Source organism: Gossypium arboreum, chromosome 4 (assembly GCF_025698485.1).
Source record: "Gossypium arboreum isolate Shixiya-1 chromosome 4, ASM2569848v2, whole genome shotgun sequence".
Classification (NCBI taxonomy): Eukaryota; Viridiplantae; Streptophyta; class Magnoliopsida; order Malvales; family Malvaceae; genus Gossypium; species Gossypium arboreum.
The window spans coordinates 121303845-121445933 of record NC_069073.1 but is presented as its reverse complement, the minus strand read 5'-3'; the positions used below and the strand labels follow the sequence as shown (position 1 = coordinate 121445933).

The 142089-nt window shown below is 30.3% G+C and overlaps 17 protein-coding genes, 2 long non-coding RNA genes and 1 other non-coding gene across 37 annotated transcripts; 6 read left to right on the top strand and 14 right to left on the bottom strand.

Moving 5' to 3' along the window:
* Positions 1-9587: 9587 nt before the first annotated feature.
* On the bottom strand, positions 9588-11892 carry LOC108459141 (ankyrin repeat-containing protein ITN1-like). 3 transcript variants are annotated; one of them, XM_053026658.1, is made up of 4 exons: positions 11775-11892; positions 10890-11671; positions 10340-10797; positions 9588-10226 (listed from the first exon to the last, which is right to left on the bottom strand). In XM_053026658.1, the coding sequence occupies exons 2-4, from the start codon at positions 11653-11655 to the stop codon at positions 9681-9683; spliced, it is 1770 nt and encodes a 589-aa protein (XP_052882618.1). In that variant the 5' UTR covers positions 11656-11671; positions 11775-11892; the 3' UTR covers positions 9588-9680. The 3 variants fall into 3 exon arrangements, with proteins under 3 accessions (XP_052882618.1, XP_052882619.1, XP_017613989.1); XM_053026659.1 differs by having other exon boundaries at positions 11763-11877; XM_017758500.2 differs by having other exon boundaries at positions 10890-11871.
* A 19915-nt stretch (positions 11893-31807) lies between these two features.
* Positions 31808-33633, top strand: LOC128291531 (uncharacterized). The gene is made up of 4 exons (XR_008281370.1): positions 31808-32361; positions 32438-32502; positions 32600-32862; positions 33432-33633. It is a non-coding gene; the product is annotated as an uncharacterized LOC128291531 (long non-coding RNA).
* Positions 33634-39868: 6235 nt separating this feature from the next.
* Positions 39869-47305, bottom strand: LOC108459140 (uncharacterized). The gene is made up of 7 exons (XM_053026825.1): positions 46471-47305; positions 45915-46381; positions 45422-45823; positions 42085-42088; positions 41219-41989; positions 40605-41125; positions 39869-40493 (listed from the first exon to the last, which is right to left on the bottom strand). The coding sequence occupies exons 1-7, from the start codon at positions 47165-47167 to the stop codon at positions 39942-39944; spliced, it is 3414 nt and encodes a 1137-aa protein (XP_052882785.1). The 5' UTR covers positions 47168-47305; the 3' UTR covers positions 39869-39941.
* A 2939-nt stretch (positions 47306-50244) lies between these two features.
* On the bottom strand, positions 50245-50755 carry LOC108460004 (uncharacterized). The gene has a single exon (XM_017759390.2). The coding sequence runs from the start codon at positions 50684-50686 to the stop codon at positions 50333-50335; it is 354 nt and encodes a 117-aa protein (XP_017614879.2). The 5' UTR covers positions 50687-50755; the 3' UTR covers positions 50245-50332.
* A 1694-nt stretch (positions 50756-52449) lies between these two features.
* On the top strand, positions 52450-55089 carry LOC108459436 (uncharacterized). Its single transcript, XM_017758803.2, has 2 exons — positions 52450-52803; positions 54510-55089. The coding sequence occupies exons 1-2, from the start codon at positions 52657-52659 to the stop codon at positions 54972-54974; spliced, it is 612 nt and encodes a 203-aa protein (XP_017614292.1). The 5' UTR covers positions 52450-52656; the 3' UTR covers positions 54975-55089.
* A 671-nt stretch (positions 55090-55760) lies between these two features.
* Positions 55761-55842, bottom strand: TRNAS-UGA (transfer RNA serine (anticodon UGA)). Its single transcript has one exon. It is a non-coding gene; the product is annotated as a tRNA-Ser (tRNA).
* Positions 55843-57261: 1419 nt separating this feature from the next.
* On the top strand, positions 57262-61020 carry LOC108460571 (squamosa promoter-binding-like protein 2). Of its 7 annotated transcripts, XM_053026651.1 has the most exons (7): positions 57851-58210; positions 58297-58414; positions 58664-58706; positions 58829-59586; positions 59675-59820; positions 60034-60282; positions 60569-61020. In XM_053026651.1, exons 4-7 carry the CDS (start codon positions 58883-58885, stop codon positions 60898-60900), a joined length of 1431 nt encoding a protein of 476 aa, XP_052882611.1. In that variant the 5' UTR covers positions 57851-58210; positions 58297-58414; positions 58664-58706; positions 58829-58882; the 3' UTR covers positions 60901-61020. The 7 variants fall into 7 exon arrangements, with proteins under 7 accessions (XP_052882609.1, XP_017615595.1, XP_052882607.1 ...); XM_053026649.1 differs by lacking the exon at positions 57851-58210 and adding an exon at positions 57262-57420 and having other exon boundaries at positions 58664-59586; XM_017760106.2 differs by lacking the exon at positions 57851-58210 and adding an exon at positions 57262-57420 and having other exon boundaries at positions 58297-58706.
* On the bottom strand, positions 60945-62878 carry LOC108460572 (pre-mRNA-splicing factor ATP-dependent RNA helicase DEAH1-like). Its single transcript, XM_053026654.1, has 2 exons — positions 62530-62878; positions 60945-62430 (listed from the first exon to the last, which is right to left on the bottom strand). Exons 1-2 carry the CDS (start codon positions 62800-62802, stop codon positions 62164-62166), a joined length of 540 nt encoding a protein of 179 aa, XP_052882614.1. The 5' UTR covers positions 62803-62878; the 3' UTR covers positions 60945-62163.
* On the bottom strand, positions 60945-65116 carry LOC108460569 (pre-mRNA-splicing factor ATP-dependent RNA helicase DEAH1-like). Of its 3 annotated transcripts, none has more exons than XR_001867574.2 (3): positions 63051-65116; positions 62625-62940; positions 60945-62529 (listed from the first exon to the last, which is right to left on the bottom strand). XR_001867574.2 is itself a non-coding variant. In XM_017760101.2 (2 exons), the coding sequence occupies exons 1-2, from the start codon at positions 64483-64485 to the stop codon at positions 62885-62887; spliced, it is 1491 nt and encodes a 496-aa protein (XP_017615590.1). In that variant the 5' UTR covers positions 64486-65116; the 3' UTR covers positions 60945-62884. The 3 variants fall into 3 exon arrangements, 1 of the variants encoding a protein (XP_017615590.1); XR_008281369.1 differs by having other exon boundaries at positions 60945-62940; positions 63051-63167; positions 63238-65115; XM_017760101.2 differs by having other exon boundaries at positions 60945-62940.
* A 3319-nt stretch (positions 65117-68435) lies between these two features.
* On the bottom strand, positions 68436-71863 carry LOC108457655 (ranBP2-type zinc finger protein At1g67325). Of its 4 annotated transcripts, none has more exons than XM_017756714.2 (10): positions 71666-71862; positions 71410-71455; positions 71207-71322; positions 70522-70801; positions 70232-70302; positions 69824-69875; positions 69612-69721; positions 69416-69440; positions 69188-69339; positions 68436-68900 (listed from the first exon to the last, which is right to left on the bottom strand). In XM_017756714.2, the coding sequence occupies exons 1-10, from the start codon at positions 71672-71674 to the stop codon at positions 68898-68900; spliced, it is 864 nt and encodes a 287-aa protein (XP_017612203.1). In that variant the 5' UTR covers positions 71675-71862; the 3' UTR covers positions 68436-68897. The 4 variants fall into 4 exon arrangements, with proteins under 4 accessions (XP_017612203.1, XP_017612204.1, XP_052882613.1 ...); XM_017756715.2 differs by having other exon boundaries at positions 70528-70801; positions 71666-71861; XM_053026653.1 differs by having other exon boundaries at positions 68436-69339; positions 70528-70801; positions 71666-71863.
* A 1143-nt stretch (positions 71864-73006) lies between these two features.
* On the bottom strand, positions 73007-75153 carry LOC108457671 (non-specific lipid transfer protein GPI-anchored 1). The gene is made up of 2 exons (XM_017756733.2): positions 74747-75153; positions 73007-73495 (listed from the first exon to the last, which is right to left on the bottom strand). The coding sequence occupies exons 1-2, from the start codon at positions 75090-75092 to the stop codon at positions 73251-73253; spliced, it is 591 nt and encodes a 196-aa protein (XP_017612222.1). The 5' UTR covers positions 75093-75153; the 3' UTR covers positions 73007-73250.
* Positions 75154-83541: 8388 nt separating this feature from the next.
* Positions 83542-84782, top strand: LOC108459876 (probable methyltransferase At1g27930). Its single transcript, XM_017759271.2, has one exon. The coding sequence runs from the start codon at positions 83618-83620 to the stop codon at positions 84485-84487; it is 870 nt and encodes a 289-aa protein (XP_017614760.1). The 5' UTR covers positions 83542-83617; the 3' UTR covers positions 84488-84782.
* Positions 84783-86479: 1697 nt separating this feature from the next.
* Positions 86480-94131, bottom strand: LOC108459709 (uncharacterized). 2 transcript variants are annotated; one of them, XM_053026644.1, is made up of 5 exons: positions 93697-94131; positions 92724-92827; positions 92437-92550; positions 86957-87039; positions 86480-86793 (listed from the first exon to the last, which is right to left on the bottom strand). In XM_053026644.1, the coding sequence occupies exons 1-5, from the start codon at positions 93989-93991 to the stop codon at positions 86769-86771; spliced, it is 621 nt and encodes a 206-aa protein (XP_052882604.1). In that variant the 5' UTR covers positions 93992-94131; the 3' UTR covers positions 86480-86768. The 2 variants fall into 2 exon arrangements, with proteins under 2 accessions (XP_052882604.1, XP_017614598.1); XM_017759109.2 differs by lacking the exons at positions 86480-86793; positions 86957-87039 and adding exons at positions 90911-91221; positions 91385-91468.
* On the bottom strand, positions 88607-89297 carry LOC128291530 (uncharacterized). Its single transcript, XR_008281368.1, has 2 exons — positions 89089-89297; positions 88607-88925 (listed from the first exon to the last, which is right to left on the bottom strand). It is a non-coding gene; the product is annotated as an uncharacterized LOC128291530 (long non-coding RNA).
* A 601-nt stretch (positions 94132-94732) lies between the features above and the next one.
* Positions 94733-98794, top strand: LOC108458457 (alpha-ketoglutarate-dependent dioxygenase alkB). Of its 4 annotated transcripts, none has more exons than XM_053027121.1 (8): positions 94733-95001; positions 95083-95234; positions 95765-95982; positions 96833-96971; positions 97160-97226; positions 97333-97454; positions 98278-98404; positions 98596-98794. In XM_053027121.1, the coding sequence occupies exons 1-8, from the start codon at positions 94898-94900 to the stop codon at positions 98777-98779; spliced, it is 1113 nt and encodes a 370-aa protein (XP_052883081.1). In that variant the 5' UTR covers positions 94733-94897; the 3' UTR covers positions 98780-98794. The 4 variants fall into 4 exon arrangements, with proteins under 4 accessions (XP_052883081.1, XP_052883080.1, XP_017613354.1 ...); XM_053027120.1 differs by having other exon boundaries at positions 94734-95001; positions 95624-95982; XM_017757865.2 differs by having other exon boundaries at positions 94742-95001; positions 95624-95982; positions 98278-98640.
* A 3702-nt stretch (positions 98795-102496) lies between these two features.
* LOC108459435 (uncharacterized) lies at positions 102497-103164 on the top strand. Its single transcript, XM_017758802.2, has one exon. The coding sequence runs from the start codon at positions 102616-102618 to the stop codon at positions 102910-102912; it is 297 nt and encodes a 98-aa protein (XP_017614291.1). The 5' UTR covers positions 102497-102615; the 3' UTR covers positions 102913-103164.
* Positions 103165-106192: 3028 nt separating this feature from the next.
* Positions 106193-108972, bottom strand: LOC108458361 (REF/SRPP-like protein At1g67360). Its single transcript, XM_017757725.2, has 3 exons — positions 108847-108972; positions 108539-108757; positions 106193-106813 (listed from the first exon to the last, which is right to left on the bottom strand). Exons 1-3 carry the CDS (start codon positions 108865-108867, stop codon positions 106364-106366), a joined length of 690 nt encoding a protein of 229 aa, XP_017613214.1. The 5' UTR covers positions 108868-108972; the 3' UTR covers positions 106193-106363.
* Positions 108973-115516: 6544 nt separating this feature from the next.
* LOC108460072 (cytochrome P450 78A5-like) lies at positions 115517-119064 on the bottom strand. The gene is made up of 2 exons (XM_017759451.2): positions 118047-119064; positions 115517-116432 (listed from the first exon to the last, which is right to left on the bottom strand). The coding sequence occupies exons 1-2, from the start codon at positions 119061-119063 to the stop codon at positions 115800-115802; spliced, it is 1650 nt and encodes a 549-aa protein (XP_017614940.2). The 5' UTR covers position 119064; the 3' UTR covers positions 115517-115799.
* Positions 119065-130768: 11704 nt separating this feature from the next.
* LOC108459993 (flavonoid 3',5'-methyltransferase-like) lies at positions 130769-134652 on the bottom strand. The gene is made up of 5 exons (XM_017759379.2): positions 134556-134652; positions 133083-133168; positions 132236-132380; positions 132015-132146; positions 130769-131172 (listed from the first exon to the last, which is right to left on the bottom strand). The coding sequence occupies exons 1-5, from the start codon at positions 134610-134612 to the stop codon at positions 130867-130869; spliced, it is 726 nt and encodes a 241-aa protein (XP_017614868.2). The 5' UTR covers positions 134613-134652; the 3' UTR covers positions 130769-130866.
* A 1634-nt stretch (positions 134653-136286) lies between these two features.
* On the bottom strand, positions 136287-140541 carry LOC108458342 (flavonoid 3',5'-methyltransferase-like). The gene is made up of 5 exons (XM_017757698.2): positions 140334-140541; positions 139070-139155; positions 138194-138338; positions 137249-137380; positions 136287-136833 (listed from the first exon to the last, which is right to left on the bottom strand). Exons 1-5 carry the CDS (start codon positions 140382-140384, stop codon positions 136543-136545), a joined length of 705 nt encoding a protein of 234 aa, XP_017613187.1. The 5' UTR covers positions 140385-140541; the 3' UTR covers positions 136287-136542.
* Between the last annotated feature and the right edge of the window lie 1548 nt (positions 140542-142089).

The following is a 142089-nucleotide window of genomic DNA, read 5'->3' as shown; positions in this document are numbered from 1 at the left end:
AACAGTTCTTCCACAATTGAGAATCTTCGACCTAAGTGTGCGGCATCTAACTTAAATTTTAGCTATTTTTGTTCTTATCTTTTTCTCTGAACATTTAACTTAAATTTAATTTCCGCACGCAATAATGAGTCTAGTAGTTAAGTGGCAATGATCATCTCTGTGTCGCCTATGTGGATAAGTTTTAATTAAATTAAATTAAATTTTCGTTAAAAAAATCTGATGAGTTACTAGTGGGACGGGATTTGTTTTGTTTTATTTTGAAGAGAAATTTTAATTTATTAAAAATTTCCCACATTTCCCACCCTCTTGTTCACGTTTTTCTTTCCTTTCTTCTCTTATCTGGCAGTTGTTTTTTTTTCTTCTTGTTCTTTAATTATTCGAATATTATTTGTTTTTGTGCCTGGGATTTTCTTTGAAACAAAATGCTTGGGCTGGTCCTGATCATTGGAAATATAGAAAAAAAAACTATAGATGAATCATGGGTGCAGTGTAATGGTGATGATCCATAATTGTCTTGGGAAGAGCAAAGTGAATTTGGTGGTTTTAACAATGAAATTTGCCATGGCGATGTTGATGAGTCTGGCACATTTGTTTCTTAGCCTGGTCAGGTTAGTAAAATTGAAGTTGAGTATGATAAGACTTCTAAATAAGTCGATGCTCAGTATTTGAAAGAAACTCTTTGGGGCCATATGCAACAATCTTGAGATATATCATTTTAGGTGAAATTAAGAGATTTGAAACTCCCATTCTGTAATTTAGGTGTTAGGAATTGTTCTGGTCGTTTGCGCTTTGGAAATCTCGAGGTTGAATTCGTCTCAGAAAATATTTAGTTGTGTGATTTTAATCCAAAACGTCAATTGAAACTTAAAAAAACTCAAAAACAGAGGTTATTTTCGAAACTGTTCAACATCATACGGTCTAGGCTATTTGGGCTGTGTGGGCTATTTTTTTGAAATTTTCATGACATCTGTTGATATTTGTCTATATGTGCTGTGAGTAAAGTATGTGAAAAATATGTTTATATTTTGTGTTCTGATAATTCTGGAAGTATGATTATGTATGATAAGCATAATTTGGATTAATAAATTCTGTGTAAGTTATTATCTTAATGATATTTACATAAGCATGTCATATTTTTTATTCGTTACGACTGAATGTTAGCATGTGCATTGGGTTGGGTTTTGATATGATGGAGGAAGTGTTTGTGGCAGTATACTACATATTTTGGTGGTTAAATCACAATATTTGCCTGACAACACAGCTGCACCATTATGAGTGGCATATCACCACGACCTGGTGTGATTAGATGGATGGACTCTTGTAGCCCTAATTGGTGTGATTGGTTGGACAGAGTTTGTATGTACCGGATTAGGGTAGAATCTGTGTCTGTATTTGTATCTGATTATGAGCACACATTTGATTCCGTATAAGAGATTGTATTTGAGATTATGATTCTGAAATTAAGAAAATTTTGTTCTAATATATGATTATGAAATATGACATTCTGATCTGTTATAGGTTTTTGGTAATATGATATGTCGATTATGATATATGATATACTCTGATATGTTATATGATACGATTCTGATTTGTTAAACGATATGGGTTCGATATGTCATGTAATCTGAAAATTCTAATTTAATTGTTCGTGTTTGCATACTTCTTAAGGAAAAATTCTGTTTGTGATCCGAGTCACACACTGAGCTTCTAACTCACTCATTTATCTTATACGTCTCAGGTGTACTTCCAACTTAACACTTGGCGGAGACTTCGGAGCTCGGTTCACACATTTGGTATAAATTGATTTGTTTTTTTTTTTTAATTTCAGACTTTTGGTTTTGGTATTTGTTTTCGCGGACGTTTTATTTAAAACTCGTAAACACACCTAAGACAACATAACTAATGAATCTTATGTTTTTAAGAGATAAGAATTTTAAAAGTATTTTTCCGTTTGTAAAGTTTTGAATTTAATTACTACTTTTTACAATTCAATTGGTTAAACATTTAGGATTCTTTTATAAAATTAATAAAACAATATTTTCATCTAAGTGCTAACATGCGTTCTTGTGAAAACTTGTATTTTTCATAAATTAAATAACCTTATTACTTTGAAATTAAAACTAAGTTTCTTTTTACAAATTTTTTTACGAGCATTGTAACCTCCATAATCTGATCTTAACATCTATATCGAATTTGAGGTGTTACAATACTCAGCATGCCACCGTCTCCTCTCCTAGCTGCTATGTAAAATGGAGTCTCCTGTTTTCTATTGACAGAACACAGAAAATTAGGGTTTTCAAACTCCAACTATGCTTTCATCACTTCAACATTGCCACACCGTGCTGCTTCATGTAAAGCTGTGTTGGATTCCTGATCCCTAGTCCTCAGAATCTCCCTCACTTTATTTAATTGATCCATTCCCAGCTTCTCTAAACCTCCATCTCTAGCGTTTGCGCAAGAGTTGATTAGAAATTCCACAATAACAGAATGTCCATACCTTGCTGCAACGTGCAAAGGAGTTTGACCTTTAGCATTCGTTTGGAATAGCAGTGACGGACACTTCCGGAGAATATTTTTGATAAAATCTGATCTCTTTTCTGTTTTTATCATGGTAAAGAAAATACTCGAAGTCGGAGGAATAATACACATGGTACGGGGAAGAATTTGATTATTTGGAGAAATCTTTTAAAAAGCAAGGCAGCATCCTCCTTGGTTGCCAAGTTCAGGTGGAGCACGTTGTCATGGTTTGGGGTCTTTAGCGACTCAAGTTCAAGCTGATTATTATTGAATACTTCAATATTGCCTTCTGCTGCTGCCTTATACAGCGAAGCATCCATGCGAGTGACGTTCTCTTCAGGCTCCTCAGGTTCCATTTCTTGTTAATCTATTTCTTCCTGGACAACACCAAACAAAGTTTAATTAATTAGCTTGAAACATTCCAAGCTCAAGAAAAAAGTACTGCAAAATCAGAAATATACCAAATGCCATACCAGTTAGTTACTTGCTTGCATATCCTCCAATCAACTCACCTACAAAACGTGCAGCAATACGTGCAGAGAACAATGAAGCAAAACGTGCAGCAATGCTGAGAAATCTAATCTCAACTAGATTTCAGCAAGAAAAATACATTATATGAAGTGATCGCATGCATTACCAAATTAAACTAAACCCTTAACTTTACTTGCACATAAGTTCATCATAAAGAAAACTTTTAAATATTTTTTTTAAATTTTTAAAATTGAGATTAATTGACAAAATATGTAAAATTAAGAGCTAAATTTTTCTTTTAAAATTAGAATTAAATTAATAAAATTTACAAATATTAAAAGTTAACTTTATTATTATACCAATAAAAATATCAAAATATTAAATTTAGATAAATAATTAAAATAAAAAAATTAAATCTAAATGACGAAATAGAAAGCAAAGTTGCATTATTAAATTCTAATTATGGAGTATGTGAGTTTTAAAATCAGTCCACCTTTCAAGAAAAAAATGTTTCAAATATTAATTAATTAATAGTACAACTAATTTTAAGCTTTTAAAGGCAAGCAGCACATGCCTTTCCCATATGCATATTATAATATAAGATAATTATTGATTATATCACAATTATACATTTGTAGTAACAATTTAATTGTAGTATAATTTAACTCGACACAACTATAATAGTGATGAAATTCAACAACTATTGTGCCACATATAAAATTTGTCACAAATAATAATTTGTGATGAAATTTTTTATTATCACCACATCATCTTCACGAAATAATAATTTCAACATCTCCCAATGGATGTCATTGATGTATTAAAATATTTCAAATAATTGAAAAATGAACAACATTTTTCGTAAGAAAACATTTATCTACAACAGCTATGTCAACACCAGTACTCCACCTGCTGCTACACCCACTGTCACACTTGACGATATTTACCACACTCAGCAGCGGCATTCAGAGCAAATCGGCCAGTTACAGCAACAGCAGGACCGCATTGAGGCCTATCTACAACAGCTATGTCAACACTTTAATAATTCGACACCAGATTGCATTGCTGTTCCTGAGCGATCCTGATATTTCGCACGATGCTAATCTCTGATACTGTCGTTTTAGTTATTTTTATTATTTTATCTTATTTTTCTGGATTTTTCTCCTTTTGGTCGACTTTATTGTTATTTTGACTGCGTCCCGTTCGTTTTGTTATTTTCATTTTTATTTTCTTCTGTCTTCAAGGATAATTGTATTTAACATTGGATCTTCAATCACTCAAGTTTTCACTTTTTCTACACAATTACCCCAATTCAAGACAGTTTCAGTTTGTTAGTAATATAGATCTAATTTAATTTACCTCCAGGCAAGACTGCAATTGGTTGTAAATGGGTTTATCGAGTGAAACATAGAGCCGATGGTTCTATTGAACGTTACAAGGCTCGTCTAGTTGCAAAGGGGTTCACATAAACCGAGGGTGTCGATTATTTTGATACTTTTTCCCCTGTCGCCAAGATCACTACTGTTCGCTTGTTACTTGCTATTGCTGCTTCTAAGAATTGGTATTTGCACCAACTTGATGTTAACAATGCTTTTTTGCATGGTGATTTGAGAGGTTTATATGCTTTTACCTCCTGGTTTTACTCCATCATCTCCTAATAAGGTTTGCAAGTTACGGAATTCCTTATATGGTCTAAAGCAAGCAAGTAGACAGTGGTTCTCTAAGCTCACTATTGCTCTTACTTCTCTTGGTTATGCTCAATCCAGTTCTGATTTCTCCTTGTTCATTAAAAAGGATGTTGTTTCCTTCACCGCATTACTGGTTTATGTCGATGATGTCATCTTGGCTGGTGATAACTTGGATGAAATAGCAAGAGTTAAAGCTTTTTTGGATTTTACATTTAAAATCAAAGACTTAGGTGATTTAAAATACTTTCTTGGACTTGAGGTTGCTCGAAGCTCTGCTGGTATTCACCTTTGTCAACGAAAATATGCTTTAGACATAATGTCCGATTTTGGTTTCTTAGATTGCAAACCTGTTAAGACTCCAATGGCTACAAAAATCCCTCGAGATGCTTATGCGGAATTACTTCCTGATAATACTCTTTTCAGGAAGCTTATTGGCCGACTATTATATCTGGTTTCTACTAGACCTGATATTGCTTTTGCTATTCAGCAATTGAGTCAATTCTTGGACCAGCCTACAGTCACTCATCTGCAAGCTGCTCACCGTGTTCTTCGTTATTTGAACGGCTGCCCTGCTTCTGGTCTCTTCTTTTCTGCCACTTCATCACCTGTACTGAAGGCTTTTAGTGATTCTGACTGGGCAGGTCGTCCTGTGACCCGACGGTCTGTGACTGGTTATTGCCTGTTTTATGGTGACTCCCTTATTAGTTGGAAGGCCAAGAAGCAAACCACTGTGTCTCGTTCTTCCTCAGAAGCAGAATATCGAGCAGTTGGCTCTACTGCTTGTGAAATTCAGTGGCTTCGATCTCTTTTGCGTGATTTGCACCTGCCTATTTCTGGTCCTACTGCTTTGTTCTGTGATAACAACTCTGCTTTTCAGCTTGCTGCAAATCCCACATTTCATGAACGTTCTAAACACATCGAAATTGACTGTCATCTCGTTCGTGAGAAGGTGCAATCCGGTGTTATTAAACTGCTCCCTTGCTCCTCCAAAGATCAACTAGCTGATATTTTTACCAAGGCTCTTGCTGCTGCTCCTTTTCAGATCATGTTGTCCAAGCTGGGATTGCTTTCTATACACTCTCCAGCTTGAGGGGGGCTGTTAGTAATATAGATCTAATTTAACTGTTAGTTAGTTAGCAGTTAGTTTGTTACACTTTAGTTCTCAATTTTGTTGTATCTCTTTTCTGCTATAAGTTGTATATAACTAGGCGTTTGTATGGTGAATAAAGATTGAGCAATTCACTTATATTCCTTTTCTACATCAGTTCCTCATTTAATTAATTTGTGCTATTTCTTGTATTTACTTCTGTTCGTACATTATGGACAATGCACATCTTAAGCGTGGGGGAGTGTATGCTTTCATTTGAATTAGTCCGAATTTTTGTTGGCATGTTGTCTTAAGCAATTATCTTAAATTTTGCATGAAAATTAATTTTTTTTTAAATTTAGAGTTTTTGTTGATTTTGCTATGTGATGATATGTAGATACATATGCATTTTTTTTATATACTTTAATGGATGAAAGAGTCAATCATTATAAGTTATCTTAAAAAAATTTATCGTAGGTTTTCTCCCTGATTTTAATAATTATTTGAAATTGTTTGACATCAAAACCATATTTTTTTTGTGACCTTTTGAGTCTATAGAGCATCCACCCATTCATGTTCATTTTATTTTTGGTTTTGAGTGTATCGACTAGGTTTGTTATTCTAGAATTTACTTTTGTTATGCATGTCAAGATTGTATTAATGAATTGAAATACTGAGATGGACACTTAAGATGAATAGCCTACCCATTTCGTTGCCCACTAATAAACCCCTTTGAGCCTAATCCCATCCATTTTAACCCTTAAACCCCATTAATATTGTGAATTACCCTTTTTTTTATTGCTTCCCTTTAGTTGAGATTAGATTTTTGGTAAGTTTCTTAAATACGTTTGATCATTCGTATTGCTGAATTTTTCATTGTGAAAAAAAAAAAATCTTCGGGCTATCTTATTCAATTGAGAAGTCAATACTCATGTTATAAGCCTCATTATCTCTTTTTTTTTTAGCTTAAATCATCACCATCATATTTTGTATAAAAGCTCACTTCAATACTTTGATTCACTTTAATGTTAATTTTTTTCAATTTTCAACTCTCGACTATATTCACCTTTTATACCTTTCATACCCTTAATCTAAGCCTCATGATAAACCATAATATATACATATTTTTATCCCACACTTGGCACATTTATGGATGAATTATCATTGAATTTGTGGAGTTTGATGCTCCTAATACCTTAATTTCATGTTTTATACTTAGGTAAGCATAGGAAAGTAAAAAGAATGAGAAACGGGCCAAAAACGGAAAAAAATAGGCCAAGGCTAGAAATCAACACGGCCTGGACTTCCTCACACAGGTGCACCACACGCCCGTGTGAATTTAACAGTCTTGAACACGGCCTAAGCCACCTCACACGGGCATGTCCCTGTCGTAACTTGTTTTAATTACACGTGGAAAAGGTTACTTGGGGCCTAATAAAGGTATTCCAGAGTCTATATAAACACCCTAGAAGAGGGTTAAAAGACACACAGAGTAGAAGGCAAGGACTTACTCGAAGAAAGCCGATTGATCCATCTCAGAAGCCGGAATCTCGTTGAAGACTGAAGATTTCCCTTCAATTTCCTTCAAGGGTTTTTGGTGTTTCTTTATGTTTTGTTATTTTCCTTACTTTGAGATGTTTCTTTTATAAACATGAACTAAATCCCTCAAATACCTGAGGGAGATGAAACCTAAGACAGATCTTGTTATTATTTTTTGAATTATATGATAAATACTTGGTTTGTTCTTAATTGTGTTTTTAATTATTGTGTTAATATTCTAGGGTATTAATTCAATTTGAATGTGCTTATTCAGTGGAGCAAAAGTCCCTGTTTACGAGTAGATCCAACACAATTAAGCGGAGTTGATCATAATCCTAGACATAGGACGACGTAAATCTATCGGATTAGAGTCAAATCTAATAAGGGAATCCATAGATTGAGTTAATGCAACACTAAAGGTTTTAATTAGAAAGAAATTTCAATTAATCAACCTAGGATTAGATGTTTTTAGTCTCGACAGAGATAATAACATAAATTAGGGATTCCTACGGATCAAGTCAAGTGAATAAATTGTCCAATTCAGAGTTAAATAACAAGTGAAGTCTAGGTGGATTCTTCCTTGGATATTTCCTTAATCAATCAGTTTTCCCAAAAGTATTTCCCCAATTTACTCTCTGTGCATTCTGGCTTAGTTAATTAGTTTCATTAAAGTTAATTCTCTTTTTTTAGGCTAGATAATAAAAAGGAAGTTAATACTAGTACTTTTAGTTCATTTGGGTTCGACATTCCTGTCTTGCCACTAAACTATACTACTGTTCGATAGGTGCACTTGCCTTATTCATGATAATAGTTAGTTTCTAGGTACGATTATAAAATATTAAAACTTATCACGCACATCACCTCGTTACATAGATTGTAAAGATTTCTTGATCTTTGTGTCATAACATATTTGTAGTGGTGGAAATTTGATACCTAAGCAAGTTTATGATAATAGCATTCATTATTTGACTATTGAGTGCATATTAATTAACCTTTAAAAAGTTTGAGTGTTTTGAGCGAAATTTAGTGAGGATGATAAATCTAGTTGGTTTGAACTTCAAGTTATTATTAAGGTAGGGAAAGTCTTATGTTTTGAAATTATATATAGACTATCCTAAGCCATGACCAGTGAAAATAATGGGTGAAGGAATGTTAATTCGAATGTGAGTCGAGAACTTTGCTTGAGGACAAGCAAATGTTTAGGTGTGGGGGTATTTGATAAGTGTTGAAAGTAACATATTTTAGCATCATTCTTAGTGTATTTATGGGTGATTAAGTCGTGTTGATTGTGAATTATATACTCCTAATCTTTTAAATTCATACTTTGAAGCTTAATGGAGCACTTGGGAACAAATAGAGCGAGAAACAAGTGAAAATTAGAACATTGTAGAAGTTTGGAAGCTGCACACGAGTAACAGATTTTCACACAGTCAAACCACACGACCGTATGGGCTACATGGATGTGCAGCCAAGGCATGTAACTTTTAGGAAATGTGTATAATGATAGCCGGAAGTTTCGATTTTTAAGTTTTTGGCACTTTAAGAAGGCATAGATAAGGAAATAAAAAAGGAAAAACAACATCTGTCTTGGTTTATTACGAAAATTGCCCAAAAAGAACAACATTGAAGTTGAATAGAGTTACATGTAGATATGAACTAATTTTCTAAATACTTAGGAGAGATAAACCTTAGGATGGATTCTATTATTTGGTTTCTAATTTTATGCAACAAAATCTTAGCTTCTTTGTTTTCGATTATAAATTCTAAATTGTTCTTGGGTTAATATTTCTAGGGTTTTAATCTATGTTTGATATGCATGAGTTTGAGGTTGAATAGACCTTTCTTGTGATTAAATCTTGTATAGTCGAATAGAGTTACATGTAATCCTAGAAATAGGACGACATAATTTTACCGAGTTAGAGTTAAATCTAATAGGGAAATCCATAGAGTGAATTAATGCAATAATAAGGGTTTTAATTAGACAGAAATTTCAATTAATCAACCTAAAGTTAATTTTTTTATGCTCGAAAGAGATATTAGCATAAGTTAGGAATTTCAATTAAACTTAAAATTCTCATAATTTTGAATAATTCAACAAATTGATTTTTAATCATAATGGAAAATTATCTTTATTATTCTTTAATATTTAATAATTCTTACTTTAAACAAATTGTGGTTTTTCTTTTACCTTTTTGAAATTATATGCCTATGAACTAATAACTTTATATTAGTTTCAATTAAATAGAGATTGTTAACATCGATAAGTTAAAGATATCTAAAAGAAATTCAATTAATCTTTCTTCAAAGAGATAATATTGATACTAAAAATTGGAAGCAGATTGCAATACATGATAAAGTAATATTATCGTATTTATTTTTTAAATACGCAATAAAAAAATCGCCATTAGCCACACAAAGAAACTAAGGCCAGGGTTGATGAGATATAAAATACTGTTAAGATCGTTGGATGGCTTTAAGATCACAAAACTGCCTGTGACGAAAGCAATTACCATCATCAATGTTGCAATGCCAAGTGTTTGAGCAACAGACTGCGTTCGATAAAAAACCGATCGACGCCAAAAACTAAATCCTGATAATATAGTATCCAAAATCCCGAAGTGGTTGGCGAGGACAATAACAGAGAGAATAAAGGCTATTGTATTTGTTGCAAAAAATGCTTTAAAGGCTGCCTTATCAAACAAAAGGGGAGTGCCTTGCTCTGACCCTTTGTCACTATTTAAACCACCAGGAACAGTTATTGCCGCTGCGAATGTGACGGTGGCTATAAGTGCTGCCACTACTAAATGAGCATTTTTTGTCTTCTCCAAGCTTTCTGAAGAAACATTTCGTAATGGAAAGTGATGAACTGGTTCCTCCGCCACTTGATCATTCTCAATTTCTTCCAACAATTCTTTGATTTGCTTCTGCCATGCCACCCACATTAGCCCATCGTATTGTAAGTTTAATAAATATGTTAATTCAAAACTTAAATATTAATATTAAACCATAGTCATGGAAATGCAATATATATACACACCTGCTTATGATGCTGTGTCTCAGATATAAGTGCATTATAAACTTCTTGAGGTGTCATCCCAAAGTCACCTTTCAACTCCATTAGATTTCTGAGTGATCCATATGCAATCTCAATACCACCAAGCTTGAAAAGAGAACGCCCATATAGAGTGAAAGAGCCTCTAAAAGCCAAATAATGAAGTAAATTCAAACCTTTGTTGTCCACTTTTTCACAACAATCTGGACATAAAGAGATAATCTTTAAAACTGTTCTAACATCACCTTGCCTGGCTGCCATAAGAAGGGGTGTCATCCCCCTCTTATCATCACCTATATAGGCAGCTGATGTATCCCTTTTTAACAGTTCTTCCACAACTGATATTCTAGAACCTAAGTGTGCAGCATAATGAAGAGAGGTGTGTCCATCTTCATCTCTTTCCTTCGTCAAATTCTCCTTCTCTAATATTACCCTTATTGCCTCTAAATCCAAGCAAAAAAAAAAAGATGTCAATAGACCTGTTCTTTATTTATTTCAAAAATTTTTTTAAAAAAATTGGAACTAAACAACATACCTGCATCTCCAGCCATAGCCGCTGCATGCAAAGCTGTTCTACCGTGGGGGCGGTCATGAGGCGTTGATTCGAATTCACCTAATAATAGAGTCAACAAGCGCCCAGATCCTCTCCTCCTAGCTGCTATGTAAAGTGGAGTCTCCTGTTTTTCGTTGGCAGAATACGGAAAATCAGGGTTTTTAAACTCCAACAATGCTTTCAGCACTTCAACATTGCCACACCGTGCTGCTTCATGTAAAGCCGTGTTGGATTCCTTATCCCTAATCCTAAGCATCTCCCTCACTGCACTTCCTTGATCCGTTCCCTGCTCTAAATCTCCAGTTCTAGCTTTTGCGCAAGACTTTATTAGAAGTTTCACAATAGCAGAGTGTCCATACTTTGCTGCATAGTGCAGAGGAGTTTGACCTTTAGCATTCGTTTGGAGTAGCAGTGACGGACACTTGCTGAGAATTTGTTCGATAAAATCTGATCTTTTTTCTCCTCTTATCCTAGTAATTAAATTAAGCAAAGATGAAGAGAAGCATCCATGTATTAAGGGATAGAATTTAATTAAGGGGTAGAATTCGATTATTGATAAAAATATGCGGAAAGGCCAGGCAGCATTCTCCTGGGTTGCCAAGTTAACATGGAGCACGTTGTCATGGTTTGGGGTCTTTAGCGACTCAAGTTGAAGCCTCTGCTTATTATTGAATTCTTCAATGTTGCCTTCTGCTGCTGCCTTATACAGTGAAGCATCCATGTTCTCTTCAAGCTCCTCAGATCCCATCTTTGTTGATATATTTCTTCCAGGATAACACCCAACAAATTTTAGTTAATTAGCTTGAAACATTCCAAGCTCAAGAAAAAAAAAATATTGCAAATTCAGAAATTTACCAAATGCCATACCAGTTAGTTACTTGCTTGCAAATACTAAATTCAAGTCACCTACAGATGACAACTATATAAAAAGTCATACTTGAACACTTTAGTAATAGTAATATATAGGGTTAGAGGTCAGATCAACAAAGTAGGATCTTTTTATGGTGACAAGGGCCAATCTAGGGGGCTGCAGGGACCCGGGTCCCCTTAAAATGTAAAATTAATATTTAGGCCCTTGAAATTTTTTAAAATAGTAAAGGTTAAATTGTACTTTGGCCCCCCTAAAATTATAAAAATTTAATTTAATCCTTTAAAAATTATAAAGATTTAGACTATAAAAAATTAAAATTTCATCTGGCCCCTTACAAAATTGTTCTGGTGGTGAAATTTTGTTTTAAGAAAATTGCAAAGAAGTAAACGAACTGAAAAAAAGAATGGAAGAAAATAGGGTCTACAGCTCTTCGTGGAAAAGTTAATTGAACACCCTAAACCCGGCTTAGAAGTTTAGACCTAATTCAGGATGCTACATCGATCACCGAAGTGATCGTGGGAAAATTTTACAAAACATGAGCATTCAATCCCTTATACTTGAAACAGAAAGGTTGCAGTTAAATTTAAATCTCAAACAAAATTAGAGTTATGTGAAAAGTCAAAACAAAACTAGTACCACAGTGTTTACAAAACCTAACAGTTCTAAATTCGATTAGTAATTAAAAATTGAAAATACAAGCTGATAATTTTATTTCCACCAAGACTGTCTAAGACCTCAGCTTACCGAATCCACCAACAGAATTTTAAAATGTACATGAAAGGGAAACAGTAGGGGGTGAACTACTCGAGCTCAGTGTGAGTTCAAAACCAACTAACTACAAAATCAGAAATAGAAAGCCAGAAGCAGTTTAGAAACGGGACGTGCTTACAAAATTATTTAGAAACAATTGATACCATCAAAATAAACTTACCGACAAATGAAAATTTAAGCATATTAGCTCACAGTCAGGCACACACCATAAGTACTTTTCAATCATATAAAACAATCAGACTCACATACCATTCAAATAGACAGTGTCGAAATCATTTTCAAATCGAGTTTTGGAAAATGGGAATCGATTTTAAAAAACGAAAACGGGAGTCGCCACCAATCTTTTTAGGTGTGATTGGATCACCTTTAAAACATTTTGTTTTAAAATCATTAGTTTTGGTCCACGAAATAAAAGAATGGGTTCGGGAGTCGGTTATGTACAAAGAAGGATTAGCACCCTCGTAACGCCCAAAAATTGGTACCTAATTGATTATCAAATGTCTTTAATGTCGGAAATTTAAAAAATTTTAAGATATAATCCTCTTTAAAATACTTTGATTTTGAAAATTTGGGTTCACTCGTATCAAAACATTGACACTAAGTTAACCTTTTGGAAATCCCTATCTCGAAACGACAAATCGCCACATCCAATAAGTTAGGACACAACGCTTTGAAATTCCAAGACAGTTGCTCGTATTTTGAAAATCTTAAAAACTTAGAAGGGTACTTGACTATTCGAACTCAACGAGAAAAGTTGCAACCCAATAAGTTAGGGCACTACTTTTCTCGAAGCTTTCAAATACTAAGCATTGTTTTTTTTTATTTTTATAAAACTTTTAAATATTGTTTTAAATGACCTTTTAGAGTGACAATTCTATATTATGAAACATAGATATTCAAATAGCGTATTTTATAAAGTATTATAACACTTTATATAAATGCAATCACTATATAGATGGTAAAATAGAATAATAAAAATAATCATGCTAAGCAAATAGGAATATACCAAAAAGAAAACATAATAAATGCACTAATTATATACAATATATCATAAATAAAACATTAAATAATATAAAAACATGTTAAATATTAATGTGTAAAATATGTATGAGTAAAATAGATGACATGCATAGCAAATGGATAAATAGAATCTACATAAAATATAAAATCCAATAATTTAATGTACACATGAATGGATTAATAAATAAAATGATGCATATAATACAATATATCAATGTACATATATAAAAATATGCATTTGAAAGTAAATTATAAAAGTCTAAGATATTACATAACATATGAAATACATAACATAACAATAATACATTAATGCTAAAGTAAAACAAATATTGTATAATAATAAAAAACATAAGTTTTAAAAATATATGTATAATATAAACAATTGATAAATAGAATGAGCATATAAAAAATGTGATATTTAATAATAAATTTAAAATATAATATATAATAAAAATATATTTATAAGAATAATAATTATATAAAAATATAAAATATATTGGTTTAGAAAATAATGTATAAAATATCAAATATGTAAAATAATTTATATTTATAATGAAATGATTATATAATATATATACATGCATAGAAAATATATATTTGAAAATAAACTATATAAAAGGTTAAATACTATGATATATAAAATACATAATCAAATGTATAAAAGATAGGAAAAATATACATATTTAAAAATGAAGAAATTAAAATAAAAAGAGTTGAAAAACTAAGATAGACGAAGAATAAAATAAGAACAAACCACGAGAGTAAGAACGCAAGAGGAGAGAAATTTGAGTGAATGCTCTTCAAGAATTCTTATTGCTTCCCAAAACTCCAGTCCTTTACAATGAAGGAGAGGCCTCTATTTATAGTTGAGCCTCCCCAAATCCAACAATGAGATCAATTACATCAACGGTTAAGATTAAAGAATATCTACAAATTAAATCTCCAAGATTACAAAATCATATCTTCTAAGATTGTATATCATATCTAAGATTGCAATCATATCTAAGATTGTATCATATCTAAGATTGCAATCATATTTAAGATTGTATCATATCTAAGATTACATATCATTGAAGATTATATTTCCATATGAGTCAAGCTTGTAGATGGACCTTAAATCTTTTCAAGTAATGGGCCATTCCGATCGGGCCAAATTATATTTGTAATTCTGGACTGAACTTGGACTTCGTTTTTTTTTGGGGTTTATTATTTTAAATACTGAAATGGGCCGGGCAAAATTGAGTGTCTACAGACAGAAACAAACAGAATTTACTAAGTTCACACAGGTGATTTAATACAAGCGTTGCTTAGACAGAACACTGAACAGATGCATATGCAATGCAGTCGAGTTATAAAACCCACTCATCCAGCCAACACACCTCTTCATCCCCCATCACACCACATAAGAGTTGTTTGAGCTTTTGTTCAAAAAAAATTGTTTGAGCTCATCTCACCAATCACACCACTTAAGACCTTGTAAAGCCCATCTAAACCTGCACACCAATAATGTTATCCTGGGTTTCCCAGCAACGATGGCTATCAGAAAAGTCCACGACCCACAGGGAATTGGGACTGCCCACGACCCTTTGGGAATTGAGGCTAGCAATAAGCAGTTAAATTGCCAAATCATATATACTATGCAGCAAATATGGCGTATGTGCTATAGTGTGCAATGCGAAAATCCACTGTACAGTCATGCAGTTAGTACTGTCATATCAGATAATAGTAATACGCAGCGAGACTGACGTATTTGTGATATAATGCAATGCGGTAGACTACTATACCTGTAAGTTGCAGTTAAACTGCCAGATTAGATCGGTATCAGTCTCTCTTCTCTTTAAAATCCCACCCCAAAATGCTTTATTCAAGTATGTATATGCAAACAGACGTACAGAATCGGGACACCAGTTTCAGACGTTCATTTAGAGACAAACACTCGCATCCAAACAATCAAAATAAAAAATGTGTACACTCAATTACTCGGATTCAGTATCAGACATGTTACACAACCAATCACAAGTAATGCATATATCAAGCCTAGAGCAGAGTCGTAGTTACCCTCACTGAAGTTTAGCCGAGGGTTGCAACACACGATTACACTTAAATTTAACCTGAAACCAAAATCTGACGAGATAGGGCCACACGTATATTTTCCCGGCCATGTGGGATAATCTAGGCCATGTGGGGGTCCAAAAGCCCATGTGAAGAGTAGCACACAGTCGTGTGGCAAAAGCACACAGCCGTGTGAAGTAGGGACACAGCCGTGTGAACAGGCCGTGTAACTCACTATCCAATTGCTAAAAAGAGTGAAAGGCAAACACGGCCATGTGAAGGTCTCACACGCTCATGTGCCCACCAGACGCAGCGTGTGTTCCAAAACACACGTCCATATGGGATCCCTAAATCCCCAAATCAGCCACACGACTGTATGGTCAGGCCGTGTGACTCAAAATCCTCGAATCCCTAATTCTAAAATTCACACACCCGTGTGCCCAGTGGACACGGCCATGTGAAAATCAACAAAATCACCAAATCGGCTACACGGCCATGTGACTCCAAATCCCTAAATCCTTAATTCCTAATTTCACACACTCGTGTGCCCAAGGGACACGATTGTGTGAAAATCGACAAATCCCCATATCGACCTCACTGCCATGTGGCACCAAAATTGGCCCAAAAACCCTAATTCCCAAAATCACATGCCCGTGTGCTTCAGTACACGCCAGTGTGGACGACTGGGTGGTCACAAAACCATCCCAAAAATAGCCCCAAAAACACCCTTTTAGCCCTCAAAGCCGTCCCCAACCTTAGCAATAATGGAATATAACCCCAAACATGAAGCACTCCCCTAACTTTCCACGATTACAACCAAAACCTAACGGTTTAACATACCCTCAAGATATGCCAAACAAAAGTTCACAAAAGCAAATAAGATAGTATAGTCAAGTTTCGATTCCCACACTTGATTTGACGATGAAGAAAATGGCAGAGGAGCAAAATTCTCGAACCCAACCAGTAAAGAAGCAGAAAAACATGAAAGAAGAAAAATAGAAATAAAAGAAATCAAAATAAAATTAAAACAAATAATAAATAAATAACATAAATAAGAACTACTAAAAATATCTCAACAAAACATTCACACTAGACTCAAACCCACAACCATGAGATTCTTTAACATTCACTCAATCATCAGATCAGCAAACTCATTCTGATACTAAAATGCACATCTATACACATATGTGCAACCTCCCCACTGTCCCTACGGTCAAAACTCAGCTCAAAACTCGAAACTTCTAAGACCAAAATTCGGGGCATTACATTAATGCTGCCATACGTTATTTTTTATACCAAGATAGTGTTTGGTAGCTGAGAAAATTGTTACACACTAAATTTTAATCATGTAAATCATCATTGAGTCATTTAGACTAAACCCTAGATTTTCTTTTCACCCTTACAACAAAGAAAATCCCTAAGACCAATATGATTTACCATATGTTCAACAAAACAAATGATAAATTATATCAAGTTTTTATTTGTGTTTTCCTTTAAAGAGAAATTCAGTATTCATTTTCTACAAAAAATACATTTTTGTATATATTTTATAATTTTGTATGTATTTTTATCTATAAAAACTTTTAGATAATTTTTAAATTTTTAAAGTTTCATTTTAAAATTTTAAGGATTAAGACTAAATTGCCATTGATAAACATATTAATTTACATGATTTTTGTGTTTAATTTGGTTTATTTCCGAATGGATCCCTGCTAATTTGGTATTTTTTATGATTTAATCTTGTCAGGCGAACAATTTGTCAAAAACGAGCTCAAAGGGACCAAATTGAAAGACAAATTATTAAAATGGGGCCAAAGCAAAAAGATGGAGCAAGCCAAGGACTAAACATAAATTTTGACTTTGTAAAAGGCTAAAAATAGGGAGATATTTTATTATTTTATTTTTATTTTATTTTATTTATTTACCTAGGCTATTTTTAGTAAATCCATGTATATAAATAAGGGTGTTTGCCTCTTTGAAAATCATCAATGAATTAATTTTTCCTACTTCTCTTTGGAAATCCAGTATCCTCTTTGTCTTGTTTTTCCTATTTCAATTGAGAATTGGAATACTTTTGTCATGCTTTTTACAAAGTTGTTCTAATTCTCTTTTCAAATATTTTTCCCTATCCATTTTCATCATTTTCCATACAATTTCCATCATTTCCCATAACCTTCAAGCATGAATAAATTCATGCTTAACTAAATTTTATCTTAGCCTTAGGCTGGTGTTCTTTCCGGTCGAAAATCGTGAGAAATGAATCCGAGCTAAAAATCCTTCCAAGCGGTATTTATCTTTTCCCTAAGTATCGGGATTGACAACTCATCTCTTGAGGTTAACTCGATTCCAAGTCAAAAAGAGCTCGTTGGGTTGGAGGCGTGTTTTACTGACAGTTGGAAAAAAGAGTCGGCCATGCTGTATTCGGTTCTCCGAGAACAAATCGAGGAAGAGGCGATCGGGTTTAAACGACCCACACGGTTGAGGTCGTTGATTCGAGTTGGGTTCTTTAGAATGCAAGGCTACCAGTATCTTCACCCGGAAACACGTGTATCTCGGTTTGATAATCGATAAGGGTTGGTTTGCAGGACGTACCGGGACCAGCTACGAGAGGAAGAATTGGTGATTAGGATGTTCTTAATCATTATAACCAGCTTATCATTTGAAGGAGAAGATCAATTTTCGAGGATCGATTCTTAACACGGAATTTACCGAGACTAAGGCTAAGGCTTACCAATTCTGTTTATAAAATTTTAAATTTATTTTCGTTTTACATTTATATTAATTGTTCATTTTATATTATTTACTGCTTTAAACATTCTTAAACCCCCAATTTTACGTATTTATTTTATTTTTCGCAGGTACGTTTGGAGTCGTGGGTACGACACTTGCCATGACCTCTTGACACGACGACATTCTGTTCATAAGTGAACAAAGAAGTTGATTACAGATCCAATCTCTGTGGATTCGATCCTACTACCACTCTTACTACGGTTTAGAGTTGTTTAGTAAGAATTAATTTTGGTGGATTCGACGCCTATCAGCCATAATCAGTAAAGTTTAAGGGCTAAATTTATTTTTTTAAATTAGGACCAAACTAATAGAATTTGTAGACATTGAATGCTAAATTTATTATTATGTCAATAAAAAAGTTGTGTCAATATTCTCTTAATAATTTAACAAAGGAGTGAACAAAATATTAAATATCAATAATGTTAATAACTAAAACAAAATTAAACCTAAATCACCAAAACAACAATACGCTAATAATTAAATAACTATTTGTTAAAATCCGTCATTTTTTAACATGCTTTATAGATAATGCACACAAACGCATGCTTCCACCAAATTAATTTTGCATAATGCAAATCTTAGCCCTCGATCTTTATAATCTTATGTCAATTTCATCCTTATCTTTTTAATTAAATTTGGTTATTAACCTTTCAAAAAGAGTTAGTGAAAATATTGATTAAAATATAATTTTTATGATTTTGGTATAACAGTTCATTTGTACTTCATGTTAATATAGCATTATTTATCTTATATGTCATGTCAATAATTAATTTAAAATTAAAATGAAGAAAAATTAAATTTAAAAAATTATAACAAGTTCAGAAAAATTCAACAAATTAACATAAAGTACAAATGAATTATCATGCAAACTATCATGTTTAAAATTTTAATATTTTAATTAGTATTTTAATTAAAAATATAGCAATTCAACTTTTTTAAAAAAATTGAGGGCCAATTTTAATTTTAAACAAATAATAACCAAATTGTATATTTTCGGAGGTTGATTGGTGGGGACGACCTAAAGATTGCAAGTCTGGCAGAAAATTGGGGAGGGATTGGGATTGTATTTGGAATCCTTCTCCTACGGGCTGGTTGAAATTTGATGTGGCTGGAGTAGTTGTGGAGGAGGTTGCAGGCTGTGCAGGGGTGTCGAGGGACAAAAAGGAGTGGTCTCGGCTCTTTTTTCTGGTAAATGTGATGCGTGTGGAGTGGAGCAAATAGTAGTAATGGCTATTAAAGTTGAAATGGAGATTTTTATTGATTTGATGCGGAAGGTAAAGTTTGAATTGAGTAGTGTTTCTAATCTGCTGAAATATAGACGTTTACGACCATGATCGATAAGAAAATTATCTGCGGATATTGAAGGAGGATTACGGCATTTGGTGGAGATAAAGTTTGTGGTCACAAATAGTCAGAAAAATGGTATGGCTAATTCATAAGCAAATGTTGGACTGTCCAGGAATCACTTTTTTAAAACTTATTGGTAATCTATTGTTTCTTGGTGATTTGTATTGGTACAGTCTGCTTGTGATAAGAATCCATAAAGCTGCACTCTCAAGTATTTGTGTTTCTTTATGATTCTATTTCCTTATTTTCAGCAATTTATTTTCCCTAAAGATAAGTCTGTATCTATTATTTTCAGCAGATTTCTATCTATTATTTTTTAGCAGATTTCTATCTATTTTTAGTAGATTTCTTGGCATGCCTTTTGTATATAAACTCATATCAGTCAATGGAAAGAACACAAGCGAAAACATTCCAAAACCAAGCTGTCTCTTCATGGTACCACAACCACTCTCATACGAGATTTAGGTTTCTTTTTTTTTTCAACAAAAACCTCCTTCCCCACTTCCTCAACTTCTGATCACAGTTCTATTCATGGCCACTGGAAACACTCAAGCTACCCCCTAAACACTCAAGACCCAAAACATCCTCTCACATTGGTCACCTTCCACAACTCCATAAAACTTACCTCAAGTAATTATCTCTTCTGGAAAACTCAGATAGAATCCATCCTCATTGGATATGATCTTTACAAATTTATTGATGGTTCTTATCCATCCCCTCCCACCACCATCACCGATAACAATACACCCTCTCCCAATCCTGCAGATCAAACGTGGCTAAGGTAGGACAAGCTTTTATTTGGAGCACTTGTCAGCACGATCTCAACTAATCTTATGCCACTTATTACCCAATCCACCACATCTCGTGATGCTTGGCGTATCCTCGCCAACACCTATGCTCGTCCCTCCCGTGGCCATATCAAACAGCTCAAAGACAACTTGAAGAATATCACCAAAAGATTAAAGTCTGTCACGGGCTATATGCAAACCATCAAAACCAAAGCTGATAAACTTGCTGCTTTTGGCAAGCCCCTTGAGCATGAAGATTTAATTGAAAAAATCTTGGAAGGCCTTGAGAACTCCTACTAATCTGTCATTGATGCAATCAACAGTAGAGATACTCCAATCACCTTTGATGAACTCCATGAAAAGCTCATTCACAAAGAGCTATCTCTGCACACCATCTCACCTTTTGATATTCATGATATGAAGTAATAAAATTTATAATAAATGATCACACCAGAAACTAACTATTATCATGATTTTAAGGCAAGCGCACCTATCGAACAGTAGTATAGCTTAGTGGCAAGACCGAGATATCGTACCCAAGGGAACTATGAGTACTAATACTAACTTTTTTTCTATTATTTAACCTAAAAATAAAAAGGGGATTTTTATTAAACTAAGCTAAGAATGCAGAAAAAGTAAATTGGGGAAAAACTCTTTAGGTAAACTGATTGATTTAGGCAATACTCAAGGGAGAATCCACCTAGACTTCACTTGTTATCAACTCCTGAACTAGACGATTTATTCACTTGATTTGATCTGGAGGAATCCCTAATTTATGTTAATATCTCTCTCGAGACTAAAAACAACTAACCCTAGGTTGATTAATTGAAATCTATTTTTAATTAAAACCCCTAGTTTTGCATTAACTCGATCTATGGATTCCCTTATTAGGTTTGACCCTAATCTGGCAGATTTTCGTCGTCCTATCTTTAGGATTGCGATCAACTCTGCTTAATTGTGTTGGATCTACTCATATGCAAAGACTTTTGCTCCTTTACATAAGCACATTCAACTTAAATCAATATCCCGGAAATATCAATTTAAGAATTAAAAACACAATTAAGAACAAATCAAATATCTATCATATAATTCAAGAGAAAATAATAACAAGATCAGTCTTAGGTTTCATCCCCCTCAAGTATTTGAGGGGTTTAGTTCATAATTATAAAAGAAAACATCTCAGAAGAATAATGATAACAAAACATAAAGAACCTTAAAACCCTTGTAGGTAATTGAAAGGAGATCTTCAATCTTGAGGAAGAATTTGGCTTCTGAGATGAATCAATCGGCTTCCCTTGGAGTAATTCCTTGATTCTATCCTCTGTGTTGACAAGAATCTGGCACTCTTTGTGGAGGAAAAAGCACACCCTTGGAGTTGCCTCCTAGGGTCTTTATATAGAGTCTTGGAATGCCTTTCTTAGCCCCTAAGTATCCATTTTCAAGTGAAATTGAACTACCTCACGACAGGGACACGCCCGTGTGACTTAGACCATGGGCCGTGTGAGACTGTTAAGGTGGCACGGTCGTGTGGTCTGGCCGTGCTTGTCGGGGTTAAGCCGTGTTTGGTGGCACGGCCGTGTGGTGAACTCCCAAGCCTTGTTGTTTTTATTCGTTGGCCCATTTTCTCATTTTTTGGCCCGTTTCTCCTTTTTTTCACTTCTATGCTCACCTGAGTATAAAACATGAAATAAAGGGATTAAGAGCATCAATTTCCATAATTTAATGATAATTCATCCAGAAATTTGGCTAAGCATGAGGTAAAAACATGTATAATTTATCGTTTATCACCCTCCCTACCATTACCAGCTTCTGCTCACCTCGCCAATACCCTTCCAACCCATGAACTTCAACTTTTCACCCATCTAGGTCAACTCTAAATCGGTCATATCAATCAGTCCCTAATCCACCCAATTAACCTACTTCTCATCCCCGCTGACCTTTCTTGGCCATATAACCCTTGCACTTAATTAAGTTGCAAGTCAGAGAGTTACATGGGTTAGGGACACGGGCGCGTGCCCTACCTCGTATACCACATAGCCTGAGACATGGGCTTGTCACCTAGCCGTGTGCACCACACAGCCTGACCACACGGGCGTGTGACCTTTTAACCTAAGAAAAATTTTAAAATTTTGTGAAAAATTATTTGAGTCCCCGATTTAGTCCTGACTTGTTTCTAATGCTTAAATTGGGCCTCTAGGGTCCAATCAAGGGACGATAGGATTGGTTTTAGATATGAATAGTAAATGGAAAGAAATATCTGAATTTCTTCTGTAAACTCTAGTAATGCTTATAACCCTATTCCGGCGATGGATACAGGTTAAGGTTGTTATAAAAAACCAGGTAGCAAGCTCATGGGTTGCCAAGTTAACATGGAGCACATTGTCATTGCTTGGGGTCTTTTTCGATTCAAGTGCAAGCTCAGGGTTGTTAGCAGTGTGAACTGTTGCTCTCATATTTTGGTAAGCTCACAGAGTTCGTACATTTAGACAGTTTGTTATATATAGTCATCGTATTCCACCATGGTATTAGAAGTCTCTCTGGTTACAAATTTTTGAGGACCTGTAGAGCTTTCATGGTTGTTCCTACTGCATCAACCATGGTCTCTGACTCAGTTTTTGATAGTCGCTTCTTTTTCTACCAAGAAGATCAATATTCTTCTTGATGACTCCAATTATTTGTTATGGCATCAACAGGTACTTGTTGTAATAAAAACTTACAAGCTGAAACATTTTTTTGATCTTCAAACTATACGACTCACGATGTTGGGATAATGATTATCTCAAATATGAGGATCATATACATAGTAATCACTATAAGTAATGTTATGACTATTACATAATAATCCAATAAACATACTCACGGCGGGTTAGTCCAATATGTTGTTATCTAACACACATACTCATATATTGATTTTGACATCCCATGTCAATGGCAACACTTTGTCGTCAATAAACTACACGTTAGTCCTAATGCATTATTGTTGTCCAAACCACCAATAATACTCGACTAATTAAGGACCTTTTAAGAATAATCATACTATTCTCAGGACATTATTATAAAACAATTTATTCATATACACAGAAAAGAAACTAAAATAATAATGGCAATGTCTTATATTAATAAATAAGGTAAAACAAGTATGTTATTACAATCATCTTATGATTGTTCTTTGGGTATACTCTAACATAATTGAGTTATTCGTGTTGTCCACCACCAACGAAGACGGTGACCTTGTTAGTATAACCTGTTACACCCCAATGTTGTCACAGGTTATAATAATGAGGTCACCGCTTTCAGTAGTGATGGATAAGATGCATTACTTGATTGTACTGAAATGTCACTGCGTGTTTCTTCCGCATCTTTTTGTTTGAGTTTTATAAAGCATCATCTTTTGATGAGAAACTCATTGTCGTGCCCGTATAACCACCGTCAACTATAGCCCCATTTATGCGTAATCCCTTGACAGCATAACCTTTATAAACTTGAAGCGCTAATTACACTTCAACCCCAGACCGTATAATCGCCATCAACTAGGACCTTGAATTGCAATGTGATCCGACATACTCACATGGCAAATGAAATTTGTAAGTTTCCCAGCTCCACGGCACCACCGTAAATTTAAACATTCATTAAAACTATAACCATGTCTATCTCAAACGTAGATTAAGATAAATCTACAAACTTCTAATTTCTAGCCGCAAGAAAAAAAAAACAATTCTTAGCACTGTGAAAATGTGTCCTACAGAATGGTTTTCACTACCACATCATTGAAAATGAGCCCTACGTATTTTCCTTTCTCTCTTCAAAAATAGTATAGATCGATAAATTTCTAAGATTTCAGCATAGTTTCTTATTTAACTTTTTTAGCATATATACATAAATTACCTATATTTAAGGGTCTACCTTTTAATAAACTTACAGAATATGAAATATTACTCACTAGACTTGTTTTCATGGATATTTTGAAAAAAAAAAAAAAAAAACCTCACTTATCATGTAAGTGAAATTTTTTTATGTGAATGTTTATATGAAAATAAATAAGGCGGTTGGAATGACAAATTTAAGATTGTTAAATTCATGGTGACCTAAATTCAATTTGCTTATATATTTTATAATTTTTATAAAAAATATAAAAACAAAAACATCAAAATATCAATATTTATTTCTTTTAAGGACGAGTTGTTGGACCTCATTATATTATTTTGGCTACATTTATTTAAAATATTAATATTTTATTACTTCCATGGAGGAGTTGTTGGAACTCATTATATTAATTTCACTAAATTTATTTATTTTAATTTCCATTTAATTTAATTAATGATGGTTAGGTTCTTATCCATCTATTAACTTCAAACAGAATTTATTAATAATTCAAAATTTTACCAAATGTGGTATCCGCTTGGTTAGCTATAACATCATTCAAATCATCTACATGTTGATTAAAACAATCGAAAAAGGCTCACATTTTTAAATTTTTTTAAAAATAATATAGACAAATCTAAAATGAATTCAGATTAATCATTTATAAATATGAACGAATTTGAACAAAATTTAAATTCATATTTCAAGCCGAGTCAAGCTTAAACAAATATAAGATACAGTAATACTTGCATAGATGATGCAATTGTAAACCAACTAAAAATCTAACTAAGGCAAGTGCGCCTATCAATTAATAGAATAACTACGGTGATCAAAAATATCGTTTCCACGAGGACTAAAAGTACTAGAAATTATTGTCTTTCTATTATTTAACTGATAAATTAGAGTGATTGATTAAAACTAAAATTAACTAAATTGAATAACTAAAGAATACAACAAAAAACAAATCAGAAAAATAATCGAGTAAACAACCAAGAAGTGAAACAATACCCAAGAAAGAATTCACCTAGATTTTATCTGTCATTATCAATCTAAATTACAAAATTTCTTCACTTAGTATCTTGATCCGTAGAAATCCCTAAATTATGCTAATATCTCTCTTCAAGATTACGAACAATTAACTCTAGGTTGATTAATTGGAATTTCTTTCTGATAAAACCCTTATTGGCACATTAACTCAATTTATGAATCTCTCTATTAGATTTGACTTTAATCCGGTAGATTTATGTCGTCCTATTTCTAGGATTGCATGCAACTCCACTCAGTTACGCTAGATCTACTCTTAAATAATGTTTATTCCTCCTCTGATTTAAGTACATCAAACATGGATTAATAGTCTAAAAATATTAAACCAAGAATTAAGCACACATAATTGAGAACAAGATCCAAATATTTATTACATAAAAATAGAAATCAAGTAACAGAATCCATCCTAGGATTCATCTCCCTAGGTATTTAGAAATTAGTTCATGATAGCAAATAAAAACATCTCAAATAGAGTATAACCATAAGAAACAAAGTAACTCATAATAAACTTCAAAGAAATTAAAAGGAGATCTTCAATTTCATCTGTTTCGAAATTGGTTTCAATGGTGTTTTTCGAGTTATTTTCTTGAGTATTTTATGACTCATCTCTCCTCTCTTCTTATGTTTTTCATATATAGTGATGTGATATTTATGATCGTACCTAAAAATTAACTATTATCACGATAAGGCAAGCGCACCTATCGAACAGTAGTATAGCTATGGCAAGACCGGAATGTTGAACCCACAGGGACTAAAAGTACTAGTATTAACTTTCTTTCTATTATCTATCCTAAAATTAAAGGATATTTGTTTTAATTAAACTAATTATTAACTAAACTAAGAATGCTAATGCACAGAGAGCAAATTGGGAAAAATACTTTCGAAAAACTAATTGATTAAGATAATACCCAAAGAAGAATCCACCTAGACTTTACTTGTTATTCGACTCTAAACTAGATCATTTATTCACTTGACTTGATCCATAGAAATCCCTAATTTATGTTAATATCTCTTTCAAGATTAAAAACAACTAACCCTAGGTTGATTAATTGAAATTTCTTTCTAATTAAAACCCCTAGTATTGCATTAACTTGATCTATGAATTTCCCTATTAGATTTGACTCTAATCCGGCAGATTTTTGTCGCCCTATGTCTAGGATTGCGATCAACTCCGCTTAATAGTGTTGAATCTACTCTTAAACAGGGACTTTTTCTCTACTGAATAAGCACATTCAAATTGAATTAATATCCTAAAATATTAACATAAGAATTAATAACACAATTAAGAACAAATCAAATATTTATCATATAATTCAGAAAAATAATAACAAGATCTGTCTTAGCTTTCATCCCCCTCAGGTATTTAGGGGATTTAGTTCATATTCATAATGGAAAACATCTCAAATATTGGAAAATAACAAAACATAAAGAAACCCAGAAACCCTTGAAGGAAATTGAAGGGAAATCTTCAGTCTTGAAGGAGATTCCGGCTTCTGAGATAAATCAATCGGCTTTCTTCGAGTAATCTTTACTCTCTACTCTGCGTGTCCTTTTTTCTCCTCCCCTTAGGGTTTTTTTTATAGACTTTGGAATACCTCTCTTAGCCCAAAATTAGCCATTTCCGAGTAGAATTAAAATAGGTCACGTCAAGGACACACCCGTGTGAGGTTGCTCAGGCCGTGTTCGTTTTCAGTCATCTTTTGATGTCTTGCAATAAATTCACAAAAATTATTTTTATCAATATAGTTTTTTTCTTGGTATCTTTGATTAATTTGGTGTTTATTTTTATGAACCAACAAAATACTTATAGTTTGATATAGAATAAATTGTCCATCATTTTTTACCAACAGACGAACTAGATCGAAAATCAATATTCCTTTTTTCATTAATTCTCTAAGAGTTAAATCCTTCTGAATCATCAAAATATCCAGATTCATCTCTCCCCATTGAATAGAGGATATAACAATTTTGTTTGGATTTATCAGTCTAAGCAGGAGGCAATATACTTTGATATTATTGATTATTCTTTGATTTAAAGAATCATCCCATCTCAATTGAAAACGCAAATACCTTTTTAGGAAGAAATCAAGCTCTGCTTCCATGTTGCTCTTGTATTGCTTTTTCTTTCTACGTTTTTTTTTTTTTTGTCTGATTTATCATAATCTTCTTCAACATCTTTTTCTTGGTTTGAGAGAACAGATTTAAAATTTCCTTTGCAATTCGATCCGATCCATTAGTTCGTAGAGCTATTTACTCGATTGCAGACATTTCTGGAACACCTCTAATCTGTGTGTCACACACGGGCGTGTGGTCTACCCGTGTGTGAAGGTTTAGGTCGTGTTGAATACTGATTTCGGCCCATTTTGTCTGTTTTTTACCCGTTTCTTGCTCTTTTCGCTTCCTTATGCTCGCCTAAGTATAAAACACGAAATTAAAGGATTAGAAGCATCAAGTTTCATAAATCTAATGATAAATCATCCATAAATGTGCCAAGCATGGGATAAAAATATGTATATATTATGGTTTATCATATAGGTATTAAAATGCCCGAAAAACCTAAAATTTACATTTTTTCCGCGTGTTTGAAGTGCAATTTGCGATTTTGACATGGTCTGGCACATTGCCGTGTCGCAAGCTCACACGACCGTGTGACCAACCCGTGTGGCTCCTAAAAGTTACTCCGATTTTCTGATTTTCGCTACTTTTGTTCTTAAATGCTCTCCTAAGTATAGAAACATGAATTTAAAGAATTAGAAGCATAAAATTCACCATTTTACATCAAATAATCATCTAAAAACGGATTAAAAATGATATTAAAACATATTACTTTTGGCATTTATCATTAGTCTTGACCCGGCCATGAACACCTCTACTAATAATTCATTTACTTCAATTGAACAAAAATTTGTGTTTATTTTCATTTTCTCGCCCAAAGGGTGGATTAAACAAACCATAAAGGCTAGGTTTTCTTGAAATTCAATTCGATTAACGATATATGCTTCCATAATTGATGAAAGCACCCTAATTTTACTATGCTATTCTTGCTATATACGATTAACGATGGTTACTTTCAACATTTGACTCAAAATTTTATTAGTTATTTTTTTTTCATAATTTTAATTAAAATTGTCTACCTAATATTTGTATAATTAATCTACGTAATAATCCTTCGATTTACTAATTTCAATTTTATTTTCATTCAATCATTTTTAATAAAAGTTGATGAACTTCACAACAAAGGTCTCTTGAATCTTGTTTATACTTTTAATAAAAATAGTTTCTTATATATAAAAATATTTAAATAAAAATATTAACTTGTAATTATAAAACAAACAAGCAATTATAAATATTTTTCTTAAAAAATCAATATAAAAAATCTTTTTCCTTCATAAATCATGTAATGTTTTAACCTGAAAAATTAATAATATTAACTATTTGGAATTCACTAACTAGAAAACCTAATATCTAAGTTACTTCAATGTTGCCTTCTGCTGCTGCCTTGTACAACGAAGCATCCATGTAAGTGATGTTCTCTTCAGGTTCCTCAGGTTCACCGGAGGACATAAGCATGAAGTTTATCGATAGTTCCATTTTTGTTGATCTATTGCAGAGCTTTTTTCCTAGATAACACAAAACAAATATTAATTAATTAGCTTGGAACATTCTAAGCTCAAGAAAAAAAGAAGCTACTAATTCTGAAATTTACCAAATGCCTTTCCTGTTTGTTACTTGCCCGTAATTAGTCTCTTGCAGAGTGATCAATTCAAATATTATACATACAAATAGATTAATCAAACTATCAGTTTTCCTGGGATGCCTAAGTCAACTTGTCAACAGGAAACCATTAATTCTTCAACAAAATTTCTGCAAATTTTTTGAAAAATCACATCAAACATTTAATATTTTTTTTGAAAATTCAACAAATTTTGAAAGGATGTGATCTCAATCTAACAAATTTTTCAACGTTAAAATATGAAATAAGTCCCTACCCTCTTTATAAATTTAGAATTTAATCCTTGTACTTTTATTTCTAGAAATTTAGTCCCTCTATTTTTGAGATTTCAAAATTCAGATCTAATTGTTAACATCATTGAAATTATTTTGTTAAATTCACCTTCATTGCAATGGCAATTTTTTAATTATATTGCTACCAAGTGAGTATCTTTTTTATTTCAGTATGTTACACCAACAAATTTAACAAATTAAAAACAATAAAGTTAACAATTAGACTTGATTTTTGAAATCTGAAAAATAAGGTGACTAAATTCCTTGAAATAAAAATATAAGAACTAAATTTCAAAATTTTTGAAGAGCACAAGGACCTAAACCACTCAAAACAATATTTTCACAAATCTGTTTCCCATTATAACTAATGATCCCTTTACTTCAATTGAACAACTTATTTTTTTTCTCTCTGTAACCTTAAATAAGAGGATAATACACTTCAGCTCACTCGAACCCACATCCTCTTACACCTGCAATAATTTCAATAGCAATTGAGCTAAGACTCAATAATTGAACAATTTTTTTGTCTTTATTTTCATTTTCTTGGCCATAAATCAATAATTGAATAACTTTTTGTCTTTATTTTCATTTTCTTGGCCAAAAGTGGAATTAATGAAACCATAAATCAATAATTTAACAACTTTTTGTCTTTTCATTTTCTTGGCCAAAAGTGAAATTAATGAAACCAGGCTAGGATTTCTTCATTCTTGACTTTTTTTTCTTTTTTTCTTTTTTTGTCTCATTGTCTCTGGTTTTGCAGGCAAGTATAGGAGGAAGAAATTAATTCATGACTAAGAATAGTTTACTACTCTATATTAATTACAAATATTATAAGATTGATTTATATTTAAATTTAAATACAAAATTAAGTTGTTATTGAATTATATATAAATTTAAATAAAAATTAAGTTGTTATAAATAGATTTATCTAAATGTAGTTTATCAATCTAATTCAAAGGTTAGGTGAATTTGGATTAATTTGAATACATAAATTTTTAATTTAATTTTAAACTACTAAATTGTTAGTATGAAAGAAATTACTCAATGGACTTGGATGACTAGGGTGACACATTATGTATCCAAAAAGGATAATTGAGTAGCCGATGGATTGGCAGTAATGATATTTTCAAGGTCTCTGAGCATGTATAGCTATATGCAACCCCCGGATGAAAATCTTCAAAAACTACATGATAATTGCTCTAGAATGACTTGACCTCGCCTAATCTAGTTATGGTCTTATCCTTCTTCATGTACCAAAAAAGAATTATCATTTTTAAATTTATATATGATTAAATTATGACACATTTATAATGTAAGTGAAAATTTTATGTAAATGTTTACGAAAAAAATTAAATAATGCTATGATTGAAATGATAAAATTAAGACATACTAATTAGTATGCTTTATATTTTATATATATATATATATATATATTTAAGCGTTTAGCTCTTAATAATTTTACGAATGCGAAAGATTAATCACTAGGCTTGCTTCAATGAATATTTTGGAAAACCAAAAAAAAATTATGACCCACTTTCCATATAAGTAAAAAAATTATGTAAATATTTATAAAACATAAATAATATTAAGAAACGACAAATTTAATATTGTTGAAGTCATGGTGACTTAAATTCAAATTGCTTATATATTTTATATTTTTTATGAAAAGACAAAAATATCAAAATATTAATACTTATTACTTCAAGGACGAGTTGTTGGATCTTAGTTTGGCTACATTTATTTAAAATATTAATATTTATTACTTCCAAGTACGAGTTGTTGGACCTCAATATATTTAATACTTCCAAAAAACGAGTTGTTAGACCTAGTATATTATTTTGGTTAAATTTATATAAAATATTAATATTTATTACTTCTAAGGACGAGTTGTTGGAATTTTGATTGCTCGCCTCAACGTGTAAATGTTAGGGCTGAAAATACTGCAAATAAAATATATCTAAATATATAAGTCAAGTTAAAACATAAAAGTTACAATGGAACACAGAAGTATTCGAAGGATCGTATCAAAAGAGGTTAGATTAAAGTAGAGATTAATTTCTACGCTAACAGGTCTAAACAGTAATAATCTAAAATTATAGTATGAAAAATCTAAATAAAATTAAGTAATAACACTATCATAAATTAAAGAAAACTAATTTAACAATTGAAATTCACTTAGTTAAAGACAAAAAATTAACTCACGTTAGTGTTCATAATTAACTTCAGAATTCGAATTTTGATGGATTAGTTAATAATTAACCTAGTTATTACTTTTCGACCTGTAATGTAACGCCCCAAAATTTCTATGTTCGTTTTTGTGAATGTGTAATACAAATATATGTCTGCTTTATTGGCTAAGTGTTTTGGGGGTATGTGGGAGGTCCTAAGTTTAAGCCATGCCTTTGGCAAATTTTGAAATTTTTCTAAGTTAAGTCTTACTCTTGTTCAGTAAGCTTTTATTTAATTGTTTGCAAAACCATATTAGAATAGGCCAGCTAGTCTAGTGGTTAAGTGGAGTGTTGGTGTGTTGGAGGACTTGTGTTTGATTCTCTGCGATGGCAAGGAGTAGTAATTTTGCTTAAAGTTCGGCCAGAGTTGTGTTAAACTGGGATTCTGAGTAATGGATGTGTAGTGGGAGTTGAGAGAGAAAATTAAGGGATTGAGATAGGGTAGGTAGTGGGATTTAAGTAAAACAGTTTCTCAAAAATTCTCTCTGTAGAAAAAAAACTGATCATCTTCTCCTCCACTTCTTCTTTTTTCATTTTTTTCTTCTTCTTTCTTTCTCTTCTTCTCTGTTCTTTGCCGAATTCTTTCCCCATTCTTACTGTTGTTTTCATTTTTGTTTTATTTTCCCTACTATCGTTGTTTCAAGTCTCGTTCTTCACCACTTTTTCGTGCGTTGTCGGTAAGTGTAGTGAGTACCATTTTTCGTTTTAGGTTATGGATAGTGGTTAATGGGATTTGTTTTGTGTTTGGAAAAGGTTAAAGGGCTGAAGTTATTCGATCGGTGTCGTGGTGGTGAAGAGACTTCGTTGTTCGATCTAAGGTAATGGTTTTTCATTCGATAGATGAATACCCCATTTTGGGTTTAGTTCAATTCGATTGTTTAAGTATTAATGGAGTGAAATATTGATCAATTTTAGGTTGGAAATTGCTTGGAGTTGCTTTTACGTTGAAAACGATACAGGTGTGTACCCGAAACGTAGAAAACATGGCTGTACGATTGACGAGACCAGGCCGTACATGTAAGACACGACTGTGATAGCCAAGGCCAAATTGGATCGTACGGGCCACACGGGCATGTGGGCCCACATGGGTAGGCCACATGGGCGTGTGAGCCCATTTTCACTTAATTGATTGCTAAGATTGCACGGGTCGTCCAAGTCAACTGTGAACCTACTGTAGGGTCAGTAAGCATCACTTAGGCCCCTAATTGTGTGAACTGACTATTTGATTTATATATATTGAGCATGATGATAGTATGCATGTATACTGAACTGGTTTTATGTACTGATATCATGAGATATCATGTCATGATTTGTATGTTGCATTGCATGGGGTTGGGTTGATTATATTTGGAGGAAGTGTACTAAAAGGCTCTTAAGCCTAATATACTGGTAGCTCAGCTGCAAAGGGATGGGTAGGTTGATTATATCCCCACATGGAGTGTAGGGTTGGACGGAGATGGTGTGTAGAGGCTGATTGGGTAGGACTTTGTTACTGAATACTGCATGACTGCTACTGATATTGTGATGGGCTAAGACCCTAATGCATACTGATTCTGTGATGGGCTAAGGCCCTACTGCATATTTGATACTATATTGAGATGGGCTAAAGCCCAAACTATTACTGATATTGAAAGATGCTTGGCCCAAAACTTTATTTGACTGTGCACTATGTCTACTATTGTTTATTTTCTATGGGATTACACACTGAGTTTACGTAAACTCACCCCTCTCTGTTTAATGTGCACAGGTAATCCCCAGACCTAGACAGATCGGTACGGCAAAGGACTCGACGGTTACCACAGTTTCTAGACTTTACGTTTTTTTTAATTTTTGTTTTATGATTTTATTATTATTGGGATGTAATTTAAGGACTCTTGGGACTTTTTCTTAAATTTGGTTTTTTTTTGTGGAATTATAACTGCTAGTCGTAGGAAGTTTGGTTTTCAAAAGCTAACGTATTTTCTAAACTCACGATTACTTAAACTGCTTTGTTTTAAAAGCTTCCGCAATGAGAAACGTTTTAAAGCAAATGTTTTAAATAAGTAAAACAATTTCCTTTAGAACTAATAAGAGATAAAGATAGGTAATAACATGGAAATGATTTTATTGTAATAATTTAGTTTTCGAACACACTATCATATGACATCGCCAAATTCGGCTATAACGTCTAGGCCGGGTTTGGGGTATTACATGTAACTAGATCAACTAATCGACAGAAACTATTTATTTTTCGACCTCGCGTTTAAATCAAGTTAAATTAAGAGATGCTCGATAAAGTATTCTTTCGACCTCATTTACCTAAATAACTTACTAGGATTGTCAATATTAGGGTTTAATTACACATAATTTAATTCAACTAATTCTAAAGAAAACTCTAATTTCTCATTTAATTAATTCCACCTCCAATCGTTAATCTTCCTACATGTTTAGCTCCTCATGAGTCTAAATACAATTTTCCCTAAATTCAATTTAGGCATTAAAACAAATAGCAAACTAGAAAAAGGGGAAAAGATAATTTTGATTCCTTGATATGTTGATTGTGCTTGGAAGACGAAAACCTGTTAATATCGTTGAGGAAACATCGATTGAAAGCCAATGCAAAAGAAAAACTAAATATTGATGAAGAAGTTAACAACAAATTCCCAATCCAACAAAACCTAAAAGTAAAAAATAAAAAATTAAGGGAATAAAACTCCAATTAAACCTTAAACTTTTCTATTTATAGTTCTAATATTTTATGATCATATTAGATCAAATGCAAGTGATTAAATGGATTAAGATGAGTTGTGCATATGAAAACACCTTCGGTTGTAATTTTGCCTTCGTTGAATCAGTGTCGCGACACCATAGGATTGATGTCAAGACATCAGACATCAAATGAGACTTCTTTGGCCTCGAAGTTGGGTGTCACGACATCATCGATTTTACTCTCCTAGCTTGCATTCGAAGTTCATTTTTGCTACACTGTCATCTTTGCATCGCCATTCTGACCTTCGAAGTTGTCACGCCACTACTAATGGATGTCGTGACATTGGGGTCGTTCTTCGAATTTCTTGGCCTGAAATAGTGTCCTACACACTCAATTAGACTTGATTTTTGAAATCTGAAAAATAAGATGACTAAATTCCTTGAAATAAAAATATAAGAACTAAATTTCAAATTTTTAAAGAGCACAAGGACCTAAACCACTCAAAACAGTATTTTCACAAATCTGTTTCCCATTATAACTAATGATCCCTTACTTCAATTGAACAACTTATTTTTTTCTCTCTCTCCAACCTTAAATAAGAGGATAATACGCTTCAGCGCACTCGAAACCATGTCTTCTTATACCGGCAACAATGTCAAGAACAACTGAGCTAAGACTCAATCAAGAATTGAACAACTTTTTGTCTTTATTTTCATGTTCTGGGCCAAAAGTGGAATTAATGAAACCATAAATCAAGGCTAGGATTTCTACATTCTTGACTTTTCTTTTCTTTTCTTTTTTTTTTTTTTTTTGTTTATCTCATTGTCTTTGGTTTTGCAGGCAAGTATAGGTGGAAGAAATTAATTCATGACTAAGAATAGTTTACTACTCTATATTAATTACAAATATTATAAGATTCAATTATATTTAAATTTAAATAAAAATTGGGTTGTTATTGAATTATATATAAATTTAAATAAAAATTAAGTTGTTATAAATAGATTTATCTAAATGTAGTTTATCAATCTAATTCAAAGGTTAGGTAAATTTGGATTAATTTGAATACATAATTTTTTATTTTAATTATAAAATATTAATTAAAATTATATAATGCGGGAAACAAGGTTGTTAAAGATCATAAAATTACTAAATTGTTAGTATTAAAGAAATTATTCAACGGACTTGGATGATTAGGGTGACATATCATGTATCCAAAAAGGATAATTGAGTAGCCGATGGATTGGCAGTAATGACATTTTTAAGGCCTTTGGGCATGCAACCCCCTGATGAAATTCTTCAAAAGCTACATGATAATGCTCTAGAATGACTTGGCCTCGCCTAGTCTAGTTATGGTATTATCCTTTTTGATGTACCAAAAAAAAACTATCATTTTAAATTTATATATGATTAAATTATGACACATTTATAATGTAAGTGAAAATTTTATGTAAATGTTTACAAAAAAAACTAAATAATGCTCTGACATACTTAGTATGCTTTATATATTTTCTATATACTTAAGCGTTTACCTTTTAATGGCCTTACGAATCACGAAAGATTAATCAAGAATTTGCTTCAATAAATATTTTGAAAAAATCAAAAAAATTATGACCCACTTACCATGTAAGTAAAAAAATTTATGTAATATATTTATTACTTCTAAGGACGAGTTGTTGGAATTTTGATTGCTGACCTCGACATGCAAATATCGGGGTTGGAAATATTGCAAATAAAAGATATGAAATAATATTTATGTTCGTAAATATACAGGTCAGATTGTAATATAAAAGTTACAACGGAACATGGAAGTATTCCGAGGATAGTACCAAAGGAGGCTGGATTAAAAAACTAGAGACTAATTTGTACTTTAACAGGTCTGAATAGTAATAATCTAAAATTATAATACGAAAAATCTAAATAAAATTTAGTAACACTATCGTAAATTAATGAAAACTAAACTAACAATTGAAATTCACTCAATAAAAGACAAAAGGTTAACTCACATTAGTGTTCATAATTAACTTCACAATTCGGGTTTTGATGAATTAGCTAATAATTAAATTTAGTTATTACCTTTCAGACTGTAACTAAATCAACTAATTGACAGAAACTACTTATCTTTCAACCTCACAGTTTAAATCAAGTTAAATTAAGAGATACTCAATAAACTATTTTTTCGACCTCATTTACCTAAATAACTTTATAGGGTTGTCAATCATAAAATTTTATTATACATAATAAGAAAAACCTTAATTCCTCAGTTAATTAATTCCACATCCAGTCGTTAATTTTCCTACAAGTTTAGGTCGTCATGAGTTTAAATACAATTTTCCCTAAATTCAATCCGGACATTAAAACAAATAGCAAACTAGAAAGAGGGAAAAATATAATTTTGATGCGTTAATATGTCGATTGCACTTGGAAGGCGAAAACCCATCAATAGTCGTTGAGGAAACATCGATTGAAAGCCAATGCAAAAGAAAAACTAAAGATTGATGAAGAAATTGAAACTTGAATTAAAATTGAATCTAAAATAGAAGTTTACAGCAAATTCCCAATCCAACAAAACCTAAAACTAGAAAACTTAAATTTAACTAAGGGAATAAAACCCCAATTAAACCTTAAACTTTTCTATTTATAGTTGTGGTATTTTATGATCATATTAGACCAAATGCAAGTGATTAAACGGGTTAGGATGAGTTGTGCATATGAAAACACCTTCGGTTGTAATTTTGCCCTCGTTGAATCAGTGTCATGACACCATAGGACTGATGTCAAGACATCAGACATCGAATGAGACTTCTTTGGCCTCGAAGTTGGGTGTCACGACATCGTCGAGTTTACTCTCCTAACTTGCATTCAAAGTTCATTTTCGCGACACTATAGTCTTTGCATCCCCATTCTGACCTTCGAAGTTGGTTGTCACAACACTACTAATATGGATGTTGTGACATTGGGATCGTTCTTCAAATTTCTTGACCCGAAATAGTGTCCTACACACTCAATTAATCCACTAGTCGTTTCTTAGGCTCTAATTGGTCTAACGGGTCATTAAAAAACCTAATCATGTAAAAATACTTATTTTATTGAAATCGAACATAAAACACTAAAATGGGAAATTAATAGAAATGTAATCAAATTACTTAAAAATAAACTTATTAATTACAGAAAAAAACTTAATTTGTCACAACGAATTATAGCAGATGAAACTCATTATATTATTTATGAAATTAGTTATCATCACTACAACAACCTCTTCACGAAAGTTAGGGATTGTTGTACATAATAACAAACAAAAAAGCCAGGGTAGATGAAACATGAAGTAATGGCAAGTTCATGGGATGGTTTAAAACCACATAACTGTTTGTGCTAAAAGCAATCACCATTGCAAACATTGCACGGCCAAGGAGATTAGCAACAGACTAATTTCGATATAAGATTATATTAATATCCCCAAAAAATTAATTTTGATAAAAGAGGATCCAGAGAATCACAAAGTGGATGGAGAGAGCCAAAATAGAAAGAATAAAGGCCAATGCATTTGTTACAACAAATGCTTTAAAGGCTGCCTCATCAATCAGAAAAAGAGTGCCGTGCTCTGGCACTTTTTCAGTATTCAAACCACCAGGTACGGTTATTGCTACTGCAAATGTGACGGTGGCTATAAGTGCTACCACTACTAAATCAGTGTTACGATACCACTAATGGATGTCACTACATTGGGATCATTCTTCAAATTTCTTGGCCCGAAATCTTGATTGACCTAATGGGTCATTAAAACACCTAATTATTTTTACTCTATTGAAATCAAACATAAAATGTTAAAATGGGAAATTAATAGAAATTTGTCACAACGAATCAAACTCATTATATTATTTTGACTACATTTATTTATTCTAATTGTCATTTAATTAAAGATGTGGTTATATTTTTATTCGTTTATTTAAGACTATCTTTCGATTTAGACTTTAGAATCTCCATCTCTAGCTTTTGCGCAAGACTTGATTAGAAGTTTCACAATAGCAGAATGTCCATACCTTGCTGCAACGTGCGAAGGAGTTCGACCTTTAGCATTCGTTTGGAGCAGCAGTGACGGACACTTGCTGAGAATTTGTTCCATAAAATCTAATCACGTTTCTCTTTTTATCATAGGAATGGAAAATAATAATAATTAAATAATTTTTAAAAGTAAATGATTAAATTTGACTTTTTTTAAAAAATTATAAATTAAATTTAATTAGCTAAATTAGTTAAATTTATTATTATGTCTAAAATTCTTTTTACTTCCTATATATTTCGACACTTCCTATGGTGCTTAACAGTTGGAATCACATGGACCTTTGGTTTAATACGGAGATTTTTTTTTTTTTTTTGGGGGGGTGGAGGAATGAAGTTGCATCTACAGCCATAACTGCTGGCTGCATGCAAAGTTGTTCTACCATGAGGGCCTCCTTGAGCTCTTCATTTTTTTTTTGTGTCTTTCACACAATATGAGTACTTTTTAGTACAACATCTTCACGAAAGCTAGGTATTGTTGTATGTAATAACAAATAAAAAAGACAGGGCAAATGAAACATGAATCGATGCCAAGTCTATGGGAAGGTTTTAAAACCATATAACAACTTGTGCTAAAAGCAATCACCATCACAACTATTGCACAATCAAGGAGATTAGAAACATAAAAGAAGATCCAGAATCCCAAACTGGGTGGAGAGGCCAGAAACAGAGAATAAAGGCCAATGCATTTGTTGAAGGCTGCCTCATCAATCAGAAAAGGATCAGAGTCTCCTGCTCTGACCCTTTTTCACTATTCAAACAACCAGGTAGAGTTCTTGCTGCTGTAAATCCAAAGTCACCTTTCAACTTCATTAGATTTCTTATTGATCCATATGCAGTCATAGTATCACCAGGCATGAAAAGAGAATGACTTAATTGTAGGAACGGTCTCTAAAAGCCAAATAATGAAGTAAATTCAAACCTCTTTTTTCCAATTTTTCACTACAATCTGGACATCTTTAATATATTTATTTTTAATTTATCAAAAATTTGTATTTTAATTAAATACTAAGATATAAATTTTAATTTACAAACATATTTAACAAGCTATCAATTTTAGGCATTTTAAGAGCACTAAAACCTTCCTTTCAAACCAACTCTCAAGACCCAAAATTAACTTTTTTTTTAAATTAAAACTTTCTTTTTAAAAAATGATTTTATAGGTGTTTGATCATACCTAGTCAACAAAGATGAGTAGCAAACCTAAAATTCTCATATTTTTAATGGTTCATCAAACTAATTTTTAATTATAACGGAAAATTAGTTGCAACATCTTTATTATTTTTTATATGTAATAAATCTCACTTTACACAAATTGTGGTTTCTTTTAATCTTTTGAAAATGTGTATCTATCAACTAATAACATTGATTTCAATTAAATGAAGATTATTAATATTGATGAGTTAGATATATCTCAAAAAAAAAAAATTAAAGTAATATTTCTTCAAAGTGGTAACATTGACACTAGGAATTGGAAGAATATTAATCCATGATAATGTAATATTATCATATTTATATGTTACATAGATATGCAATATTCAAAATTAGCAACACAGAGAGAAAAAAGGCAGGGCAGATGAGATATGAAACAATGGCAAGTCCGTAGGAAGGTTTTAAGACTACATAACTGCCTGTGCTGAAAGCAATCATCATCGCAACCGTTGCATAGCCAAGAAGCCCAGAAATAGCTCGAGTTCGATATAAAAATGTTTCACGCCAAAATTTAAATCCTGATAATATATTATCCATAACCCCAAAGTAGATGAAGAGGGCAGAAACAGAGAAAATAAAGGCCAATGCATTTGTTATAACAAATGCTTTAAAGGCTACCTCATCAATCAAAAGGGGAGTGCCTTGCTCTGACCCTTTTTCACTATTCAAACCACCGGGAACAGTTATTGCCGCTGCAAATGCAATGGTGGCTATAAGTGCTGCCACTACTAAATGAGCATCTCTTGTCTTCTCCAAGCTTTCTGCAGAGATAGTTGGCAAGAGATTGGGACAAACTGGTTTCTCCGCCACTTGATCATTCTGAATTTCTTCCAAGAATTCATTGATTTGCGTCTGCCATGCCACCCACATTAGCCGATTGTATTAAAGATTTACTAAATATGTTAATTCAAAACTTAAATATTAATAAAACCATAGCCATGGAAATGCAATATATACACACACCTGTTTCTGATATTGTTTATTAGATCGAAGTGCATAATAAACTTCTTGAGGTGTCATTCCAAAAGCACCTTCCAAATTCATTAGATTTCTGAGTGATCCATATACAGTCTCAATACCACCATTCTTGACAAAAGAAATCGCAATACCACTAGGCTTGACAAAAGAAATCTCAATACCACCACACTTGAAAAGAGAAAGCTCTGATGGATAGGGAAAGCCTCTAAAAGCCAGATAATGAAATAAAGTCAAACCTTTGTTGTCCACTTTTTCACAACAATCTGGACATAAAGAGAGAATCTTTGAAACTGTTCCAAGATAGCCTTGCCTGGCTGCCATAAGAAGGGGTGTCATCCCCCTCTTTTTATCACCTATATAGGCAGCTGATACATCCCTTTTTAACACTTCTTCCACAACTGATAATCTAGAACCCAAGTGTGCAGCATAATGAAGAGGGGTGTGCCCATCTTCATCTCTTTCCTTTGTCAAATTCCCCTTCTTCTCTAATATTACCCTTATTGCCTCTAAATCCAAGCAAAAAAAAATGTCCATAGACCTGTTCTTTATTTATTTCAAAAATTTTTTTAAAAAAAATTGGAACTAACTAAACAACATACCTGCATCTCCAGCCATAAGTGCTGCATGCAAAACTGTTCTACCGTGGGGGCCACCATGAGCTGTTGATTCCGGTTTATCTAATAATAGAGTCAACAAGCGCCCAGATCCTCTCTTCCTAGCTGCTATGTAAAGTGGAGTCTCCTGTTTTTTGTTGGCAGAATACTGAAAATCAGGGTCTTCAAACTCCAACAATGCTTTCACCACTTCAACATTGCCACACCCTGCTGCTTCATGTAAAGCCGTGTTGGATTCCTGATCCGTAATCCTCAACATCTCCCTCACTGCAATTAGTTGATCCATTCCCAGATTCTCTAAATCTCCATTTCTAGCTCTTGCGCAATACTTGATTAGAAGTTTCACAATAGCAGAATGCCCATTACTTGCTGCAACGTGCAAAGGAGTTTGACCTTTAGCATTCGTTTGGGTTAGCAGTGACCGATCCTTACTGAGAATTTGTTCTACAAAATCTGATCTTTTTTCTCCTCTTATCATAGTAATGTAAAAAATCAAAAGCGAATAGAATGGTACATAATTTACGGGGAGGAATCTGAGTATTGAGGGCAATCTGTTAAAAAGCCAGGCAGCAATCTCCTGGGTTGCCAAGTTAACATGGAGCACGTTGTCACGGTTTGGGGTCTTTAGCGACTTAAGTTGAAGCTGCTGGTTATTATTGAATACTTCAATGTTGCCTTCTGCTGCTGCCTTATACAGCCAAGCATCCATGTGAGTGATGTCCTCTTCAGGCTCCATTTTTGTTGATCTATTTCTTCCTGGATAACACCAAACAAAATTGAATTAATTAGCTTGAAACATTCCAAGCTCGAGAAAAAATACTGCAAATTCAGAAATTTACCAAATGCCTTACCAGTTAGTTAGTTGCTTGCAAATCCTCCATTCAAGTCACCTACAAATGACAACTATATATAATTTCATACTTGGAACACTTTAGTAATAGTAATATATAGGGTTAGAGGTCAGGTCAATAAAGTAGGAGGTTTTATGGTGAAATTTGGGTTTAAGGAAACTGTAAAGAAAATACTTGGCAAAGAAGGAGAAGAATTGAAGAAAAAGAATGGAAGAAAATCGGGTCTACAGCTGTGTTGGAGTTTGAGTGCTTAAAGCCATCACATATACCAGTCATTTGGCTGGTCAAAAGATTAACAAATCATTTACCTAAACACTACCTAACTCCACTAATTACATAGGGACTAGGTGATTTTGCTTGCAAACCTAAACAAAGCTGGTGATCAGCTCTATCACCATCAAATTACATCAAACATAATTTAACTAAGTTCAAAATGAACTAGATTACAAAAGCATAGTTAAACGGTAACAAAATGTAACTGAGACAAAAAAGAAGCATCAACCCCTTCAGTTGCATGTATTTTACCCGGGTAATTTGTGTGTATGAATTCTTGCACATACTTTACCTTGCATGGGAACTAACTTCAACAAGCTGTTTGTGGTAAGTCAATGCTGCCCTATGTTTTTTTTTATTCCAAAACAGTGTTTGGCAGCTGAGAAAATTGTTACACACTAAATTTTGATCTTATTATTATTGAGTCATTTAGACTAAACCTTAGATTTTCTATTCACCCTTACAACAAAGAAATCCCTAAGACCAAAATGATTTACCACATTTTCAATAAAAGATCAAGTTTTATAGAGAAAATTGAGTATTAACTTATTTGTAAATATTTTTATATTTTTATGCATTTTATAATTTTTATAATTTTATATGTATTTTATAGTTTACTAATAAATATATATATATACGCACGTGCTTATAATGAAGTTAAAAATTTTATATGTCAAAATATATATTAATTTAATAAAAATAAGTTGTATTAAATAAATTTATCTAATATGTAGATTATCAATTCCATTTAGATGTTTTTTAAACAATTTCTTTTATTATTCATAATCTTTTTATCTTTCAATAAGACTATAACATGATTAAGCATTCAAATTTATAGTTTCCTAATTATTACAATAACAATGATTTTAAAGTTTAAAATTATATTGAATATTTTTTTTAATTTTGTTTATAAACAGTTATAAACACTTGCAATTTATTTGAATGGAATGAGTCATTTATTCATAATTTAGTGGGCCAACTACAATGCAATGTTTGGTTCATTGTAGTACATTACGGTTTGTTTAGCTCTCTATTTTCAAAAATATCGGATGTTATTCATTGTTCCAACCACTAAATTCCAATTACACACATTGAGTAATAAAGGAAAAAAAAAAACCACAACCTACCATTACTATCCTTTGCCACTCTCCCTCACCAAGCATCTCAAGCCGTCACACTCCCTCTTGTGTCTTCTCATGACCGTTCGATTTCAGGCTTTTTCTATTTTTCTTCATTTTTTTCCTATCAGATCTTTGATCTTTGTCATTTTCTTTCAAAATTTTGATTTTCACTTTCTTTTGTTTTTGGTATTGTTTTTTTAGCTTTTTTTTTTTTGTGTGTGTTTGAAAGATTAGATATTAATGATGAATTTCAGACACTATCATTACTTTGTGCTAACTTTATACTTTAACTTTAAACAAAACTACAATCTCTCGTTGAAATTTTTGGCCAAAAGTGGAATTAATCAAACCGTAAATCAAGGCTAGGATTTCAATTCTTGATAACAAAAAGCAATTATAACAAATTTGATAAAAATTTAACAAATTCATTAATGGTATTAATGATGTATTTGGATACTATTATTGTGCTTTATGAACTTCATACTTTTACATTAAACAAAGACGACAATCTCTGGTTTATTAGGCCATAATCAAATTTAAGGAAACTGCTAAGAAGGAGAAGAATTGAAGAAAAAGAACGGAAGAAAATGGGGTGTACAGCTCTTTGTGGTGAAGTCAATGCTGCCCTATGTTGTTTATTATGCCATGATCAAATTTAAGAGGAGGTGTTTAGCAGCTATAAGCCTTTGTGGACAAGGCAGCCTTGAATTCCTTGCAGTGCAACATATATTTTCATTACTTCCTATGCTGCTTAACACTTGGAACCACATGGATTTTGGCTTAATATGGAGATTTTATTCCCTATCAGAGATATTTGGGAAATAAATGAAGTAGTCGATAATATATTTCCATAATATCCCATTGTCTGGCATCTACAGCCATAACTGCGGCATGCAAAGTTGTTCCACCATGGGGCCACCATGAGCTCTTCTTTTTATTGTCTTTCACACAATATGATTACTTAATTTTTAATAAAAATTGATTAAACTCGGAATTACCTTCCGTTCATCTCATTACAAAAAATTTAAGTGTTTTTATTTGAGCTAGATAGATACCTAATTTTCTTTGGAACATTAATGATGTATAATTTTAAGAACCGAAAGACAATAATATTACGAAAAAAAACTCTTCAACTAACATAGGCATAACCCAACTAAGATCCCACCGTTCAAAAATCTTAGCTCCAAATTTTAAGAAAACCAAAATTCAAATTAAAATCAAATTTATATGATTTTTATATAAATAGGATCTGAGCATGATTAGGAAAGAAAATTATATTACAATAGTGATATTGTCTCTATTACATAATTCTCAAGGAGATAGAACTTAGTGTCAATTTAATAAATTCATAGTGAGGAATTCGTAATGCCAAATAGATTTGGTGACAATTGTGGTATAATGTTATTTACATAATAACAAACGAAAAAGTCAGGGTAGATGAAACATGAAGTAATGGCAAGTTCATGGGAAGGTTTTAAAACCACATAATTGTTTGTGCTAAAAGCAATCACTATTGCAAATATTGCACGGCCAAGGAGATTAGAAACAGACTAATTTCCATATAAGATTATATTAATACCCTCAAAAATTTAATTTTGGTAAAAGAGGATCCAGAATCCCAAAGTGGATGGAGGGAGCCAAAATAGAAAGAATAAAGGCCAATGTATTTGTTACAACAAATGCTTAATTTAAAGGCTGCCTCATCAATCAGAAAAAGAGTGCCCTGCTCTGACCCTTTTTCACTATTCAAACCACCAGGTACGGCTATTGCTACTGCAAATGCGACTAAATCAGTGTTACGACACCACTAATGGATGTCGCTACATTGGGATAATTCTTCAAATTTCTTAGCCCGAAGTCAACAATGCCAAGGATTAGCAAACAAAGGAAAGTCCGAGGGAAGGTTTCAACACCACATAAATGGTTATAAAGAAAGCAATCACCATCGCATACATTGCATAACCAAGAAACGTTGTGGCAAGGACATGAGACATAAATGGAGGGCGCTGAATTGAGAAAAAAGGAGGCAGCATTCCAAAGTGGAAGAAGAGGGCACAAAGAGATAAAAGAAAGGCCAATGCATCTGTTACAACAAAGGCTTTAAAGGCCGCATCATGAATGAAAAAAGGAGTAACCTGCTCTGACCCTTTTTCCCTTTCCAAACCACCTGGAACGGTTATGGCTACTGCAAATGTGACGGTGGCTATAAGTGCTGCCACTGCTAACTGAACCTCTCTTTCCTTCTCCAACCTATCTGCAGAGATAGTTATCCAGGGTATGGGACGAACTGGTTTCTCGGCCACTTCCTCATCTGTAATATCTTTCAACAATTCCATAATTTGCTCCTGCCACATTAGTCGATTGTGTTGTAGTATAGGTCTTTGTATTTTATATATATGCATGTAAAATCATAGCCATAGACCATAGAAAATTTACCATTTTCTCTGTACGCTGATCAGTGATATGGAAACGACTACGACATGTGTCATAGACTTCTTGAGGGGTGATTCCGAGGGCATTTTTCCACTGCCTTAGATTTTTTACTATCCCATATATAGTGCTACAACCATTATCACGTTGGAGAATTTTAAATAAAGAATGATCTCTAATGGCCACGAAATGAAGAAAATTCCAGCCCCTTTTGTCAACTTTTTCACAACAACCTGGACAAGAAGAGAGAATCTTTGTTACTATTTGTCCATGGCCTTGCCTGGCTGCCATAAGAAGGGGTGTCATCTCCCACTCTTTATCACCTACATAGGCAGCAAGTAAATCCCATTTTAACAGCTCTTCCACAACTGAATCGTGACCTAAGTGCGCAGCATAGTGAAGAGGGGTGTGTCCATTTTCATCTGTTTCCTTTGTCAAATCCCCTTTATTCTCTACTATTATCTTTGTTGCCTCTTAATCCAAGCAAAACAAAACAAAAAACTCAATAAATTGATTCTTTATTTATTTCAAACAAAAATGATTTGGAACTAACTTAACGTACCGACATCTCCAGCCATAGCTGCTGCATGCAAAGCTGTTCTGCCATAGGGGCCTCCATGAGCAACTGATTCCAATTTATCTAATAGTATAACCAGAGAGAGCTTATCTCCTCTCCTAGCTGCTATGTAAAGTGGGGTCTCCTGATTTCTGTTGACAAAATATGGGAAATCAGGGTTTTCAAACTCCAGCAATTCTTGCACCACTTCGACGTGACCATACCGTACTGCAACATGTAAAGCCGTGTTGGATTCCTGATCCGTATTCCTCAGCATCTCTCTGACTGCATTCAATTGATCCGTTCCCAGCTTCTTTAAATCTTCATCAGTAGCTTTGGCACGAGACTTGATTAGGAGTTTCACAATAGCAGAATGCCCATTCCTTGCTGCAACATGCAAGGGAGTTTGACCTTTCGCATTTGTTTGTAGTAGCAGTGATGGACACTTGAAAAGGATTTGTTCTATAAAATCTGATCTGGTACGTTGCCCGATACACTCAGAGGTTGATAAGTTAACATGGAGCACGTTGTCATGGTTTGGGGTCTTCAGCGACTCAAGTTCAAGCCTCCGGTAATTTTTGAATTCTTCAATTTTGCCTACTGCTGCAGCTTTATACAACGACACGTCCATGTAAGTAATGTTGTTTGCAGACTTCTTAGGTTCACCAGAGGAAATAATAATGTGGTTTAACGATGGTTCCATATTTGTCGATCTATTGCACAGCTTTCTTCCTTGATAACACCAATTAATTAATTAGCTTTGAACATTCAAAGATAAAATCAAAAAATATTACAAATTAAGAAAAATTACAGAATGCCTTGCTTATTCCAAGACACCTAGTGGCTTATCAAGACAAGTGACACACATATATATATAATTTATTGCTTGAACACTTCAACATAGCATAACAAAAGCGTAGCATGCATAATTCCTTTCTTGAACACTTTAGCATAGCATAACAAAAAGCTCCATAGCATGCATAATTCATTCCTTGAAGACTTTAACTTATACTTTATTTTATTTAAATAAAATAAAATTCTACTTATTTTATTCTTGTTGTGTTTTCAAGCAAAGTTAGTAAAATTCCCTAATGTAGTAATAAGTGATCAAATTTGGGTCACACAATTTTAATATAATTAATTTATTTATAAATATTTTTATATTTTTATATGATTTTATAATTTTATAATTTTATGTGTATTTTAAAGTTTACTAATATATACACATGCACGTGCTTATAATGAAGTTAAAAATATTATAGGTCAAAATATATATTAATTTAATAAAAACTAAGTTGTATTAAATAAATTTATCTAATATGTAGATTATCAATTTCATTTAGATTTTTTAAACAATTTCTTTTATTATTCATATTTTTAATCTTTCGATAAGACGTTAAATATTAAGTATTCAAATTCATAGTTTCTTAATTATTACAATAATAATGATTTTAAAGTTTAAATTAATTTAAATATTTTTAAATTTTAATTATAAAGAATTATAAACACTTACAGCCTGTTTAATTGAATGGGATGAGTCATTCAATTAGGCCTGGTTTCGTGGACCCATTACAATGTAATGTTCGACTCATTATAATATGTTATTACAGGCCGGGTTTCTTTAGCTCTCTATTTCTCAAAAACACCAAATGTCATTCATTATTCAAACCACTTAATTGCAATTACACGCACGGAATAGTAAAGAAAAAAACCATAACCTACCATTATTACCCTTTATCACTCTCGCTAACCAAGCAACTCAGCCACCACATCCCCAGTTTTGTCTCCTCATTCTCATTCGATTTTAGGTTTTTTTTTCCTTTTTCCTTTTTACATTTTCCATTTTTCTTCTTTTATTTTTTCCTAACACATCTTTCATCTTTGTCATTTTCTTTCAAAATGAAGATTTGGGCATTATTCATTTTGTGATTTAGTTTTTATTTTTACTCTCTTCTGTCTGTGGGTATATTTTTTAGCTAGCTTTTTTTTTGTGTGTGTGTGTTTGAATTTGTTTTGAGGGAAAAAAAAAAATGTAATTTTTCAGTAATTTTTAAGCTTTAAAATATCTACTTGTTTATGTAGATGCATGTTAATGATGTATTTCGATACTATTATTGCTTTGTGCTAACTTTATACTTTTACTATAAACAAAACGACAATCTCTGGTTGAAATTTGGGTTTAAGGAAACTGTAAAGAAAATACTTGGCAAAGAAGGAGAAGAAATGAAGAAAAAGAATGGAAGAAAATGGGGTGTACAGCTCTTTGTGGTGAACTCAATACTGCCCTGTGTTTCTTATTTCAAATTTAAGAGCAGGTGCTTAGCAGCTATAAGCCTTTGTGGACAAGGCAGCCTTGAATTCCTTGCAGTGCAACCTATATTTTGATTACTTCCTATGCTGCTCAACACTTGGAACCACATCCATTTTGGCTTCATATGGAGATTTAATTCCCTTTCACATATATCTGGGGAAATAAATGAAGTTGTTGATAATATACTTCCATATGTAATTGCCAGGCATCTACGGACATAACTGCTGCTTGCAAAGTTGTTCTACCATGGCCATGGGGGTCTCCATGATCTCTGCCTTTTATTGTCTTTCGGACAGCATGAGTAGTTTGTAGTAAAAATTGATTATCTCTACTTGGAAAACACAGAATTAACTTCCGTTCATCTCGTTACAAAAAATTCGATTTCACCACTTCGACATTGCCACACCCTGCTGCTTCACGTAAAGTCGTGTTGGATTCCTGATCCCTAATCCTCAGCATCTCCCTCACTGCATTTACTTGATTCATTCCCAGCTTCTCTAAATCTCCATCTCTAGCTTTTGCGCAAGACTTTGATTAGAAGTTCACAATAGCAGAATGTCCATTCCTTGCTGCAACGTGCAAAGGAGTTTGACCTTTAGCATTCGTTTGGGTTAGCAGTGACGGACACTTGCTGAGAATTTGTTCGATAAAATCTGATCTGGTACGGTTCCCGATACACTCGGAGGTTGACAAGTTAAGATGGAGGACGTTGTCATGGTTTGGGGTCTTCAGCGACTCAAGTTCAGGCCTTCGGTAATTATTGAAATCTTCAATTTTACCTTCTGCCGCAGCTTTATACAATGAAACGTCCATGTAAGTAATGTTGTTTTCAAGCTTCTTAGGTTGCACAGCTTTCTTCCTTGATAACGCCAATTAATTAATTAGCTTGGAACATTTAAGATTAAAAATTTTAATAGTTTAATATTAATAATTATATGTAATTGATTATTTAAATTATTTTATAAAACATGTAAATATCAATAAAATTAACATCTTCGGATTTAATTAAAACTTTAAACCATTCTAATTACATCTCCAAACTATCAAAGTTATATAAATTAGATCCTTCCGTTACTAAAATCGTTAATTTAATTGTTAAATGATACATCGGAACTTATGTGACATAATTTACAATAAAATTTTAAGAAAAATATTTTAAAAATAGATGTTTTATCATTCACTTATTTTTTGAGATTTCAAGTTTATATATAAGTTTTATATCATTCACTCATTTTTTCTTTTCAATTTTACTTTATTTTTAGTTTTATTTTAAAAAAGTATTTGACAATATTCTATTTCTTTAAAGTTGTTCATTTTAAATTTATCTAAATAAGATTTAGAAGTTATTAACGATTTTAATAACGAAAGAACCCTGCTAATATAACATCTATAGTTTGAAAATGTAACGGAACTTTTAAGATTTAAACACCGAATTAAAATGTGATCATAATTTGAGATCTCAGATACAATGAAAAATGAAATACTAATTTTATTTTAATTTAGAAAAATAAACCAACTTAAAACAGCCAAAGATTAGATAGGATCAACCATTTATCATCAACCTAAATACAAATGAACCTTAATAGCCAACAAAAACACACAAATGAGCCCAAAATACAACAACGAATGCACGAGAATCGAAGCCCCACTGGTCTTAAAGTTGCCGAACTCCACGCACCTGTGGTGGCCGGGAACTTGAAACAACAACCCCGGCGTTAGCAGCACGAAAAGAACCAACGCCACGATAATTGGACCCCAGTCCGACATCGTTTCACGGTAAGGTTTGCAAGGGCAACTAGGCAACTGTGATTTATTGATGGAGTATTTGAATCTATGGAGTTTTTTATATGCAAATGAAAGAGAAGATAAAGTGAAAGAGAGTGTGGGGCGGCGTTTAAGCGATGAAGGCATTTTGGATTCACTGCCACCGCCATTGGAATAACTTCATTCTCATGCCTACACTCTCTTAAGATTTCTTTTTAGATCAATTTTAAATAGATTAGTTCGGGTTTGATTTATTTGGATATGTTTAAATTTCTTGAATTATTTCGGTTTTAAATTTTTTGTATTTTTTTATTAAATTTTTCGGGTTGAGTTATATCTAGAGTTTATATTTTTGTAGGTTCTTTATTTCAATGTTTCAAAAATTGGATTGGTGGTCGAATAATCAAACTATCTATTCTTGGTTCGACTGGTACAACACCCAGTCCAACAATAATTAAATAAAATTTAAAAATTCATTTAAAATAAATATTAAAAAATTTATAAACCGGTTCAACTCTCTGTTTTTTATCATGGTTTTTAGTTTTTTATCGATTTTGAGCAATTCAATCTCTTGTCCAGATCAATATACCAATCGATTTTCAATCTAACTAACTAATCTGGTTCGATTCCAACAAAAATAACTTTGTTCGAGTCAAGTTCAATTTATTTTGAGTTCAGATCATTTTGAATTCAATTTATTTTAATTTGGGTCGTTTGTTAAATTTAAATTATGATCAAATCAAATTAGATTGAATTTTGATATATGACAATCAAATTTTGATATATGTGATGATAATTTTTATCTTAATTTTTTAATTATATTTCCCCAAAATTATTCAATCAAAGTTTTAGTGATATCAGTGGGCACATGCAGATGGAAGAGAATATGTGATGTCCAAGTAAATATCACTTTGTTAGATTACTTGTTGAATCCATAATTTTGATCTATTCGAGTTTTGAAAAAAATAATAATTTTCACCCATCCGATTTAAATTATTATTTTTATTTTTAAAAATAATATTTTTAAATTTAATTATAAAATATATATTAATTTTAATAAAATATTTTTATTTTTAAATAATCAAATGAGCTTTCTGAAGTTTGGACCTACCCAAATCAAACTCAAATGGACTAGAATAAAAGGCTTCAACAATTTTAAGGTAATACAGCCCAACCCGGCCCGCCCATGAAGACTTATGCATCCATTTCATTAAGAGGGACTAAAATTAGAATTTGACCAAAATTTTAATTAAAATCTATTACAAATAAATAAATAAAATGATAGATTTCAAAAATATACATTAATTTTGGTTTAATATGTAATAAGATATATGAACTTTGATTTTTCGCAATTGTATGTATGATATTTCGATTTAATTCAGTTTTTGCAAATCACTAACAATATTATCAATAGATATTATTATTTGAGTTGGTGAGTAATCAAGCCACACCTAAATACCTGCAAGCTCGAGCTCGATACTTGGCTCAAATTTGATTAAACATTCATTTTTAAGCTCGAGCTCGGCTCAAGATATAATCGAGCTACTCAAGCTCAAACTCAATTAACATCATTTATAAATATTAGTAGAACTTATGCTTCATTAAGCTCGTACATATTCAAACTCACGGTTCAACAATATACTAAGGGCAATAAACTAACCTAAATATATAAAATATTAAAAATAAAAAGCTTATTAATTGTTCAAGTTGAGTGTTACTAAAGCTTGAATTCAGCTCAATCAATAGCTTAAACTATTCAAATTTAGTTTGATAATTAACTAATTAAATTCAAATTTTTTCGAGTCAAACTCAAATAATTTGTGAGCACCAATATACGCACTTATTTTAGATTATAACTAAAATTTTAATATTCAAAAATTACCACATAAAAGCTAAAGTCCAATTTACCAGCAGAATTTGAGCCGTCTCGAAGTCCACCACTACAAGCCACCCGATGAAATCAGCCTGAGATAAGCTCGCAATAAATGCCAAGTGAACCCATCTTTTCCTCTTTGTGGGGCAATATGCTTTTCAATCCAAAAAGCAAATCATAAATCAACCACAACTTTTCAATTTTAATCCTCCAAAATTCATTTTCAATCTTTCAGTTATTCGAAATGGAATCGATTCAAGATATCGAGACGATCAATCAAGCAATCCAAAAACTCATTGAAGAAAAAAGAATCAAATATACATCATCTGATGTTAAGTTCTCTCAAGATGATGATGATGATGAACAAGTCCTCTCCAGATTACTTTCTCAGGTACCAAACAAGTTTCCTTTTACAAAAAATTTTCCTGGGAATATCATTTCTTTTTGTTAGATAGAATCAACAAAAACCAGATTTCTAAATCACCCCTTTGATGGATTTTTCTTGCCGATATCACAGTTTATCCAATTGCAAACTGTCTGGTTTGTACTCTATGAGCATAATTTGTGTTATTTGAATTTTGAATATGAATCTCTGATTTAGATAGAGTATATATATAATATGAATATATTCAAATTTTCAATGTTTTCCATGTTTTGGAAGGGTTCAGCAACCATAGTCATTTGAAGAATCTTTGAAGAGTTACATAGCTATATTTAATTTTATCTTATAATTTGAAGGGTATTTTCAGTTTTGGTCTAATTCTATACGGTGTTTGAGGATTTAATTTTTTTTATTTTAATCTATTTTATAATGTTATTAGTAAGTATTGATTGAGACATTTTCTTTTTTTAGAAGAAGTATTTGAAGTATCATCTGTTATAATTTGACTCTTAAACAATAGAGGTATTGTGCCCCTAATGTCTATATTCGATTTTAGCCAAATGGTTCTTACTAAAACTATCCAAAAGATAGGCCAGCCCTATTAAGGTTGGGCTTGGATAAAGATTTTTATGCATTGGGCTAGCTTGGCTTGACCCAAATTAAATTTTTATATAAAAAAATAATTTTAATTTTAAATTTAATTATAAAATATATAAAATATCAATTAAAAATATATATTTTTAATATTTTATTATTTTTTAATAGTGAAATAAGTTTTTTGGGTGAGCTAGTTTAGCTCAAAAATGGACTTGGGCTTAAACTTTTTTTTTGGAACCAAACCTCGACGTGACTCAATCTATAGCCACCTCTAGTTCTTACTCACTAATGCCATTTAAGGTCATGGGTTTAAACCCCACTAAAGCCAAATACTAAAAATTTTCTTGGTGGTGAGGTGCTCCCACAAACTCTATAAACCCGTTGGGGCTCTCCTTGAAATAGGGAGGCAAAATTTAGGGCTAAAATTGAACATAGACAAATTAGGTACAATACTTCTATTATTTAAGGATTAGATAAACTGTTTAACGGACAACACTACAAAAACTTTTTCTAAAAGGAAGTTGATACCCTCAATACTACTGTTGAAGTGATGACATGAATATTTTTACTACTAACACAATATCAAAGTCAAAGTTACATAAAATTTCAACCAACCTTGTTCAGCTAATAATAACTTTAGCCAAATACATAAAAGTTGCTCTTAAAACAAAATTCACTTTATCACTTTAACACAGGAAGCATAATCAATTTAGATTTATTAATAAAATATCAAATCATATCAAATGAAAGTAATTTCTAATATTATAATCATAAATTTCAAAAAAAATAATTAACTTTTTACATGTATATGAAATCAAAAGGGAAAAAATCATCACTCCAAGAATATAACATCTATATCAGTCCATACACTATTATTTATGTGTTTGACTAAGTTGATGACACCCGTTAATTGAGTCTTAACTCGATTATAAAATTACAAAAAAAATCATTCCTTTGAGAGTGTTTTTTTTTTATATATTTTTATATAAAATCTAAAAAAATGCACATGACAACATGATTTTTAATATCTCAACTTTACCGCTAATGCTTTTAGTGTCAAATTTTTAGTACTTCATCCACGTTGTGAGTGTACCGTAATTTAGTTTACTTTTGAGTAGTTAGAATCATTGAAAGGAGTTGAAAGATCAACTGTACCAAAAGAGGAAACATCCCCAAGCATTGACAAATCAGAGCCAAAGATCAAAAACGACAACCAAGAAAGAGGTGGTGGAAATGGAGGAGTAGAGGAAGAGATAGTGAAAGAGCTCAAAGCGGTGAAGAGACAGAACACAATAACTCATTGTCTGCTTTCGGCCCTCATCGTCGTCACCCTAATTTGGGAACTCTCCGAGGTTTCCTTGGTTCTCAAACTCCGAGACGGTATGAGTCACCCTTTTCGATCGTTCGGAAGTTTGCTTGCCGGAATGCTGCCAAGCCCTGGCAAGATTAATGTTGTTGGTAACGGGGACGACGACAAAGATGGCAACGATCATAACATTGTTGACCCTTTGCTTCCTTCCGTTAGAATGCCTGAGCTTCCCCATGTTGAGTTTCCGCATATGGGATCAAACGATGAAGAATAGTGAGAAATGTGAACTTATTATGGTTAGATTTTGCATTGTAATGATTATTTTTAGTTATATTTATACAAATATATTGATTGTAATTGTAATTTAAATAAAACACTTTATTCTTAAATATTGATTTTATGTGAAAACAAAATTATATTTATATTTATGAATTGAAATTTAATTTAAATAATTCATTACACATTCAATGATTTCAAAACCGAATTTAAAATGTATTCAAAAATAAAACAAAACTATTTAGCAAGCATTATAAATAATAAATAAATGAATAGACAATTTTTACAACAAAATAAATTGATTTTCTGTTAAGAAAAATTTTAAAATAATAATAAGTTGATTTTGTAGGTAAAAGTATCGTGAAAGTTTTTGTACTAGAAGTTTAATTGCATTTTATTCTTTCTCCTAAAATATATAAATTAATTCTTATACGTTGGACTGTCTTTATACATCAGCATGAGGTACGCATGGCACACCACTTGTAATTGTCTAGTTATTCCGCCAACTACTTTAATTTTTAACAGTAAAAATCGATAAAAGAAATTAACAAAATAATTAATTTATTCTTTGATATGATAGTCGAAACTAATTATTTTTAAAATAAATAAATAAATTATAACTTTATCTCTTAAAATAAAAACGTTGATGTTACTCTTACTCGATTTTGCACCAAGGTAATAATAACCACATAATACATTATTTTTCTATTTAATTATTTATATATATTGGAAATTATTCAAGCAATTAAAAAAGTTTTATTTATTGAAATGAAAAAATGAAAAGCGTCGACAGCAGGGTTCGAACCTGCGCGGGCGTAGCCCAACAAATTTCAAGTCTGTCTCCTTAACCACTCGGACATATCGACCTTGTTGTCTTAACGGCTTAAGAGAATTTTATAATCGTTGTCATCATCTTTTTTATTATTATTCCACTTTTGGGTAAACTACGGCTAAGTTCACTAATAATTTTACATTTTAGTCACTCAACTTCAAAATGTTATAAAATAGGCATTGGAATTATTCAAAAGTTTATATTTAAGTTATTGGCTATTAGTTTTTTTTTTTAAAAGTCTAACTAATGAGCTCTAAATGATGATTTGATAATAAGTTTGATGGATTAGTACCAATCGACAAGTAGAAGAATATACCTTAGATTTAAGTCGATCTGATAGTTAATGTTGAAGATCAGAGAAAAAAGGTATTTTAATTTTGGTTCAAAGATATGTGATGTTCAAAGTTGTTTTATGAAAAAAAAAAAATTAAACTAAGAAAGTGAGCTTTTTTAGCTAGTGTAGGCAATGTGAATAAAGAAAGTCATACAATAGTGATTTTAATAGACTAGTGACATAAATATGAACTTTCGAATAATTCAATAATCATTTTGTAATTTTTTGAAATTGAGTGACCAAAATATAAACTTACTAATAGTTTAGTAACATTTGATATAGTTTACTCTTTTTATAGCTAAATAAGTAGCATTTTTTTTTTCATTCATGAATACTTTTTTAGTAGTAATTGAAAGACAAAACCCAAAGATAAAATCGAGTACAACTACCCTTAGCACAATATCGACCATCGTTGAAGGGTTTGTCAACTCTTAGCAGATGATACTTCGAAAATTTCTCTCGAAGTTAGCTCGATCTCCCCTCTTTCCCTCACCGCAATAGATCAAATTTCAACTTAAATTCAAACTTGAAACTTTTTACAACTTGCCCAATTACACCTTAAAATAATTAGAACAAAAAAAATAAAGAGAAAAATATGTTTCCAGTTCTTTTCAATTTCAAAATTGAGCAAATTTATCCCTCACAAAAAAGTTAAGAGTAATTTAATCTCTATCAATTTCGAATGTGAGCAACTAAAAACAATTAACTTCGTAGTTAACTTTTTTGTCAATTGTACATAATTTTAATTGGTATAATAATAAATTTAGCCTTCGATGTTTACATATTTTGTCATTTTAGCTTTAATTCTAAAAAGTTCGATAAATTTAACCTCAATATTTACACAAATATTGCGTAATAAATTTATTAAATTAGGACTAAATCGATAAAACGTATAAATTTTAAAAACTAAATTTGTCATTATACTGATCAAAATCATGTCGTTAATAATTGATGGAAAACATTCTAACTCGTGACTAATAATTATACTTTAAAATTGATAATAATTAAATTATTTTTATTTTTATTTTTATTTTGTTGAGATTTAACAATTTAGGTACCGAAAATATCCATTAACCTCGAAAAAGAGAATTTATTATTTATTATTTATCCTCAAAAAAGTTTATTTTCCCATTTTCCCCCTCACTTCCGTTCACTTTCCCTCATTTTCTGATTTCAGTCTCTAATAAAAAGACTGAGTCAGAACTCAGCTCTGCCTTTTCATTTCCTTTCCCTTTCAAGCTCTTAACTTTCCACTCATTTCCCATTTCCTTCTGATTGGTAAGTCACTGAGTTCACCTTTTTAACTTCCTTTATTTTATTTTTCATATAATATATATAATATTAAACGCCATAAAGAAAAAATAGAGTAATAATAATGGAGGTTCTGCAAATTTCTGAAAATGGTTAAACATCTCTTTGTATTAGCAGCTCATATTAAAGCCCATCTCCTTCAACACCTCCTTTCTTCTATTAATTAGTTCTTTTTGTAATTCTTCAATAGATTCCTTTTTTTTTTCTTTCTTGTTTTCTCGGGAAACTAAAAGAAAATAGTTCACTTCCTTTTTATTTTCTAAGGTAGAATTTATTCAAATCTTTAAAAAGAATAAAAATATGATATGATTGATAGCTAGTAAATAGCAAGGGCCATATAATATATATTTCATATTTATGAATAAAATTAATAATTGCAATGATTCTTTTATGAAATTTGTGGTAGTTGTTGATTGATTCCTAGTTGTAAATTAGGGTTTACCATAATTTTTATTCTTTGTGGGTCTCAAATTGGGACCAATTTTTTTTGTTTGATTGCTCTAGATAATTGAATGTGTATTATTGAAATGTTCCCTTTTTATGGTTTTTCCTTTACTTTAAGTACTGTGTCTTGCTATTATTTGATTCCTAGAATTATTGGTCGTTAGGGTTTTGTTACTCAGACTCGGGTATAAGACTCGAATACCGGTATATTCAAGGATTTTTGGGAGTCCGAATATGTTTTGGACATGGGTTTTTCGAGTTAAACAAAGGGTCTCAGCAACTTTGGATAAGGATTAAATTCATTAGGATTTTGGTGGTGGAATTTATTTGAAAGTTTTGTTGGTTTAGAGAACATTTATATAAAATTTACTTGGGATTTAATTGATACTCTTTATGCAGGCTTTTGATAGTATGAGCTCAAACGGATAGATCACTTGGAACTTCAGCTCTTTCGTATTAGTCATAATGAAAGGAAGGAGGAAAGCCAGTATAGCTAATCTTGTCCCAAATTTGCAAGGTTGAATCTATGATCTATTTTGATGTTGTTGTTGCTTAAGTTGTTTGTTTTAGATGGATGGAGATCGATATTTGCTTAAAGCTTGTTTGGTTTGAGAAGTGATTGCTTGTTTAGTCGAACCTAATTGGTACTAGTATAGTGGATCGGGGTGGTATCTGTTAACCTTTTTAGCGTATAGTTCGGGAACGAGCGGAGAATCTATTGTTTCATTGAAGTGGATTAACAATTTTTCTAGTTTGTCCCGTCTAGGTCCGAGAAAGATGGTTGAACTCCAATTCTGTGAGATTTAGAGGTCAGTTTATTTTCTTGATATGCCAGGATTCGGTTTAGTTATCTGTTCTTTCATGTGTTATGCTTTATGTTGTGTTATGTGATTGAAACTTTTTTTCCGAGCAAGCCTTGTTATATTTTCAGGATCTGGGGACAAAATTTTCCAGTTTATACAATGATGATTGTGTGAAGTGTTCTATGAGTTTTATCTCTCTGATGGAGTGGAACGAACAGACCCCGTTGCAATGGGACTGGGAAAACCTAATGTTAAACGCAACAGCAACTGAAATCCCGAGAAGGCTAAGACCCGTAGAGTGGGATATTGATGAAGGGGAAGGAGGATTGGACTCTGTGTCTGTCAATTCTTCCAGTGTTGCTGGTTGTAGTGGTGGTTCTGGCTCGGATTTAGGCCTTGTGTCTTTGTCTAAAAATTTGAAATCGGCATCCATTGATTCTTTATCTATGGGGGAGGCAAAATTGACCAAATTTACTTTGGAGGCTTCTGAAGCTATCCCAGATGATATAAGCAATAAGAAAGAAGTTTCTGGGATTGAGACAACCAGTACTTCCTTGACACTCGTGGCTTCTGTTGGCTCTGGTGAGCCATTACTCAGTTTAAAGCTTGGCAAACAAACATACTTTGAAGATGTTAGTACGGGAACCAATGCTACGGATTCATCTTATTCTGCCACTCTGGGAACATCATCTCCTTTATCTGCAAAGAGATCCAAACTGAATTGTCGAAGCACACATGTTGTACGTTGCCAAGTCAAAGGCTGTAACCTTGACCTTTCTTCTGCTCGAGATTACCATCGGAAACACAAAGTTTGTGAAAATCATTCAAAGAGTCCGAAGGTCATTGTTAGCGGTCTGGAACGCCGGTTCTGCCAGCAATGTAGCAGGTGAAAATTTTATTTATTTGGTTTGGGTCTATTTCGTAATGAGTGTTGAAATCATAATCATGTTGTATTGTTGTTGCTGATGTTAAAGGTTCCATGCGCTGTCGGAATTTGATGAAAACAAACGAAGCTGTCGTCGGCGACTTTCCGACCACAATGCGAGACGCCGCAAACCGCAAACTGAAGCTACCCACTTCAATGCTGCAAGGATTCCATCATTGTCATCATCGTCATATGGTACCATTTTAAACTTGACTTTATTGTTTTTTGTTGTATGATACTGTTACGTGAATAGATCACATGACACTGTTCGGTTTCTTTCTTTTAGCTCTCAAATTATCTGCTTGAGTTACTCGTTAACTAAATCGTCATCATCATCTTGTGGTTGTGTAAATATGATAGATATTCATCTTGTGGTCGTGTAAATATGATAAGTTATGCCTTTTGCAGATGGGAAGCAACGTACGAGTTTTGTCTGGAATGAAGTCCCAATTCTTCATAATGCTAGACCCAACAAGAAATTTGCATTGGAAGGCACGTTCTACTCCAAGTCCTCTCAAATGACAAGTTATACGCCTACGAAACTTGGAAACATCAATGAACAGGTGCAACTAAATCCCATCACGATGCGATGTCATGATTTCAACAAATTCCTACCCTCTAAGGGTAAGCAAAACACGGCTGAGGTTCTTGATGGAGGTATGTTTTCACTTTTCTACTAGGAAACAAGGTATATGATATGCATTTGCTTGAATGTCTATAAATGTTGCCATCTTTTACTGCTACTTTTAACACGAAAAGGGCTTTTATTCTTGAACACCGATGCTGTTGAGACCGTTGAGGTGAAGTCTCAATGTGCTACCCCGTTATGTACTAGATTTCATTCTTGGATAAGTATTTTCGGGCCAATAAACTTTTTGGAATATGATAAATGAGTGATGGAACTGATGTTACGAGCTTACAGGTTTTTTGTCAAATTTTGCAGGTGTAGAACAATCTATGGTTGCTTCAAACACCGGCAGAGCTCAAGAACTTCAACGTGCTCTCTCTCTTCTGTCAAATGATTCCCAGATTTCAAGTGAACCGAAACACGGTTCACTTACCTACCCCATTATGCATGTCAACCTTACCAGTACATCTCAGCCAGCAATGAATGCAATCCCACAAGGTTTTCAACATGCCTTGCCAGAAAACTGGCAGATCGAACAAGAAGAAGAAACAACCACCAAGTCCCGCATGCATACTAGCGACGTCGACGACCGTTTTCGGGAGTTCCTATTGCTTAAGGCTCCATATGATGGTGGCTTTTACTCCTGAATTGACCACACAACCATTCAATCAACTTTCTTAGTTAATATCGATGCCCATGTTAGCCGCATTTGCCGCCATTGTAGGGAGCTATTTCAGATATGAAAGAAGTATCAGGCTATTCGATGAGTTCGGTTTTTATTAGTATGATTTCTCTATATGTTTAGAGTTCATGTCTGACTATGACTATGGGTTATATGGGCTAAATAGACCTAAAAGACTAGCATATGAGACCTTTCTCTTGGCCCCTATGTTTTAATTTAAGATTCATAACTAACCTTAAGTAACTATTATAAATTTAATTTCATATTTGACATATAATAGATATAATACTAGTCATTATCCATGACAACGCATATCAAGATAAATAATAAGGATTAAAATTTATTTTAAGAGTATAGTAATAAAGTACATTATATTTTTTCTAAGATAACTCAAATTTGAATCTTAGATATGATGTTATCAAGAGAAAGGGCCACAAATCTGTAAAACATACATGAATCGGACAATGTCTCTTAATACCATGTATCGATCTATGGGTATATGCAAAAATTCAGTTAACTGAATTAGTTTAACCAAAATAGATCAAACCCGAATCTGCAAAAATTCAGTCAACTGATTAAACTTGAAGTGAACTGAATTAATTTAACCAAAATAGATCAAACCTGAATCTGACTCGGCCTCGAACATCAATTTAACCAAAAAGTACATACCAACTATAGCCCCTATGCTGCTCAGTGTTCTTTGCAAGTCATCACTAATGCTTCAGCTCTGAGAAGTTTCGGATTAAAAAACATTCATTAGAAATTTTGAACAAGCAGGCTAATATATTGAACAAAAAAGACATAAAAATGATAAGAAATGGTAATTTCTTCAAAAAAAAAAAGGAAGTGAATAGAGAACAGATTAAAATGAAATATGGATATGATCTTGTTCTTTCATCGGATCAATCAGTTTTCACCGGTCGCCCTGTAGCTTGGCCCGGTTCCTTTGGCATTTTCTTCGATCAGGCATCTTTGATGTCTTTCATTTGGTAGTAATGTGGGGCTATTTCGACCAGCCATTCCGGTTTCAGCTCAGTTACATTTCGACCAGCTATTGAACAAAAAAGACATAAAAATCATAAGAAATGGTAATTTCTTCAAAAAAAAAGGAAGTGAATAGAGAACAGATTAAAATGAAATATGGATATGATCTTGTTCTTTCATCGGATCAATCAGTTTTCACCGGTCGCCCTGTAGCTTGGCCCGGTTCCTTCGGCATTTTCTTCGATCAGGCATCTTTGATGTCTTTCATTTGGTAGTAATGTGGGGCTATTTCGACCAGCCATTCCGGTTTCAGCTCAGTTACATTTCTCATGTATTCCTTGGTGGTAAGAACTACTTCATGGTATACAACCCATCTCGGGAAGTTGTCTGCTAAGCCCGAGCTTGGATGTATATGGACGATCCACGGATGCTTCACAGTTCGGTAAGAACCGTAGTTCTGCAACCTGGCCGAATGAGAGAAAAATCCAGATGTAATGGCCTTGTTTATAGCCTGTAAATCATTAGGACAACCTGTTAGTTCGATTTCGACTCTCTCCAAAAGACGCTCTAGTTGATCCCGGATGTCTCTCGCACGCCTCATGCTCCTAACCTGAACATAATTTTCGTAACACCATTGTGTCGAGTAGTTCGTTTCCCTCCAGGAATTGTAAACATTCATTAAAGCAATATGGTCACCGACGTTACCGGTATGAAAACTCATCCTCGCGTGATCAGCATGAACTTGTTCGCCTTTTGGACGGTAAAAGATCGAATTCCCAACAGAAAGCATAGCAGCAATGGAAATAACTTCATCCGAACATTTATACTTATCGGAAGCAACTATCATTTTCGATAGCATTGGATCGAGAGGGAACCCTGCCATTTGACGACCAACTTTAGTCACCTCTCCAAGTTTGTTCAATGCACCTAATGCAAACAAAAGTTCCAATGCTTTCACTAGAGCCTCATTCGATGGTGGATCCATAAAATCGAAGTTCAGCAAATTCTGAATTCCGAGAATCTTCAAAGAAAGAACAACACTAGTAAGGTTGGTCCGTTGTATCTCAGGTGGCGTATTATCATCGAATTTAGTTTTATAACTATCAGCAGTGTACAATCGAAAACACTTACCAGGACCTGTTCGTCCAGACCGACCAGCACGTTGATTAGCGGATGCTTTAGAGATTGATGTTACCTGCAAAGACTCCATCCCGGTCCTCGGATTATAAGATTCTATCTTGCAAAAGCCTGGATCAATAACATAATTAATACCATCAATAGTTAATGATGCTTCTGCAATATTTGTTGCCAAGACTACCTTCCGTGAACCGATAGGAATCGGTTGAAATATTTTCGCTTGAAGCTCGGTCGGAAGGTTTGAGAATATTTTGCAGATAACAAGTTTCGGAATTTCCAACCCAAATCCACTTATCTTATGCTTCAAAATTTCTTCTGCAGACTCGATTTCTTCTTGACCCGTAAGAAACACCAACATATCTCCGGGTGGTTGTGTCACATGGATTTGAAGTACTGTAACAATTGCAGCATCCAAGTAATCCGCTACTGGTGCTTTTGTATATTGTATCTCAACAGGATACCGTCTCCCGGGAATTCGATAAATCGGAGCACAATCGAAAAAATCACTGAACTTGCTTGCGTCAGGTGTAGCACTTGAAATAAGTATTTTGATATCTTTTCTAAATCGTGCTATATCCTTCAACAATCCGAAAAGAACATCGGTAGAGACAGTTCTTTCATGAGCCTCATCCACCATTATCACACTATAGCTCGCGAGATCAGGTTCGCCAAGCAATTCTCGCAACAGCTTACCATCTGTCATATATTTCAAAACAGTCTTTTCAGAAGTATAATCTTCGAAACGGATAGAATAACCAACTTCATGACCGAGTTTGACATCCATTTCTTGAGAAACACGAGCAGCAACACTCATAGCAGCAACTCTTCGAGGCTGTGTACAAGCAACCTTCCCACGTTTCGTATAACCAGCTTCATGGAGATATTGTGGTATCTGTGTAGTCTTCCCTGAACCAGTTTCACCTACGATAACAAGAACCTGATGTTCTTCAATAGCTTTAAGCAGACTATCTCGATGTGCATAAATTGGCAACGTTCTCCGGTCTTCATGTAGCGTCTCCAATTCGGATTTTGCCTTGGAAATCTGGGGTGACTCGATTGACATCTCATCATCAACCTTCAACATGGATTCCTTGATAAACTCAATCTGGTCCTCAAACACAGCTTTTCCCGAACCGGTACCAGTGCCACCTTCATTTTCGTAAGTCTTTTGCTTCCTTGGCGATACTTTCCAAGGAACTTTGGAGAAGATTTCTTCAGCAAACAAATGAAGATCATCGGAAAATGCCAAGCCGTATTCTTCAAGCTTCCCTACTACATCAGCAGCCGATGTCGCTTGCTTAGCTAGTCCAATGGCAAACTCAACGAACTCGGGACTGGAAAACCCCAGCAACGCCAGTAACCTATCAGAGACCCAAGCCTTCAAAGCATCATTACATTCCCATTTTCCGGATTTTGAATCACCAGACATAGCTCCTTAACGATCAAGTTTGCAAAGCAGTAAACAAGCAACAGGATCGAAAGGAACCGATGAATCAAATATAGCAATGCAGAGGCAGAGAGCAAATAACTCGAAAACCGAATGATTCCAATAGAAACAATCTTCGAATTCGAGTTTAGGGTTTGAAGAATTGCCTTATCTCTACTGGAATGGAGATAAACTGTTTATATATATATATATTTAAAAAATGGGTAAACTTGGGAAGCAAGTTCAAATATGATCGTATTTTATTTTGTTGGACTGAGTCAACCTTGTAGCATATCTTGCAGCCCTTAGACGAGTCTCCCCTCATTCATGCCTTCCTTCTTTCCTGGAACCTCCTTTGATTCTGATTGATGGGACTTCTGTCAGAAATCCCTTGACCTAACCTCTCCTTGACTTGCCGCTGCCAAGTCTTCCCCAACCTCTCCGGATGTTCTTGGAGAGCTAGTCTGTCATCCACCACCCAACTGTGATGGTCCCCGTCGGCTAGTTCTTTCACAAGTGACCCCATCTTCCATCTGCTTCTTCCTCCTAATGGTTTGGTCTCCGGACAGGTTTTTCATACATATATACAACGCGTTAAATGTGCCGTATTTAAAAACTTTATATATTTTTATACGAATAAACCATTTTAAATATTGTCTACATTTTATATTTTTCATATTTTTACCTATTTTTAATTATGTTTTTCTTTTAAAAAAACTTATTTTTTTATTTGCCACGTTTTATTTTTAAAAACATTTTCCATTATATGTTAACTTGACCAACAATTTTAAAAAATTTAATAATTATAGTTAATATTTAGTTATGTTTAATAAACTTATTAATATTTATCTATAAGTCTTTCACTAAATTTTATTTCATTAACTAATAAGTCTTAAAATGTAAGAATTATAACTAATATTTAATTATGTCGAATAAATCTATTAGTGTTTATTTTCGAGCCTTTCACTATTTTTTATTTCATTAATGATGAGATTTGTTTACTAACTATGCTTAAGCAAAAAAAATAATGTTTATATGCGTGTTTAGAATGATTAGGTAATAAATTTATATATTATAAATTTTAAAAAATTTATATTACAAAAATCATTTTATATTTTATGAAGTTATAACAAAAAATTTATATTATTTAAATTCTAAAAATATTCTAAAATTATGGTAAAAAATATTATTTACATGTTATAAAAATGTTATATTATAAACATAAGTTATTTATATCTCAATGCTATATATTATAAAAATAATATTCTTATTTATAAAAAATATAATCTATTTTGTTTATAATAACTTAGACATAAAAATAATTTTATTAAATTATGACAAAATTTATATTTTTATAAAAAATGATCTGAAATTCTTAAACAATTTATAAAACCATTTTTACATTTTTATAAATATTATATATCATAAATCTTATAATATTTTTACTTAATTTGCTAATTATAAAAGAAACATCACCTAGAATAAGTCCTTTTTCAAATCAAATCTATGTAATTTTTTTATAACAGGCTGTTTGAATTGTAAACCCCAATATCATTAAATTGATACTAATCATGCAAATCAAAAAAAAAATTACACCATATTATGAAATATGATACCGAGATAATGACGCTAAACACAAGCATCATAAACTTATAATTTTTTTATACGAGACATCCAATGCTTCAAAATGTGATTAAAAAAGCATTTGTTGTTTTATTAAGATAATTCTCATGTTATTATCGTTGCTATAATTTACATGATCCCTACCTTAAAAATACCTAAAAGAAGAGATTTTAAGATAATTATGCAAATTCAAATCTAAATAATAATAAAAATCATATATTAAATATTAAAAAGAATTGACCCAACAAATATACTCTAGAATAATTAAATACGACTTATAATATTTATTTTCTTGTTATTTTATTAGCAATGCAATTATCAATTATTTTTAGACTAAATACATATGATGATTTAATTTTAATTTTTATTACTTGTTTACAAATTACTTTTATTGTACTAATAATTTTTATAATAATTAATATTTTTAAAAATACAAATTATACAACTGTATAATTACGATTTGTACTATTAAACATGACAAAAATTACAATAAACTCACACATTGCCAATCAAAACATCTAGATAATTACATTTCTTTATAATTACAAGAAAACTTAATTACTCCCATTCAATTACTCTCAGTAATCCAAACAAACCCTAATAATAATTAAAAATCCTATCACATGCATATGCTTGCAAAAACAACAAATATAAAACACAAAAATAAGATACAATAAATAATGAAACACGTTATTTAAAACTAAATAAAACAATTAAATTTAGTTGTTCGTAATTGTGTTATTATAAATCTTGAGTCGATATCGATTTAACTTATGACATCAACTCAATCAAATATATTATTAATATATACAACTGATTAAAAACAATAAAATGTGCATAATCAAAATTAAAATGTATAAATATATCTAAATGTAACTTCAATTTGGTAGTGAGAGAGTTCAAATCACACTATAGTATACATATTTTTTATAATTTAACAGCTAAACCGGTGATCCAGAAGGTAACATCAACTTAATAACACAAAAATAATAATATATAGATTAATAGAACACAAAAATAATAATATAGATACAAATGCTATATAGTATTGATATTTCCATTCTAATGTTTAAATTTAATTTTTTATTATTTAAATAAATGCTCAAGACATCAACTTATTTGACTAGTAACATAATAAAATATTTAACGCTAACGAATTAACATTATATCATTTTGATGTTAATAAATAACCATAAAAATTTTAATTTTCATAAAAATACAATGAATAATATAATATTATAATAAAACTTTACTTATAAATATATTAAATTAATAATTTCTGTTAGAAAATATATAATACAACAAACCCAAACCAAATCTGAACCTGAAACAAATTTGATTCATAAAACTTATAAACCAAAATTATCCAAACAAAATTGGGTTTTTAATTTATAAATACAAAATTATAAACTTCTACAGTGCGGAAATAAAAACTTCATATTTAAATGAGTGAAAGTAACTTTAATATAAAAATAAAAACAGTTTTTAAAAAATAAAAATAAAAATGATGAACCAAACCGATTCAAACCGGTGAAAGGTTCGGTCCGATTTGATTTCAATTTGGATCTTTAAAAACCAAAATACCGTATAATAATTGCAAATATATTCCATAATCGATTTTAACAAACACCACTCAGTAGAAAATGGAGCAAAACAGAACTTGCAAGTATTACCACCAGAGCTTACAAGGCTTACAAACAAAAACGAAACAATCCGATTATTAACATCGATACAGGCATTCTATAGCAGCTTCCTGAGCTTTAAAATCAGACCTGCATTTTTCTTGATGCTCGTATGAGCATCGAGGGACTTATGCAACATGTAATGCTGATAAGAGAACGGTTGTATTCTCGATTCAAGACGAACAGCAACATCATCCAATGACAGAATGAATAAATACTACATGCAGATTAACCCAAGTACTTTAACATCAATGCATGTGACCAAACATACTCCAGTAATTTTCATACTGGGCAATCAATTTCCAAAGATTCCAATGCAAATCTTTCAAGCATGTAATACTGATAAGAAAACAGTAGCAACCATTGAAAGACAAGAAAGGATACATGCAACATGCAGCAACATTAACCAGAGTATTTTAACATCAATGCAATCATAATGTGTGCCATAGGTGGACTAAGCTTAACCTATGATGTGGCAAAATATGAGACATTGTGATTTTGTAACCAATCACACTCAGGTTATTTTCATATTGTGCCAAGTGTGATTTTTCCAAAAGGTTTTAAAGCAAATCTTTCAAAAGCACAACAATAGATCTCTCACCAGACCATGTCAAGTATGAAAACAACTGAGAAGAAACCAGTAAAATATTTGAGGCTAAGTACTTGTTATTTCTAACAGAAGTTTCCCGTTAAAACAACGACAACTCAAAATGGACAAGTAGAAAAATCGAACGAAAAAAACAGAAATGTGCAGCCAACAGTAGTATTTTTTCCCCACTTGGCAAGTGTAGCAACATATCTAAGTCCATAGTAACATTGTCACTAGAATAGATGAGTTGATTCCAAAGTACAAAACCTAACTAATAGATAAAACCAGAATCAACATTAAAATCTTTTCCAGATTAGATGGCTGACACAATGATGCATCTATGATCCATAAAGACCGGAAATACCATAGCATTAATACAACTGGACACTGATCATGAGAAGGTAGAGTAACTCGATAACCGCAGCAACATGAGGACGACAAGACTGACTTTCAGACACCCATACTGAGCAACGCTGGACGACGACTCTGGACCTTCTCAACCCTCAAACATGTCCTAGTACTCACTGGAACAGTAGATAATAAAAAATCAATGGCAAGAAAGAGAAAAAAGAAAGAGTAACTAAGGTAACATTCATGAGTGTGTGTAGTGTGTACTACAATTCACTGAATATAGGAATAGTTGAAAATACTTGAGTGAAATTGAGAGAAGGGATAGCTCGAACAATTCTTTAACCAGGGATAATTTGAAGTATTGAAAACTAACTGCGTTCTTAATTTGTACAAATGTGGTCAACAAAAACAACTTCAAGTAACAAACCAGACAATAGAGAAAATGCATCAGACCACGAACCTGATCGCTTTCATTTGCTGTTGGTGAGGGGGACTTCTTTGACTCAGCCGGTTTTTCAGCCCCACAATTTTGTCTGTTGCACTTTGTCCTAAAAGGATAGTTAATATTGCTACATTTCTCACACTTCCAGCTTCCCTCGGGCATTTTTTGTTCTAAAAAGCACAAAATACATATGCATTAAATTACAGAACATAAGACAATGATTTTTACAAATTTAAAAGAACTCACTTGAATTTTTATCTTGTTTTGCAGCCTGCAATTACAAGACAAAATCGTTATAAATAAAAAATTGAATCATAACACAAAAAATGTAGTGCAGTATTTTATATGTTTTTCGGTTTTCAAAATACCAAAGGCAACTTAAACAACAAAGAGTAGTTAAGCTGTGTTAACATGGAATATATAAAAATAAATCAACAAAAACCTGAGGCCCAGGCTTAGGTGTGTTGCATTTCCGCATGTTACAGACAGTTCTAAAAGAGAAGTTAATATTCCCACATTTAGGGCATGTCCAATCATTATCACGTGTAGCATCTACGAAAGGTTCGAAGAAAAGTTAATCAAATTGTTGCACAAAATTGTTGTATTGCCCAGAAAATAACCTCTTTTAACATAAAAAGTAGAGAAATTACATACCAGCACCCTTTTTCTGCGATTTATCATCTGGAAAAAACCCTGGCCTTGGTCCCTGTAGGTGAAAATATACATTATATCATAAACTTCAATTTGCATATAAAAGACTGTTGCTCCGCCAAAAGTTTAAAAATTATAGTCCAAAAAAAATAGGAAAAATCTAGAACTAATCCGCAGTATGCCTATTGGTGATAAGAAATGCTTTTACTGAAGTCTTAAATGCAGATAAATCCATCCATACTTAACACAGAATTGCTAACCATCAATACATCAAGTAAATAAAGTTTCCGATTCCAAACGCAGAAAATGTGCAATTACAAACATAGATAAATGCTACTAAACACTAAACTAAAAATTCTTAACATCTTAACGAAAAGTCATTTGAAACTAGCAATAAACTTCTGAACATACCATTGGAGGGGGACCCATGGGCAAGCCCAAGCCATACCGGTCCATCAAAGGAGGCATGCCATACATCCCACCTGGAAAAGAGTAATTAACAACTTACTAATGTGATATTTTAATACCTTACTTAAAGTGACCAATATATGCATGGAAATGGCTGAGCACACTTTACAGCTAAGAAAGAATTATATTCAAGTGTTCCTATGTCAAGAATTTACTAGCACACAAGTACAAACAGGAGAGTACAATGAGTAAAACAAAAGGAATAGCAACTAAAACTGACAAAAACAAATTACCGATACCATTTCCAATCATAGAGCCACCAGAATAAGGGGGTGGTCCAGACATATGCAAAGGCTGAAAGGGACTGCCACCGGGAAGACGATTGCCATAATTGTAATGATAAGCTGATCCTCCAGAAAAAGGAGCTTCATATGGAGGAATAGAAGGACCATTGAAGAGGGAAGACCCATAAGGTGGTACACCCATATACATTGAAGATGGTGCACCAGGACCTACGTAAGGAGCAGATGATGAGTAATTCTGTGGGGCTTGTAGAGGCTTGGCGGCAGATTTCTGCAAGGAAAAAATATACCATCTTAACCTTAGAAAAATGGGAGAATAAGAAACAAAGGGGAGGGGGATAACTTCAGGCGAGATAACAAACAAATTGAAAAGGGGTATTATCAACAGATTTTTTAAAGAAAATTGATTACATGGACAGACTGAAGCAAAGAATACAATTCGGTACTACATAACACACACTCTACTCTTTTTCCACTATGTTAGCACAGAACCAATTATTATATTCATTAATACAACATGCTAGGCCACATATTCCCAAGAATACACCATGTTAAAAAAATTTCAATTAACAATAATTCAATCTGAGCCAAAACTACAACAATAAAAATCCATCCAATTCAAAACTTCAAACAGCTACACGATGAGGCCGAATAGCCCAATGATATCAATACTTACAGAATTATGATCAGCTGGCCTGGGTTGAGTGCAATTGCGCATATTACAAGTAGTCCTAAATGAAAAATTGACATTCCCACAACTAGGGCATGTCCAATCATCTTCCCTACGACTACCTACAAATTTCAACCAAAAAGAAATCACAACAATTCCCAAAATCAAACACAAACAAAAAGAACACTAAACACAATACATTAACATACCATCCGTTCTAGCACGCTTGGCAGCCGAAGAATTTCTATTATCAACCTGAACCCACAAAAAATCAAAACAAAGAAAAATCAAATCACCTTACACAATATCCCAAACATCATATAATAAGCTATAAAATCCAAAACAACCCTAGTTTTTCGCTTAACGAATTGAAAATTCAATGTAAAATTTACGTTAGATCTATTGGGATTGATCAATGGATAACAAAAAAGGGGGAAATTTAAGAGAATTGGAATGAAAGAATACCTGAGACATTTGAGACAGTGATAAACGGAGATATGAATTACGATTTTGAAGGTTCGTGAATGGAGAGCGAAAGGGAGAGAGGGAAAGAGGCAACGAAATTGGGGGAATTATTTGCCCTAAAAATAATTAAATGCGGTGACGAGTGGGTAACAAAAAATAGAAGGTAATAGGCAGGCCGGATCGAGGCTCGATGTAAAAATAAATAAATAAATAATCTGGAGTTTAAATCCAGCCCACCTAAAAAGCATATGCTATTATTTAAAAATAATTAAATATATTTTTATGATTAAATTTAAATAAAAATATTTAAAATTTAATTTATTTAAATTCAAGTCCGACGGTTGAAAAAATATTTTATCCAAGCCCGAACCAAGGTAAGTCACCCACCAATCCATGAATAACTCTAGTATAAAAGGGAGATTTTATCATTTTAATAGGGTTAATATTTATTTGGTATTTAAATAAAAAAATTTCATTTAGACTATTTATAAATTATTAAATTATTAAATTTTAAATTAAAAATTATAAAATTACACTTTTCCTTCAAAAAATAATAATAATAATTTGATTTAATATTTTAAAAATTATAAGATATAGATTATTAAAATAATAAAATTATATTTTTATTATTGTAAAAATATACAATTTAATTCCGCTCAAAAATTTCGATTCTACCCTTGCTAATTAAATACCTATATTTTTTAAATAGAACATACGAGTCAAACATTAAATTAATAAATTATGAATTTAGTTGATGTACTTCAATTTGAATTTATTAACAAAAAATAATATGATTTTTAATAAATATTATGTAAAAATAACAAGTTAATTTCATTTTATACATTTAATATTATGTTTATTGTATTTTTTTATAAATTAAAAATTATCATTTTATCTGAAATTTTAAAATTTTGAAAAAAATCACAAAACTAAAAATGATGAAATTATTTCACGATATACTAAAATTTTAACTTTAATAATATTTAAAAATGTTTTCATAAAATCAAGTACTATTTTTAAGGTAAAACGTAAAGAAGTCACCATATCTCTATCTCCATCAAAAGAGCTTACCTCGTGATACGTGTCCTTTTGTTTTTTAATTATAATTATAATGGTTTATTATGGTAAAATTTGAGTTTTAATTTTTTAAATTTTAAATTTAATGTGATATAAATTGAATATCAAATTTTACAATCGTTAATTTTAAAAATTACTATTCTAAACAAAATAAATTGAAATATATATTATTAAAAATAACTCATATCAATATTATTATACAATTCCTTTTTTTCACAAGTAACTGATAAACTAACTAACTATATTTTTACTACAACACATTACTTCCGATAATTATAATTATTATTTATAAAATTTTAAATATATATATAAAGGATTTCCCAGGCGAAGCTGGGAAAATATACTAGTTTTAATTCAAAGGGACGTTAAATCAAATAAGAAAAAGGAAAAATAAACGAAAAATCATCATAATTGTCAACTCAGTCCATTTTTTTTCTGAGACCGTTTAAAAACAAATGGACTTCAACAATAAATAAACCTCCAAATCTCGAAATCCCATGCAAAACCCCTAAACTATTGAAGCAAATCCAGCTGGGAATACAAGGAAAAACACGGCCGCTGTAGCAACCAGTAGCGCCGCCGTGGAACCGACGAAGTGGGGACCAAGCTTGATTCCACTGGATTTGCTATCGGTTTTATCGGCCGCGGAAGACGGCGTTGCGGTGGTTGTTGAAGTACTGGGTGTCGTTGCTTTAGAGGAGGAGTTGGTGAAGATGGCGGCGTCTGGTGAGCTCGGAGATAACCCAAGAAGCTCTGATTTTTTTCATTCAATTGAAGACAAAAAGGAAAATAATAACTTATGATTATTTTTATATTTAAATTAGTAAAAAATATCACAAAAGATAAAAGAAAATATTCTGAAAAAATAATTAAATCAGACCGATGATCAAATCAACTAAATAATTAATTTTATCGGTTTTAGGTTCAATATTCAATCTCAAGGGTGAAGTGATCAAATCAACTAAATAATTAATTTATCGGTTTTAGGTTAAAAGTTAAAATAATTTTCTAATAATTTTGTAAAACGGTAAAATAAAATTTTAATTTTTATAATCTATATATTTATTATTTTAAAAATTAAATGAAATTTTATAATTTTAAGAAGAGTTAAAATATAATTTTATTTTTATTCATTTAAAATTTTAAAAATTCTAAAAACTTAAATAATAATTTTATATTTTAAGGTCCTACCAGTCCCTTTAGATTCATCACTAGGTTTGGTCAGTTTGATTAAATAGATGATATGATAGGTCTAATTCTAAAATTAAAGTAAGGCCAACGTTAGAAAAATCTATCCAATCATGCCATATAATTACCAAAATACCCTAAAATAATTACATTTAAAAACAATTTAATATAATAAAATTAAAATTTTATTTTATTTTATTTAGTGAAAAAGATAATTTTATTTTTAAAATTAATCAATATATGTCTTTTGAAAAGAAAGTAAAACACGACTTACAATACACACTTTTAAATCAAGGATACAAACGGTAACTTTTCATTGATTCACACTGAAAATGTGCTTTTAGGTTAATGATATAGGGGCAAATTTAGGGCCTCACAAGAGCGCAATCCTCTAAAATTAAATTTTATTATTTTAATTTTTAAAATTTTTAAAATCTTAAATTAATAAAAATAAAATTACATTTTAATTTTTAAAATAATAAAAATAATAAAATTTAAATTTAAATTTTTAAAAATTATAAAAATAAAAAATGTAATTTCCTACCCTTATATTTTCTCTAAGACTATTTTTACTCTCTCTCTAAAATCAGCATATTTTAATAAATTTCAAAAGAAATAAAAACAGCATAAATTCTCAAAATATTTTTAAAAAATCAGCATATTTTGATAAATCGGCCTAGTAAAAATGTGTGCATGTTATCCAAATTTGAGATCATACAAGTGCAAAAAAAATGTTTAATTTCTCTTTTTTTAAGCTGGATCGGACACGAATATCGAAGAGGGATTTAAGGAAAAAAATTTAAAAAGCTAACTTACTTGGGCAATCACTGACGCTAGCGTTCTTCAATTGACAAGCCGACGGTAACTGAAACAGCTTATCTTCTTGAACACCTAAGCTTTTGAGATTTTGAGCACCGGAAGTTTGTGTTTGTTGCAAAATATAACACAAACATTTGGGTTTATTCTCTTTAATCCCCGCCACTGAATTACAACACTCCTTCGACGGCGACGCTGCTTTTCCTTGAGCAAAGCTTAAGCAAGTCATCACGCTCTGGAAATCTTTGCTGCACTCATTCGCTAACCCACTCTCGTCAGCCGCCGTAACCACCGTCGCGGCGAAAACCACCATCAAGGCCAAAACAATAAAACCCCTTTTCATCATCTTTCTTCACTGCTCTACTTTTTTTTTTTTTTTAAAGATCGAAATGCATGGCCGTTGGGATTTATAGAAGAAAGATGCGAGGGAAAGGAGGGTAAATAGCACTCAAAGTCATTAAACTATTAATAAATTTATATTTTAATTAGTTAACTACAAAAAATTATAAAATGGTCGAAGTATTTGAAAATTTTTATTTAAGTTTTTTTGACTATTAAAATTGTTGTATAGTTTTTTTTATTCTCACCACTTGAATTAATTAAACGCTCTCATTCCTCTCCTCTTCTGTTGTTTAGTGTTTTGTAATAAAAAATTTTAAACGTTACAAATATGTAAATTAAAATCTAAATAGTTTTCTTTTATAATTTCCGACACTAATTATCAAATAAGTATGTTACTTTACTCCTCAATTGGTACTGATTTACTATATTAATCGTTAAATCGTCAATTGTAACTCGCTAACAGATTTTATAAAAAAAATTTAACAACCTAATTACTTAAAGAGTTGACTATTCAAATGTTTTTATTTAAGTTACTAGGCAATTACGATTTTTTAAAAAATTGACTAATAATCTCCAAGTAATGATTTAACAATTAGTATGGTGGATCATTACTATAAAAAATATAACATATTTTAGATTTTTGTTAGAAAATTCAATAAATATTTCATATTTTTTAAATTAAGTGATTAAAACGTAAATATAATAATAAAATAATGGCATTCCGTGAAATTTACCCTGGCGAAATATTAAATGATTTAGAGTATCCAAAATATTAAATGATACAGATTGTAGTTGATGATTTGATGTGAGCCTTTGATGGGAAGTGTGTGGTCCATGATGTGGGAAATGACGGTTGTGATGTTTTGATTTTAATGGGGATGGGTTCGGGTAGTTGGGCGGCTCTGAAATATGAAATAAATTCACGCATAATAAGACTTGAAAAAGATTAATTGTCGGTTTCAGAAGAAAAAATGGGGGTTTTAAAATCATGCTGAGCTGGCATGTCTACCACGTGTCTGAAGACATTCCACGTGACTGGGCTTGATGGATTTGTGTGATATCTCGCTTAATTAATTATAAAAATATATTTTAATTAAAAGTAAAAAGTTGGAAAGTAGAATCTAATCAATAAAATGCACAACGGATAAAAACCGGATTAACCTAAAAACAATAAGACAAAATCCACCCATGGTGAATATGAGACTCGTACTTTTAAAACTCACATATCACAACATGTTCATGGTAAAACTTAAAAATTTACATATTTTAATCGTGCATAATAAATCTCGAACTAAAATACTCAACACCTAAGACTTGTGTCTTTATTAACTAAGCTAATATCAGATTTTAATATATTTAAATAATTATTATTTTTAATTTAATTAGCTAGACCTAAAATTCCATTACAATAAATTATAAATTTTAATTTTATAAATATATAAATATTAATTTATAAAATAAAATTTAATATTTTATTTATTAATTTGGACTATTTGAGTTCTTAATCTATTTGTTTTTAGCCTTTGACCTTTCTAAATTGAAACAAAAATTACCTTCTAAATAATAATTTTGCATTGGTTAAATTGAGCATACTGATAAATTAATTAACACTAAATAAATAATAATAAAACTAATTAAATTTATAATAATTATATAAAATTGATAAATTAATTTATATCAAATTAAATTATAATGAAAATACATATTTAAATAACTTTCAATTTATACATAAAATATTTTATTTTATTTTATTCTATTTTATGCCTAAAAGCTCTTAACATAAATTAAAATATTATATTAATACTATAACTTAGCTCCAATTGTTGTTTTACGAACCAAACCGGGTCAACTTGTTGATCTAGAAATCATTTAGAGTATCGATTTAAAAAAAAATTTTAAATTGATTGAGTCGTGAATCGATATAAACCAATTTACTCGAGTTACCAATTTTTTTTTTTAACTTTAATAACCATTTACACGATTAAACCGTTAAACCGAAAACCTAACTTCAAATTTGGTTTGATTTAACATATGAACACAATAAATGGACAGAGACGTCCCTCAAAATAGAGACCGCACAGCTGATACATAGTTGGCCTGAATTAAATTCAGCTTTCTAATACCTTACCTTTTGTTTCCATATTTATTTTATATTAAATTGGAATAATTATGTTTTCTCCCTTTAGCAAATAATAATTTTATCTAACCAATTTAAATTATTAGTGAGTTTAAAATCGAATTAGATGATTTGACTCTTAGATATGTTCATTTTTAATCAGTTCAATTCTTGATATTTTTAAGACTCTAGATAAAATAATAAAATAGAGTTTTAATGTCCTTAAAAGTTTGAGAAAAAAAAATTAGGCCCCTTTTAAAAATAGGTAAAAAAATTTGGACCCTTAAAAATTCGAAAATAATATTTTAGACCTCTTTTAGCCTTACGCCCTGGACAATCAGACCTCCAAACAACCCTAGGCCTGGGCCTATTTTTAACTAGAAGTATAGTCGAAGGGGCATATAGGGGTTTTGACCCAAATGAAAAAAATTAGTTTATAATCCCTCCCATCATTTAAAGAAGAAAATTAAAATGGGATAATTGTGCTTTAGACCTTTCAAAGTCCATACTTTTATAGGTTAATACATTGTAAAATTATAGTTTGTTTTTAAAAATAAAAAAAATTTGTTTACTCTTCTTAAAAACTATAAAGATGTAAATCAGTACAATGGTGAAATTACAATCTAATTTATAAAAATATATAACTCAATCTCGACACCGTTCGATTTTATGTTTGTAAACCCTTTCTTTCGTTGTAACGTAGTTATTTACTTGTAAAATAAATTGTATAAAAACAATACAGATTATAAACGATGTATGTCTAATGTAGTGTGAAACATCATAGGAGCTAGAGGGGCCTAGGCACCTTAGTTTTTTGGAAAATTTTAATTATGCACTTCAATTTTATTAAATCATTTAAATTTTCAGAAATTTTATATTTTAAAAATAATTCAGTCTCTTAAAATTTTTGAAATTTTTAGTTGATCTCTACATAACTTAATGATACATTCTAATGTTGGATTGATCAAATAGAACTACTAGAATTAACTCAACGCAAAAATATATATTTAAATTTGCATCGTAATAAATTTGTGTTCCGAGGAAGAACCCACACATTCACATTGTACATAAAACTCGAAATGAAATACTTGAAATCTTAAAACATCAACTTTTGTCTATACTACCAAAACCTCATTAATTATTTATAATTTTTTGGGGATAAACCATAATTTGGGATTTGAATTTTTTTAAGTTAAGTCTTAAACTTGACAATTGTTTTCATATTAGAGTCTAAATTTTAGGGGTTTTAAAGAAATATCAGGAATTAACTTGTATAACAAAAAGTTTAAGCCCAAACGTGAGAATAATTGCGAAGCTCATGACTTAATTTGAACAAAAGAATAGCTTAGACTCCAGTATGAGAACAGTTATCAGATCTAGAGTCTAATTTTTAAAAAAAAGTTCAAACACCAAATTAAAAATAATTACCAAATTTAGGGTCCAAAAACGATTTAACCCTTTAATTTTTATGTGCACGATTTCCCACGATTTTTTTCTTCCAAAATCACCATAATCTAATAAAATATATGAAAAATCTCCTAACGATATGGTTTTTTCCTCTAAATAAAGCATGAAATTAACATTCGATTTTGGAAGTCACACGCTGCTTTCCCATTCTCGAACTCACCTTATCTCGGCTGCCACCGCCATATCTGCCTCCTTATCCGCCAATGAAAACGATAAAAACCCGGTTCACACTTTTAAAACCCTCCATAGGTCTAACCTACATCATTGTTTATTCATATTCATTCCCAATATATTTGTAATCTATTTAGATTTAGTCTTAATTTGATTGGTACGAATATTATTATCAATACAGGAGGACATGAGGTCGAGTGCATTAAATCGCATTCCTTCAATTTATAGGTTGAAGAAAAATTATCAATCAGAATTTATAATGAGTTTATTAAAAAAAAGATATTCGAACGATAAAAAGAACTATTGGGTGATATTTTGTAACTTATAATAATTGGATTTGCAACTTTTAATTTTTTATATGGGTTTTCTTTTGGACCGTAATTATATCTTGGCATTATGACTTATTTGGAGTCAAACTTTATAAAAATATATAACATTTTATTTATTTTTTCGTCTCTTGTATTATTTGTATATTCAATGTTAGTAAAGTTAACAAAAGTTAATTTTTTCATTCATTTTAGGTGGTTTGACAAATAACACAAATTTAAGGTCTAAAAAAAGTGAAAAATTAAATTATCAGTCAATTAAACCCCACGGTTTTTTAATAAACTACATCATCGGTAATTAAATTATGAGTAAATTTTTATTTTGATCACTTAATTAATACTAAGTTATTCAAAAAAAAATCATGTAAATCACTATATTGTTAAAATAGATACTAAACTGACTTTCTTTGTTCGCATTGCATGCATTAATCCAAAACTCTTTTCCACCTTCTCTTCTACAATTTAGTTTTTTTTTTCATGAAACAACTTTGGATGTTACGAATTTACAAACCAAAAATCAAACAACATATTTCCTTGATATTTGACACTAACAGTCAAATAGAATTGAGTATAAGGTATGTTCGGTATTTGATCTACCGTACCAATCATCGAATTGTCTCTTGGAACTCGTTGGCTGAACTTTTTTTAAATAAAAATATTTGAATAGTTTAGTGACCTAAATAAAAACTTTCAAATAATTCAATGACTAAATTGTAACTTATTTAGTTAAGGGATCAAAACGAAAACTTAATCGTATTTTAGTGACTAATGATATAGTTTATCATTCTTTTTCATGGAAACTATCATTTTTTTTTTATAAGGATGATTCAAACTCAAATTATTCTTTGGAAAGTGAATATTCGGTTAATAAACAAAATTATCCAAATTATTTAGGCATCAAATTAATTTTTTAAATATCAAGTAGAATATTCATTATACTTAAAAATAAGATAAACTACATAAATAATCACCTAATTATAAAAAAAATCATTTTAGACCTCAAAAATAAAGAAAAAAGTTACAATTTAAGTACTCACGTTATATAATTCAATCATTTTGGTTACTCTTATTAAAATCACAAACAATAAACTGATGTGATGGTTAAAAATCAATATAATAACAATTTTAATTTTCAACTTTTACATATTATATAAATTCAATCATAATTTTAAAAAATTAGCCCTCAATTTATCCTAATTCTAAAAATACAAAGAGATATATAAAAATAAATAATATTTTAAAAATATATAATAATAATTTTATAGTTTATATTAACATTCATATTAATATATTAAATAAAATAAAAATCCTTTTCTTCTCTACCTCTCCTCGCCCCCACCGTCCCCACTGTCTCCCTGTCCCTCCCACCACCCCACTCCACCCCACCCCGTCTCCATCTCCCACTCTCCCCGCACCACAGGACGGACATGGTCAAAACCATTGAGGAAGACCTTGTAGATATTCATACAGATGACACTGTATACTACACCTTGTTATCTAATATATATGGTGAGGAAGGAATTTGAGAAGGTGAGATCATTAATGAAAGGCATAGGTCTTAGGAAGGTCTTAGGAAGGTGAGATAATTTTATTTAATATTAATATGAAATTTGTTATTATATTTTTTAAAAATATGTATTTATTTTATATATTTTAAATTTATTATTACGTTTTAAAAAATTATGTATTTTTATATATTTTGATTTTTCATATGATTAAATTGATATAATATGTAAAAATTAAGAGTTAAATTTATTATTGTACTAATATTTTTAATTATCACATCAATTTATTGTTTGTAATTTTAACGAAATGAACAAAATAATCTAACTCTATAATATGACATTAGTGCTTAAATTACAAATATTTTATTTTATGTGCTTAAAATAAAAATTGTTGATAGCAAGTTGATTATCAGTGGACTTTACCCACCACCAATTGTGCTAACTTCTCTTCAAAATTCCACTCTTGTTTTAATATTCATTAATTTTTGAAGTACAAAATTGATGTGTAATGGTATTCTAGTCTAAGGTTATGATTAAGGCCGCCATCTAAGGACTAAATTGGACTCAAAAGACAAAAAAAAGAAGAAGTTATAGGTTTAATCACAAGTCAATTAATACATTAATTTTCAGTTGAATTTATATATTTTCAATATTTTCGGTTCAATTTATGATTCAAAGGTATATCGTATTTCCATATTTAAATATATTATTTATTATTATTTTCACGATGTTACGTTTTAGCCGTTTATGTTAATGCGTTGTAATATTAAGAATAATCATTAGTTTGATTGCTTTTGAAAGGTTGTTAGTCAAATTCAAATCTTTTTAAAAAGTTGAGGGCTAAATTTAGCTAAAAGAAATAATGATCAAATTGACAAAAATATAAATATTAAGGACTTAATTTATCATTATGCCTAAATTAATTTTTCATATGTATTAATATATTTCAATCATAAAAATTGAACCAATATTTATTTAATTACATTTTCTTGAAATCCCAACAAATGTGGAGAATAATTATAGTTAATATGTTAAAACTAACTCTTGATTCACTTTAATTGAGTTTAAAGTTTTATTTGATAAACCTTAATTTTTAAGTATTGAATTTAATTTATAAAATATATTTTATATATTTTAGGTTTAGGACATAAACAGTATTATTATATCTCGTTCTTTTTGATATAATACTTAGAACTAGATATAGTTCTTTCCCAATTCATAAATAGAAGGATAATGTGTTTTAGTGCACCGAACCCATATCATCCTCAGATAACAATAATACCCATGTCAATTGAACTAAAACTCAATTGACAAACATAATCAACAATTATATTAAAATTTTGAATGAATTATATGTTTTAAAAATTTCTAAATATAAAAAAAAGAACATCGAAATTTTATCAAGTGGCAAATTTTACTATTAAATAAATAAATTTAATTTATATGTTATTAAAAAATTCAAATAACGTCAAATTAGAATAAATGTAGCATTTCCTTATTTGATTTTTAGTATAAAGTTAAATTTAATTTTAATTGTTTATCAATTTGATCATTATTATTTTTAAGCTAAATTTAGTCATTAGCCTTTTAAATAGAGTCGAATTATTGTTCTTTTAATGAAAATACAGATTAAAATGCTAAATTTTTAAATATGGCAACCCACATACTTCATTTAAAAAATATTATTTTAATGAATTTTTTATAAAATTTAAATTATTTGTTGTCGTGGCATATAAGATTAATAATACCATGTCAACATGCAATACACGTATGTCACATGGGTTGTTACACCAATATTATTAAAAAAATAAAGTTTTGATCAATATTTTCATTCAAAAAATCGATTTAACTCTTTTTAAAATTTAATTATCAAATTTAACTCAAAAATTTAAAAATATATAAACACTAAGGTTTAAATTTTATATCATACATTGATTTTTTAATTATACAATTATTAAATTAATCTATTAAGATTAATTTGTCTCAATCTTATAGAGAAAGACCTACCAATTACATCCACATAAATAAAATAAAGGCTTAATATAATATTTGATATTTAAATTTGACATTTTTTTAATTTGGCATCTAAACTTTTTGGGTCCAAATTAATACCTAAATTTAACATTTTTTCTTAATTTTGTACTTAAACTTTTTTAGGTTCAATTGATACTTAAATTTATTAAATGTTATACAAATTACGTAAAACACTAATGGTGTTAAATTTTTTGTTATGCTACAAAAATATTGTCATTATTAGAGGAATTTCACGTTAAAAAATATATATTGAGTTATGCTAAACAAATTAATATTAAATAAGATTTTTAAAACCCCAAATTAAAAAAAATTCATTATTTTCAATTAATTAAATAATTGGTTAAATAAATAAAACTAAAAGTAGTGAATATATAAAAAATATCATATCATCTCATCACATATTGGTTATACATTGATTATTTTGTTACTTCATAAAAAATAACATTGTTAGTATATTAGAGTAATTTGTAAAATGTTTGACAAGTACCAAATCGAACAAAATAAAGATTATGTACCAAATTAAGAAAAAGAGTCAAGTTTAGGTACCAAATTGGACTCTCAAAAAGTTTAAGTACAAATTTAAGAAAAAATGTCAAGTTTAGGTACCAAATTAAGAAAAGTGTCAAGTTTGGGTATCAAATTGGACAAAAAAATTTAGATACCAAATTAAGAAAAAGTGTGAAGTTCAAGTACCAAATGTTATATTAAGCTAAAAATAAATTAAAATAAAAAATTTAATAATTAACAACATTATTTTTATAAAATTTTAATTTTAAATAAAATAATAATTTCCAAATATATTTTCAAATTCTGCCCCGTATTTCACTTCAAGCTTCTTTCTTATATATGACTAAACTCAGCTTGCTTAAACCTTAAAAACCAACAAATCCCTTTATTTGATTTTAAAAAAATGAAAAGAGAAGAGATTATTAAGAATAGGCAATTCATCGCCGATAAGAAATGGTTTCTTCCGATTACAGTCGCCGGTCTTATCGCCGGAGCTCTACTTATTTCAAGCTCCATGAAAACCACCGATTACTCTCTTCTTTGCTCTCTCTCAAAATCCCGACCGGGAACTATCAACGAATTCTCCACCACGGTGGATCAACTCAAAGCTATCATCCATTACGCGACGTCACGTATCGTCCCTCAACAAAACTTCCGTGAGATCTCCGTTACATTCGACGTTCTCCAGAAACGATCTCCTTGCAATTTCCTCGTGTTCGGACTCGGTTACGACTCGCTGATGTGGACTTCACTTAACCCGGGAGGTAACACTTTGTTCCTCGAAGAAGATCCGAAATGGATCCAAACCGTTCTCAAAGATGCGCCGAGCCTCCGTGCACACGCCGTGAAGTACCGTACTCAGCTCAAACAAGCCAACTCTCTGCTCGCGCATTACAAATCGGAGCCGAACTGTCACCCTTCGAAAGCTTACTTGCGTGGCAACCATAAGTGTAAGCTAGCCTTGACGGGATTTCCCGATGAGTTTTACGATACGGAGTGGGATCTGATCATGATCGACGCACCGCGCGGGTATTTCGCGGAAGCTCCGGGGAGGATGGCGGCTATATACTCGGCGGCCGTTATGGCGAGGAACCGGAAAGGTTCCGGCGCGACGCACGTGTTCTTGCACGACGTTGATCGGAAAGTGGAGAAGGGTTTCGCCAGAGAATTTTTGTGCAAGAAGTACTTAGTGAAAAGCGTGGGAAGATTATGGCATTTCGAGATCCCGCCTGCTGCTAACTTGAGCAGCCATGCAGGTCATCGATTTTGCTAAAATGCACCCTTTTGTTTTAAAAATATTAAACTTATTACTATTATTATTAATTATTAATTATTATTTTTTATTTTTATTTTATTTTCCTTTTTGTAAATAAAATATTTTAATATTTGATAATTTGACACGTATTATATATAATGATAAATTATATACTTTTTTAAAGTAGCTTTTTTTTATAATTATTATATTTTTAATAATAGTTGTAGGTGAAATATGATTGTGTTGTCCTGTCTGTTGGTTCCACTTGATTGTTTCAGACAATAAAAGCCTACCAGTTTTTACTTCGGTTAAATTTTACAATTATATTATGCATAAATTATAGATTTAGTTCTTATTTTTGAGATAAAACAACATTTAATTTAGAAAATATAGATTAAATACACAATTTACACATAGTGCAAGATTAATAATACAATTTAACCAAACGAACTTAATTGCTATGTTTTGTTGAGGATTAAAATTTCAAATTTTAAAAAATACATAAACTAAAATCGACCAATTTGAAAAAATATAAGAATTAAAATTAACTAATTTTGAGTACAATGACTAAATTTATAATTTACATATAGTACAAGGAGTAGATTCAAAACCTGTATATAGTATAAGGACTAATAGTAGAATTTTACCATTGACGCACATACGTAGAAGTCTCAACTTGGTTACTGATAAGTCAACAATAGTCGTTGAAAAGGAAATTCCACTTGTATTAGTGGAAATGCTTGCTCTTTAATAGTAAAAAGATTGACAATAGATTTGATATTTATATATATAGTTTTTAATATGTGAATTAAATAATATTATTAATCTAATATTAAATATTCAAAATTCAAAAATTAAATAATATATGTGAATATTAGAATCTATTATCTGTGAATTTAAATAATAAATATATTCTATTTTCATTTATTATATTCGAAAATTTAGGATATTTAAATCCAGAAAGATCTTATAGAATATTTGCCTATATTTGATTTTGCATGGTTGACTACCATCCCTATCAAATAGGGATTGAATGGGTCATTTGTAATTTTATTTCAATAAAAATAATTTATTAAATACCGAAAATCTATAATATTTAATTAGTGTTTATAGATATTAATTAAACCAACCAATCTAAAACATGCTATTAAAATATCATTAAAACATTAAAAACTCTTTTGCTTAAATAATAATGTACTAATGGCAGGGACGATCATGAATGAACAGACAACAGTCTTGGCCCCGTTTAATTTGGCCATATTGTTTTGTAGATTCTTTTGTAATTTTATAATTAATAAAATGATAAAATTTTTGTCTTTAACCCTTCAAAATTTAAATTTAATTTTGCTTCACTTGTATAAATGTCAGTTTTAAATATTTCAGGGCCCAAAAATAAATAAGAGTAATAAAGAACCGCGCCACCATTTTAATATGTAAAACTTTTTTTATAGTGATTGATTTTTTTATTTAAAATTAAAGTTAGTATTTTATTTAGTAGAGTAATAGAGAATGGCGCTACTACCTTCAAACTTTTTATTTTTAGTATAAAACTAAAATTATTATTTTAAAAGTTTGACGATTAAAGGTGGTAGCTCCATAAAATAAAATAATAATTTTAGTTTTAAATTAATAAAAATTTGAAATATTAAAGTGGTGACGCTTATTCTCTATAACTACACCATTATTATTTATTTTTGACCCCAAACATTAAAAATATTAATATTAGACAAGTATTTATACATGAGGCGTCAAATAGATTGACCTCTAACTTTCACTATTCATTTTAAGTCATTTATGTACATAATAAAAAAGTGGATCATTTTGTAATTAATCAAAATTTTTAGATTATTTTTATAAAAACCCCAAATTATTATTTAATTATAAAGTATATAAATACCAATATAAAAATAAATTTTAAACAATAAATCGAGCTGCCATGCAAAGCTTGTGAAAGAGGTCTACTAATTCATGCATCGAATACAAATATATATTTCTATTTCAAAGAAAGAATGATAAAATAATATATGCCATTAGCATACTAATTTTTATTGATAAAATAAATAAACAAATACACAATCAAAATACAAGTTGACATGTTTTAAGCAAAGTGTTAAAATACAAATTTCATCAATGATTCTATATGCCTATATGATAGTGCCTTCTGGTTAATCAAAGAACATTAATTGACTACTTAAAAGAAACTGTAAAAAAAAAAAATCCAATGATGAAGAGTAAGGGCAATTACATTGGCTACTTACTTAATCAGATTACAAGAAGTATTTCATCCGATTATCTCTCCTCATAGCATTGTATACGGCTTGAACCTGGTGGAGCGAGTTTGATTAGAGTATGTACAATCCGATGAGTCTCGTATCTGGCTACATGTGTGCATGTATATGAATGCCATCGTGTATGTGTATGTGTATGTGTAGGTGAATTCGTGCATGCCTGTGTGAGTGCAAGAGATTGAGAGAGAAAGAGAGAGACCTGTTCACTAGAAACGACCTGAACGGGACCGATGTTGACAGATACATATTTTCCCTAGATGATACCTTACGCCTCACTCGACCCTGTTAGGAAACCTTGTCAATGTAGTATATGTATATATATAAATTTTGCGTTCTAGCTTTTGCATGGATGACTAAATGCAACTTCTTGATAAAACAAAGGAGAAAGCAGAAGACAAAATGGAAATAACAGTTCGTATATAGATGCCGATGTTATTGACCAGGAAACATTGTAGTTCAAGCATGTTCTTCCCTTGAACTCAGGCTTACTTGACGCACATACGTAGAAGTCTCAACTTGGTTACTGATAAGTCAACAATAGTCGTTGAAAAGGAAATTCCACTTGTATTAGTGGAAATGCTTGCTCTTTAATAGTAAAAAGATTGACAATAGATTTGATATTTATATATATAGTTTTTAATATGTGAATTAAATAATATTATTAATCTAATATTAAATATTCAAAATTCAAAAATTAAATAATATATGTGAATATTAGAATCTATTATCTGTGAATTTAAATAATAAATATATTCTATTTTCATTTATTATATTCGAAAATTTAGGATATTTAAATCCAGAAAGATCTTATAGAATATTTGCCTATATTTGATTTTGCATGGTTGACTACCATCCCTATCAAATAGGGATTGAATGGGTCATTTGTAATTTTATTTCAATAAAAATAATTTATTAAATACCGAAAATCTATAATATTTAATTAGTGTTTATAGATATTAATTAAACCAACCAATCTAAAACATGCTATTAAAATATCATTAAAACATTAAAAACTCTTTTGCTTAAATAATAATGTACTAATGGCAGGGACGATCATGAATGAACAGACAACAGTCTTGGCCCCGTTTAATTTGGCCATATTGTTTTGTAGATTCTTTTGTAATTTTATAATTAATAAAATGATAAAATTTTTGTCTTTAACCCTTCAAAAATTTAAATTTAATTTTGCTTCACTTGTATAAATGTCAGTTTTAAATATTTCAGGGCCCAAAAATAAATAAGAGTAATAAAGAACCGCGCCACCATTTTAATATGTAAAACTTTTTTTATAGTGATTGATTTTTTTATTTAAAATTAAAGTTAGTATTTTATTTAGTAGAGTAATAGAGAATGGCGCTACTACCTTCAAACTTTTTATTTTAGTATAAAACTAAAATTATTATTTTAAAAGTTTGACGATTAAAGGTGGTAGCTCCATAAAATAAAATAATAATTTTAGTTTTAAATTAATAAAAATTTGAAATATTAAAGTGGTGACGCTATTCTCTATAACTACACCATTATTATTTATTTTTGACCCCAAACATTAAAAATATTAATATTAGACAAGTATTTATACATGAGGCGTCAAATAGATTGACCTCTAACTTTCACTATTCATTTTAAGTCATTTATGTACATAATAAAAAAGTGGATCATTTTGTAATTAATCAAAATTTTTAGATTATTTTTATAAAAACCCCAAATTATTATTTAATTATAAAGTATATAAATACCAATATAAAAATAAATTTTAAACAATAAATCGAGCTGCCATGCAAAGCTTGTGAAAGAGGTCTACTAATTCATGCATCGAATACAAATATATATTTCTATTTCAAAGAAAGAATGATAAAATAATATATGCCATTAGCATACTAATTTTTATTGATAAAATAAATAAACAAATACACAATCAAAATACAAGTTGACATGTTTTAAGCAAAGTGTTAAAATACAAATTTCATCAATGATTCTATATGCCTATATGATAGTGCCTTCTGGTTAATCAAAGAACATTAATTGACTACTTAAAAGAAACTGTAAAAAAAAAAAAAAAAATCCAATGATGAAGAGTAAGGGCAATTACATTGGCTACTTACTTAATCAGATTACAAGAAGTATTTCATCCGATTATCTCTCCTCATAGCATTGTATACGGCTTGAACCTGGTGGAGCGAGTTTGATTAGAGTATGTACAATCCGATGAGTCTCGTATCTGGCTACATGTGTGCATGTATATGAATGCCATCGTGTATGTGTATGTGTATGTGTAGGTGAATTCGTGCATGCCTGTGTGAGTGCAAGAGATTGAGAGAGAAAGAGAGAGACCTGTTCACTAGAAACGACCTGAACGGGACCGATGTTGACAGATACATATTTTCCCCTAGATGATACCTTACGCCTCACTCGACCCTGTTAGGAAACCTTGTCAATGTAGTATATGTATATATATAAATTTTGCGTTCTAGCTTTTGCATGGATGACTAAATGCAACTTCTTGATAAAACAAAGGAGAAAGCAGAAGACAAAATGGAAATAACAGTTCGTATATAGATGCCGATGTTATTGACCAGGAAACATTGTAGTTCAAGCATGTTCTTCCCTTGAACTCAGGCTTACAGCAAACGAATTATGTTCGTCGAAAAGTAAGGTTTTGGTTGAACTAGTGTCACCAAGCAATAAGTTAAACCGGTTTCAGCTTCAAGACAAGTCAGATATCTCCTTGGGCAAAGCAATTCCAATATATCATATCTCTATTCATGATCTAAATACTTGCCATTTCTTGAAATACCTCGTTGAACAACCCGCAACAAAGTCTTTCAGACTTATGTTGGCAGTTATTCTGTAGGACTGAGATTTTTCAAATGTCTGAGTTTGTACTTACTTTCAATGGTTGTAGCAATTCTCATCAAAACTCCCATTTAATCCTTCAATGTTCTACTTCTATCAAAATTTCCAAATTCTTTCCTCGGTCAAAATCAGCCTGTTAGGTAAATAATATATGTGAATATTAGAATCTATTATCTGTGAATTTAAATAATAAATATATTCTATTTTCATTTATTATATTCGAAAATTTAGGATATTTAAATCCAGAAAGATCTTATAGAATATTTGCCTATATTTGATTTTGCATGGTTGACTACCATCCCTATCAAATAGGGATTGAATGGGTCATTTGTAATTTTATTTCAATAAAAATAATTTATTAAATACCGAAAATCTATAATATTTAATTAGTGTTTATAGATATTAATTAAACCAACCAATCTAAAACATGCTATTAAAATATCATTAAAACATTAAAAACTCTTTTGCTTAAATAATAATGTACTAATGGCAGGGACGATCATGAATGAACAGACAACAGTCTTGGCCCCGTTTAATTTGGCCATATTGTTTTGTAGATTCTTTTGTAATTTTATAATTAATAAAATGATAAAATTTTTGTCTTTAACCCTTCAAAAATTTAAATTTAATTTTGCTTCACTTGTATAAATGTCAGTTTTAAATATTTCAGGGCCCAAAAATAAATAAGAGTAATAAAGAACCGCGCCACCATTTTAATATGTAAAACTTTTTTTATAGTGATTGATTTTTTTATTTAAAATTAAAGTTAGTATTTTATTTAGTAGAGTAATAGAGAATGGCGCTACTACCTTCAAACTTTTTATTTTTAGTATAAAACTAAAATTATTATTTTAAAAGTTTGACGATTAAAGGTGGTAGCTCCATAAAATAAAATAATAATTTTAGTTTTAAATTAATAAAAATTTGAAATATTAAAGTGGTGACGCTTATTCTCTATAACTACACCATTATTATTTATTTTTGACCCCAAACATTAAAAATATTAATATTAGACAAGTATTTATACATGAGGCGTCAAATAGATTGACCTCTAACTTTCACTATTCATTTTAAGTCATTTATGTACATAATAAAAAAGTGGATCATTTTGTAATTAATCAAAATTTTTAGATTATTTTTATAAAAACCCCAAATTATTATTTAATTATAAAGTATATAAATACCAATATAAAAATAAATTTTAAACAATAAATCGAGCTGCCATGCAAAGCTTGTGAAAGAGGTCTACTAATTCATGCATCGAATACAAATATATATTTCTATTTCAAAGAAAGAATGATAAAATAATATATGCCATTAGCATACTAATTTTTATTGATAAAATAAATAAACAAATACACAATCAAAATACAAGTTGACATGTTTTAAGCAAAGTGTTAAAATACAAATTTCATCAATGATTCTATATGCCTATATGATAGTGCCTTCTGGTTAATCAAAGAACATTAATTGACTACTTAAAAGAAACTGTAAAAAAAAAAAATCCAATGATGAAGAGTAAGGGCAATTACATTGGCTACTTACTTAATCAGATTACAAGAAGTATTTCATCCGATTATCTCTCCTCATAGCATTGTATACGGCTTGAACCTGGTGGAGCGAGTTTGATTAGAGTATGTACAATCCGATGAGTCTCGTATCTGGCTACATGTGTGCATGTATATGAATGCCATCGTGTATGTGTATGTGTATGTGTAGGTGAATTCGTGCATGCCTGTGTGAGTGCAAGAGATTGAGAGAGAAAGAGAGAGACCTGTTCACTAGAAACGACCTGAACGGGACCGATGTTGACAGATACATATTTTCCCCTAGATGATACCTTACGCCTCACTCGACCCTGTTAGGAAACCTTGTCAATGTAGTATATGTATATATATAAATTTTGCGTTCTAGCTTTTGCATGGATGACTAAATGCAACTTCTTGATAAAACAAAGGAGAAAGCAGAAGACAAAATGGAAATAACAGTTCGTATATAGATGCCGATGTTATTGACCAGGAAACATTGTAGTTCAAGCATGTTCTTCCCTTGAACTCAGGCTTACAGCAAACGAATTATGTTCGTCGAAAAGTAAGGTTTTTGGTTGAACTAGTGTCACCAAGCAATAAGTTAAACCGGTTTCAGCTTCAAGACAAGTCAGATATCTCCTTGGGCAAAGCAATTCCAATATATCATATCTCTATTCATGATCTAAATACTTGCCATTTCTTGAAATACCTCGTTGAACAACCCGCAACAAAGTCTTTCAGACTTATGTTGGCAGTTATTCTGTAGGACTGAGATTTTTCAAATGTCTGAGTTTGTACTTACTTTCAATGGTTGTAGCAATTCTCATCAAAACTCCCATTTAATCCTTCAATGTTCTACTTCTATCAAAATTTCCAAATTCTTTCCTCGGTCAAAATCAGCCTGTTAGGTAATACTTGGATGATATAATGCAGACTCCCAAAGTACCAATTTATAAGGTTTAGTTCTATAGAATCCAGGACTGTGCAATACAAGAGGGCAATGCATGTACGTTTAACCGAAGCTGTGCTAGTTGAGATATTGCCTCTACATCAGCTGTGGCATACACACCTAACAAAATGGCTTCTACATAAACTAACAGTAAATGAAGTCCAGAAGAGCTCTACACTGATATTATGAGATATCGTGAATGTTTTCAACATCACAAACACCAAGGTTCATCTTACTTGCATAAACTAAAAACCACAAAATCTGTTTTTTTGTCTATATTCAAATGCATAAATAACCAGATATATCAAACAATAATTGATTTTCACTATACAAAATGAGTAAAAGTACCTCAGGAATTGGCTGTTGTAACACGGATTCCACAGCAACAACCATAGCTCGCACAAAATCATCACCTCCAGTTCCTATCGCTATAAATCCTCTAACACAAGGATATGAGTTGACCTGACAAGGTAAAAAGAAACAACATAGCAGGCAAAAGAATATCAAAGCTTTTTTCTTTCAGCATCTAAAATATAATAACTTCCAAGTACCACAGACATAGTTTAAAGGCGAATGAACAGCTGTTGTCTCAAACCGCTTGAGAAAACTTCGAATTAGGAGGTGATATGACATACCGTCTGATCCAAAGCAAGCCATTCATTAGTTGAACCATCGGCTACTGTTCCACCAATAACCACATTTGTTGTTTGTCCAACTCTCCCTTCTGTCTTTGATACCTCTGAAATCGAAAACCAAAAGTCTATATCAATAAATCTAATACAAATTCCTCAACAAGTAAAACACAATGACAACTAGAACCAAAGCAAAACTTTAAGCAGGCATCAAAGTCCATTTGTAAACTGATATAACTAAAGAACCATGTTATTTGTTTTTCAAGGGAGACTGGGAGAGTAGTTCCTTCCTATTTTACTCGAACTCGGGTGTATCTGGATCCAACATTGATAAGTTCAACTATTTTAAGTAATTTTATGGGTGGATGTAACTAAGAGGTCCCTCTCTTATAGAGAATTGATCAAATTAGTCTCTCTACTATTAAATGGATCAATTTAATCCTTATAGTATTAAAAAGAATCAAATAAGTCCAAATTAAAATAAAATTAATATTTACTATTTAAAAAATATCATCCACTATTTAGAAAAATTAATATTCTTAAAGTCTATTTATGGTTCTATAGATAAATTTTTTTCTTTTTATGGTCCATTTAATAATAGAGGGACTAATTTGATCCGGCCACCTCCCTAGTATTACTAGTATTTGGAAAATCCTTGAAAAGTCATATCCGTATCTATATACGAATGCATTAGACATTGAAGCAGCATACTAAACTTCAATATTCTTACTTAAAGTTTCTAACTTTAAAGCTGCTAAGCAGAATTATGATTAATTAAATCACACTTCTCTTGGCTCTTTCCTGCTTAAACAATTGAAAAATGTAATCTTCATTGGCATTGCTTCAATTTATTCACTAAAAAAAGCTACATCAACCTCTTTATTAAAAAAACCAACTAAATATCTTTAATTTATCCAAATTTCTCACCAAGTAATAAACAAAAATTCATCCCAAAAAGAAAATTCAAAAAATGAACCTGAAATTGCTTTGAGAACAGCTTCCTGAGGAGGTCCTTGATCAATCTCATCCTCCGATTTCGACGGACCTTCATTTCCAGAGCAACTCGGTTTCTGAATCCCATTCCAAAAGTGAACCTCTCGAGCCCTAACAACCATCGTACCGTAACATCCGCCGCTCCCTCTCTTCGCGGCGGCGGCGGTTGTTGTTGTTGTTGTTCCGAAGCTCCTCAAAGATAGTAAATCCCAGCTCGGCCGTAGAGGCCTCCACGTCTCCGTCATGAAAATGGAACGTAATACCGCTCTGCACGCCATCTCCGATCCTCTTGTTTTGCTCTTTTTCTTCTTTGAAGTTATTCCAATCTTTTGGCGTTTCCTTTATATATATATAAAGGCTTTGTTCGTTAAATTAACGATATTTTTTCTCTTTCACTGGTTTGGTTATTTGGGCGCCCCAATTTTTCGCTTAGCTAGGCTTTTTAACCTGATGAAGTTACGTAATTGCCCTTTCTCTTTAACTACATCACTCACTCCATCCTCTCAATTGGACGTTTCGAGTTAATTTTGATTCGAATTTAATTTTTGTTGGGTCAATTTGAGGTTGAACTTTAAATTATTTTAGTGTTATTTGAACTGAACTAGATCGAGAAATTGTTGGTATATCGATGTGAACTAAAGTTATTTGAATCAAATCAAGAATGAATAGAGCATGGTTTAGAGATTAATATCGAACTAGTTGATTTGAGAATTAGTATAAACTAGTTGAATTGAATTTTTAGTGATTTATCTAATCAAATCGGACGTATTGGTTGGATCAACAAACTATTGTTTGATTGATTTGATCATTAATCCGATTCTAAATACCTTATTGTAAACATAAAAGTTGACTTAATTTCTAATCGAATATATTAGAATTGATAAAAAATTAAATATGGAGACAAAAATTGGTAATTGAACTGATTCTATAAAAATTTTAATTTTTTTAATTTTATAAATTTTTTAATTTTATTTAACTATTATTGGACCAAGAGTCAATTAAGCTAAATCAGATAATTTTGATTTTTTTTTGAGTAATTTACAATAGTAGCGAACGCACCTGATAATTTCTTTTATGTGAAAAATAAAACCGTTTGCAAAAACTTTATTAAAACCCTAATTTTGAAATCACCAGCGTACTTTTACTCTGAGTGATTCCGAGTTAACTCGCCGGCTCAGGGGAAGATGTACGGATCCGATAGAGCCGGTGACGATGCAGAGCGAACAGCTTTTAGAAAAACAGAAAAGAAGTACAAGCTTTATTACGAAAATTCGAAATCCACGAAAAAGTACGTCAAGTTTCAGCTTATATTTTGAAAAGAAACATGTTTTCTCTTGTTTCTTGATTATTTTGGTTTGAACTTCTCCAGGAAGAAGCAACCTAAACAAGTCGATTTATCAGAGGTTTTGGATTTCAAATCCATTTCAGAGTCATTCAATCAAAATGTTGAACTTCCTCCAGGAGTTGTACATGTTAATTGTGGATTTGATCGTCCGATTTTTGGCTTGGAAAATAGCCCTGGTATCTATTTTTTTTCCATTTGATTTCAATTAGTATCGAATAGAGAACAATTTGTTTTGTTTTGTTGCGAATTTTAATTTGAAATTGAAAAGATTGGATTTGGATTTTAAAAGTAGTTGAATCCATCATTATTTTCTAAATTAATGAATTTGTTCGATGTCTATCTAATAGTGAATTTGAAATTCGTTGTGATGCTTGTGAATTTAAAAGTCATGGTTTTATATGCTTCAAATATATAATCATATTAAATTTCAACTAATTCATACTTAACGTATGTATACCTTTTCAGACAAGTTATATAACAAATGAAATCTGAATCCAAATTTTCAATTTCACGTTCGCAAACATAGTATTGGTTCTATTTTCGATGAATTGTTTTGAAAATGCAGGGTTCTATTTTTTTCCCGGTGCATTAACCTTGGATGAACAATGTACATGGATAAGGGAAAGTTTAACTAACTTTCCGCAACCTCCAAACAGAACAAATCATAATGTTATTTATGGACCTATAAGTAACCTGTTTGTTGCAGCAAAGGAAGGTAAAGTTTTCATTGAGGAGGAAACGTCTGACAACGGTTTGGATTCTGAACCAAGTGCTTCTGTAAGCAATGGAGATTCTCATAGATGGAAGTTTTATGAGGAAGACATCGCACGATCAAGGGGAAAGGCTTGCAAAACGGTGCCTGCTTCTGTTTTGCTGCGAAAGCTACGGTGGAGTACCCTTGGCCTTCAATTTGACTGGTCCAATGTAGGTATTCATTCATTTAGTCCTTGATCTTCTTATATCTTTAGTTGGTGAGATGTTTATTGTCTAATTAGAGCACCTATACTGATTGAATAGGGTTAAAGTACTTGAGAGGTCCCTGTATTATAGGTACCAGATCAAATTAGCCATTCTATTATTAAATGGATCAATTTAGTATATAGAATCAAATAAGTCCAAATTATAACAGAGTTAACATTTACCGTATAAAAAATGTTTTGAAAATTATTATTATTTAATTACAGTTCAATTCCAAGCAAAGTATTTCATTTACAAAACCATAAAAACTTTAAAAATATTAACTCTGTTAAACTATAAATGATATTTTTTTAACTCTATTTCAATTTGGCCTTATTTGAATCTTTTTAATAGTACAGGTAGTAAATCGATCCATTTAATAGTTGAGGGACTAATTTGATCAAGTCCCTATAATAGAAGGATATCTCAGGTACATTCACTGATCGAATAGCCACCTGATATAATTTGAGGGTTCTTCAATTTGATCTTATTGATTATTTAGATTTAGTTCTAGGATTCCAATTCCGAAACATAAGTATCACTTTCAATGTTTGTGATAGAAACTTATATCATGTAACTTTGTGAAAATGTTATAAGGCATCATTCAGGTATGACGATGTGCTAATCATACTCGTTGTCTTAGCCGATGCATGATGATATTTGTTTCCGGAACTTATATCTTGTAACTTCCTGAAAGTCCTGACTTAACCTGATGCATGATGATAAGTCTGTAATTACTCCTTTTCTTTGAAAATCAAATTAAAGGAGAATGTTTTATGTTGAGATGACTTCTAAATTGAATGTATTAATGGTGCAGCGGAACTATGCTGTGTCTTTACCTCATAACAAGATACCAAATGCACTCTGTCAGCTGGCTAAAAGAATGGCTGAGCCTGCAATGCCTATTGGAGAAGAGTTCCGGCCAGAGGCTGCAATTGTCAACTATTTTGGATCAGGTATTCTTTGAATACAATGATTTCATGCTTAGAAATTCTCAAGCTTCAGTAATGTACTCTTTGTTATATACCCTCACTCTCATATATATATTCATGTGTGTGTATTTATGATTGAGATAACTTTTGTGCAGTCCTCTACATCCCCATGTCACCTTTTTGAGCTTTGAAATCTTTTTTTATCTTTCCAGGTGATACACTTGGTGGTCACCTTGATGACATGGAAGCAGATTGGAGTAAACCTATTGTAAGCATGAGGTAACTTACTATTTCCTTATTATTTAATCCTTTGAAATTAGAAAGACAAAAGAAAGCATCCTCTTTAGTTTTGACTTTCGTGTTTCAATTGTATTTTCTTTCTCAGTTTCGGCTGTAAAGCTATTTTCCTTCTCGGAGGAAAGTCTAGACAGGATGAACCATTAGCGATGTTTCTCCGAAGTGGCGATGTTGTACTTATGGCAGGAGAAGCAAGGGAATGCTTTCATGGTTGGATTTCACTTCCCAATAGCTTTCTTTTCCATGTTATGGTTTTGGAATTTTCCGAACTTGAACTCGATTGTAAATCATTCTATCCATTGCTATTGATCCAAATGCTGCAATCGAATTTGTTTGAGAAATATTTGGCATTTGCCCTCTTTGCTTCCTTAAATAACAAACAAGCTACAGGTACATAATGTAAAAAAGAAACGGTAAATTACACCCAAGGTCATTAAACTATTAATAAGTTTACGTTTTGGTCACTCAACTTCAAAAAGTTACAAAATGATCATTGAACTATTTGAAGCTTTTTATTTTTGTCCCTGGGCTATTAAAATTGTTGTTGTATGACCTTTGTTTGCACCGCTTGTACCAATTGAAAGTTGTCATTCCATTTTCTTCTACAGTTCAGTTTTTTTCATAAAACTTCTTTTCCGATTTTCGACATTGACTGTCAGATCGACTTGGATTTAAGGTATGTTTTTTAATTTGTTGATAGATACAGTTCAGTGATCATTTAGTAACATTTTGAAGTTGAGTGACCAAAACTTAAATTTACTGTTAGTTTAGTAATTTTACCCAAAAAGAAATATCTGCTGAACCCGAGGCTTAGACTAGCTAGATTAGTTACCCTTAAGAGTGACATCTAGCAAGTTCGGGTTTCGAATCCTAGTATTTACAATCCCTTTTTTGAACCAAAAAGGAAAGAAACATCCGGTATAAACTTGTACGTAGAAATACTTTTAGCTTGGACATTGGCTTATCGATTGTTTTCTTCTCTAGCATCTTATATAACCAATTAACCATCCCTAGCAACATGAAATTCTTGCAGGTGTGCCTCGCATATTCACAGACGAAGAAAACGCAGAAATCACTCCTCTTGAATTACGGTTTTCGGACGAGGATGATCGTTGTTTCTTGGACTATATAAGAACTTCAAGGATCAACATCAATATCAGGCAAGTCTTTTAATTTTATTTTGAGCAAAAATAGGAAAGGCCGTTTGATTATGCATTTTGATTATGCATCTCTTTTCAATTACTTAAGTTTAGTGTTTCAAATTACTAGTCTTCATGTCTTATGGCATTTTCAATCCATGCTTTAAGCTGCTTGGTTATTGATTATGTAAGTGTACCCAACAATTTTGTAGGGAAAAGAACAAGGAATTATTTAGTAAAATTTTTTGTTTCAACAATTTGTGTTTTATGATAGTTTGGTCCTTTTATTTTCACAAATCTGAAATTTTGTCATTGTACTTTTATTTTAGGAGTTTAATATTTTTACTTTTCATATTTCAAAATTTAAGTTCTGTTAAATTATTATTTTTTTGTTAAATTGGTTGGTATGACATTTCAAAATATTAAAAATTTCAAAATACTGTCATAAAGAATACTCACTTTCAGTGGTGGAGCCAACCGACCCCCTAAATTAGAAAATTTTTCATTTAGGTACTTTATAATTTATAAAATTTTAAAATAGTAATGCTGAAATTGCACTTTGGCCTCTTCAAGAATAATAAAAATTTGATTTAATCATTTAAAAATTATAAAGATATAGACTATTAAAATAGTGAAATTGTATTTTTACTTACAATTTAATTCCGTCTCTCCAAATTTTTTTTTCTTTTTGGCTCCACCACTGCTCACTTTATAGCAGTCTAACTAAGAAATTGATGTAATAAATTTAAATTTAACAGAATAATATGTTAAAAGTTGAATTTAAAATCTAAAATCTGAAAATTAGAAAATTTAAAATTTAAAAATAAAAATATAGGATTAAATTTTAAATTTATGGATAATTTTGATCTTATCATAGCTCTTCTTGCTAATTCTTATACGCAAAGCCTTCAACTTGGAAATGAATTACTTGTACTCAAAGTGATGCTTTATACTATTAACTTCCATTTTAAGGCTCAAAAGTGATGAAACTCAGAAATCTTTTAAGTGATTAAAACTTGAAATTATTCAAATTCAAAATGACATGAAATTGATTTGATACTAAATTAAATGATTTTAAACTTAATTTGATTTGACTCAAAATCAATTCGGCCTCATTAATAAGTCTATTTTGGACCAATTTGACTCAATTAAAATTATTGTTTATATTAAAATATTTTTACATATTTTAATAGTGTTTATTTATATGATATATCTATTGTAAACGTGTAATATTAAGACTATTATCATTTACATTGATGTTATACATATTCATCGTTGTTCAGCCTCGTTTTAATTTGAATTTTTCTAATTATTTTCAATATTTATATTTAAACATAAAACACAATAGCTTTTTCTATGACTTTTGTTTTTAGGTAAAAACACTTTTAGTCTCTTTTAAAAAAATCAAAGTAATTTAATCTCAATCAATTTAAAAATAAGCAACTAAGGATAATTAATCGATGATAACGTTTTTAATAAATTGTACATAATTTTGATTGGTACAATAATAAATTTAGCCCTTAAAATTTACATTTTGTCAATTTAATCTTTGATTTAACGAATTTAGCCTACGGCATTAACATTGACAAAAAAGAAATATTGTGATTAATTGTCTTTAATTGTTTATTTTATAATCTGATCAGAATTAAATTACTCTATTTTTTTAGAAGAGCTAATTTGCTCAATATCAAAATTGAGAGGGACCGAAGTAGTCTTTTTACCTTTTAATAATTATATATAAGGATAAAATGAAAATTTTGTATAACAACTGAGTTAGTATAAAAGCAACAATTTCTATAACCGTTTAATATGTACATTACAAAAAAAATCCTCACATCTTACTCGTATCCATAAGCGAATTTAAGAGAACAAGCAAGAGCCTTCGCATTTCAGGGAAATGAAAAAAAATCAATTGGTCATATATATATATATATATAACAAGCTACGTACCCTATTTTTGTGGAAAGTGGCGCTATCTGTATTTTCTATTTATTTATTTTATTTTATAGATTATTCATTAATTTTTTTAAATAAAATCATATTATAGATATATCATCAACTTTTTAATAAAATATCTTATCAAAATAAAAGTAATATCTAACAGAAATAAATGTAATATTATAGATAATTTTTATAAATAAATTATTTTTATAATAATATTGGTGATATATTAATTCATGATAAACAATATTATAAATAAATTACTTTTTATAATAATATTGATGATTTAATCTCATGGTTATTTATTACAAAATTAAAATATTTTAATTTATGATATATTATAAAAATATATTAAAATAATATATATTTTTATTATAGTATATTAATTCATGTTCGGGTTTATTTACTATTTTAATATATTTCTATATCAATATTATAATAAAGAACATTATATAATATTTAAAGAGCCCTTCCGTATCTCTATTATTTATTTAAAGACTTTCGTATGTAATAATTATTTTATTGGTCCCTAATATTCTTACATTTGTGTAAATTAAGCCTTAATTTCAAATTCCAAAATTGCACAACCTTCTCCGGACATTTTATTTTTTCCACATGCAGTAAATTGCACTTTTACCTGATAAAAATGAAAAATTTCTATTAATCTCTTCAAAAACGATAAAATTATAAATTAATACATAGTAAATTTATATTTTAATCTCTTGAAAATTTATAATTAAATTTCGGCTTCACCCATGCTTGCATCGACTTTTTAAAAAAAGAATTTCTTAATTTAGATCCAATAAATTCAAAATCCATATGAATATTTAAAAATAAAAATCTATAATTTTTCTTAAGGGATAAAATATATTAGGATAAAGATTGAAAGTATTTCGTATTGAAACCCTATTGGACCAAAGAAGATTAATTCATAGCCGTTGATAAAAGGACCGATTTGTAAATAAAAAAAGTTATCTCCACAAGAATCTGGAGATTTCCATCACACCATGTTCAGCTGAAAGCCAAACCGAGAGTTATCATCCCATAAATAAGCAAGCAACGTGGTCCACACCTTGAACCGGTTAAATTCAAGTGAATAAATTTAGTTAAATTCTGCTATTAGCCTTTGTATTATGTGTAAGTTCATTTTTAGTCCTTGTATTTTTTGATTTTTTGAAATTTCAGTTTCGAGTGAAATGGTTGTTACTAAATTCGTTAAGCTATTCATGGAAATTGTATGTGACAAATATGCTATCACGTGTGTAGTAGCGTGTCAATTTACAATTTTCACATAATATCATAAAATTTTAATGTTATCTTAATAGATTTAACGGCAACCATTTGAGTTAAGATTGAAATTTTAAAAATTAGAAAATACAGGGACTAAAAATGATTGAATTTGAGAACATTAAATCCACAACTTAGGTGTAACATGGAGTTAATAGCAGAATTTGACCTAATAGATTTAATTGCTATCGTTTGGATCATGACTGAAATTTTAAAAATTGAAAAGTATCAAGACTATCATTGACTGAATAATACAATGACTAAATCCATAATTTATATATAATACAAAGATTAATAACAAAATTTGATTAAAAATTACGTTAGTGTGATTTTTATATTCAATTTCAATTATTTTATTTAATTTTACGTTGAAATTTTTTCAATAACAATGAAAAAACAATTAGGTACATAAATTACTTGAATAAGTATTAATACATTCTGTCAATTTGGTCTCGATCTTGAATATTGCAGGTTAAATTCGTTGAATTTCTAATAATCAAGATTAAAGGGACCGAATGTGTAAATATTGAGAGTTAAATTTGTTAGATTTTTAAAATTAAGACTAAAGCGACGGAAAATTACGTTAGGAATAAATTTATTATTTTATCAATTAAAAAACATTCCATGAGTATTCAATTAGGGATTTAAATTAAACAATTAGGGATTTAAATTAAACGGAGAGTAACTAAAATTCGTAATTTCTCTATTGATAGGGATTAAATTGAAATTTTCTTTACAAAATGAGTGACTAAAACAATTTAACCATTTATATAATACCCTCAAAACTACTTTTCTGTTTTTAATTTATTTATCTTTTCCATAAAATTCACAGCCAATTATTTTAATTTTTCTCAATTAAAAAATCTCAAATATATATTTTCAATTTCTCAAATTCTATTTATTTATTCTTTGGCTGCTATTTGGTTCTTTCTTCTTCCTCTTCACTGCTCCATAACCCTCATTAAATTCCAAAAAGGAAAACTTCCGATCCCGTCTCCGGCGACATGTTGCCGGCCGTTTTGACTCAGGTGGCCACCGGCTTAAGCGTTTTAGCTGGTGCCGTCTTAGTCAAATCCGTCATGGATCAAAAACCCATGGCCGGTCCGTTTCAAAGATGCCCGACTTGTAACGGCACGGGTCGCATCACGTGCATTTGCACTCGTTGGTCCGATGGAGATTCCGGTTGTCGGACTTGCGCCGGGTCCGGTCGAATGGCGTGTAGCAGTTGTGGTGGGTCTGGTACCGGTAGACCGATTCCGGTTCAGATTTCTGTACGTCAACCGACGAATCGGAACTCTTAATTTACCGGGTTTGGACTCTTTAAACTCTTATATATTTTTATAGTTTTTTTTTTTGAAATTTAATTAATGTAATATAACAGTGAGAGTAAAATTAATAGTTGCTGAATTGTAATCTCTACAACGAAACTGTTTTCAGATTCTTATAGCTTAATTGTTGTTTTGTTTTTGTTAAGAATTTGAAGAAATTGTTGTAAAAGATTAACAATTCATGGGTAAAAATTTGCATGAATTATATATTAAATTCCAAGTAAACTCTTTCTCTTCAATGATTTTTCTCTACAATTTTTTTCCAAATTCCATGAAATTTGTGGACTTGGACTGTGGTGAATCCTGTGACTAAATTTTCAAAAATTTAAGAGTTTAATGAGATATCTTACAATTAGGTGTCTAGTTAAAAATTTTAAAATTTTTGTGAGATTAATAAGAGTTTTCTAAAATTTTAAAGGACATAATTAAAGTTTTCAAAGAAATAAGAAGACATAATGAAAATTTTCAAAAAATTCTTTAGCCAACATTACGGTCCGTCCATGAACTTGGACGTTCAGTATGGTTTTCGGTGAAGTTTTGTTTCCTCAACTTTGCCAAGAACTTCAATCTCTACATGATTTATCTGATGTAGTGTGATATCATCAAAGTTAAGCTATGAGCAGCTTGAGAGTACCCAAACATGTGAGGCTATAGGTAGCTTAAGTGATACTATTCTTTCCCATTAATGACCTATAAGCTATAGGTTAGGTGTTTGAGTGTGCAAACTAAAGACTTACATTTTCACTCCATCAAACACTTGGGTTTTGGACAAAGTTGAGAAATAAAATTTTATCAGAGGTAATACCAAACAGATTGAGAGTTCGTCGATTTTGAATAGATGATGCTTTATAAACTTCTTCCTAAGTTAATGAATTGAAAAAGATGGTGAATATATTTTATATGAATGAATTTTGATGCCCAATGATTAGAATAAACGAAGAACATGAGAAAATGGTTGGAAAAGATTGAAACATTATTTTGCCCTTTGATTATGGGTTAATTATATTAGTGATTCCTTAATTATAATTCGGATTTTAAATTGATTTCAATTGATTAAATCTTTAAAGTATTAATGAGATTCTTACGTAAATTTATTGCATGAATAACTTAGATATGTTAGCTTAAAAAATAGTTAACTTCAATGACTCCATTTATTTATATAATTGATACACATATTTTAAATATGATTCATATCAAATTTGAGTTGGCATTTAACAATTAGGCTTACAGCTAGATTGGCGAAAGACCTAAATGATAGTGTACTGATACTTAGAACTTCACCACGGTCTGGTGCAATTAAAAGCCTAGACTTTGCTTGAATTCTTGGTATTTCTTGAAGGGTCCATATATGACATTTATTTTTAAGAATAAGATAAGTCTATGAATTATTCGTGTTTGACACTTATGTTTGACTTACATACTAACTTGAATATAATCATCGATTTTTTTAAAGAAACAAAACAAACTTACCTTAAACATGTATCCGTACCCAACATTCAATGGATGTGAATCCGTTGTTTTTTAAAGATTAAATACTCAAATTAGAACCTAACCTTTCGGTTAAATCATTCAAAATGGTCATGCAATGACCTAACATTTATAAAAGTACTCAAATAAGGACCAAACTTTTTTGAAAATAGTCAAATAAGGGCTTTTTAAATATCATATATCATATTTCAAATTATATTTTAATTGCTTACTTTTCTTTTTAAGTAATATTTGATTCAGTTCTCATGTGTTTTATTCTAAACACGTCAAAATTCATTTAATTTTTACTACAAACTAAACTAAAATGCATAAAGAACTTTTATTTGAAGACTTTTATAAAGCTTAAACCTTTATATGACCATTCTAAAAAGTTTGACCCCATAATAACCCCTAAAAAATCTAACCAGCATTTAGTGTTTTTTTTAAAAAAGAGAGAAATTCTTTAACCATTTGGAACAAGGAAGGGGTGTAATGTAAACAATGAAATGTTTTAGGCATTAACATTTATTATAAAAACTTTCTTTTTATAATAAAAAGTAGCTTTTTCTTTTCATATTAATTTAATATTTATATATATAGATAGTCAAGTTGATACATGATCTTCTAGAAAATGGGTAAAATAACAATATATTTTGTCCCAAAATCCTTAATCTGCAATCCAGCCAGGTTCCCATATTAGGTTATTAATTAAAATTTAGTAAAAATTAATGCAGATTAGCTGTCTTCAAACAGCTGATCATTAAGTCACTTTCCCATGCTATAACCATTTCACATTTGGATTATTAAAGACACATAAAGAACAAAACAAATATTTAATAATGAATTTTTTTTCTTTAAAAACCCTTACAATTTAAGTTATGGTATATGTTTTGAAATTGTATTTCATAAAACTGTTGTGATGGAGAAATTATTTAATGTGTCATTTCGACTATTTTAATTATTTAATGTTATTTTAATAAAAATTTATATCATTGATACATAATTTTGGTTATTTTTTACCCCAAATCTTGATCTTAAAATCTTGAACCTAAACCTCAAATCTTGAATCCAAACCCTTTATGGTTTAGGGTTCGAGGTTCAATATTTAGGATAAAAAAATAAAAATTATGTATCAATGACATGAAAAAAATGCTAAAATATCATTAAATAATTGAAAAAACCATAAATGATATAGTAAGAAGGATCTATAAAATAATTCTTCACCGTAAGATTGTACCATTATTTAAAAATTTAAAATATATATTTTAAGTTATATTACCCATGGTTTTTAAAATCAAATTAATGGTCAAATCAATTAAGCGACTGATTAATTAATCCGATTGTTTCGTCTGATTTGATTAAATAAATCATTACAAATTCATAAAAAAATATATTAAAAATCTAATTTAACCACCAGGTTCAACTAGTTTTTTGTTCGGTTCAACTGGTTCTTGAATCAACTAGTCCAATGCCCGAACCAAAATTTTGACTGATTCCCGATTCAACTGATCGGATCAGGCTATCCGATTCGATTCAAACAACTTGACATTGCCCCAAAGCTATATTAGCCAAAATTAAACAAACATCACATACGAATATGTAAGGACATGAACAATTTTTTTTCTCTAATTCCTTTCATATATATATATTCACATTAATCTAGAATCCACATCTTCCTGCATTGACAACAATACCAATGCCAACTGAGCTAAGACTCAATCGGCAATTCCTTGCATATATTTAAAACATCATATTGCAATAAACATACCGTCTTTACGCATTCATATTGTATTTACAATATTTACTTTTATATTTATTAAACATTATCATATATATATACAAGCAGACACACCCAATTTACAGTGGCAAACTTGACAATTTTCCACAATATGCCTCTCACCAACACAAATTACTTAGATTTTCTATTTACAAAAACAAAAAAAAAAAAGTGAAGTCCCTAATCTGAGTCAGAACTAGAATCTGATTTATGATCATTTAAATGTTCTTTTTCCTTTGCTTTAGCTACCTTAATTGCCTCACCAAATTCATCAACAGGTATCAATGGCAGATAACCAAAAACAATATAACCTTTGCCACTCATATCGTTAATTAATTTGTTGTACTTACCGGCCCAATTAGCTGCTGTTGGAGTAACCCACTCAGCCACCGAGTGGAAAGCCGAGTTGTGATTCAGCTTGACCCATAACTTGGTTGAGTTTATGACCATGAGGTGCTTGTACTCGGCTGTGGCGTAGTGCAACGCTCCTCGTGGTCCGTTGGTTCGTGCCTCGTCGACTAGTTTCCAAGCATGTTGTGCTGTCTTGTGAACCAAGTATTGGGCTTGGTTAATTGCTTGCTTAGCTTTGGCCGGAAGGTGATTATCAATTTTGTGTAAAGCCTCATCTACCTGCAGTTATTTTTAATTGATCTAAGATTTACGGCTAAAGGTGTGAATACGATTTGGAATAAGTGTGAAACTACTCTAGCTCGTTTGAGTAGACTCGATCAGGAGCGAATTTAGAGGGGGCCCTAAATGGAAAATTTGTTTTTTAGTTCCCTAATAAATAATAGAATTAAAAGTGACTATGTGATAAAATTGCACTTTGGCCCCCCAAAATGAAAAGATTTTTATATAGTCCTTTCAATAGTGATGAAATCATATGTCAATACAAGATAAAATTATACTTTAGCCTCACAAAAATTTATAATTCAATTTTAACCCCTTAAAAATATTTCTAGATTCGCCTCTAGGCTCGATTAAGCTTGCTTATCTGATTAAAGATAAGCTCAATTTTCTCGCCTTAACCTCGAACTCAAAACTAAAGTTAAAGTTTGAGTTTAAATTGAAATTTTTAAATACTAACTAAAAATCAAATATATATATACTATTCAAATTCAGCTCCCTTGAACTCGAAGTTAACAATGACCAAGTCAAATTTGATCTTTTTGAACTAAACTCGAACAACTTACGAACAGATCATCAAATTTGTGTGAAAGGCTTATCTACATGCAGTTTTTTTACTTAATCTCGTTTTGAAGTTAGAAACAAATTGGTTCACATCCCTTTTATTATAGGCTAAGATTTACTAGAGCATAACTAAACCAAGCCGGAGTTTCAAGAAGTTCAAGTTTAACTAAAAATTCAAAGCTCGAAACTTAATTTAAGCTTGATTCGGACATGAAGGTCAAACTGCTTTTTACAACTTCTGAATTCAGTTCTAGCTAAGATTTACTACTAAGATTGTAATCATGCCTAGTTGAACTTAAGTTCTAATGAGTTTTGGTTTCATTCAAAATTCGAAGCTCGGAACTTCAATTCAAAACAAAGATCAAACTACTCAAGCTCATTTGATTAGACTTGTTTATCCGATTAAAGTAAGCTCGATTCTCATACTCAACCTCAAACTCAATTGTTTGAGCTCGATTTTGATCTGAAAATTATGTTGATTTTAAGTTCAAGCTTGATTTCACGTACTAGAACTATAATCGAGCTAAGTTGAACTTAAGTTCTAATAAGTTCGAATTCAACTCAAAATTCAAAGCTCAAAACTTAATTTAAGCTCGATTCAACCTAAAGATCAAACTGCTCTTTACAACTTCCAAATTCAGTTTTAGCTAACAATTTACTGCTAGGGCCATAATTGAGCCTAGTTGAACTGAAGTTCTAATAAATTTGAATTCAACTCAAAATTCGAAGCTTGAATATTAACTCGAGCTCAAATCAAAATAAAGATCAAACTGAGTTTTAGCTAACATTTACTACTCTGACCGTAATTGAGCCAAGTTGAACTGAAATTTTAATGAGTTCGAATTTAACTCGAAATTCGAAGCTCGAAGCTCAACTCGAAATAAAGATCAACTACTCTAGCTCACTTGATTAAACTTATTTATCAGATTAAAGTAAAGCCATACTATTTGAATCGAACATTAAGATATTCAAATTCAGCTCATTCAAGCTCGAACTTGGCTATGACCAAGCCAATTTCCAGTAACTTAAGAACACATATATCTCATACTTCACTAGTAAATCTAGCACTAAATTCAATCATTGATGAATTAAACAAAAAAGTGAATTCCAGAAACTTTTTTGATCCAAACAAGGAATTATAAAATAAAAAAAAAACGAATATACCTTCTTATCAAGAAATCGAAGAAGATGATCAGCAACATCCTTGAATTTCTCGTAGACGGGACCAACGACGGTCGTAACGGGGCCTTCGACGGTGGATCTCAACGGACCGGAGTTCTGTTTAGCGAACTCGTAGAGGTTCGATACGCAAACCAAGGCGTGGATAGCAACCACCTTCACGAAGCCTAGGTGCTTCAGATCCTTATTCTCGAACTTTACCTCCTAAAATTTAAATAAATTAAAAAAAACTAAAGAAAATCAAAAACAGAGAAAATTAAAAGTTTAAAACAAGGAAAAGAAAATGAAAATACCTTCATCTCCATGCTTTCCATCTTCTTTATCTGTGATTCTTGCTCGAGGTTTTTCAAAAAAAAAAAAAAATTTAAATGTGGGCTAGTTTGGAAGTAAAAATAAAGTAAATGGAGTTCTACATTAATTTATAGTGCTAAGTACGCAAAGATTAATTTAATATTTAATTCCGAATTTCATCCCTCAACTTTTTTAAACCGAGAAGTTAGTCCATCTATTTTAATTTGTCAAGTTAATAAAACCGAGGTAAGAGTATCATGTGGTCCTCTACTAAAAAAATATGCACATTAGTCTTTGTACGTTAGATCAAAGGGTAAATTAGTTATTTCAGTCATAAATTTTATCCACTTGTACAGTTAAAAAATGAGTATGGTTGACAGAATAATCAAACAGTAAAATGCAGTAGGTCATGTGTACCTCATGCTAACGTAAATAGGCTAATTTTTAATAGCAGAAATGAATAAAATTTTTAATAGAAGGATCAATTTGCTCTTTAATCTAACATACAAAGACTAATTTACTTATTTTTTGAGTAGAGGGAGTAAAAAGTAATTTGAATCTATCGAATGCTAATTATTTTTGAGTAGAGGGACTAATTATTTTTTTTACTAATTTGGTACATATAAATTGTTATACTACTGATTTTTGATAAATTTTTTACACCGAGCTGCTAGTTTTTAAGCTAATGATTTAATGATTTAATGATTTAATGGTAAGAATTAACATTATTACCCAATTAAATTAACTTCTTAGTTGGAGCTAATTTTAATTTTCGGTAAAGTAGAGGGAAAGTATTAGAAATTAAACCATTAAATAATGTTCCAACGGCTGCTAATGGATTTGAGGATGGGGAAAACGATGGGCCTTTGTAACAGGATTTTATTTTTTAATTTTTCCTCCGATAAAGTAGAGGTTTAGAGATGACACGTGGATAGAGATGACACGCTGGATAATATAAAAGAAAAAAGAAAATCACTTAAAATATTATCTTTTATTTTTAAATAATATAATTTTTGGTCAATTTTGTGTTATTAGACCCTGTACTTTGTATAAATTATAGATTTAGTATATGTACTTTAATTTAATCAATTTTAATCTTATATTTTTGAATTTTGAAATTTTAGTAATGACTCAATGGTAATGGTTAAATTATGTCATTAGTCCTGTATTATGTGTAAAGTTATAGATTTAGTCTATATTCACAAATTAGATAATTCTTAGTGGCTATATATATATATATTTTTTAATTTCAAATTTTTAGTTTTAATGCAAATGAGATATAAAAATAATCAAATAGACATAGTATTACACATGCGATAATATGTTTGACACATTATATTTTAAAAATAGTATAAATTAAATTTAAAATCGAGGAAACATTAGTGACTGAAATAGACCATTTTAAACTTGGGTGGCCCAAATAGAAACAAGTTGAAAGATGGGTGATGAATAGTATAGTTACCCAAAATATAATATGGTCAAATGTTTGTTTTAGTCCCAAAATTATATTATCCTACTTTTATAATGCCATTATTTAGTTTAATTGTTAATTATTCTTATTAAAACGACGAAATATTTTTTCTTATGAAAAACATAGTTAACTAATTTGAATTAGCTAATAATATTATAAAATTAGCAATCAAATTATGCTGAATTAAAGTACAATAACTAAATTTTAAATATGAGCAAAGTAGAAGGACCAAAACCATAATTCAATCCTTTCAAAAGTATAATTATTTTGGGGTTAATTCAACATAAGTGTTTAAACTAAGACTCTTATTCTAAAGTGGTTCTCTAACTGACGTAAATCATATTTGAAATATGTGGAACAAATTGTAATCACATATGCATACAACACAGACAATGTAGAGCTGACGTGTTAAATAAAAAAAATAATATTTCTTTTTTCTTTTTTTAACTAGACAAATTCATATTGTCAATGTGATATGTACACACTACACATGTTTGTGCGCTTTGATCCATTTGTTTTAAAATTATTCCATATCAAATTTAAATTATCATTTAAAACCTAAATTAACAATTAAATTTACGAAAAAAACTTGACTAATACGATACTGATGCAATAACCCCATATACCTTTCCACTAAAAATGATTGTGATAATATTATATCAAAGTGGGATTAATCAATCAATGGGCCTAATTTCCTTAATAACATCATCATATACCCCACTTCCATCATTTTTATCCCAAGTGAAATCAATAGATATATTTATTTACATTTTATTTATAATTCTAACTTGTCTCTACTTTGTTGGCTTCAAAAACTTGTTGAGGAGAGTGGGCCATAGGTGGCAATGAGATATGTTAAAATAATCTAGTTTTCACATTTTATTTTCTTCAATTTAATCCTTTACAATTCATTAGGAGGGAGACTTTTAAAATTTTGGATGAATTTGAAATTAGAGAGAAATTTAGGTACCTTCAATTTTAGTAAAATAATTTTATTTGTTTGGGTAAATATAAAATAGATTTTAACTTTTTTACGAATTTTTAAAAGGGGTTTTGAGTAACTCAAATACATTGTTGAAATTTCACTTTAAAAATATTTTTTAAAAATTCATACCCATTTAATTCAATATATATTTTATATATTATATTATTTGAAATATTTAAATATTTTAACAAATTGATTGAGTCTTAGCTCGATTGATATTAATATTGGTATCGGTGCAGAAGGACATGGATTCGAGTGCACTGAAGCGCGTTGTCCTATTTAAGGGTTGATGAGGAACTATGGGTAATTCTAGGTATTGTATAAAGAGCAAATATGATAAGAACCTATAATAAGATTAATGTAACACAAAATTCCTCATTTTAAAATGCTTATATTTGTAATTATTTTATTTGGATATATATATATATAAATTTAAGCTATTGAAATTTCATAAGATAAAAAATAATTATAAGAGAAAATAATAGAATAAAAATGAAAAAAGCATATATGTAAGGAAAAATGCAATCCGAGTATTATTACATTTATAAAAATGTATCAATATTATTAATAATATAAATATCAAATTGTTATAGAATATATTTTAACCCGACTGAGAAAAAGTTCCTTTACTTACTTCTAAAGACTCTTAGAAGGGTGGGCTCTCTTAAAAACTCCATTTTTTTTGTTTTCTTTTTTAAAGAAGAACCCCTTTTCTTCTGCATATTCTAACCAATAAACTGATCAACGGAGCTACTAATCAAATTATGTATCAACAATGGTGCAGTGAGCATAAATTAAATATAAATATATATTTAAAAAAATTAATTTTTGTGGTTAAAGAATTTCTATTTTATAGTGATACTTTATGAATTAAATAAAGAAATATGGAGAATTTTTAGAAAAATTGAGTTGCTAAAATTTTCATTTTGAAATTCCATATTATAGACATCAAATTTTATTCTAGTCCAAAAATCAATGTTTTGTTATAAATTCAATTTGGCCCAATTTGAATGAGCCCACAAAATCATTCATTTATTAGACTTATATTTTGCACTAATGCTTATTCAAGTGGGATTATTTGAAGTTGATTGATAAATTGAATTTTTGATTTAATTTTAGATTAATTGGACTAACTTTACAAAATTAAATTTTATGTAATTTTTTTATACAATGCTTAAAATAATATGTTTAAATAGGAGAATAATATGCTTGAAACACTTAAACCCATTAATTTTAGAATTTTTTTTTATAATCCCTTAGGTTTATAAATTTATATAACTATATTTTATTTTATTTTTAAATAAGGTTAATATACCATTTAATACTCGAGTTTGATTTTAATATTAAATATGGCATTTGAATTTTTTGCTACCCCAATTTAGTACTCAAGTATGATTTCAATGCTACTTGAGTTTTATTTTGTCCCGATTAAGCACATGAATTTCGTTTTAATGTTTAATTTGGTGCCTTGAGTTTTTTTTTTATCCCGATTAAGTACCTATATTTTCTCACTAGTGCACAAGTGTCAAACATTCATTGGACCAGATGATGTCGTTTGGTATAGGTACCAAATTGAACATTGAAGCCAAATTCAAACCAAATATGAACAAAAAAAAAACTCATATATCAAATTGAACATTGACACCAAAATTAAATATCAAATAATATATTAACCTATAAATTTATTTATTTATTTATAACTCGGTGATGTCGTATCATATTATTATTCACCGATAATACATAAAATTTATATACTAACCATGCATCAAACATAAATATCTCTTTTAAATCACTATAGAAAAAAGCAAAAAGCAAAAAACCCTAAATGATTAATTGATAGAATCAAATAGAAGAACAACACGTCTTAAGGATTGACAATTATGTGGAGGGTCCTTTTCAATCAAAAATTAGATTTGTGGAGCATTAACATATTTTATACATATATATATAAAATATTACCATACATTTAATGTCAAAGAAAAAAAAAAGCTAAAGGACTTTTTTGCCTTTGATATTATATTTTATAATTAGATTACAAAGCAAAAGAAAAAAAAAGTAGATATGGATATTTAAAAAGCCTATACTTTAGGGTATCTAGCATGCTTAAAGTTCTTTATAATTAATTAAATTGTTATTTTTAATCAATGTATCATTCATAATTTACTATTCATAAAGGTTAATGTAGGAAATTAATGTGTAATGCAACAAATAAGTAAATAAAGTAAGATTGTAAAGATCGAATACGTAAGTTTTATGTGGAAAAACTACTCAAAAGATGATAAAAAATTACGGGTAAAATGAAATTTTACTATAATAAAAGAGAGTATAAAAATGGAGAGAATCAAAGGAAAATTTGAAACCCCAAAAGAAAAACCCTTTAAAACAAAGAACAAAATTATCTCAATCTAAATATTTCTGTTATCATAAAAACTAAAGTAACTAAGACCTATTTATAGGGTGAAATTCGTAGCATATATGACTATAACCACCGTAGGTTAACTAGAGTTTAATTGGGAAAAGAAAACCAAAAAACTTGAGGTGCACATCGTCACATTGTGGCGTGGCATCGCGTCGTCGGGATGAGAGATTTCTTCTTGTTGAGATGAAAAACACTTCCTTGTTGCAACGTCACACATTGTTTAGTCCGAAAATGTGAGATATAACTCCACAGTTATTTTTTTGGGGATTCGTAGTTAAATTTGAATCTAAATCATATAACCATAGACAAATAAAAGCGGCAGGCAAGGGCTTTAACCCAATAGAGATGAAAAAATTGTAATTTAATCATTCTATAAATGATGAAATTATAAGTTAATATATATAGTATTTTGCTCCCCAAATGAAAAAAATGTTTAATCCTTTAAAAATAATGAAATCATAAGTTAATATATGATAAAATTATATTTTGACCTCTTAAAATTTTATAATTCAGTTTTGATCCTAAAAATTTGAATTCCCCCAACATGTAAGGCTAGACTTTAAGGAAGATGATTAGTCCAAAACTATATATATATATATATATATATATATGGGAAGGATTCACTTTACATCATTTTATAACTTTTTATATGATTAATATTTTAATAATCAAATCGTCTTATTTTATACTCAATTTTTGTAGATCATGCATATCAAGTTTCAAATGAATTAAAATTTCTAACTACTCATTTTATGTAAAAAATTCAACCGTTAAATAAATATTAATATAGATAATATTTTAGATTAATATGATCTGAATATCAAATTCGATAAATTGATCTCTTTATATTTTGTTTTCGAAGTATAATGCGAATAATATCTCTAATGGCTTTGCATTATTTAAAGCCATCGTGTCCCATTTTTTTGTTTTATTTTTGGTGGAGGTGGGGGTTACTTTCCAATATTAAAAAATATTAATTTTTTGTCGATAATATTAAAAAAAATATTATTTTATATATCAACATTCATGCATGTAATAATAATTCTGTTTCCCAAAAGGTCTCATTGTCCGTACAATTCAGTAGAAAAATATTTGAGTCCTTTGCTTGGCTAAAATAGAAAGTAGGGTTAGGATGCTTTTACTTTGACAATTAAATAATTTAATTAATATAAATTAGTGTATTTGTATCGTATTTTTTAATATTTTTAAATATCTTAATATTTAATTAAAATAAAATAAGATATCGTTAATTTTTTATCGATCTCATTATAAGTTTTGATTATATCTATATTTTTGATACAATACATAAAATTACCTATAGTTCTTCTTAACCCATAAATAAGAGAATAATATGCTTGACGCACTTAAACCCACGATTCTCATGTTAATTAACTTAAGACTTAATTGACATATAGTCAGTTTTGGTAGAACGAGTATAATTGTTTTGCTAAATTCAATAATTAAATTATTGCAAACTATTAAAACGAAAGTGACTGAATTATAAAATTATTAAAAATTAATTAATATAAAAGGCTTTGATTATAATGATGTCATATATTAACTTTTCATAAATTCTTACTTACGAAGGTTATGCTTCGTATCCAAAGCTTTAATCTTGGTGGTAATTACTGATTTACCATGGTTTTTGGTGGTAAAATGTTATATTTTAAATTATACTATATTTGAATTTAGGGTGTAAAATAAACGAGCATAAATATATATGCTTCAATTCATAAATAAAAATATAACGTGCTTCAATACATTTATACTCACGTCTTATTGCACTAACAACAATGCTTATGCCAATCAAATTAAGACTCAACCGTTATTTTTTTAATTTTTATATATTTAAAAGATATATCATACTTATTTTGGAATATGATTCAAACATAAATATTTTAAAATATAGATTCCTTAACTACTAACCTAAAAAGAAGTACCCAATAAACTCAAATTAATAAACATAACTAGTTTACAAACTCTAGGGGCCTTAATAGTTAATTCATGGTTTCTTAGTTTTTTTCCCATGAATCCACGCCCTTTCGTTTCATAATTTATTAATACTATATATATTTTCTATTTAATTTAGTGATTGTTGTGTTACTCGGGGGACCGCTCGACATGTTAATGGCTTCTTCATTTCAAGAGAAAGCCTCAACATTTCCGAGAAGTCAACTCGTTGATGCGCTACAGTTGTTGGGAGCCATTTGAAAGACTGGAGAAACCGTGCAAGCCATAGTTGCACGGTTGCTAAACCTAGTGCCTTACCAGGGCAAACCCTTCGACCTGACCCGAAAGGCGCGAGCCTCAGATCTGAGCCCATGATGGAAACATCCTCTTCGATGAATCTTTCAGGCCTAAAAGTCCATGGATCTTTCCATATCGATGGGTCATGAGTTATTGCCCACATGTTAACCATTGCGGTCGTACCAGCTGGGATGAAAGACTTCCCGATGTGTACGTCATGGATGGCTAGACGAGCCCATGAGAGAAGTGGACCTGGTGGGTGCAGTCGAAGAACCTCTTTCACAACAGCTTGAAGGTAAGGCAAATTGGGGAGATCGGAATCATGAACACAACGGTCGTCGTGGTGGCTGATGCAAGAATCAATCTCCTCTTGGACTTTGGCTTGAATGTCTTGATGTAATACCATCCTCGCCATGATCCATTCCAATAATATAGCCACCGTATCGGTGCCTCGAAATATCATTTCCTATATAAAAATACAATAAATTAATTTAAAAATAACAATAAATAAAACCTAAATTTTAAATTTAATAATCATAAAATCATGCTTTGGCACTTTTTAAATATCTATTATATTTGAAAATCTATTTTGACCTAGGAATAAAACAAAGATATCAAATAACCTTTTGGTTTAGTGGTAAAAGTGTTATGTTGTAAGCATAAGAGTTAGGGTTTGGTCCCAATGAACCTTATTTTCAGGGGCGAAGCAAATTTTTTTTTTAAGGGGAGCGAATTAAATTGTAATTTTTACTATAGTAAAAATATAATTTTAAAATAATTAAATTTAAATTTTATCATTTTAGAAGGGTTAAAGTGTAATTTTACCTTTATTAATTTAGAATTTTAAAACTTTTAAAGGGTCTAAATGAAAAGTTTCCATTTTAGGGGAGGCTGAGGCCCCTGCCAGCCCTTTTAGATTCGCCCCTGCCTATTTTCTTCCTTCAATTATAGAAAAAAAGTTTATTAATATTTATTTTAAGATCCTTAGTTTTTTAATATATAAACCCAAAATTTTAAAATTTTCTCTCTAATACTAATATAATATCATTGTTATTTATCATATCTTTCTTATTAAATGAGGCATCACATTTGGTTAAATAACCATATATAACTTTTATTCATTATGTATTAAATTTTAATTGATATAAAAATAATTATAAATTAAGTCTATCTAGTAGACGAGCAAAGTTATACACTATCAATCTATTAATCGTGACATTAAAATAAAAAATTTAAATAAATTTTATAATGAAATGGGTAAAAGTATTATATATTAACAGTTTGATTGCATTTTGTCTTCTCTACTCATAAATGGGCAAATTAGTTCATATACATTAGATCAAAGAGAAAATTGGTCATTTTGTTAAAAATTTCATCCACTTTTACTGTTATAAATTAGTCATTGTACGTCAGTATAAGATATACATGGCACCTTACGTGCCAATTTTTAACGGTAGAAATGTAAGAAAATTTCACTGAATTTATCAGTTTGCTCTTTGGTCTAATGTATAGGGATTAACTTGCCCATTTTTTGAATAAAGAAAGCAAAATGCAATATGACACCTAATACAAGCGCCTCATTGTATTTTTACCTAATGAAATGCTATAATTTAGAGGATCAAAATACAAATTTATCATTTCATTAACTAATAATAACTAACATTAGAAGGAATCAAGGGGACCAAAACCCTTACCTATCTCGATTGGAGGTATTTATGGACTGGCTCGGATCGATGCCCAGTTTAAAAAAAAATTCAATTCTAAACTCATTTTTTGACCGACCTAACTCCTCCAAAAAGTACATTTCACTATTCAAAACTAATAGAACATTAAAATTATATTTTAATTAATATTTTATATAATTTTATAATTAAATTTAAATTTTAAAAATATTTTTATTATTTAAATTAAATTCAAGTATAATAACTAATTACCCAACCCTTCGATAAAATCTACCCCAATATCGTCCCTCGATTTTGTATATTAATTTTATGCTATTACCAATGAATTAAATCCAACTTATACACTATCAATGCAAAATAGAATATGTTTTTTCTGATGATAGAAAAAGAGTTCTTACCCACAATACAGCAATCATGTCGGAATCAGACAACTGATCTTCTTTAGACAAAGTCAACAAAGCTGTAAGAAAATCATGATTTCCGCCATTGATGCTCTGGTCCAAAGCTTCTTTTCTTCTTTCTTCTACAATTCGACCCACAACAATCTTCACCTTGTTCGACAATTTATGACACATTCTTTTAACACCATTGAAGTCTAGAAACCTTACAGGGAAATGATCTTCCCAATTAAACATAGCGATTAATTCATACCCTTCTTTCACCATTAGCCCTAGTTCATCCGCCATTGCTGAACTTAAAAAGCTTCCAAATACAGTATCTAAGATATTAGTTAATGACCCTTTTTGTAATATCATTCTTAGCTCAACAAACCCTTTGGTTTCCATGGCTCGTTGGGTTTGAACCACCATGTGGTTGACCACTTGTTGGCGGAGTGGCTCGAGGTTTAAGATTCTCTTAGGGGAGAACATATGGTTAGCCGCGATTCGACGTAGGTGGCGCCAGTACGCACCCGAGGGTGCGAACCCGATGGCGCGTTCAAACATCAAGGACCGAGCTGAGTCTTTGATGGGTCGGTCTGAAAACGCGGACCCCCCAAGGATTTCTTTGGCGGTATCCGGGTGACTACTGATTATCACTCTCGTTGCACCAAGGCTGAATTTCATCAGCCTCGTTGCACTAAGTGACGCGGCCGCAGCAGCTAAGTTACGATGTGCGACCGCATTCATTACTGGTAACGTCCCGAGTAACGGCCAACCGACTGGACCGGGAACGTCCGGGGATGAATTCCGCCATGCGAAGCCGCCCGGGACGAGCCAAAAAGGTGAAAGGGACAATAACAAGAGGAAAAACAAGGCGAAAAGCCATGGAATTTGGTGCGTTGTGAGAATATAACAAGACAGGAACAAAGAGAGATTAATTCCCAGAATCAAAAGCTTCATTTTTTTTATTTTTTCCTGAGAAAATTTTAGAAGGAAAATTAATGGGAATTGTGTAGAAAATCTGGGTATGTTCATGAGAGGGATTTGCATTAGGGGATGCAGTGTATATATAGGCACGTGGAAGAGTGTAACTGTGGTTAAGGGTTTGGTTAAGTTTGCTAACCATGATTAGATGAAAACAATATGATAATACGACCCTATGATGATTTTTTTTTTTTATATTTACTTCGAATAAAAAGCAGTAAATTTAGTTAGTTCGTTTTTCTAATTTTTTTGAATAAGTGGAAATTAAATTGTATATTTTTATGAAAGTTAAAACTAAAGTTTATCAGCTTAATAGTTTATATCATTTTAAATTTTTGAAAAATTAAATAAATTTTTTATTATTTTTAAAGTAAAAGTGCAATTTCACCATATTCTAAGGTTGGGCCTCTTCCCGCTCTCTAACATTGCCCGTATTAGATTCAAGTACCACCCTTTGGTTATAGTTAGTTACTAGAGTTCAGTTCGTTGCTAAATTAGTTATTCAGTTCAATACTTAAAAGTACTGAAAAGAATGACAATATGTCAACTATAAAATAATCTTTAGATACCATTTGAAATTAAATGTAAAAATTTTACATGATTCACTTACACCTATATTTACTTTTAAAGATAGCTTAATCCATTAGGACTATATACTTTACAAAATCCATGCAATAGATAGGATTTGTAATTTAAATGTATATCCATAATCACGATAAATACAATTTTTTTCTATTATTGGTATTTTTTTATGATTGAATCGTGATATTAAATATACATCTATAACCTTGGTTAAACACAATTTGACCACAATCAATAACATGAGGGTAGAAGTTGAATTATAGTATAAAAGGAAGGGTCAAGTAAAGGGTTATTTTGTCATTTCAATGTTTTTCTATTATCAATACTCATTATGATTGAACTATAATATTGAATATAAACGCACAAATCGATCACAATCAATAAGTGAAGGTGTCGATTCAATTGTAGTTTAAGAGGAGGGATCAAGCAACCGGTTATGTCGTCATTTCAATTCTTACTATTATCAATATTCTTTACGATTGAGCTGTGATATTGAATATACATCACAACCTTGAATAAACATGATTCGATCGTAATCAAGAACATGAAGTTGGCGATTCAATTGTAGATTTAAAGAAGTGATCAAACAATCTGTTATTTAGTGATATTGTTTATGATTGATCTATGATACTGAATATTACCTCCACAATCTCGAATAAACACGATCCAATGATAATCAAGGACAGTAAGTAGTGATCCAATTGTAATTTCAAAGGAGGGATCAAGAAACTGGTTATTTTGTCATTTCAAAAATTTTCTACATTATCAATATGTGATAATAAATATTACATTTACAATCCTGAATAAACACGATTCGACCACAATCAAGAAATTAACATGGCAATTCAATTGTGGTTTAAAAGGAAGTATCAAGCAACCCATTATTTTGTCATTCCAATTTCTTTCCATTATCGATATTTTACTATATATTACATCTGCAATCCCAAATAAACACGACCTAACCACAACCAAAGACAAAAAGTGATGATCTAATTGTAATTTAGAAGGGGATCAAGCAACTGGTTATTTTGTCATTTCAAATACTTTCATTAGCAACACATGATATTGTATATGCACCCATAACCCTGAATAAACACAATCAAATCATAATTAAGATCAGAAAGACAACAATTTAATTTTAGTTTAAGAGGAGAGATCAAACAATCAATTATTTTTATCATTCTAGTTTATTTCCATTATTGGTGCTCTTTATGATTAAACCGTGATACCATATATTACATCTGCAATCTCAAATAAATACGACCCAGTGCAACAACAATAGTAAATGGTTGTCCAATTGTAATTTAAAAGGAGGAATTGAGCGGCTGGTGTGAAGCCAGAGAGGGTGGTATAGGGCCAAGCATCCCACATGGAAAAAACCAGTAAGTTGGACTAAAGCTATTTTGTGTAAGGGAGCCAAAGTACAAATAATTGCAAGAAGCAACAATAAATGAGGGAATATGTGCATATGTGTGTATATATATATTATAGTCAAGCACAAATGAATTGATATATAGATTCTCGCTTACAATTATCATACCCCATTTCTCTTGTTTTATTCAAAATAGAGATAAATCAGTAAAATTACCATGTACATATTCGTATTACAAGTCAGATTGTATTTTGCTTGATTTATTAAAAAAATGGACAAATTAGTCCTTGTACGTTAAATCAAAGAGCAAATTGATTCTTTCTATTAAAATTTCATCTATTTGCACTGTTAAAAACTAGCAGGGCTAATGGAATAACCAAATAATGATACGTGCTATGTGTACCTCATACTGATGTAAAAGGACTAATTTTTAACGGTAAAAATAGATTGATTTTTTTAACAAAATGATCCATTTTGCTCTTTGATCTAATATACAAGGACTAGTTTGCCCATTTTTGAGTAGAGGGGGCAAAATGCAATCTGGTTTCTAGTACAGGGGCATCCATGGTACTTTTACTAGATAAATTTCAAAACTATGCATGAACTTTAGTCTAAAGTGCAGTTTTATATCTTAAATTTTGACTAGGTCCAATACTCATAAATTATTAACACAATTATTGATATAACATCATTTTATGTTTATTATTGCATAAAAATAATTAAATTTATCTAATATAAAAATAAGTTGATGTATTTATTTCTTTAAATGTGTATAATTGAATGAGAATAAAAGTTTCATTTATATATTTGAGCCACAATCAAAGTTTTATTGTATAACTTCCTTAAACCAAAGTTTATGTATCAAATTACATATTAAATCAAAATTTATGTATAGTTTTGAGATTTGCCCTTTGAAAATAAATAAATAACTTTTACCTTATCTGATTTGAAATTTTGAGATTTCACGTTCAAATTTTATCATACGAGAGTTATAACAAAATTTTGAATTTCTCAAATTATTTATGATAATTTGGTTTGATCCGATTCTTAACTTTTTTATATTAATGTAGAACGAAGTTCTAACTTTCAATTTATAAATATAAGCGAATTATTAATATAAATTTTATTTGAAATAAAAAGATAAAAGATCAATGAGAAAAAAATTCATCAATTATCGATTCATTGGTTATTAATTGAATTATTACAATTTTTTAAACATTGTAAAGCACTTTCTTTCAGAGTTTACCAATATAAATACAAGCACAAGTACAAAATAATAAACAATCGTAATATTACTGGACAAAACCTACACATGACAATTGTCAATTATCGAAGCGAAAAATTACTTTAGGATTAAAATGAATAATAATTTAGGGAGCAAATTGTAAATTTTACTATTATTATAATATAATAAAATGTAACATTAAAATGATATTTTAAGGTAGATTTTATTTTCCCAATATTTAAATCACTTAGAAAATTACCAATTTGAAATTATATTAATTAGAGTAAATTTTAAAAAATTAAAATAAAAGGTTTCGATTTTTGATACATAAATTTTGGATCAAAATATAATTTGATACATAAACTTTGATTTGGTACAACTATACACGTGAAACTTTAATTGTAGTTCAAATGTATACATGAGACTTTAATTTTGATTTAAAAGTACACATTTAATGAAATAAATATATATTTTATACCGAATTAATGTAATTGTTCATGTAAGCAATATATAAACATGAAATTATGATACGTGAATGATGTTGTTAGTAATTTATGAACTTAATCAATAAACCCAATACATTTCATTATTATTTTTTCGGCACAGTATACTTAGAGGGTTAGCACTCACGCACGAGGAAGAGACATACTCACATCACACACACATTATGTCCCAAGAGAGCCACCTGAATAAAGGTCTATCACTTATTCTTTCGAAGACTCAAACTCGAGTAGGATTTATGGATAAACAACCTTTAGCCAACGAGAGTTGATTTCATTATTATTCAAACCAAACCAAACCAAACCAAACCAAATTCAATAAAAACCACAAAACAAAACTAAACCTAATATTGAGGATGTAGAAGCTCCTAGAGTCCTTTCATGTATCTACGCTCGACCTTGGGGTAATTTTAGAGTGTAGCCGCCCAGCGCTCAGGGCTGGAAAGAGCCCAAAATTTTTTTTCCAGCTTTTAGCGTAGAAAAAAATCTTCAGTTTTTAAGTTTTCTGATTGGCACTTCATTACAGCAGAGAAAAAAAAGAAAAGGGGCCCCAATTTCTTTTATTAGTATATGTTTTTATTTTATTGTATTATATTTTATAATTTTTTAAAAAGGGACCCCAATTTATTGTTTTGCTTAGGATCCCAAAAATGTGAAAAACAGGTCTGCATGTATTATGGTTTTATCGGCAATTTTCTTAAAAAAAATTTGGAATAGATTGAGAAGAAAATAATAAGTCAAAGTACTAAAATATAACAAAAGGAATTAGATTTGAAACGAGAAAACAATATGCTTTAAGGATTAAACAGAAAAAAATATGTCATGGCATCACATTTTTATCAGCAAATTTTTTATTTTGAGATAAATTAAGACAAACATAATAATTCAAGTATTAAATAATATATATTAAAAATGAGAAAACAGTATAATTTAAGGACTAAATTGAAAGAAAAAAAAAGCATGTGAGTGGGGGTAGATGATGAAGCTTGGCAATAATGGTGGTAGCGCACCAGTCCGTACTGTATGACTCATACCCCTTGCGTGGGACATAATAATATTTGGTGTATAGGCGCGTTGCCACTTTGTTTCCTTTATCATTGTAAAATAAAGAAAATGATGGATCTATAACTATTTGTTTAAGTTAAAAAAGGTTAATTTAAAATTTAAAAAGATTCGATTCAAATATTAGGTTTAAAAAATGGGTTTGGGAAAAAATAATTAAACGCGTTCAAAATATAGATCAAGCTCGAATTCAAACATTCAAGGCTTGAACTTAGATTGACTCGTTTTCTAAGTGTATTTATTTTAAGCTCATGTGTTGAGCTGTTTCAAGCTTGTACAAGTATAAAGTGTGTTAATATTATACTTAAACTTGACGCAAACTTGACCTGACACATGAAAACCTCTAATTGAGTTTAGTTTGTTTAACTTTTTTAAATATTAAATGAATATGTATTTGGGTCGGGTAAATAACGAGATTGGACAAAGAAATTTAAGGAATTTCGAGAGTTGTTGTAGTGATAGAATGTCGTTAGAAGCAGAGGGAGCTTTGGCCTAAAAAATTTGAAAAAAATTTATTATGTTACTTAAAATTTATGAAAATTTTAATTAAACCCTTTAAAATTTTAAAATAACTTAGAAAAATTTTAAAAAAAATTATTAAACCCTTTAAAAATAAAAAAAATTAATTAAACCCCTAAAATTAAAATTTTAAGTAAGCTCCCTCAAATTTTAATGACACATTTCGCTACTAGGTTGGGGTTGGCTTGATCGGGCAATGGATAGGTCTAGTTGGATTTAAATTCTTTTTAGTTTCTTTCTAAAACCAATTGGTAATGGATAATGTGAATTAAGTATCAATAAATATTCTCTTTTAAATAATAAAATTATACATAAATACAAATAAATATTATAATTATGATCCATAAAGAAGTCAAAATAAGTATAATATTAATTTTTATATGTTCATTATCCAAGTACACATTATTATACAAAAACCGAACATGAATATCTAAATCCGAATCCATAATGTTAGACTTGTTGACTTTGTACATTTAAGGGCAAATAATGACCAAAGGTAAGTCTAGTGCATAATGATAGCCAAAGGGGTCATAATGGGTTCTCTCACCTTGGATTCTAGAGTCATGTTTCGGATAACGATGACCAGTTTGATGTTGAGTAGAGGTGTTTGTGAATTGGATTTGGGTTAACTTATTTTACTTCTTAAATATAATAAAATATTAATATAAAATAATTTATGATATTTTATAATTAACTTTAAATTAAAAAAGAAATATTTTTAAGCCATTTGGGTGGGTCAAGTTAACTTTTGCTCGAGCTTGGAAATTTTTTAAAATCAAGCCTAATCCAAGCTCAACCTTGTGCAAGAACACTGTTAGTGTCGAGTCGTGACATGCACATATTTTTTTAAGCTCTTCCAGCATTATTTTCTTCTTTCACAATATCCAAATATTATATTTTACTTAAAAGAATATCGAGCTTATTACTATTCGATCCAACAAACATAAGTATTCAAAAGATTTTATGATACCTTAAAAACCTTATTCTAATTTGAGAGATCAGAGACAGTTATTTATGTTTGAGTTTGAAATACTCAATTAGATTTGAGTGCTACTTGATCCAGCATTAACAAACGAATTCAATTCATTAAATAATTCGAGCTTAAGCTTAACTCGATAATAATTGAGTAAAAATTTTAATTATATTTAATCGAACTCAAGCTATTTGTGAGTACAGTTGTCTTGTTTGCACTTCTACTTTACACAACCTATAGGATATAGCTACCATATTTGACATTTGTATCCAACAAATATTATAATACAAATATATATATATATATATATATATTCTAAAATATAATATTAGATTATGAAATATTTAATTCAAAGGACACTAGTAAATGGACTTCACACTTGAAGAATCTATTATTATTTTTTCTAAATTAAGAATATCAAAATATGTTGCTTTTACCATATTGGTTACCCAATTTAGAACTACCACTATCTCCTACATTACTTGAATAACCTTGTATCTATTGGTGAGAAAAAAGGAAGTGCATAAATGTGATATGTGGACCAAAGATATCTTATTTAAATTTGAGTGTCGGAGCTTGTATTCTGAGATATTTTTTGATACTTAAATCAAATGAAGGATTATCGTGAGTTTAGGAGAATATTTGGGCAAAGTATGATTATTGTACGAGTTCACACATTGTATTTATTGGAGAAAAAGGAAGCGCATAGACAGAATATGTGTAAGGGTGAAGCTAGAAATAAAATTTGGGGCAGGGGTGAGATTAAATTATATATATTTTATGAGAGCTGAAATGCAATTTTACCCTTGTATTAGCTTATATCTTTATGGTTTTTAAAGGACTAAATTGAAATTCTAATATTTTTTTAGAAGGTTGAACTATAACTTTACCATATATTAACTTAAGATTTTATAAATTTTTGTGGTCTAAAAAATTTTCCTTTTTAGGGGGACCATGACTTCTACCCCTCCCTTCACCCCTAAAAATATAGGCCAAGGATGTGTTATTTGAATTCGGGTTGAAGTGATTTTGGATAGTAAATGATCAAGAATCTATAATACAAAAGGTAAGTTAAAGGGGGCATCGGGGTTTGTGTTTCGAGATGCTCTCTAATGCTTAAGATATAGTGCAATGGTGAGTTTTAAGAAAATATTTGGGGTTGTTATTTACCACCGAGGTTGTTGCTCTTAGAGTTTTGTGGTGATCAATATGTGAGCAGTCGAATCTTATATACAATTATGCCTTCAGCTATTTTATTGACCTTGTCATCTGATCTCTCTCTAAAATTGTCATTTAGACTTGATAACCATGTGTCACCCAATAATAACTTGTAATCTGTCAATTTACCAAAGTTCGAGACTGGCAACTTTTTTTATTATTGGATTTGATTTTTAGTGGTTCATGTCGAATATGGGTAAATCTTCAATACAAGTATATTCAATTTTCTTTAATTGTATCTTTATATTCACATTCGAATATATAAAATACAAAAATATAAAAACAAATAATTTAATTTGAATAATTAAATATATTTATATATAGAGAGAGAGAGAGTAAACGCAAAAGTAAACCTTTGACAAAAGCTAATAATATAATCTTGAATAGCAATTAGCAAAAGAACCAATTAAAGATCATATATTTGGAAGAAATAATACACAAACATGAAGTCTTAGCCGCATATTTATATAATTATATATATATATATATATATATATATATTATATTCAGAGGACCACATCATCATATTCATATTTTGAAAATATGTCAAGAATAAAGTTTATAAAATAAATAGAAATAATGATAAATTTAGTTCTTAATGTTTATTTTTTTGTTATTTTGACCCTATTTTTTGGGATTATTTTGCCTTTAATCTTTAAAGTTTAGTAAAATTATTTTTTGATAAAAAACTAATTGAAATGTTAAAATTTTAACGATACTAACGCGATATGAAATTCGTATGTACTTCATAAAAAAATTTAAAAAAATTATCTATATCAACAATGAAGTACATATGGACTATCATGCAGGTTATCACATCAATGTCATTAAAATTTTAACAATTTAATCAACTTTTTAGTCCAAAAATCATAATTTGACCAAAATTTAAAAATTAAATGTCAAAGTGATCCCCTCAAAAAAAAGAACTATGGTTAAATTGACAAAAACAGTAAAAATTAATGACTAAAATGATGATTATGCCAAATAATAAAAGTAAAGGCAAAAAGAATCTTTCACAAAAGCCATTAATAAAATCTCTAATAGCAATTAGCAAAGAACCAATTGAAGATGATAGATTTTGGACTAATAGCAAACAGACAACATATCTTTGCCACAATATACATACATACATTCATATATATATATATATATATAATGAGATTCCTTGTAAGGGAATCCTTTGAGATTTAATGAAAGTGGAAACCCAAAATTAACAAAGTGGAATGCATGCTTTATTAGCTTTGTTATTAGTTTAATATTTGATGGTTTATGATTGATAAAACCCCAACTTTCACAACCCATGAAGGAGAAACCATTGATTTGCCACAAACTTTGGGTGCAAATGGCTAAAGATTTGTTTCCACTAATGGCAAGGTGTACACTACAATTTGGCCAACTTACCACCAATGGTGTTCATTCCAAGAAGAAGTGGTGGGGGCTAAATTTAGCAAAGATTGATAACATTTTTAATTACACCCCCCAAATTGCATATCCTAAGACTAATATAAAATGCAATCACGTCCCTAATTTGTAAGGTTTCATTGGTTAAAACTTTAAAAACCCTATAGTGGCAAAAAAAAAAAACATAATAAAAAACTGTTAAAGTCAAATCTTTCAAATTTTGAATTTTTAATTCAAATGATTTATGATAATCACTTTAAAATATTATATTTAATAAGTTTGTTTCAGTTGGGGTTTTTTAGATTTTTTAAATTGTTCACCATAATTCGGTTTAGTTCAGTTCGATTTTCAGTTCTTTCATGTTAATTTTTTAGACTTATTTAAGCTCGGTCAAGGTATTTTTCATAAATATTTCTTAAAAAAATAAATTTTCAACAATTTAAATATAAAATATTTATTTTTATATCAAATAAAAACGGAATTCGGTTCGGTTTCGAGTAACCGCGATTTTTAAACTTGCATTCAATAAATCATCCAAATACCTCGGTTCGGGTCAATTTTTTATTTTTTTTCTCAACCCTACCCCTATTTGCACATTTTAGGACCACAATAATACACAACCAAATCTCTAATTTCACTTTAGAACCCTACAGATGGCTAAATCAACAAAACTCAAACTTATAGCTCAGTTGATTCCTGCAGTACTTTAAGAAATTATATTAAGTTTAAGTAAGTTTTATATTTGAATCTTTACATCTATACAAACTTTTTATATTGGAAAAAGAATATTTAGGTAAACCCCAAGTTGCAGACAGTAAGACAACAATGATAGTACCCCTAATTAATTTGAAAGGGTTCATTGGATGAAACTTTAGAACCCATTAGTGGACAAGCCAACAACAACAAAAATCAAATCTTTTTTTATAAATTCGATTTTATTGAATTGATTTATGTATTTATCTTAAAAAGTGACATCAATAAGTTTAACCATAACAAATAATTTTTCTTATTTTTTAAACTACGAGTCTTACCTAATTAAACTTGGGTTTCATCTGATTAATTCATACACTTCTCTCTTATTTTTCTAAACTATAATCCTTTTTTTTTATATAAATGAACCCCTTTAAGGTTTAGGGTATAGGGTGAATCCAAAGGTGAGTAGGCACAGGTTAATCTCCCTTTTAGTCCTTCTAAAATTTTATCATTTAAATTAAGGTTTTTAATGCAATATTCATGTCTTGGTTCTAAAAACATTGAATTTTATTTCGATTTCTTTAAACAGAAAATTTCGACTTCGCTTTTGGTATAGGGTTTGCATCATTACAACCCTATAATCTACAAGAATAATTATCAAAGTTTTGAAGGTACTATTCGCTTTCTCTTAAGAGTTACAAGGGATACAATACTTGATAACCCTTTGAATGCTCTTTAAGGTCACACAAACTCACACACAGTGTAAAGAAGGATTAAAAGATATGGACCTTTTAAGGTAAGGACAATGAAATGCACACAAGCTAAGAAAAGTGGTCCAATGTGGGGGTCCAAAGAATGTCTCGTGGCACTTATGATTTGTATAAAAAAATATTATCAAATGCATGAGGATGAAATTTCATGTCATTCCCCAGGAGGGAAAGAGCCTGTAATGGCCTAGATCCCACACCGAAAGAGAAGAATTTAAATATTCATATTTCCACTAATTTTTTTATTCAACTTACATTGGTTATACAGTAAACTCGAAAGTTTAACCGAAATTTAAGAAGTTTAAATAGAAATATAATATTCGAAAAATGAATTACGATCAAAAAATTAAAATAATTTAAAATCTGGGTTGAGCTTGAATTTTAATATTAAAAGTTCGAGTTTAGGTTGACTTGGCTTAGCCTATTTTTAAGTTTATATTATTTTATTATTATTATATATATTATATAGTTTGTATCATTCAGAAATTTTAATATACTATACCATATTTAAAATATTAAAATTATATATATTAAATTGCTTTTTGCTTAGAAATTTAAAAAGAAAAAAATAGTGATAGTAAAAGATGTATATAATTCCTAAATATTAAATAAAAGTAATTTTATTTTTAAAATAGAAAAATAATATGGACAGCTTTAAACAAGTTTTTGTTAGCCTTGTTATGAATATACATGGTATTAATACCAAACATAAGCATAACTCGACCCATAAACACCTCTAAATAAAATAAAATATTAGATTAGGTCATGCAAAGGTCGGAGAATTGAGCTAAGAATGACAATTTATAATATATATAAATAGTGAAAGCAGGTCATCAATTCGAGTCAAATCGAGCAGAATTTGAGTTTGGACGTGAAATGTTTTAGCATTGGGCCATAAATTTGGCCCATAAATAGGCCTAGTGGAGTTATAAAAAAACTCCATAAGGAGTAAAACACTGTCACGTGTCTTTAGATGATCAAAAAAGAATAAAGATAAATTTAACCCTTAACATCTTTTTTTTTTTTTTTGTAACTTTAGCCTTAATTCTCTTTTTAGATTACTTCGGCCCTAAACCTTCAAAAATAAAATCAATTTGCTTTTCTTTGGGTAAAAAAACTAATTGGACTGCTAAAATTTTAATAACAATGATAAGGTAGCCCACACGTATTTCATCAAAATTTTAAAAAATTAATAAAAGGTTCATAATATTTTTAAAAAATTATCTATGGCAGCATTGAAGTGCATGTGGACTGTCACATGAACTAACACATCAATGTCGTTATTAACAGTTTGATCATTTTTTTCGTTTAAAAAAACAATTTAACTAATTTTTGAAGAGGGTAAAAGTGACCTAAAAAATTTATGACTAAAGTGACAAAAAATAAATGTTAAAGGGTAAATTTGTTATTATACCGATTAAAAAATTAAAATTGAACCGAAACATACCGATATTATTCATTAACATTACTTATATAGTTAAAAAAACTCCACTTACAATAAACAAAATCATAATAACTTTGTTATAAGACAAAGTTCAATGACTAATATAGGCGCCTACAAAGGGTTAGGCCATCACCAATTGAAAGAAGAGAGGATTCAATTTGAGGATTAGATGCTAAGAAGCTATTAAATTGAATCACATAATCCCTATTTCTCCACACAGATTCAGGCATTTCACTGTGTTTCTCGTATTCGTGTTGTTTGTAAGCGACTGACCCAAGCCATAAAGTGTTATCATAAGCTATAATTCCTCCCATTTTCACCAATTCCATCACTTTCTCATGAAATTTCATGTAATCCTCCTTTTGGGCATCCACGAATATGAAATCGAAGCTCGATTTTTCTTCCTGCAATTGAATCAATTGATATATATATATCGATGCAAAGATTTTCAGATTTGATCTGCTATGAGGTATTATCAATTTTGAAAGTGAATACAATCTTTACAATTTTATATCGTTTAAGAAAAGATATGTTGATAAAGGAAGGATCACCATTGCTTATAATCTCACAATGACTAGCAAAACATTGGGATGTGGTTTTATAAGCAAGAATCACCCTTCTTTATAGGGTCTTGTTTTCTCAAAATGACATAAAAGGTTTAATTTTGGTTTTAATCCCTCTACTATGTTGAATTTTGAGATTTAATCTCTTTAATTTAATTTGACATAATTTGGTCATCTACTTTCAAAATGTTATTATTATCTCCAAACTGATAAAAATATTAGTTGTCGTCATTAAACTGATAAATTTACATATCAGTGTAACACTCATGACATTTTTATAAAAAAAATTCCACATCATCATTTTTAAAGACAACAACTATCAATATTGTTAATTTATACCTACTAATGACATTATAAAAGTAAATAGACTAAATTATGTTAAATTAAAGTAAGAAGGTTAAATTTCAAATTTCAATATAATCAATGGATTAAACTCATAAGTAGACCATAACGATGAATTTCACCACAAGCATGTTAGGACTTAAAGTGCCCAAACTTTTATAATCATTTGATTATAACTCAAAATAACTCGACTCAGAAAATTTATTTTTCCATATAAAGCCAAAGGTTTGGATTAAAAAAATTCTATTCTAGACCCTACTCGGGTCAGGCCGACCAAACCGATTATGACCCGATTTTCTCAAATTTATGACCATTATATCGAGCTAGTTTTATATACTTACACCATTGATAAGGTCATTCAAAACCACAAAGGCATCTGATTGAATGAAATTAATCTTATGCTCAACTCCAGCTTTTTGTATGAATGGCAATCCAGTTTCATATGCTTCAATGTCCAAATCAATTGCTGTTATCTACAAAGACCAATAATTTTTTGATACAACAATCAGAAGTAGATCTGTTAAAGGATCGGACTTGTTGAATTTGAGGGACTTGTAATTACCTGACCATCATCGGGCAATGCGAGGGCCGTCGCAAGAAGAGAATAACCGGTAAAAACTCCAATCTCCATTGTCTTCTTCGCATTCATGATCTTTAAAAGCATGGATAAGAACTGCGCTTCGTCAACAGGCACGTTCATGACACTCCTGCAGTTAAATCAAGTAAAATTATTCTGAAACAGCCTTTAACTATGTTGCTTCATCGACACTCGTACCTGATGCATGTCAATAGGGGCGAATGTAAAGGGAAGGAGGAAGCGGGGACAATTGCAATTTTACCCTTTATAAATTATTAAATTATAAATTTATGTGGTAAAATTGCATTTTGCCCCCCAAAAAATAAAAAAAAAAGTTGTTTAATCCTTTTCCCAAAGGATAAAATAATAAACTAATTATATACAATAAAATTATATTTTGACCTCTCAAAAATATATAATTCAATTCTGATCCCACCTAAAAAAGTTTCGAAGCTTGGTTTAGGTCAATTTTGATTTTAAATTTTTTGTATCACTTCGGGTTTAGTTGTTGAAATTTACAAGTCGGGTTTTTTAGGTTGAGTCATCTTAGTTGTAGGTCATTTGGGTTTGTATCATTTTTAGATTTCGAACTGTTAACTTTTTATTGTTAATTCAATTTGGGTAAAGTTCATATTCGGATTAATCGAATCATATTTTCGAGTTTGAATCATAATAAACGGGTTTAGTATTGAGATACGGACATATAGATATTATCTTTCAAGAACCCTCAAATTGTATGAAAAAAAATTTAGAAAAATAAAACTAAACAAACCCATGCCTAATACATAACTTTATCCTCACTCATAAACATAAAAGTGAGAGATTAACATACTTTTTTTCATACTTCTTGACAGTAATTTCTCTTAATTCCTTGAGTTGCTCATGCTCTTTTGGGTATGCATTTTCCTCTAAGATGTACTGCAACAAAAATACTCATTAGTTACACTATTTCTCTATAGGTTAAAATATGCTACAAATCCCTATATTCTTTGTATATTTATAATTTAATCCTCTTACTTTTATTTTAAGGAATTTAATTCTATAATTTTAGATTTAAAAATAAAGTCTAATTGTTAACACCATTAAAATTCTTCTATTAAATTCAGATTTATTATGTTTTTAACATAGCTACCAAGTGAGTTTTTTTAATTTTAAAATCACATCAACAAATTTAACAGTAGAATTTTAACAATGTTAATAATTGAACCAGAATTTTGATATTTAAAAAGTAAAAGACTAAATTCCTTAATATAAAAATAAAGGACTAAATTCTAAATGTATAAAGAGTTCATGGATTTTAACATAATTTATCTTCTCTATATTATTGGGTTTCGAATGCATATCGAAAGGAATAATATTTTTTTCCTACATCAAACATAAATATTTGGGTTAATATACCATTTGGTACCTCAATTTTGACTTTAATATTCAATTTGGTACTTGAGTTTTTTACCCCAATTTAGCACCTAATTTTGGCTTCAATGTTCAATTTGGTACTCATACCAAATGGCATTATGCAGCCCAATGAATATTTAACATGTGTATTCTACTAAAAAAAACATAAGTACTTAATTGGGACAAAAATATTCAAGTACCAAAGTGGACATTGAAACCAAACTAAGTACCAAATTAGGACAAAAAAAACTTGAGTACCTAATTAAACATTGAAACAAAACTCAGGTACCAAATGATATATTAGTCTTAAATATTTTACAATCTTACTAAAAAAGGGGTTAATATGTAGTTTGCCTCCTGAATTTGTCCAAAAGTACCTAGTTGGTACCTTAACTTTTTTTTGAACCTAGTTGTTACCTGAGCTTGTATTTCGTCACCTAGGTCGGTACCTCTGCACTAACACCGTTAGTTTAGACTGACATGATACTGATAATTAATCTGTTGGTGACATATGGCAACCTCTCAATATGTCACATGACAGATATAATTTTTAAAAATATTAAAAAAGTATAGTTTTTTTTTTCACATTAAGTATCAACCTCAACAAAAATTTATGCTTTTTTATTAATTTATTTATTTTTAAAGAATTTTTAAAAAAATTATAAATTTATTATCGTCACATGGCATACTGAAAAACTGTCACATGTCATCATCAGATTGACTATTAATGTCATATCAGCACAAACTAACAGTGTTAGAACAAAGGTACCAACTTAGGTGACGGAATACAAGTTCAGATACCAACTAAGTATAAAAAAAAAATTTTAAGTACCAACTAGATGCTTTTAGACAAGTCAGAGGCAAACTATATATTAACCCTAAAAAAACAATGGGTATTGTTTGAAATAACCTCTAAAATAGGGCCGTGAACGATGAGGGACTTGTTATTCAAGCTCGAGACTGCCATAGTTGAAAACAAGCATTCAAGCTCTTTTGCACATAAGCTGTTCGATAAAATTCCAAAGCGAGACCTTTTTTTATAGCAAGCGTGGGTTGCCGTTATTGTCGATAAAGTAAATAGCATTTAATCAAACAAGTAATTTAATGGGGGTAACTTGAAGAAATTAAACATGAATTAATTTACCTTTAAAGATAATATTGGAATTTAATTAATAATGAGCCTGCTATTAATAATATTACGTGGTACAATTGATGAAAAAAAGTGCATTTAACTTGTATTGTCGATTGAGTGCATTTAACTTGTATTGTCGATTGAGTCTTAGCTCAATTAGTATAGACATTGTTGTCAATGTAGGAAGACGTGAGTTTGAATGCACTGAATCACATTATCCTCCTATTTATGGATTAGAGAGGGCTATGGGTAGTTCTCGACATTATGTCGAAAATAATAGATATAATCAGAACTTATAATGAAATTGTTAAAAAAAATGCATTTCTTTAATTTTCTTCTCTCTTTTTTCATCCATTGTGCAATAATTTCCATTATGCTCAAATTATTTCATTGTTTTTATATAAATATATGGGTAAATTACAAGTTTAATCACTTATGTTTACTTAAAATTATGTTTTGATCATCAAATTTTTAAAAATTACTATCTTGTCATTAACGTTATTTATTTGTTCAGTTATGATCACGGTGACATTAGTTTCTGTTACTGGTGTGAGTGTAAGTTAATGTAGCACATTAATATCATCATTTTAGACAAGATTTAGGTCAGATTATACAATTAATCCACGTACTTTTTCTTTTGGAACAATTTAAAAGTTTGATGATCAAAATGTAATTTTAAGCAAATATAAGTGATTAAATTTGTAATTACTCTAAATACATAAATTTATATAATATCATTGAGTTTTAAGACAGTACCTCGTTAATAAACATTACAAATAAGATTATTTGCAATTTTGGTCCTTCTATTATGCTTAAATTTGTGATTTAACTCTTATTTTTAATTTAGTATAATTTAATCATTTATTTTTATAATGCCTTTATAGTTAAATCAAATAATTAGATTGTTAATTATTTTAATTAAAATTTTCTAAAACGGGTTTTTCTTTAAAAAATTTTCAGGTCGATACTTTTAACCGTAATAGTTAGCGGTGCCAAGGGACAAAGCAAAGGCCTTGGCCCTCCTTGGTTAAATGAAATAGTTTCAATTGTAGCCTTTCTTAATAATTAATTGTTCAATTTAAGCTTTTTAAATCACCCGATTAATAATAAATTTACATTTTCAGTCCCTCCAAAAAATTAATAATTTATAGCTTTCACCCTTCCTAAAATTTTAAAATTCTATCTCAGCCCCTTCAAAAGGTTTCTGTCTTCGCCTTTGAACGATGTTTAATTATTAGAACCAATGATAGTAAATGGACTAAGTTATGTCAAAAAAGTAAAAGAATAACCCTCAATTTTAAGTACAATAGAGGGATCAAAACTATAATTTGACCTAAAAGTAAATCTATTTTAACCTATAGTTGTATGGCATCACATAATTTTTTTTCGTGTCTATATTTATAAACGAAAAGCACGTTAAATATAAAATACTTAAATGAGAAAATATTTAGTATACTTTCAATGGAATTTTTTTAGACTCCATAAGAAGGATTAAGAGGTTGACAAGTATTTTATAGAATATAGTAAATTATTAAAATAAATAAATATTTAAAAGAAAGGGACAGGTGGCATTTTTTTAATAATGCTTGTGGAATAAAAAAAGTATACTATCAGTATAATAAACACTAACTCTACTTAAATATAGAGTTCGTATCTATTAAACAGTTGGTACATAAATCTAAATATTATCAGTGAATCTCATGATAGCACCTCGTTATTAAACATTAAGAATCAAGAAGAACTAGGTCATTTTTCCTTTTAAATTCTAATAGAGACGCCTGCAGAGGGTGAGTCCATCGCCAATGGAAAGTATTGATGACTCGACTCGAGGATCGGCTGCAATAAAGCTATTGAATTCGATCACAAAATTTCGGTACCTCTTAATGAGATCCTCCACCACTTCTTTCTCTGATTGCGCAACTGATCCGTACCATAACGTGTTGTCGTAAGCTACAATTCCTCCGACCTTTACTAATTTCAGCGTCAGCTCATGAAATTTTAGGTAGTCGCTTTTGTATGCATCTACAAATACGAAATCAAAGCTCCCTTCTTCACCCTACAAAGTTTGAAAAGAGTTATGCTATCTCAAATTGAGGAGAGTGTTGGATACAATATATATTTAATAGGGATATATATGTAGACATTTTTTACTCAAACTCGAGAATCTAATCTAAATTAAAACTCAACTCAAGCTGATTTTTTTATAAAAAATCAACAATTTTGACAAATCCAACTTAAAAATTCTGATCGTATCTGTTTTTTTTTTTGACACAATGCCTATAACCACCCATAACCCCTCTCCAACCTATAAATAAGAGGATAATGTACTTCAGCGCGCTCGAACCCATATCCTCTTATATTAGCAATAATGCCCATGCCAATCGAGTTAAAGACTCAACTAGCAAATAATATTTTATTTTAATATGTGTAAAATACGAATTATTTAAAATGTATTAAAAAGAAGTACTTACATTCTTTATAAGATCATCTAAAACTAAAAAGGCATCTGAGGGGAAGAACTCAATCTTATGCTGCATTCCAGCTTTCTTGATAAATGATGCCCCTACCTCATATGCTTCTTTATCAGGGTCAATTGCTATAACCTGCCAAAAAAATTTTGTTAGATTTTTTTTTGGTTAAATTTGTGCTTAAAAATTAATCAAATTAATTAGCTACAACATCTTTTTCACTAATAAATTAATTAAAATTTTGACTCTTTTGAAAAAAGTCTTTAAAAGTATCATCCGTTAGAAGTAGACATAGACCCGTTTATGGCGGGATTATCGATTTAAAATTCGAACAAGTTTAGGTAAAAAAATAGATTCATTTAAAATATGGGCAGAAATCAGGCTTGAACATTTAAGGCCCAAGCTTTGTTCGTTTTTAAGTTTATAATGTTTTATATTATGTTATTTTATATATTAATTTATAACATATAAAAATTAAATTTATAGTAATATATAATACTATTATAATGTAAACATTAAAAAATGTCAATATGGCTATATATAAAATTTTAATAAATAAAAATATAGAAAATTATTAAAAATCAATGAAATATATATATATATATATATATATATATATATATTTTAAATGAGTGGGTCTAAAATGAGTTTATATTAATCATTTACAAATATGAGCTGGCTTGAGTAAAATTTTAGATTCATATTTTGGGCCGGATCAGATTTGAGTAAGTATAAAATGTACAAATATTATACTTAAACTCGACCTAGCCCATGAATACTTCTAAGTAGACAGACCCCTCAAGTGGTAGCAATCTTACCAAATGCATTGAGCGGTCCGTCAGATTTAAACAGATGATACTTCGAAAACTTCTCTCGAAAGAGTCGAAAATACTTCAACAAACTGATATATACATCATTGGAATAAGAGAAATTAAAATAAAAGCATACCTTACCATCCTCAGGCAATGTAAGGGCAGTAGTAAGAAGGGAATAGCCTGTGAAAACCCCAATTTCCAGTGTTTTTTTGGCATTCATAAGCTTTAAAAGCATGGTTAAGAACTGGGCTTCGTCCACAGGTACATTCATAACGCTCCTAAAATAAATAAATAAGAATATATTGTATTTTTTTAATGTAAATTTTTTAGGTCAAATTATTGTTTTGGTCCCTTAAATATATTCAAATTCAGGATCTAATTCATACATTTTAATTTGACGTCCAAATAATTAGTTAATTATTTCAACCAAATGTTGACAGATTTTTCTTAAAAGACGTCATTTCCAACTCATAATGTTGCATTTAATTTATTGGAATGGACGTGCAGGGGCGGCAGTAGGGGGCTAATAGGGGCCCGAGCCACCTAAAATGTGAAACTTTAATTTGGACAATTAGTATATGGTAAAGAAAATTTCACTTTAATCTTTTAAAATGATAATTTTAAATTTAATCCTTTAAAAATTTAAATATATGAAGTATTAAAATGACAAAATTGCATTCTAGCTCTTATAAAATTATACAACTTAATTCCAACCCTTTCAAAAAATATTTTGGCTTCACTTCTATGGAGGTGATTAAGAAAAAAATGCTAGCAATTTAATTGAAATAGTTAATACCGCTAATTATTTGGACTAACTAATGATATTATAAAAGTAGGGAGAAAAAGTATGTTAAATTAAAGTACAATGACTAAATTCTAAATTTCAATATAATAGAGGACCAAAATCCAAATTTGACCTTTTATAATTTCTATATTAAATGTACTAATTATTAATAGAATTTAAAATTACACAAAGGAAAAATTGAAATAATTAAGGTAAAATGCTTACAAATCATTATACTTTTGAACAGTTGCTTCTCTCAATTCCTTCAATTGCTCGTGCTCTTTGGGATAAGCACTTGTTTCATAGATATACTGCAATTAAATTAAATAAAAATATTTTATTTTTTGGTCCTTATAGAAATTAAAACATATTATTCGAGCAGCTTGAAAGTCTAATCGAGCTTTTTTTAAAACATATTTTAATTGGTTTTTTAAAATATCTTAATTTAAATTTGAACTCGAGTACACATAATTAAGCTTGAATTAAGATATTGAAATCGAACTTATTTTTTTACTCCGTAAGCCCAATCAAGCAGCTCGATTTCTTTTATCTCAAATTTGGCTCGAGCATTTACTTTTAAATTCAATCAAGTCCAAGCAAAGCTTCCAGCTTTGAACTATGAGTTGAGCTTAAAACATTGAATTTCAATTTATAACATCGGTTTGGTTTGATTACACCCCAAATCTCGAATGCATGCTAATACCTAATACTTACTCTAATCCAAAACCCAAACAATCTAGATTCATTATTATTTCATCCATGAAAACCGAGAAGTTAATAACTATTTGAATTTTTCAAACTTTGAACCTCATATTTTACAAAAATTGACAAATTAGTCCAATTATGTAATGCTATTAAACATTGCTTTTAAAACATTGGCGTGTAAATCAACAGTTCAATAACTTATACACCATGGGTTTGCGAAAAACTAGCAAGTCAATTTCGTGTATTACCCACGATTGGACTAACTTATCAAGTTCTATAAAGAGTTAATATAACTTTTAGTCCCTAAACTTGACAATTAGATTCATTTTGGTACTTATACTTTTTTTGTTCATTTTAGTACCTAAACTTGGATCCCATCATGATTTGATGATGTGGTACTCTAAGATTGCCTTATCATCAAGCTTTTACATTTTGCCAAGTTCATGGACCAAAATGAACGTAATTGTCAAGTTCAAGTACCAAATAGACAAAAAAAAAAGTACATGTACCCAAATGAACCTAAATGTCAAGTTCAGGTACTTAAAGTTATATTAACCCTTTAATAAAATATAACGTGCAAATTCTGATAAAATCGAAGGGACAAACTTCTAAGTAACCCAGACATTTTTAAAAAAATGGAAAAAGAAAGCAAAGAAGATAAAAATGGAAGACAATATATCATCCAAAAAGGCACAAAAAAAGAACAAAAAAACAGATAATTCTCTCTCTCTTTTTTATGAAAAAAATATGCAGAAAAATTAATGTAAAATGAGGAAAAAAATACCTTTTGAAGAGCTTCGTTTCTAAGGATGGTCTTCTTAGTCCAATCCGCCATTGTTACAAAGCTTTCTGCAGATGTTGATTGAGGATTTAGGGTTTCAGCTATTTTATCTTCTTCCCTTTATATAACACTGAAAATTGCAGGCGAAGGGAAAAATAAAGTGTAAAAAATAGTGTTTTATTATTATTATATTTTCATAATAAAATTTAGTTGAAAATTAGTTGTGAAGTTAGTGAGATTCAAGTTTTTATGTTAGTATTTCGCTTTCGATAAATCATTAGTTTTTTTTGTCGTCGTCGTCGTAATTGGGTAAAATAATTGTGTATTAGTTTGGTAAGCCCACCAAATATAATATATATGAAGTTTAAAAAATTACAAAATAATCACTAAATTATTTGAAATTTTTTATTTTAATTCGGTTGGTATTGCTGTTGTTGTAACAATCTGGTATATAGTTTAGTGACTTAAAAAAATTCATTTTTAAATTGAGTGACTAAAACGTAAACTTACTAGTAGTTTAGTGCTTTAAGTGTAATTTACCCTATATATATCAATATAAGACCTTAAATATGATTATTACACGGTAAATTTAATAATTTAAATTAAAAGGTTAAATTACTTGATAAGTCCCTTTATTATAAAAATGAGTAATTTAATCGTAGTATATTTAATTTTAAAGCGAATAGGTGAAATTGTCGGTAAATGTAAAGTTGAACATTAAAAAGACATTTGGTGCAAGTTCGAACCTTAAAAATTATATTGTTGAGAGAAACAGTTACAAACTCCAAACATTAACCGGAAAAGAAACATAAATAATATAAAAAAATATTAATCGTTTGATTTATCATATTTTAAAGTAATAATAATAGTAAAAAAAAGTTTAATATTAAAATTATATGTAACAAAAAAATTTAAGAATTCGAATATATTGAAAGCGGATATTTTTTTTCGATTTAAGAATTTGTGTGGTAGGCAAAAGCAGCTATTGTCTGAAAAAGTTGAATTTTTGAATTTCTTTCTCTTACTAAAAAAAAGCACGTCGGCGACTAAACATGGTAGTAGGTTTCTTTTGTTTGTTAGTTCTTTTTTCTTTATTGAAAGAGATTGTAATTTGAATATATATATATATATATATATAACGTAACCTATTATTAAGATTAGTTAATTTTAAAATCGATTGAAATTTAACTTAGTCGGTATTGTTATTATTGTAATAATCAAAATCTCGAATTTAAAAAGTTGTAAATTTTAACTAATTACTGAGGATTTAATTAAAATTTTTCAAAAATTAAGAATGTATAATAGGAACTTCAAAAAAAAGTTCAAGACTTAATTAAAATTTTCAAAAAACTTGAGGTACTAATTAAAACTTTCAAAAAACTTTCAGGGATCTAACAAAAATTTCAAAAATTTTGTGGTGAGGCAAAGCCTCCCAGTTCCGATTACCATTCATCCTCGTAATCAACTTTTGTGGATAGATAAGAGCTTACCTCTAATTTAAGGATTCAATTTCGAATTTAATCATGAACAAATGTAATAATCATATACAAAAAATAGGTTAAAGTATATGGGAGGTCCTTTTATTATCTGGATTTGACTAAATTAGTCTATCTATTATTAAATAGATCAATTTAGTCCCTATATTATTAAAGAAAATCAAATAAGTCCAAATTGTAACAGAATTAACATTTATTATATGCAGTTCATTTACAAAACCATAAAACTTCAAAAATACTAACTTTGTCAAACAATAAATTAT

Excerpts from the sequence above, each read along its gene's own strand:
- LOC108459140 (XM_053026825.1), bottom strand. The coding sequence starts at position 47,167 with ATGGAACCATCGTTAAACCACATTATTATTTCCTCTGGTGAACCTAAG. Across the intron at positions 46,382-46,470 it reads AGCTATGGCTGGAGATGTCG|AGGCAACAAAGATAATAGTA; the intron begins GTACGTTAAGTT and ends GCTTGGATTAAG. Across the intron at positions 40,494-40,604 it reads ATAAACAATATCAGAAACAG|ACGCAAATCAATGAATTCTT; the intron begins GTGTGTGTATAT and ends GTGGCATGGCAG.
- LOC108459993 (XM_017759379.2), bottom strand. The coding sequence starts at position 134,612 with ATGGCAGTCTCGAGCTTGAATAACAAGTCCCTCATCGTTCACGGCCCT. Across the intron at positions 133,169-134,555 it reads TTCACGGCCCTATTTTAGAG|TACATCTTAGAGGAAAATGC; the intron begins GTTATTTCAAAC and ends TTTTTGTTGCAG. Across the intron at positions 131,173-132,014 it reads TGAATGACCTTATCAATGGT|GAAGAAAAATCGAGCTTCGA; the intron begins GTAAGTATATAA and ends ATTCAATTGCAG.
- LOC108457671 (XM_017756733.2), bottom strand. The coding sequence starts at position 75,092 with ATGATGAAAAGGGGTTTTATTGTTTTGGCCTTGATGGTGGTTTTCGCC. Across the intron at positions 73,496-74,746 it reads TAGCGTCAGTGATTGCCCAA|AGCTTCTTGGGTTATCTCCG; the intron begins GTAAGTTAGCTT and ends GAAAAAAATCAG.
- LOC108459435 (XM_017758802.2), top strand. The coding sequence starts at position 102,616 with ATGTTGCCGGCCGTTTTGACTCAGGTGGCCACCGGCTTAAGCGTTTTA.
- LOC108460004 (XM_017759390.2), bottom strand. The coding sequence starts at position 50,686 with ATGCCTTCATCGCTTAAACGCCGCCCCACACTCTCTTTCACTTTATCT.
- LOC108459876 (XM_017759271.2), top strand. The coding sequence starts at position 83,618 with ATGAAAAGAGAAGAGATTATTAAGAATAGGCAATTCATCGCCGATAAG.
- LOC108459436 (XM_017758803.2), top strand. The coding sequence starts at position 52,657 with ATGGAATCGATTCAAGATATCGAGACGATCAATCAAGCAATCCAAAAA. Across the intron at positions 52,804-54,509 it reads TCTCCAGATTACTTTCTCAG|TTAGAATCATTGAAAGGAGT; the intron begins GTACCAAACAAG and ends ACTTTTGAGTAG.
- LOC108460072 (XM_017759451.2), bottom strand. The coding sequence starts at position 119,063 with ATGAACATACCCAGATTTTCTACACAATTCCCATTAATTTTCCTTCTA. Across the intron at positions 116,433-118,046 it reads ACATGATTGCTGTATTGTGG|GAAATGATATTTCGAGGCAC; the intron begins GTAAGAACTCTT and ends ATTTTTATATAG.
- LOC108460572 (XM_053026654.1), bottom strand. The coding sequence starts at position 62,802 with ATGGCAGGGTTCCCTCTCGATCCAATGCTATCGAAAATGATAGTTGCT. Across the intron at positions 62,431-62,529 it reads GTTACGAAAATTATGTTCAG|GCTATAAACAAGGCCATTAC; the intron begins GTTAGGAGCATG and ends AATGATTTACAG.
- LOC108459709 (XM_017759109.2), bottom strand. The coding sequence starts at position 93,991 with ATGGCGTGCAGAGCGGTATTACGTTCCATTTTCATGACGGAGACGTGG. Across the intron at positions 91,469-92,436 it reads TACAACAGCCAATTCCTGAG|GGTCGAGTGAGGCGTAAGGT; the intron begins GTACTTTTACTC and ends GTTTCCTAACAG. Across the intron at positions 91,222-91,384 it reads AGGTCGTTTCTAGTGAACAG|GTTCAAGCCGTATACAATGC; the intron begins GTCTCTCTCTTT and ends TCGCTCCACCAG.
- LOC108458361 (XM_017757725.2), bottom strand. The coding sequence starts at position 108,867 with ATGGAAAGCATGGAGATGAAG. Across the intron at positions 108,758-108,846 it reads TGGAAAGCATGGAGATGAAG|GAGGTAAAGTTCGAGAATAA; the intron begins GTATTTTCATTT and ends TTTAAATTTTAG. Across the intron at positions 106,814-108,538 it reads TTCGATTTCTTGATAAGAAG|GTAGATGAGGCTTTACACAA; the intron begins GTATATTCGTTT and ends AAATAACTGCAG.
- LOC108457655 (XM_053026652.1), bottom strand. Across the intron at positions 69,876-70,231 it reads CCATGGGTCCCCCTCCAATG|GGACCAAGGCCAGGGTTTTT; the intron begins GTATGTTCAGAA and ends TTTCACCTACAG. Across the intron at positions 69,722-69,823 it reads ATCGCAGAAAAAGGGTGCTG|ATGCTACACGTGATAATGAT; the intron begins GTATGTAATTTC and ends AACCTTTCGTAG.
- LOC108459141 (XM_053026658.1), bottom strand. The coding sequence starts at position 11,655 with ATGGGATCTGAGGAGCTTGAAGAGAACATGGATGCTTCACTGTATAAG. Across the intron at positions 10,798-10,889 it reads GGCTATGGCTGGAGATGCAG|AGGCAATAAGGGTAATATTA; the intron begins GTATGTTGTTTA and ends GCTTGGATTTAG. Across the intron at positions 10,227-10,339 it reads AGACACAGCATCATAAGCAG|AAGCAAATCAAAGAATTGTT; the intron begins GTGTGTATATAT and ends GTGGCATGGCAG.
- LOC108458342 (XM_017757698.2), bottom strand. The coding sequence starts at position 140,384 with ATGGCGGATTGGACTAAGAAGACCATCCTTAGAAACGAAGCTCTTCAA. Across the intron at positions 139,156-140,333 it reads GAAACGAAGCTCTTCAAAAG|TATATCTATGAAACAAGTGC; the intron begins GTATTTTTTTCC and ends ATTTAATTGCAG. Across the intron at positions 137,381-138,193 it reads CATTGCCTGAGGATGGTAAG|GTTATAGCAATTGACCCTGA; the intron begins GTATGCTTTTAT and ends TTTTTTTGGCAG.
- LOC108460571 (XM_053026649.1), top strand. The coding sequence starts at position 58,883 with ATGAGTTTTATCTCTCTGATGGAGTGGAACGAACAGACCCCGTTGCAA. Across the intron at positions 59,587-59,674 it reads TTCTGCCAGCAATGTAGCAG|GTTCCATGCGCTGTCGGAAT; the intron begins GTGAAAATTTTA and ends CTGATGTTAAAG. Across the intron at positions 60,283-60,568 it reads GGCTGAGGTTCTTGATGGAG|GTGTAGAACAATCTATGGTT; the intron begins GTATGTTTTCAC and ends CAAATTTTGCAG.
- LOC108460569 (XM_017760101.2), bottom strand. The coding sequence starts at position 64,485 with ATGTCTGGTGATTCAAAATCCGGAAAATGGGAATGTAATGATGCTTTG. Across the intron at positions 62,941-63,050 it reads GTCTGGACGAACAGGTCCTG|ATTCTCGGAATTCAGAATTT; the intron begins GTAAGTGTTTTC and ends CTTTCTTTGAAG.
- LOC108458457 (XM_053027120.1), top strand. The coding sequence starts at position 94,898 with ATGTACGGATCCGATAGAGCCGGTGACGATGCAGAGCGAACAGCTTTT. Across the intron at positions 96,972-97,159 it reads TGTCAACTATTTTGGATCAG|GTGATACACTTGGTGGTCAC; the intron begins GTATTCTTTGAA and ends TTATCTTTCCAG. Across the intron at positions 97,227-97,332 it reads AAACCTATTGTAAGCATGAG|TTTCGGCTGTAAAGCTATTT; the intron begins GTAACTTACTAT and ends TTTCTTTCTCAG.